This window comes from Salvelinus namaycush, chromosome 32, assembly GCF_016432855.1.
Source record: "Salvelinus namaycush isolate Seneca chromosome 32, SaNama_1.0, whole genome shotgun sequence".
Classification (NCBI taxonomy): Eukaryota; Metazoa; Chordata; class Actinopteri; order Salmoniformes; family Salmonidae; genus Salvelinus; species Salvelinus namaycush.
In genome coordinates this window covers 13691531-13835709 of record NC_052338.1, presented here as the reverse complement: position 1 = coordinate 13835709, position 144179 = coordinate 13691531, and the positions used below count along the sequence as shown (strand labels likewise).

Genomic DNA, 144179 nt, shown 5'->3' with positions numbered 1-144179 from the left:
ATCTATTGTCCCTGAGTAATCTATTGTCCCTGATTGATCTATTGTCCCTGAGTAATCTATTGTCCCTGAGTGATATATTGTCCCTGAGTGATCTATTGTCCCTGATTGATCTATTGTCCAACAGTGATCTATTGTCCATGAGTAATCTATTGTCCCTGAGTGATCTATTATCCCTGAGTGATCTTATTGTCCCTGAGTGATCTATTATTCCTGAGTGATCTATTGTCCCTGAGTAATCTATTGTCCCTGATTGATCTATTGTCCCTGAGTAATCTATTGTCCCTGAGTAATCTATTGTCCCTGAGTGATCTATTGTCCCTGAGTAATCTATTGTCCCTGATTGATCTATTGTCCCTGAGTGATCTATTGTCCCTGAGTGATCTATTGTTCCTGAGTAATCTATTGCCCCTGAGTAATCTATTGTCCCTGAGTGATCTATTGTCCCTGAGTGATCTATTGTCCCTGAGTAATCTATTGTCCCTGAGTAATCTATTGTTCCTGAGTAATCTATTGTCCCTGAGTAATCTATTGTCCCTGAGTGATATACTGTCCCTGAGTGATCTACTGTCCCTGATTGATCTATTGTCCCTGAATGATCTAAATATGAGTCTGTCTTTCAGTAATGACCCAGCATCAGAGAGGTGAGCAGCGAAAGGAGAACACCACTCTGGTATTAGTTAACAATTATTACTGGAGATAATGAACAAATCCAATGAATACAGATTAATTGATAAGAGAGAGAGAGAGAGAGAGAGAGAGAGAGAGAGAGAGAGAGAGAGAGAGAGGGAAAGAGCATGAGAATAGTGCGTCGAGTGTAAGGGTGGTAGAGGTAGCTGGTAAGTTGTGGGTTGTGGACAGGCATTGCAGAGAGCTGGTGGTATACGTGACAGACTATGATTTGCATATAAATGCTGTGAGTCTGGAGCCTGGCAGCAGGGGGTAGGAGTGGCTGGGAAGGGGTTAAGTGGCAGCCTTTTACTCGGTTTTTAAATAGCAGCAAGCTGGATTTACTCTGGGCTGTGCTGAGTGGTGTGGCAGAGCTATCATTTAGAAATCACCAGCAGCTCCAGTGCCTGGGAGGACTATATAGTCCAGGATTTACATAGTGCATGCTTGTTATACACAGATATTTGTGAAGGTGTGAAAAAAACACCAGGGTTAAATTCAGTGTATCACCCTTTTACTGTCTGAATACAGACAAAAAAACAGAGATGAAACATGTATCCAAGACTTTTGCCTCACTAATCCAGCCACAGTCTTTGACATTGACTTTGTAGCAGTGCTTAATTTGAGCCGGATCCTGTTCACCTCTCAGATTTGACTTTGTTTGTTTCCGGCACCTATTTGCCCGGATCCGGTACATCTCGCGGCATGATTTATTCATAATTTCACTGTTCACACTGTAGACATTTTAATAAAATCGATCAGCATTAAATCAAGTTGCCTCCTCGTTATTTCTCCTGCCCCCCAGAAAGACCATCATGTAAAAGCTCGGTGACCCTTCTATGTAATCATCCTGCCACACTGATTCCAGACCTGCTCTCTTACTTGTACATAGAGGTTATGGGGAGAGCCAGTGGGGTAAGTAACTGATCTTGACACAGGTCTTGGTAGTGGTGGTCAGCAAGTGAAAAGGTCCCTAAGCAATCACGTTACTTAGCCTAGTCGTCTCCCTACTGAATTTGAATCGTGGGGAAGCCAAATAAAAAATTTATAAGAAAAGGCAATCGAGTTTGACATTTTTCAAGTCCAAAAATCCAGAGAAAGATGGTGAATCGAACCCAGAACGAGCCAGAGAACTGTCAGTTCCGGAGGAGAGGAGTAAGGGTCAAACTGTTCCTCATGGCGATGCCTTAGCAAGCAGCACTGCTAATCCTGTCAGTTCAGCATCACCACAGGCCCCTCCACTAACTAGTAGGCCTACTAGAGAGTCAGACTCTGGTCTTGTATGCAGCTGAGTATGTGTGCATATGGCAGGTGTTCTGCAGTGTCGTCTAAAAATTTTGCTGTACATTGATGTCTTGAAAATTAGGCTACAAGATATTCACACTTGTGTAAGCCCCACAGCTATACTCAAGTATGTGGGCATACCTTGGAGAGTGCTGTCCGTTTCACCACCATAGATAGTAGCCTACTTGGCTGCTACGGGGACTTCAGAGCCCCCCCGGAACCCCCACCCCCAACCACCATCTCGCGCTCACTATGTGTTCTGGGACCTCCCGATTCACAAATCAAGCACTGCTCTGTAGGACAGCTCAGTGAGCTCCAGACACTTGTGGTTCTCAGTTAGACCACAGTCCTCTGTGGTGGCAGTGTACTATAATTATCTAGGGTCTGCTGAGTCCCTCTGTAGCGACAACGAGATAAACTCCTCTTAAAGACTAAACACTATAGACTACAGTAAAGAGACAAAGACGATAGACTACAGTAGATAGACAGAATAAAGACTACAGTACAGAGACACAGACTATAGACTACAGTAGAGAGACAATGACTATAGACTACAGTAAAGAGACAGAATATAGACTACTGTAGAGAGACACAGACTATAGACTACAGTAGATAGACAGAATAAAGACTACAGTACAGAGACACAGACTATAGACTACAGTAGAGAGACAGAATATAGACTACTGTAGAGAGACACAGACTATAGACTACAGTAGAGAGACAATGACTATAGACTACAGTAGAGAGACAGAATATAGACTACTGTAGAGAGACACAGACTATAGACTACAGTAGAGAGACAAAGACTATAGACTACAGTAGAGAGACAGAATATAGACTACTGTAGAGAGACACAGACTATAGACTACAGTAGAGAGACAAAGACTATAGACTACAGTAGAGACACAGACTATAGACTACAGTAGATAGACAGACTATAGACTACAGTAGAGAGACAGATTATAGACTACAGTAGAGAGACAGACTATAGACTACAGTAGAGAGACAGACTATAGATTACAGTAGAGAGACAGACTATAGACTACAGTAGAGAGGCAAAGACTATAGACTACAGTATACAGACAAAGACTATAGACTACAGTAGAGAGACAAAGACTATAGACTACAGTAGAGAGACAGATTATAGACTACAGTAGAGAGACAAAGACTATAGACTACAGTAGAGAGACCAAAACTATAGACTACAGTAGAGAGAGAAAGACTATAGACTACAGTAGAGAGACAGATTATAGACTACAGTAGAGACACAGACTATAGACTACAGTAGTGAAACAAAAACTATAAACTACAGTAGAGAGATAGACTACAGTAGAGAGACAGAATATAGAGTACAGTAGAGAGACAGACTATAGACTACAGTACAGAGACACAGACTATAGACAACAGTAGAGAGGCAAAAACTATAGACTACAGTATACAGACAAAGACTATAGACTACAGTAGAGAGACAAAGACTATAGACTACAGTAGAGAGACAGATTATAGACTACAGTAGAGAGACAAAGACTATAGACTACAGTAGAGAGACCAAAACTATAGACTACAGTAGAGAGAGAAAGACTATAGACTACAGTAGAGAGACAGATTATAGACTACAGTAGAGAGACAGACTATAGACTACAGTAGAGAGACAGATTATAGACTACAGTAGAGAGACAGACTATAGACTACAGTAGTGAAACAAAAACTATAAACTACAGTAGAGAGATAGACTACAGTAGAGAGACAGAATATAGAGTACAGTTGAGAGACAGACTATAGACTACAGTAGAGAGACAGACTATAGAGTACAGTAGAGAGACAGACTATAGACTACAGTTGAGAGACAGACTATAGACTACAGTAGAGAGACATACTATAGACTACAGTAGAGAGACTATAGATTACAGTAGAGAGACAGACTATAGACTGCAGTAGAGAGACAGACTATAGACTACAGTTGAGAGACAGACTATAGACTACAGTAGAGAGACAGACTATAGACTACAGTAGAGAGACAGACTATAGAGTACAGTAGAGAGACAAAGACTATAGACTACAGTAGAGAGACAAAGACTATAGAATGGTGCTGAAGGGGATGAAGCACCTGGCTCTTCCTTCCAATTTGTCCTTAAGCTACAAATGGCATCATTTGAATTTAAATAGAACCGTACAGTTTCGTATCTCTGACAATCAAGCATATAATAAATTGGTGATGACATATTTAGATCCCTTAAAATAACCTGTCCTCCGTCTCTCTTAGGAAATGTCAGCTATACAATAGGACAATGACCACAAGCCTCACTCATTGTTAATTGTTGCTTTGTTATGATATCCTTATTTTGGCTCATAACCTCTCCTGACGATGATTGATTTTGCTTGGCAAATTAAACATTGGGTTCTTGAAAAATACACAAGGTTGGTTAGATGAGTAGCTTTCAGGTGGCGTGGTCTCCTCCCCTTTACAGGACTATGGTGTAGAACTGAACTCACAGACAACTTCTGAGCAGCACATGGCATTGGTTCAATTCATCTGGAAAAGAAAGGTACTTCAGACCGACATTCGGTGTCAGAAATATGGCTGAGACAGGAAAATATGTTGTGCTATCATGTCAAAGCATGACGTCTTACAACAATGGAAAACGCCACTTTTGAGAGAGGAAATGTTTTATAATTGGGGTTGATGACATACATTTGATGAGTGGCTGGTTCGAATAGAGTGCCTGCAGCTTCAAAGAGCTCATGATTCCTCACAAGTTCCTCTACCCCATTACTTTAAGTATGACAGACTTGGCTGGGGGAAAGAGAGGAATGCTCGCATAGACATATGAAACGCAGAGAAAGTGCTTCACTTCAAACAAGGAGACTTAATCAATGTTATCAGTAATGGTTCCAGGATGGCCCTGCAGTCTAATGTGCTCCAGAGAGAGATAGAGAGAGAGAGAGAGAGATAGAGAGAGAGAGAGAGAGAGAGAGAGAGAGAGAGCGAGAGCGCGAGAGAGAGAGCGAGAGAGTGAGAGAGAGAGAGAGAGCCTGGCTCTGGTTAGGAGGACCAAGAAGGCTGTTATCGTAGCGATGCTACAGCCTTGTGTGTTGCCGTGGTAGCCGGGTGCATTGTCTTGGTGTTGGCTTCCCATGTTCGTTCATATAAAGTTTGTATTGTGAGAAAGTACAGATTACTGTAGAGTCCGATGAAGGTGAAACAAAGGATTACTTATGGCAAGGGGAAACAAAACGGCAGATACTACCGTATCTGTTTGTGACAACAGGAGGGTTGTACTGGGAGACAGACCACGTGCCGTGACAGTTGGTGCTGAGTCATGTGATGGACTTCATGGCAGAGCCAGGCTGCTGGGGGTGCTGGTTGGTTGTCGCTGCGGAGAGGAAGGGAGCCAGTGGGGAGTCACCCCAGTGTGTTGGAGCTAATCTCTGGGCTGCAGCTCTACTGGGTGGAGGTCAGGGGGGAGTCTGGTGAACAGACAGTCCTCAGCACCGGAAACCCCAGAAGCAGGAAGAGCCGTTGCCTCACCATCTGCCCTGTCGCCCGATCACCACGGCCTCAACACTCACAGCGTGTCCTGTCGGGTGGAGATGTATGTCATGGAAAATTCTCTGTATCACATTCTCCCACCCAAAGCACTCCCCTGTGTCTCTGCTGAGCTCACTCGTTTTAGTGCGGAGTCAGTCTCTCTCTCCTTCTCACACACTCCCCCTCATGAAGTCATCCACTGGGAGAGAGGGTGTACCACAGGGGAGGTTGTACCGGTCATCCCACCTACAGACCCTCTTAAACCATAGCTTTATCAGAGCTGATTCAGAGCAGCTGCTAAAAGCCGGAGCGGGTTCAGTACTGAATGTGTGAAAGACATCTCCCATAACATCATGTTTTTACCAATGACCTCTGAGTCCGACTGATGGGTTTTCCGGCTCATAGATGACTGATGCTGGGTTCTCAAATAAACCACCGTAGGAACAAATCGGTTAAACACTACCACCATGATCAACTCGGTCCCTTAGGAGAACTTTCTACCACAAATATTCCAAATATATTCACAAACGACTTGGTTAAGACGTTAAGGCCTGTCCTCCTAAAGGTATTACCAAGGAGGTATGGTTGTAAATGACCAATGATGTCGTAACAACTTAAATACCTCAACAGTGAACACTTAAGCATGTTGCTCATGGAATGGGAAAGATTTAACGATTTCCCTGTAACAATAGAAAGCATTCTGATTAGTCAGAATAAGCACAACAAACTGCTTCCAGCCATACAATACAGTCCCGCCCACATACTGAGGTAATAGGTATTCTGTAGTCATTAGAAGCATTAGCCTGGTCTCCACGCAGCATCTCCCGCCTACATCCTACAGCGAGGCTGAGAGTGGTGCTGAAGATGATTGACAGGAGCAGTGAGGTTACAGACAGACACCACATGCACGCATGCACACACGTACACACACATACACACACACACAGAGAGGTAACTGTCATCCAGAGGGCAACACTCCCACTGATATATGCTGTGTGAATTATGGGCCTGAAAACAGGCCCGGTAGCAAGAGGAGGTCTATACTTGCTGACATCATCCTATAAGACCGACACATACGTTCATGGATTGAACGGCTATTAGTGGAATAGAACTGTACTGGTAGAAAAGTAATTTATATTTCAGTAGATGAGATTGCATAAGATATCGTTTCTATTCTCGCTCTCTCGCACTCCCTCGCACTCGCTCTCTCTCCCTCGCTCTCCCTCTCTCTCCCTCGCTCTCCCTCTCTCTCTCCCTCTCTCTCCCTCTCTCGCCGTCTATTAAAATGTAGCATGAGGTTGTCAGACACGCCGTGCTGAGTAGGTGCTTATCAGGCTGGTAAAATTAGTGATGATGCTTCAATGAAGTGTCCGTGACTACTGCCTGAGTGAGCAGCCTGCTTTATGAAGAGAAGAGGAGAGTCCTGTTCCCTGACAGGAATATTGATCAGCAGGAGACAGATGTCTGGCTTCATTTACCTAACCCTCCCTTCCTTCCTTCCTTCTTCCTAACCTTCTTCCCTTCTAACTGACTAACAGGCTGAGGTAGGTGCTGTGATACTGAGAGACTCAGTAGGAATATATCTGCAGGATATATATGATACTGTGTTCCTCTACAAGCTCCTCATTAGAAAACAGTGGACGGTGAGCCTGCTAGTCTGCTAGCCTGTTAGCTGGGCTGTACCCTGCCTGGTCTGCTGCTGTTAAGAGGAGCTGTGAGATAAGCGTTTTCTCTCACCTCCCTTTATGCCGGGCTCAGCATCGTCGTGGCACTTCTCCCTGCGAGCATTCTCTCGACGCACCTGCCTTATCCTCACCAACTTTCTCCTCCCCACCTCTCTCCACACATCCCCTCTGCCTCGCCTCCCCTGCTGAAACCAACACTCTCCTCTGTACACTCTCCTCTGTACACTCTCCTCTGTACACTCTCCTCTGTACACTCTCCTCCGAACACTCTCCTCTGTACACTCTCCTCCGTACACTCTCCTCCGTACACTCTCCTCCTTACACTCTCCTCTGTACACTCTCCTCTGTACACTCTCCTCTGTACACTCTCCTCTGTACACTCTCCTCTGTACACTCTCCTCTGTACACTCTCCTCCGTACACTCTCCTCTGTACACTCTCCTCTGTACACTCTCCTCTGTACACTCTCCTCTGTACACTCTCCTCTGAACACTCTCCTCTGTACACTCTCCTCTGTACACTCTCCTCTGTACACTCTCCTCCTTACACTCTCCTCTGTACACTCTCCTCTGTACACTCTCCTCTGTACACTCTCCTCCGTACACCCTCCTCTGTAAACTCTCCTCCGTACACTCTCCTCTGTACACTCTCCTCTGTACACTCTCCTCTGTACACTCTCCTCTGTACACTCTCCTCCGAACACTCTCCTCTGTACACTCTCCTCTGTACACTCTCCTCCGAACACTCTCCTCCGAACACTCTCCTCTGTACACTCTCCTCTGTACACTCTCCTCTGTACACTCTCCTCTGTACACTCTCCTCTGTACACTCTCCTCCGAACACTCTCCTCTGTACACTCTCCTCCGAACACTCTCCTCTGTACACTCTCCTCTGTACACTCTCCTCTGTACACTCTCCTCTGTACACTCTCCTCTGTACACTCTCCTCTGTACACTCTCCTCTGAACACTCTCCTCTGTACACTCTCCTCTGTACACTCTCCTCTGAACACTCTCCTCCGTACACTCTCCTCTGTACACTCTCCTCTGAACACTCTCCTCTGTACACTTTCCTCTGAACACTCTCCTCCGTACACTCTCCTCTGTACACTCTCCTCTGAACACTCTCCTCTGTACACTCTCCTCCGAACACTCTCCTCCGAACACTCTCCTCCGTATACTCTCCTCCGAACACTCTCCTCCGAACAATCTCCTCTGAACACTCTCCTCCGTACACTCTCCTCCGAACACTCTCCTCCGTACACTCTCCTCTGTACACTCTCCTCTGTACACTCTCCTCTGTACACTCTCCTCTGTACACTCTCCTCTGTACACTCTCCTCTGAACACTCTCCTCTGTACACTCTCCTCTGTACACTCTCCTCTGAACACTCTCCTCCGTACACTCTCCTCTGTACACTCTCCTCTGAACACTCTCCTCTGTACACTTTCCTCTGAACACTCTCCCCCGTACACTCTCCTCTGTACACTTTCCTCTGTACACTCTCCTCTGTACACTCTCCTCCGAACACTCTCCTCCGTATACTCTCCTCCGAACACTCTCCTCCGAACACTCTCCTCTGAACACTCTCCTCCGTACACTCTCCTCCGAAAACTCTCCTCCGTATACTCTCCTCCGAACACTCTCCTCCGAACACTCTCCTCTGAACACTCTCCTCCGTACACTCTCCTCCGAACACTCTCCTCCATACACTCTCCTCCGAACACTCTCCTCCGTACACTCTCCTCTGTACACTCTCCTCTGTACACTCTCCTCCGAACACTCTCCTCCGAACACTCTCCTCTGTACACTCTCCTCCGAACACTCTCCTCTGAACACTCTCCTCCGTACACTCTCCTCTGTACACTCTCCTCTGAAAACTCTCCTCTGTACACTTTCCTCTGAACACTCTCCTCCGTACACTCTCCTCTGTACACTCTCCTCTGTACACACTCCTCTGTACACTCTCCTCTGTACACTCTCCTCTGTACACTCTCCTCCGAACACTCTCCTCCGTATACTCTCCTCCGAACACTCTCCTCTGTACACTCTCCTCTGTACACTCTCCTCTGTACACTCTCCTCTGTACACTCTTCTCTGTACACTCTCCTCTGAACACTCTCCTCTGTACAATCTCCTCTGTACACTCTCCTCTGAACACTCTCCTCCGTACACTCTCCTCTGTACACTCTCCTCTGAACACTCTCCTCCGTACACTTTCCTCTGAACACTCTCCTCCGTACACTCTCCTCTGTACACTTTCCTCTGTACACTCTCCTCTGTACACTCTCCTCCGAACACTCTCCTCCGTATACTCTCCTCCGAACACTCTCCTCCGAACACTCTCCTCTGAACACTCTCCTCCGTACACTCTCCTCCGAACACTCTCCTCCGTATACTCTCCTCCGAACACTCTCCTCCGAACACTCTCCTCCGTACACTCTCCTCCGAACACTCTGCTCCGTACACTCTCCTCCGAACACTCTCCTCCGTACACTCTCCTCCGTACACTCTCCTCTGTACACTCTCCTCCGTACACTCTCCTCTGTACACTCTCCTCCGAACACTCTCCTCCGAACACTCTCCTCTGTACACTCTCCTCCGAACACTCTCCTCTGTACACTCTCCTCCGTACACTCTCCTCTGTACACTCTCCTCTGTACACTCTCCTCTGTACACTCTCCTCTGTACACTTTCCTCTGTACACTCTCCTCCGTACACTCTCCTCTGTACACTCTCCTCCGTACACTCTCCTCCGTACACTCTCCTCCGTACACTCTCCTCTGTACACTCTCCTCCGTACACTCTCCTCCGAACACTCTCCTCCGTACACTCTCCTCCGTACACTCTCCTCTGTACACTCTCCTCTGTACACTCTCCTCCGTACACTCTCCTCCGTACACTCTCCTCCGTACACTCTCCTCCGTACACTCTCCTCTGTACACTCTCCTCTGTACACTCTCCTCTGTACACTCTCCTCCGTACACTCTCCTCCGAACACTCTCCTCCGTACACTCTCCTCCGAACACTCTCCTCCGTATACTCTCCTCCGAACGCTCTCCTCCGAACACTGTCCTCTGAACACTCTCCTCCGTACACTCTCCTCCGAACACTCTCCTCCGTACACTCTCCTCCGAACACTCTCCTCCGTACACTCTCCTCCGTACACTCTCCTCCGAACATTCTCCTCCGTACACTCTCCTCCGTACACTCTCCTTTGTACACTCTCCTCCGTACACTCTCCTCCGTACACTCTCCTCCGTACACTCTCCGCTGTACACTCTCCTCCGTACACTCTCCTCTGTACACTCTCCTCTGTACACTCTCCTCCGTACACTCTCCTCCGTACACTCTCCTCTGAACACTCTCCTCCGTACACTCTCCTCTGTACACTCTCCTCCGTAAACTCTCCTCCGTACACTCTCCTCTGTACACTCTCCTCCGTACACTCTCCTCCGTACACTCTCCTCTGTACACTCTCCTCCGTACACTCTCCTCCATCCTCCATGACCCAGAAACCGATAGGTGGTCGAGGAGTGTGTCAATTCGTTAGTAGGCAAACGGAAGACGGTCCTCTCCTCCTCGATAGGCTCCTTTTGGTGAAGAAGCACAAGTGTAGTTTTGAAATCTGCCACATCCCCTTTGAATCAGCTATTGCTTTCTCAGAGGAGAAAAGCATGCAAACATTTAAAAACGATATGCTACTCATCCTTTTAACTTTAAAATGTCTTGCACAACTAGCTACATTTGTTTTGGGATTCCACCCTGTAAACAAGCGCATTTTCCTCAACTTTCCCTCTCCTCGCCACTTCTCCTCGATTACCTTTGACCTTTTTCCAAAGTCGGCGAGAGAGGACAGCACAGAGAAGACGCAGAAGTTGAGCGGATCTAACTGAGAAAAGGCCCGTGTCTGGGTTTTCCTTGTCTTATCTCTGTGGCCTAAACTGCAGCTCTGTGTCCAGATCAGTCCCTCTCATTCTCTCCTCCTCTTCCTCTCGCCACCTCTCCTCACCCGCACTAGTATAGAGCGCAGCGCCTCTGCGGAATGTACACTCTTAGAAAAAAAAGGTGCTATCTAGAACCTGAAAGTGTTCTTCGGAACTGTCCCCAAAGGAGAACCCTTTGAAGAACCTGGTAACAAAGTCAGGGGGTTGCTGAACAGGCTGCTGAGCGTAATGATAATATCATCATGAGAGAAATAAGGCTTTTTATAAAGTGTTGTTATTAACCTTTCAGGTAGTCTGCTGTTAAGACCGTTGGGCTAGTAACCAAGAGGCTGCTGGTTCGAATCCCTGCGCTGACTATGTGAGCAAGGCACTTAACCCTAATTGCTCCTGTAAGTCGCTCTGGATAAGAGCGTCTGCATAATGACTGTAACGTAAAATCCCAATCTCATAATTTATTGTGTGAAAGAGATCGTTTAAGTGTTTTTCTTCTTCTTCGGTCATTTGTGATAAATCCTAATACATGTGGTATGATCTGGGATAACAGGTCTGGGATTAGAATTCATTCAAACTACACAGAGAGAGCTGTGAGCCCACCAGTCGTGTTACTATACTGAGACTACAGAGTAACACCTTGTGTTGGAGCATCATTTGACAGGCAAATGATCCTAGTAAAATATGATAGCTACACAGAGGACTACATGACGACTCTTCAATGTTCAGTTGAGTGGTTCACGGTTTCATTTATGACCACAACGATGGTTATCAGAGCTGTATTCTCACGGAGAGGATGATATGACCAGGAAGTGCTCGGGAGCCCTTATTACAGAGCTTGACTATAATACACATGTATTACTACTAGTTACCATCCCAACACACTGACAAGGTCGTTATTATTACTCTGGGGTACATGAAAAGTATTTCGTAACAGACGGAGGTTAATGGTCTGAAACGAAGCGTTTGAGAAAAGTAAAAGGTTAGATCGATTAAATGAGGATCACTAAAAGGTATATTTTATTGAACACAGGCCAGCTATCAGAGTAACACAGGCCAGCTATCAGAGTAACACAGGCCAGCTATCAGAGTAACACAGGCCAGCTATCAGAGTAACACAGGCCAGCTATCAGAGTAACACAGGCCAGTTATCAGAGTAACACAGACCAGCTATCAGAGTAACACAGGCCAGCTATCAGAGTAACACAGACCAGCTATCAGAGTAACACAGGCCAGCTATCAGAGTAACACAGACCAGCTATCAGAGTAACACAGGCCAGCTATCAGAGTAACACAGGCCAGCTATCAGAGTAACACAGGCCAGCTATCAGAGTAACACAGGCCAGCTATCAGAGTAACACAGGCCAGCTATCAGAGTAACACAGGCCAGCTATCAGAGTAACACAGGCCAGCTATCAGAGTAACACAGGCCAGCTATCAGAGTAACACAGGCCAGCTATCAGAGTAACACAGGCCAGCTATCAGAGTAACACAGGCCAGCTATCAGAGTAACACAGGCCAGCTATCAGAGTAACACAGGGGAACGTATTGTTCTACACCTGAACTTTCACCACCATTACAACAGGAGTTCATATAGAGGAGCTAGAGAGGATTTGAGATTGACTCGAGATCGACACATAAAAACAACTTCCTCTCTTTTCTCTCTCTCTCTCTCTCTCTCCTCGCTTCCCAACCAGCATGTAGTTCTTCAGTTAGTTCAAGTACAATTACAGCCTCTCAGTTTCAAATCAGGCCGCTGTGGAACCAGGAAAGACCAACAAGCGGTTGCCTCCAGAACACAACCCTCCTCCAACCCTCCTGTCATTCACAACCCTCCTCCAACCCTCCTGTCATTCACAACCCTCCTCCAACCCTCCTGTCATTCACAACCCTCCTCCAACCCTCCTGTCATTCACAACCCTCCTCCAACCCTCCTGTCATTCACAACCCTTCTCCAACCCTCCTGTCATTCACAACCCTCCTCCAACCCTCCTGTCATTCACAACCCTCCTCCAACCCTCCTGTCATTCACAACCCTTCTCCAACCCTCCTGTCATTCACAACCCTCCTCCAACCCTCCTGTCATTCACAACCCTCCTCCAACCCTCCTGTCATTCACAACCCTCCTCCAACCCTCCTGTCATTCACAACCCTCCTCCAACCCTCCTGTCATTCACAACCCTCCTCCGACCCTCCTGTCATTCACAACCCTCCTCCAACCCTCCTGTCATTCACAACCCTCCTCCGACCCTCCTGTCATTCACAACCCTCCTCCAACCCTCCTGTCATTCACAACCCTCCTCTAACCCTCCTGTCATTCACAACCCTTCTCCAACCCTCCTGTCATTCACAACCCTCCTCTAACCCTCCTGTCATTCACAACCCTCCTCTAACCCTCCTGTCATTCACAACCCTCCTCCAACCCTCCTGTCATTCACAACCCTCCTCCAACCCTCCTGTCATTCACAACCCTCCTCCGACCCTCCTGTCATTCACAACCCTCCTCCAACCCTCCTGTCATTCACAACCCTCCTCTAACCCTCCTGTCATTCACAACCCTCCTCTAACCCTCCTGTCATTCACAACCCTCCTCCAACCCTCCTGTCATTCACAACCCTCCTCCAACCCTCCTGTCATTCACAACCCTTCTCCAACCCTCCTGTCATTCACAACCCTCCAGGGCTGAACAACCCTTCATCTCATCAGGAGAGCGACAGGTGTAGCTTAAAGAGAAATGTCACAAATTCAACTTCATATTCATCTCCAGCACCACCCCAACATCAACATATGTGAAAATTGTGCTTTTCTATGTTTTGTATTAAAATAAATAGTGGAAGATAAGTGTTTCCAATGACATCATCTGTGCCATTTTAACCAATTATGAGTAGGCATTGCCTAATAATTGCCTACTAATTGGTTGATGATGTCATAGGAAACACTTAACTTCCTCTATATTTTTACTACAAAACATAGAAAAGCACAATTTTCACATATGATGATGTTGGGGTGGTGCTGGAGAGGATGAATATGAAGTTGAAAATATTTTAAATTTCCCTTTAATGACCAGAGCCCAGGGGAACCAGGGAAAATGCTTATCAACAGGACCTTCTGTTACAATCACCTTTTCTTGTTACCATGCAAACCAAGCAGCTAGGACCAGCTCCATATTAAACACATGGAATATTCCACTATGTCTGTCTCTATTCTGCTCAAACATTATACAGTGGAGGCTCATTGATGCTCGGAATCCTGGAACAATCTGAACGTATTTGAGCAACACTGATGTAAAATGGCGCGCAATTACTTAGTTCACTAGGTTGATCATTTAGGAGCAATAGCAAAATTCTTTAACACGATCGAGATCGGGTAGGCTATTCCATCTTTCCCTCTCTGCTCCCCCCTCTCCCAGACCACCCAGTCAGTCATGTCGTTCTGTGCTGTGCTCCCCAGCTGTTCCTGGCCATGGTCCGTTTGTGTTACTTTGTTTCCACATGGCTGAGGTCAGTGGCAGTGGCCTACCTCGCTCTCTCTCTTTCCTCGCTCAATCTTTCTCCTCGCTCGCTCGCTCACTCTCCTTGCTTGCTCACTTTCCTTGCTTGCTTGCTCTCTCTCTCTCTCTCTCTCTCTCTCTCTCTCTCTCTCTCTCTCTCTCTCTCTCTCTCTCTCTCTCTCTCTCTCTCTCTCTCTCTCTCTCTCTCTCTCTCTCTCTCTCTCTCTCTCTCTCTCTCTCTCTCTCTCTCTCTCTCTCTCTCTCTCTCTCTCTCTCTCTCTCTCTCTCTCTCCCCTCTCTCTCTCCCTGTGATCACAAAGCAGAGGAAGGATGGTCTTTGTGAATGGTGCAGGTGTCCTGGGCATGAAAGGGCCCTCAGGGCCACACGGAGACCCAGGAGATTCAGGTCCCTGTGGAGGCCTTTCAGACCCACCTCCCATCTGCAGTGGAGCTTGACCCAGCTGAGTCAGCCAGTCAGTCAGCCGAACACCTTTTGTAGCCACTCTTTACGTGGCTACACTGAGGGTGGCAGGCCTCCCCTGGTCATCACTGAATCATGGCTAAAGACTAAGCCACTTCAATCAAACCTCAGAATGTGAGGAAGAGATGTGAATGGACTCCAACTGCTGAGAGGCAGGAAGACAATGAGAACCAGAGTGTACCGTTGAATGGAGCGATCACAGAGAGACAGTGACAGACAGAAGATACAAAGTCTCCACATCAGACTGGATCACATGGGGGGGCGTCTCCACGCAACAGGTTCAGCTGGACACAACCACGTCCACATCCGACAGAGTCCCATAGATACAGAATGAAGACAGTGTTCCTAGGTGAGAACAGGTACGGCTGTGGGTTCTCAGGTGAGGCTGTGACAACCAACATTGTCAACATACACAACCATGGGTGTCACGCCCTGACCTTAGTTATTTTTGTTTTCTTTATTATTTTGGTTAGGTCAGGGTGTGACATGGGTGATATATGTGTTTTGTTCCTGTCTAGGGGTTTTTGTATGTCTATGGGTGTTTTCTAGTCTAGGTGTTATATGTCTATGGTTGCCTAGATTGGTTCTCAATTAGAGGCAGCTGTTTATCGTTGTCTCTGATTGGGAACCATATTTAGGCAGCCATATTCCTTGGGTAGTTCGTGGGTTATTGTCTATGTGTAAGTTGCCTGTGTCTGCACTATTTTCTATATAGCGTCACGTTCGTTTTGTTGTTTTGTAAAGTTTGGTTAAGTGTTCTTCGTTATAATAAATAGAAGATGTATTCATATCACGCTGCGCCTTGGTCCTCCTCTCTTCCACATTACGACGAGCGTGACAGTGGGGCAGCAGCACCCTTGTGGTTGTGTTTAACCAACCAGTAGAGCAGTAGGGTAACTGACATATCAGGGCTTGAACAGTTACACATTCTTTGGATTCTGTTGTTATTGTTGTTGTTGTTTACGTTGAACCTGGCTTTTCTCTCTTTCTCATTGATGTTTACATTTGAGTCCACCTGATGCAATTACCTAGCATGCATTTAATTCCAGAAGGGATTTAGGAACTCAAGGTGTCCAATTATCCTGCGTGGTAGACTGGGACTCTCAGTCTCTCTGCGGGGGGCTAGGGCCATAAAATAAATGTTGTTTGGGATCCTGACTGGTCCCAGCAGAGAGGAGCGGGTCAGGGGAGGTTAACCTCACTTTAATGAGAGTAGGTACAGGATTTCCATTTCAACAGGGTCATTTAATACTAGCGCGACCCTCGGCACGCCACACCATTTAAAACATAGTTTCTCACTCTTTTGTGTAATATTCAACGTCCTCACATGCTCGTAATACTTGAATTTTACAGCAGCTTGAAAATACCAAATGGTACAAGCCTCTATTTTACAACCTCCTCCCCCCACCGAGCAGAACAGGGCTGTTCTGCTGCCTGTTTTTGCAGTGGAGTCGTAACGTGGTGTGGCAATGAGGAAATCATCTTCCTATAATAAAAAGAGTAAAAGAAGCCTTGCTATTTATACCACATTCAACGTTAAAATACCACCAGAATGTACAATACAGTTCAAAAGTTTGGGGCCACTTAGAAATGTCCTTGTTTTTGAAAGAAAAGCACATTTTTTGTCCATTAAAATGACATCAAATTGATCAGAAATGCAGTGTAGACATTGTTAATGTTGTAAATGACTATTGTAGCTGGAAACGGCTGATTTTGAATGGAATGTCTACATAGGTGTACAGAGGCCCATTATCAGCAACCATCACTCCAATGGCACGTTGTGTTAGCTAATCCAAGTTTATCATTTTAAAAGACTAATTGATCATTAGAAAACCCTTTTGCAATTATGTTAGCACAGCTGAAAACTGTTGTTCTGATTAAAGAAGCAATTAAATTGGCCTTCTTTAGACTAGTTGAGTATCTGGAGCATCAGCATTTGTGGGTTCGATCACAGGCTCAAAATGGCCAGAAACAAAGAACGTACTTCTGAAACTCGTCAGTCTATTCTTGTTCTGAGAAATGAAGGCTACTCCATGCAACAAATTGCCAAGAAACTGAAGATCTCGTCCAACGCTGTGTACTACTCCCTTCACAGAACAGCTCAAATTGTCTCTAACCAGAATAGAAAGAGAGTGTCATTAGAGTGTCTAGTTTGAGAAACAGACGCCTCACAAGTCCTCAACTGGCAGCTTTATTAAATAGTACCCGCAAAACACCAGTCTCAACATCAACAGTGAAGAGGCGACTACAGGATGCTGGCCTTCTAGGCAGAGTTGTAAAAAGAAAAAGCCATATCTCAGACTGGCCAATAAAAATAAAAGATTAAGATGGGCAAAAGAACACAGACACTGGACAGAGGAACTCTGCCTAGAAGGCCAGCATCCCGGAGTCGCCTCTTCACTGTTGACATGAGACTGGTGTTTTGCGGGTACTATTTAATGAAGCTGCCAGTAACCAAAAAAGTGTTTAACACCCTGAGGTCCAACTCATCCCAAACCATCTCAAATGGGTTGAGGTCGGGTGATTGTGGAGGCCAGGTCAACTGATGTAGCTCTCCATCACTCTCCTTCTTAGTCAAATAGCCCTTACACAGCCTGGAGGTGTGTTGGGTCATTGTCCTGTTGAAAAACAATTGATAGTCCTACTAAGAGCAAACCAGATGGGATGGCGTATCGCTGCAGAATGCTGTGGTAGCCATGCTGGTTAAGTGTGCCTTGAATTCTTAATTAATCACTGACAGTGTCACCGGCAAAGCATCCCCACACCATCACACCTTCTCCTCCATGCTTCACTGTGGGAGCCACACATGCGGAGATCATCCGTTCACCTACTCTGCGTCTCACAAAGATATGGCGGTTGGACTCAAATTTGGACTCATCAGACCAAAGGACAGATTCCCACCAGTCTAATGTCCATTGCTCATGTTTCTTGGCCTAAGCAAGTCTCTTCTTATTATTGGTGTCCTTTAGTAGTGGTTTCTTTGCAGCAATTCAACCATGAAGGCCTGATTCAAGCAGTCTCCTCTGAACATTTGATATTTAGATGTGTCTGTTACTTGAACTCTGTGAAGCATTTATTTGGGCTGGAATTTCTGACGCTGGTAACTTGAATGAACTTATCCTCTGCAGCAGAAGTAACTCTGGGTCTTCCTTTCCTGTGGTGGTCCTCATGAGAGCCAGTTTCATCATAGCGCTTGATGGTTTTGCGACTGACTGACCTTCATGTCTTAAAGTAATGATGGACTGTCATTTCTCTTTGCTTATTTGAGCTGCTCTTGCCATAATATGGACTTGATCTTTTACCAAATAAGGCTATCTTCTGTATACCACCCCTACCTTGTCACAACACAACTGATTGGCTCAAACGCATTACGAAGGAAAGTAATTTCACAAATGAACTTTTAACAAGGCACACCTGTTAATTGGTTGAGAGAATGCAGAGTGTGCAAAGCTGTCATGAAGGCAAAGGGTGGCTACTTTGAAGAATCTGAAATATAAAATATATTTTGATTTGTTTTACACTTTTTGGGTTACTACATGATTCCATACGTGTTATTGCATAGCTTTGATGTTTTCACTATTATTTCTTCAATGTAGAAAAGTAACAATAAAGAAAAACCCTTCAATGAGTAGCTGTGTCCAAACGTTTGACTGGTTCTGTATATAAAGATCTTTCAACATTCATTTGGTTTCCCTTTTTTTCAATGGATTATTAGCCATGCCAAATTAACAGTCTTTTTCCACCACTGCACCTCCCATTCCTTCCCTCTACTCTGTTACGGGACATCAGTCTGAGTAGCACCGTCTGCTCTGTTCAGCCTCACTCACCAATTAAAACAATGGAGAGTGAGAGCTCCAATCAAATCCTGCCCTGGTCTGACTGCCCCTCCCCCCTCACCCCCATCCCCCAGACCCCCTACCGGAACCCCCACGGCCCATCAGGACAGGGTCAGACTCCTCAATACACCTCCACCCCACCTCCACACCTCAGAGCAGACCTAACACCAAGCAGCCTGTTAAAGGAGGTTTAAACATGTCTGTCTGCTCAGTGTCATGGCCTGCATGGGCCCCTAGATCAAGTCAAATTTACCTACAGCTATTAGTGGAGAACATGCGTTTGCAATAGACGCCAGCAGGAATAGTTAATAGGGGCCAGGCAGCCAAGAAACCCTCTGGTCATGGTCCTCTACTATTTTCCAGGCCCTCTTTAGTCGAGGAGGAATAGAGCATAAGCAATTGTAGTGGAAACACTAGCCTGCTTGCTGTGTGGGGGCTAACTCCAAGTCAATGCACAGCACACAGCACAGTCTGGTTCATTGATTCATTTAGGCTTAAATGTCACTCAACAGGACAGAGCCCCACAGAATCCCGGGGTGCAGGAGGACATGGAAAAACAGAAAGAACTCACGTCCCAAACATTAACTGAACTATTTATGTCTCTACATTAGGATGCCACATCACTGATGAGTAAATTGATTATTTAAAAATTGATTTATCCCTATACATGAACAAACGTTATTATGCAGTGTAAAGTTTCAGTGTAACAGTTTATAAATATCTTACGGATATTTCATAAATGAGTCATAAAAATGTATAAATATTCAGGCAATCATCAAGACATACCTTATAAATGATCTGATAATGGCTTATAAATGAAAAGCATTACACGTGTTACTACCTTACAGTATATGTGAACCCTGTGGTCAACTGGGTGGGCCTGGAAGCTGATGTGATTTAATCAGACCCATAATATCATGTTAATATCGTGTCATCTGCAGCTTTCACTGCGGCTTATTGATCTACCAGATATTGATCCATAGTCTTTATTCATTCATGGACAAGTTCATTGCTTTGATCAGTGTGAGCATGGTGCTGAATCTACATCAAACATGCTGGGGAGTGATATCCCATCCTTGATGCAGGACTATAATGAAATCAACATGTTCATGCGCTGGTGTTCATCTGTTCCCTGTAGGGCTCATTTCAGCACCTCGGGTCCCTATCATCAGGAAGTGCACCTGATCCATCCCCAGTGGAAATAGACTGATGTTTTTATTTTTGCTTTAGGAACATTAAAGAGCCAATCCAACAGCAGAAGAGACATTACCTTACGTTTTTACATGATCTCAGAGACTTGACTTTGCTTCTGTGAGCAACAGTAACAGTACTTACCCACATCACACAGGTCCACACCAGTGGTGGCTGGTGGCAGTTTAAATGGGGAGGACAGGCTCATAGTAATGGCTGGAACGGAATTAATGGAATAGTCTCAAACACATCAAACACCTGGTTTCCATGTTTGATACCATTCCATTCACACCATTCCATTCATTATTATTACCGTCCTCCCCTCACCAGCCTCCTCTGGTCCACACAGTCTTCCCTTCTCACACCGCATCATCATGTAGGTTTGTCATTCCTCCTGATAGGTCACTGAGGGGCAAGAGGAACCAGTCAGAGAACAGTCATCACAACCAACCAAGATCCTGCTCATCAGTCCCTCAAGACGCACACACGCACACACAGTTCTGACGACTTCAAAGTAACGCTAAGCCCTGACAGCGTAGGGGCCAGTAGGGATGTTCTGAGTAACAGAAGGCAGCGGAGTTGTTTTTGACTTGAACTTCAGTAACCTTCCTTCCAGTCGAAAATAGTCATATGCCAAATGTGAACGAAAAAGGGAAAGGGGATACATAGTCAGTTGTACAACTGAATGAATTCAACTGAAATGTGTCTTCTGCATTTAAACCAACCCCTTTGAATCAGAGAGGTATGAGTGGCTGCCGGTTTGAAAAACAAGCTCTTTCCAGGGATGGAAGGTGTCGCTGTACTCCTAATTATCCCAATAGGCAAATCAAGAAGATTGAAATACTGCTGTTTAAAAAAAAAAAAAAAACATGCTTTTCCGTCAGCATGATAGGCTAGTTAATGCAGCTCATTGGATTCCATAAAAACGCAACACTTAGCATTGGGGTGAGTAGCTACCAGAAGGGTTGTGGAACTAAATGGGCTGCTTTACCAGTAGCTACCTAGCATGAGGACGAAGAAGGCAGTTTAATTAATAATTAGCAGTATTTTAATCTTCTCAATTTGCTGAATAGGATAATTAGGCGTACAGTGACACCTTTTTTCCTGGATTGAGGTGGGTTTTCAAACCATTTCTCTTCTTGTTCACCGAGATGAAAACATATTGGAATTTGACCATTTGGACTTGAAGGTTTACTGAACTTCAAGTCAAAAACCTTTGGTTAATTGGTTCCCTGGTCACTGCTAAATAACAGTTTTTCAGGAAAGAGATGATATTTTCCCTTAGTTGTGGGGGTGGTAGATGCCTACAGTATCTTAAAGTGAAGTAAAGATGCTTAGAGTCATGATCAGTAGGCTATGATTAATCTACTGAATCGTCTAGTCAACTTTAACATGAAACGCTCATTTTGAGTCATATTGATGGTGCTAGGTGAATGTGTCACATTTCTAAGCAATGTGGTGACAATTACTGTAACCTCCTACTGTAGCCCAGATCTCATCTGGAGTTAGTTTAGTAGGCTACAACAGAAACCCATTCAATGTTTATTTCAACGGAAACGGTACTGAACAACAGGTTGAAGAAGAGGACTATAGTGGCCCAGAGGGCGGTTGTGTATGGTGTTGTGCTGCACCAGTTTTGAGATCATTAATGGTCACACACATATTGATCAGGCCACACCTCGCTACACACACTAGGCAGGTAGCCTAGTGGTTAGAACGTTGGACTTGTAACCGGAAGGTTGCAAGATCAAATCCCAAAGCTGACAAGTTGAAAATCTGTTGTTCTGCCCCTGAACAAGGCAGTTAACCCACTGTTCCTAGGCCGTCATTGAAAATAATAATTTGTTCTTAACTGACTTGCCTAGTTAAATAAAGGTAAAAAAAAACTGGAGGAAATGTACCTGAAGGCTGTTAAAGAACAGTGCACACTGTTTTATGGAAATGTTGTCCATGAACGTACAAACCGCCACGCAATGTAGAAAACATTGAACCGAACTGAACGGCAGTGGTGGAAAAAGTACTACATTGTCATACTTCGCTTCGCTCCACAGGCAATATTACATTTCATTACAGTACAACGGTTTGATTTGTTTGATCTGAGCAATTTTTCTTAGCTAGCTACATAGCCGTCTTTGTATCAAAGATAATTGTGTAGTTTTTGTGTAGTTTAGAGTAATTATCGAGGTTAGCTAGCCAGCTATTTTCGTCCTTCTAACGTAGTCAACACTGCTAGCTAGCCAGCTAGCCAACTTCTACCGAATAGCAGCACTGTAGAAACTATTACATTACAACGGAACGACTTGATTAGTGTAGTGTTAGCTAGCTACATAGTTGTCTTTGCTGTCTTTGTATCTAAGATAATTGTGTAGTTTAGAGTAATTATCGAGGTTAGCTAGCCAGCTATTTTCGTCCGCCGCGCCGCGCCACCATTCTCCTACCTAGTCAACAACTGCTGGCTAGCTAGTCAACTTCTACCGACTAGCAGCACTGTAGAAACTAATACATTACAACGGAACGATTTGATTAGTGTAGTGTTAGCTAGCTACATAGTTGTCTTTGCTGTCTTTGTATCTAAGATAATTGTGTAGTCTAGAGTAATTATCGAGGTTATCGAGGTTACCTAGCCAGTTATCGAGGTTACCTAGCCAGCTACACTTTCAAACAAAGTCAACAACGCAGCCACTGCTAGCTAGCCTACTTCACCAGCCAGCAGTACTGTATCATTTTAATCATTTTAGTCAATAAGATTTTTGCAACGTAAGCTTAACTTTCTGAACATTCGAGACGTGTTGTCCACTTGTCATTCCAATCTCCTTTGCATTAGCGTAGCCTCTTCTGTAGCCTGTCAACTATGTGTCTGTCTATCCCTGTTCTCTCCTCTCTGCACAGACCATACGAACGCTTCACACCGCGTGGCCGCTGCCACTCTAACCTGGTGGTCCCAGCGCGCACGACCCACGTGGAGTTCCAGGTCTCCGGCAGCCTCTGGAACTGCCGATCTGCGGCCAACAAGGCAGAGTTCATCTCAGCCTATGCTTCCCTCCAGTCCCTCGACTTCTTGGCACTGACGGAAACATGGATTACCACAGATAACACTGCTACTCCTACTGCTCTCTCCTCGTCTGCCCACGTGTTCTCGCACACCCCGAGAGCTTCTGGTCAGCGGGGTGGTGGCACTGGGATCCTCATCTCTCCCAAGTGGACATTCTCTCTTTCTCCCCTGACCCATCTGTCTATCGCCTCCTTTGAATTCCATGCTGTCACAGTTACCAGCCCTTTCAAGCTTAACATCCTTATCATTTATCGCCCTCCAGGTTCCCTTGGAGAGTTCATCAATGAGCTTGACGCCTTGATAAGTTCCTTTCCTGAGGATGACTCACCTCTCACAGTTCTGGGTGACTTTAACCTCCCCACGTCTACCTTTGACTCATTCCTCTCTGCCTCCTTCTTTCCACTCCTCTCCTCTTTTGACCTCACCCTCTCACCTTCCCCCCCTACTCACAAGGCAGGCAATACACTTGACCTCATCTTTACTAGATGCTGTTCTTCCACTAATCTCATTGCAACTCCCCTCCAAGTCTCCGACCACTACCTTGTATCCTTTTCCCTCTCGCTCTCATCCAACACTTCCCACTCTGCCCCTACTCGGATGGTATCGCGCCGTCCCAACCTTCGCTCTCTCTCCCCCGCTACTCTCTCCTCTTCCATCCTATCATCTCTTCCCTCTGCTCAAACCTTCTCCAACCTATCTCCTGATTCTGCCTCCTCAACCCTCCTCTCCTCCCTTTCTGCATCCTTTGACTCTCTATGTCCCCTATCCTCCAGGCCGGCTCGGTCCTCCCCTCCTGCTCCGTGGCTCGACGACTCATTGCGAGCTCACAGAACAGGGCTCCGGGCAGCCGAGCGGAAATGGAGGAAAACTCGCCTCCCTGCGGACCTGGCATCCTTTCACTCCCTCCTCTCTACATTTTCCTCTTCTGTCTCTGCTGCTAAAGCCACTTTCTACCACTCTAAATTCCAAGCATCTGCCTCTAACCCTAGGAAGCTCTTTGCCACCTTCTCCTCCCTCCCGAATCCTCCTCCCCCCCCCCCCCCCCTCCTCCCTCTCTGCGGATGACTTCGTCAACCATTTTGAAAAGAAGGTCGACGACATCCGATCCTCGTTTGCTAAGTCAAACGACACCGCTGGTTCTGCTCACACTGCCCTACCCTGTGCTTTGACCTCTTTCTCCCCTCTCTCTCCAGATGAAATCTCGCGTCTTGTGACAGCCGGCCGCCCAACAACCTGCCCGCTTGACCCTATCCCCTCCTCTCTTCTCCAGACCATTTCCGGAGACCTCCTCCCTTACCTCACCTCGCTCATCAACTCATCCTTGACCGCTGGCTACGTCCCTTCCGTCTTCAAGAGAGCGAGAGTTGCACCCCTTCTGAAAAAACCTACACTCGATCCCTCCGATGTCAACAACTACAGACCAGTATCCCTTCTTTCTTTTCTCTCCAAAACTCTTGAACGTGCCGTCCTTGGCCAGCTCTCCTGCTATCTCTCTCAGAATGACCTTCTTGATCCAAATCAGTCAGGTTTCAAGACTAGTCATTCAACTGAGACTGCTCTTCTCTGCGTCACGGAGGCGCTCCGCACTGCTAAAGCTAACTCTCTCTCCTCTGCGCTCATCCTTCTAGACCTATCGGCTCCCTTTGATACTGTGAACCATCAGATCCTCCTCTCCACCCTCTCCGAGTTGGGCATCTCCGGCGCGGCCCACGCTTGGATTGCGTCCTACCTGACAGGTCGCTCCTACCAGGTGGCGTGGCGAGAATCTGTCTCCGCACCACGTGCTCTCACCACTGGTGTCCCCCAGGGCTCTGTTCTAGGCCCTCTCCTATTCTCGCTATACACCAAGTCACTTGGCTCTGTCATATCCTCACATGGTCTCTCCTATCATTGCTATGCAGACGACACACAATTAATCTTCTCCTTTCCCCCTTCTGATAACCAGGTGGCGAATCGCATCTCTGCATGTCTGGCAGACATATCAGTGTGGATGACGGATCACCACCTCAAGCTGAACCTCGGCAAGACGGAGCTGCTCTTCCTCCCGGGGAAGGACTGCCCGTTCCATGATCTCGCCATCACGGTTGACAACTCCATTGTGTCCTCCTCCCAGAGTGCTAAGAACCTTGGCGTGATCCTGGACAACACCCTGTCGTTCTCAACTAACATCAAGGCGGTGACCCGTTCCTGTAGGTTCATGCTCTACAACATTCGCAGAGTACGACCCTGCCTCACACAGGAAGCGGCGCAGGTCCTAATCCAGGCACTTGTCATCTCCCGTCTGGATTACTGCAACTCGCTGTTGGCTGGGCTCCCTGCCTGTGCCATTAAACCCCTACAACTCATCCAGAACACCGCAGCCCGTCTGGTGTTCAACCTTCCCAAGTTCTCTCACGTCACCCCGCTCCTCCGCTCTCTCCACTGGCTTCCAGTTGAAGCTCGCATCCGCTACAAGACCATGGTGCTTGCCTACGGAGCTGTGAGGGGAACGGCACCTCCGTACCTTCAGGCTCTGATCAGGCCCTACACCCAAACAAGGGCACTGCGTTCATCCACCTCTGGCCTGCTCGCCTCCCTACCTCTGAGGAAGTACAGTTCCCGCTCAGCCCAGTCAAAACTGTTCGCTGCTCTGGCACCCCAATGGTGGAACAAACTCCCTCACGACGCCAGGTCAGCGGAGTCAATCACCACCTTCCGGAGACACCTGAAACCCCACCTCTTTAAGGAATACCTAGGATAGGATAAAGTAATCCTTCTAACCCCCCCCCCCCCCCCCCCCCCCCCCCCTTAAAAGATTTAGATGCACTATTGTAAAGTGGTTGTTCCACTGGATATCATAAGGTGAATGCACCAATTTGTAAGTCGCTCTGGATAAGAGCGTCTGCTAAATGACTTAAATGTAAATGTAAAAGTAAAGATACCTTAATAGCAAATGACTCAAGTAAATGTGAAAGTCACTTCGTTTCAAATTCCTTATATTAAGCAAACCAGACGGAACTATTTTCTTGTTTTTACGGATAGCTAGGGGCACACTCCAACGCTCAGACATAATTTACGAAAAGAAGCATGTGTGTTTAGTGAGTCTGCCAGATCAGAGGCAGTAGAGATGACCAGGAATGTTCTCTTGGTAAGTGTGTGAATTGGATCATTTTACTGTCCCTTTAAGCATTCAAAATGTACTGACTACTTTTGGGTTTCAGGGTTTTAGTATGGAGTCAAAAGTACATTATTTTATTTAGGAATGTAGTGAAGTAAAAGTTGCCAAAACTACTTAAGTAGTACTTTAAAGTATTTTTACTTAATTACTTCACACCACTGCTGAACGTCATCACTAGCTTCCATAGCTTCAAAGTCATAAACCTCGTCCATTTCTACAATTTATCTTCTTAAAATGTGATTTTAAACCTAACCTTAACCACACTGCTAACCTTATGCCTAACCCTAACCTTAAATCATTACAAAAAATCAATTGTTTTGGACAATTTGGACTTTGTAGATGTGAATCTGACTTTGTGGCTATTGAAGCTAGTGTAAACCAAACTGAACGCACCCCTGTAGGTTATGTGCTATTGCAAGCTGCATGTGCTCAGCGCGAGTGACTTTAGGAAGTCATTTTGGAAAATCGGAAATTCTAAGTTTTCACATACACATTTTATAAGCTTCCCAAAAATAATATGGTCTCTGTGATGAAGGTTTATTTGATCGCTTTCCTTACCTCAATGCTACAATGCCATTCTGAAGGTGAATGCAGGCCTGTGGCCTAAAAACAACATGACAGAGGTCTAAGGCACTGCATCTCAGTGCTATAGGCGTCACTACAGACCCTGGTTTGATTCCAGGCTGTATCACAACCGTGATTGGGAGTCCCAAAGCGCGCACAATTATCCAGCGTCATCTCGGTTTGGCCAGGGTAGGCCTTCATTGTAAATAAGAATGTGTTCTTAACTGACTTGCCTAGTTAAATAAAGGTTAAATCAAATGAAAAAAACATTGTCAATTACTTTGTAGCATTGGCATTGCATAGATTGAGAGCTTGAAACAATCTTGCTAATTTGCACACTAAATATGAATGGGCTCCAGGTCAGCTTTTCACAGGATCGCTCGAGCCACTGAGGAGAAATAGGAAACGAAGTAACTTGTAATTAGCGAAGAACCAACTAGCCTACACGTGGGATCCCATTCATCAAACAAGATTTTACTTTATCCGGGATATATTATTCATCTCGCGTTTTGTAAAATCATTTTTACTCGGTGCCTGAAAAACGGCCTTTTAAAGTTGCCGCTGTCCATGGTAACGGATGTGATAGGCTGAACCAGGGGAAGAAAGAAACTCGCCTCGTTTAGAATAGCTGCGGTGCTGGAGTAGTCTACACTCGTCGCCTGATAGTTCCAGGCAAAACGGAACATTGACCCTTTTTTATTTGATTCGATTTAAATCCTCTTCTCAAACAAGATGTGACTCTTTTCAAAGAACAGACTAATACCTTTAGAATATCCATGTCGTTCAGGATAGCCGGGAGAGAGAACGTCAAGGGGTTTTCTACGAATGGAAGTTATTTGTTGTGAGTTGTTTTGAATATGTTATTCCGAAGTGAGTTTGTTTTTTGTTTGTCTCCGTTCGTCGTGGACCTTTAATTTGGAATCTATCGACGAAATCCAGATCGTCAAGGGAAACCCAGAGCGAGGATTCTACAAAGCCAGAGAGCTCACAGACCGGGGATTTAAATTGTTTGGTGTGCTCCGGGAGAAGCGAGAGTCAAAGAAAGAAATTCATGTGGCCATTCTCTCTTTAGCAAAACATTTTGGATTGCAGAATGAGCAAGGAAAGACCTAAGAGGAATATCATCCAAAAGAAATACGTGAGTAACTACTAGCCTATTATTGTCCAATGTGTAAAATAATTTAACCTTTACAAGTTTGCACGTTCATTTCGCCTGTTTTGAAGAAAATGCATAAACTTCGATCACGGAGTGTGAAGGTTACCATTACACAGCTGTGGCCTATTGGGGCCGAATTTCCTTTTTAGATGGTCAAGTTGTAGAATGTGTTATCAATTAGACTTTATTTAAATTGTCGATTTATATTCATAGTGTCTGTGTTGCTTAATTTCTTCAACATCAGACAAGACGATTTATTTGATTATTAACTATCCATGGAATGGCAATGCGCATTCTGGAATCATGTCTGTACAATATAACAAACGACTTGTGTGAGGTTTATTGATTAAGTCAGAATTTTCCACAGGAGCTGGCTAATTGTTTTCAGAATGTCTTTGTTTTCTCCCATAGCCCCTTTGAGCCATGAAGACACAGCCATATCGCCCATGGCTGATTCCGGGTTCTATACCCCATGCTGAGTAGCCCTATATAAACTGTTATTTATAAAGGAACACCTTGTTTTGTTATTGGATATCATAACAACATACACTTTAGTTATGTTGATGCGACTTGAGAGTACCTGACTAGCACGGTCCGACCATGACGAGTGGACTGGAGCTCTTTAATTTTCTCCGTAGGGGGAGAGCGCAGAAAGGGGGTCAGGCAATTTAACATTTCCGTAGAATTTCCAATAATTTCCAATCGTAGTGGAACGCTCAGGAGGAGTTGCTTGTCTGTGTTTGTTTACTAACGTATATACGCAATAAAGGGTCTGATCATTTTAATTTCGCGTAGCACGTCTGTGTGACCTCTGTGAATGGGATATATTGCAGCCTGAGCTTGCTGAGCAAGAATGTTAGATTCTCGGAGAGTTTTTTAATTATTCGGGTTATCTCCAGTTAATAGTTTTTAAGCAGACGAGGGACCATGGATGCAACTAAACTAAATGTTAGCAGTTAGTTGATTAAGCGCTGGCTTGTTTATGGTGTAATTTTAAGGAGGCAGTGTTTCAGTCGCATTGCAGAGGTTCATGTGAAGGGGAAGCAAGAAGCGACCATTTTCTTTCTGCGATTACCTAATACCGGCGAATTTGGCAGAAGGGGGCGATACCAATGTTGGTAATTTCAAGGTTTTTACCTTCGGTGTAACCTACAACAGTTAAAGTATTTTAAATTGGGGTTTAAAACAGGCGTAAGCTAGGCAATGACGTACTTTCAAACGGAGACACTCAGCACATCGCATGGCTGAGTTTAACCCTCACATTACAGCGTGCGTTCTCGTGTGAAGTTTCCTCGCGTGAAAACAATGTGAAGTTATTATGAACCACAATGAATAATACTTTTATTTCAGATGTACCTTTTTTGTTTCCATTTAACTAATCTCAAAACATTTTGGCCACGTGTGGGCCTGCTGCTGACTAGGCTACTTTGTTTGTGGCCCACGATGCACTGAGAATAATCAAAGTCCATCATAACTGGCGATTGTTGCCTTCCCTAAGCGTTCCACTCCAATAACATGGTCGAAACATTATACTTTTATATTATGAGGTGAAATAACACTTAATTCTTGAAGTGTTAAGCATATAGTTTTCAAACTTTTGATTAAGTCAGTACATTTCCCCGTGAGTTTGATACTATTTCTCCCCAAAATACTCACCTCTTATAACAATGTTATTATAGTAATCAATGCATTACATTTCCAACTTTATTTTGGGGACTGGTGAGATGATTTGACAGTGAAAAAGACATGGGAAAAATTGCGGCTGAAGTCTAAAATTGTCTATTTTTATATTTTATTCTTAATTTCTTGCGTAATGCTAGATGTATGCTCACGTGGCTGTGTGTGGAATTGGACCGCACAGAACATGGCTTTCACATCTGCTGAGGTGCAGCAGCTGGGGTAGAAATCTGCTCAGACCAAACCATGCGAACAACAAAACAACCTGGAGGTGCCCCCCTCTCCTTGGGCCCCCCACTCAAAACGCAACACCCTCCCCCTCAACAACTCTTGGCCCCTCTGGTTTAACCTCCCCTTAATTAGCGTTAGACAATTATCCATGCTTGGCTTAAGCATGTCCCCTGGAACACTGTGAGTTGTTATTCTCCCCCATGTGCTCCATCCATGTTATTAAAATTCATCAGTCAGGAAAAAAACGCAATAAAAGCAAACAAGGCAAGGCAATTACCGCTCCTTTGATAGGACACAAAAGTTCGAACAGGCCCTCTCAAATAACTCTGGTTTCTATGATGGCTGATCACTTTGCCTGGCAATTTGACAGACATTTAGAGGCACAAACACCTTCTCTCCTATTCTGAAATTCTATATTTGTATATTCAGTGAATTTGTGGGGGTGGGTTTAAGTCAGTTGGATAGCAGCGCTAGTTATGTTTGTGGTGTTGTTTAACTGAACATAGCATTGAGAGGAGATGTGCAGCCAGGGCCAATTTGTCCTGACTAGGCTGTTCTCAGGGTGTGGTGGGATAGAGCTGCCTCTGATTCAGGCTGTGTGGAGCTGCGCTGGCCTCTGTGTGGTGGGATAAGTACAGCTGCTGCAGGGGTCTTTACAAATGTAAAGAAGCTGTCAGTGTTTCATCAGTCGCACAACTGATGAGGGCGAAGTTGAGAAATCCACTGCAGTGTGGCGCACAAAAAGAGGAAACAAAAATAGAGCGGGGGCTGGGAACGAGGCCTGTAAAGGTTCCGTCCCCTCTCACCCTCCCTCCCCAGTCCTTCAGCTTTACTATTTAAATGTGGGCCTCGTGTTCACCCACAAGGGTTTGTGGACCTGAGCATGAATGTGCTTAATTTAACCTTCTGTTTTAATGCAGATGGTCATTTATTTATTTGTATCCTTATTTTCTTCACGTGGGGTACACGGCAGAGTTCACAGTTCCTCTCTGAGGAGCCCTGGCACTGTAACTGGGTCAGTGAGATGATGTGAGGTAGGGAGGTTGTAACAGGAACGTTTCAGATACTTTCTCCTTACTCTATACCACTACCCTCCCTCGCACCTTCTCTTCAAGCGTTCTCACTATTAGCTCTAGTTATATCCTCTCTTATATCGGAGGAACCACTGACACCACGGTACGTGGAGAGCCGTATCTCTTGGAAGGCAGGCAGCTGGTAGACACAGCATTTTGATTCAGTTCTTCTCAGTGTTTTGCTGTCTGCCAACAGACAATGTTCCACTTTACTGCATCGTTATGGGAGCTCCCCAAACTGCCGGTTTTAATTTGGGCCTCCGGTGATCAGCAGCAGCCAGCCCATCGCTTCCTATTCTCCGTTTTCTCTCTCTCCTCTCTGTCCTGATTTTTATGGCAGCTTTACATCACACACCCTGACCCTCTTACCCACCCTGACCCTCTTACCCTGTCATGTAATGTGACCTTTCTCTTATCAGATGTTATCATCTCGGGACAATCTCTGCACACGCCACAGTTCCTCCTTTGTTAGTTAGACCAACCTGTTTATGGGCAAACTACCAGCCAGGATCATGCCTTACTGTACCAGGCAGGTGAACACAGTGTAAGGAATGTGCTCTGCTGTATTGATGTGGGTAATGACTGTCTGTGCGGAGGAGGATGTTTCCCTATGGACTGTATCCTGTCTAAAATATACACTATCATATGTGCCAATATTCTGAGAGGACAATGTGTCGGACATTGTGCTGTATTGAAAGACTGTTCAGGATATATAAATAATCTCACTTAAACCATGTGTATTCTGGATCTATATATATGTGTGTGTCACGTACACCACATTCTCACTGAATGCACCGTTTCATTTTGCCCCATGATTTATGTCGTGTTACTCCTGTGGGTTTGGCTGGACAGCCTTGAGAGGACACAAGCTGTCTACACAAAGTGTGTGTGTGGCAGCCACAGCTCATCCGTCCAAGATCCCTGAGAAGCTGAATCAACATTTTAGATGTTTTTGGTTTGGCCTTAACATGCTTAAGCTCTGAGGAGGGAGGACACTGGACACTAAGCTGGACAGTAGTAGGGAGGCTCCATAGGTTTGACTGGAGGGCAGAACAGGGGTGACTGGACTGTCACTAGAATGGAGGCCATTATGAACACGAGACCTTGACCTCACCAGCTGAATGGATGAGGTCATGTTTAGAGATCTAGTGAGTCTCTACTGACTGTAAAGCCTAATGAAACTGTTGGTGCTGCAGCGTCCTGCCACCCAACCACTAACCTAACAAAGCAGGCCTCGAAAGACACTTGAGTCCCCACTTCTGTTCTTCGGGAGAAACGGAAGTTAGGTTGAAAATACGGTATCTTTGAAACCTGAAAACATCCACTTTCTACCTACCCTGCGGAGAGTGTCCAACCACAGACAGCAGGTCAGTTTTATACGCTCTCGGTCAATCCGGTATTATCCCCAGATCCCCCTCTACCACTCGGACTTGTCTTCATCAGGCAGCAGTAAGCCTCCAGGGATAAAGCAATAGAATGGAGCCTTTGATTATATTGATCCGCATTAGACTCTTAACGCCTGTATGGTTACAAGCTGCTCAATGGGAAACGAGGAGGATATATCTTTTTTTTGCGTTATTCAACATGATTTATAAATCATTATACTCCATGTCTAAATATAGTTTACATTAGACTGTTGATAATCAGACTACACAGTTGTGTTAGTGCTTAGTGTTATACCTGGTTTATAGGCCTCGTATTTACTCATACAGTATCTGACTGAGTCGTAGTGCACTCATAACAAAACTCTTATGGCGTTCTGGGTTTCCTCCAATTTATTCTCTATGAATCATGAGTGATGCAATCATGGTGATGTTTATAATGACGCTGATATTTCATATATATGGCTGTATAATATCTTTGTTTCCTGCCAGAGAGCTCACATGGACCTTTTGGCCACTGCTCTGTGTTAGATTGGCACACTGACTTATCCACAGGTTGTTACATTGTAGTCAGCGTTTCTCAGATGTCACATTTACTGTGACGATGAAGATATCTTTTTACTATTTCCATTTTTATTGCAGCCATTTTGAGGCCTTTGAACAAGCCTGGGTCGTTTCTGAAAGATGACCTCCCTCTCAGTGCATGTTAATGCAGCCTTTTCAACATGCATCAGCCCCTTAGAGGACAGGCCTAAATCTGGGTGGCAGCTCCCCTGGGCTTTCTACGGTAATGAGCTTGTCCGAAAGTGGCTACATTGTGTACTCGGCTCACTATGAACTGCTGGAGTAGTTAGGCGGGCTGCATTGGCTTTGTGTGAGCTGTGTGCAAAGTGAAAGCGGGCTAGAGTGTGTGGGGGGGGGGGGTCTCTCAAAGGTGGGGAGACAAGAAACAGTTGATTTTATTTTTAGGTCAATGGAGACACGTTTCAGAGTTACAGCTCTGTGTGCTCCGTCGCCGTGAGAAACGCATTAGTCTCCCGCTCCATCTTGTCTTGTAATAGAATACGGAGTGGCTCTTAAAAAAAAAAGTGATTCACTCGGTGTCATTACTCAGCCAGGTACAAAGAGCTGAGCGACGCCATTTCCAGTGGGATCAGCACGAGAGCAGAATGCTACGGCAGTTCTCTCCCGCTTAGCCAGAGATTCTCCTCCAAACTGCTGAGGGGTTGGCGCTGTGGCGGGGGGCTCTCGCTGCTTTCAGCACTCTTAGATTAGTTTAGTGTGTTTATGTATTCATCATCTGTTTGGTGGGAGATCCGTCTCCTTGGTGGTTTCTTCTCACTGCACTCTTCCCCCATTTTGTTGTTCTCGCTTCAGACTGCCAAAGGAAACGTTGGAAGCTTCCCCAGATAGATGTCATGCAGCTGGAGTCTAAACTGTGAATACCTCGCCTCTCCCTCGCACCATAAACAGGCACCCTGTGCTTTGTCCCTGTGGGTCAGCTAAACGCATGAGGCCAGGAGTTTGGTTAGCCACACGGTCTGTCCCTCACAAATAGCATTAGAGCGATGCTGTTGCCTTGGCGGCCTGAAACATGGAAACATGAAGATGACTCAAAATATCACGTGGTTTCATAAAGCACTTTGACAGATGTTCATTATGACCTAACAGTGAGATTAATATTTAAAATAGAAGAATTTTCAGAAATCTGATTGTCTGTCAAAAGTAATGTCTTTGATCTCCTCTCTGCACAATGGCAGCATTTTAATGGCACTTCTAGCTGCTAAGTTCCCACTAGGCCTCACAGCAGGGTACTGTAGTGTTTGGTACACCCATGGAAGGGAGCCAAAGCCCAGGCTGAAAGGCTGGCCCTGCCCCCTGGCCCTGGATCAAATAACAGGCCCAAAGGCAGCACTAAAACACAACCTGTGACAGTCAGAGCAAACTAAAGAGGATAGAAATAATTAAATTGGGCACTGTCGTAGCTAATGACCGAGCCGGGTCTGGAAACTGATTTTAATCACTTCATGGAGTAAATGTAGCTCATGACAGATTCATATACTGTACACGCAGAGAACAAAGCCTGGCTTAAATCCCATTACATAAGTCATTTACAGCTGATTTACACTACAGCCATTTGGGCCCATAGATATCCATCTAGGCCTACAGTCTAATCTGACAGAGCGCAGTATGAGATTAGTAACGGTTCAGTTGGTCATCCTACAGTTCAACCCAAACCAACTGCCATGTAATGTCAACTGAATCTGGAAGTCACCTTAAAGACAGGGTAACCATAGTGACCAGAAGTTGATCTTTTTTTTATACACCGTGCCATCAGAGGGGGCCTAACCACTCCGTTACTATAGCAACTGCTGGAGTGGGGCAGAACGGAGCGTCTGTCTGTTTCAGACTTGACACTCAAGTGTCTGAACATAGTGGAGAGCTGAAGTTAGATTAAAGTATCCCTGCACAGAATGTACTGAGTGGTGGTTGTATAACCGGCTGAGAGGCATGACTTACTGTGGTGTGAAATGTGTGGCAATTTACACTCCTCTTGTGCTCCAAGCATTTCACACAGCAATAACTAAGGTATTGTCTGACAGAACGAGCTGTATCAGGCCTATCCCTTTAATAGCATACTATTGTATTTTGAATGAAACCATTACCTGCTATTGTAAAACAGAGTTCCACTGAAATCAACTGTGGCATTTACTCCTATCAGCCATTGTTGCCACATTTACTTGACTACCTGAATGGAGAGGGAGTGGAGGAGCGGCAGCCATTTAGTTTCCTCTGGCTTAGTATTGAATGGTCTTACTGGCTTAGTGCTCAGACATAGTGGAGTGGAACCACCGTTAGACTCTCCTCCTTCAAGGTTGGCTGAGTACCTTTATCACTGGACAATCTGCCAGACCCGCTGACTGAGGCAGCAGCCATGGTTTGGTGTGGGGCTTTGGGTGACTGACTTGGCCTGATGGGACAGGAGGTGTGTGACTGGCTCTCCTGTTTACTGTGACATTGGCAGAGGATCCTGTAAGGGGTGACAGGTTTGTCTGTGTGCCTGAGACAAAGTACATTTATTTCACCTCCAGCGGGATCCCTTTTGAGCTCAATTACCAACAAGCGGGAGAGGAGCGAGATAATGAGAAGAGCGGGAAGGAGGCGAGAGAGGGAACGAGGTATGGGTCAAACCAGCTGCTCCTCTCTGTACAATCTCTAATCTGCTGGAGATTCTTCCCTCCTCCCTCTGTATCTCATCGTTTCTCATACATCATCATCATAATGTTCTGCGCATGGATCCAGAGTATGCTGCCTCACCGTAACACCTCCCCATCCTACCCCTGTAACCCCTTCCCTGGGCCTCTTCTCTCCTGTAGTCCCCAGGCTGCCGCAGGGTTCTTTGTGAGGCAACGGGCCAAGCTGTGAGGTGAAAATCACTTCTTAATTGCCCGTTTTCTGCAGCTCTGTGCCAGAGAGGGGCTTTAGTGTTGTGAGCCCCGAACATCCTGAACAGCTTCGCTAAACACCTGGCTTTGTGTTGATAGCAGGCTGGCCCACTGTAATCTACAGTCATATGGCCCTGCACTCTGAATGGCCACTTTCATCATGTTTTTCAAAAACATTGCTTGCGTTACAGATGTAAAAAGCATATCAAACATCCTTCCTCCCAATGAAGTTTATACAGTGTGAGAATTGCCATAACAATCTGAGATACAAAATATTTGTCCAGGCTATGCTGGCATGGAATGGCCCTTTAAAAAAAAATATATGTGTGTGTGTGTGTGTCTTTGTTTTGCTATTAGATCCACCTCGGTCTTGTTGTTCTACATTCGAGAGTGTGGGAGCCCATATGCAGTACCACAGTGCAGAGCCAGGCTGGGGCCCCTCTGTGGTCAGTCAACTGTGTGTGTTCTGCTGCGGTCGCCACCATTACCAGCAGAGTAACGGCTAATCTTATCTACCTGACAGTTAGCATTACACTCAGCTTTCTCTCCTGCTGCCATCTCTTTTGAGCATCACTCTACAGTTCAGCCACACTGTCCCCTTGCCCTGTCTTCCTACCAGGCTGCTCATTGTCTCAGATGAAAGAGTGCTTTAGTTACAGAGTTGCAGTTTCTCCCTCCCAGTCAAACTGGCCTGTAAAGTCCAGGCCAGCTAATCGCTAGCCGCTTGTATCGGTCACCCACAGTGTGTCCTGACGGTACACTGGGCCTGCTGCAGGAGTGCGGAGCTTATAGCTCCAGTAAACCACATGAAAACCTCTCCACTTAATTTTTCTTGGCCCTGATATCCACTGACCTGAGTTGTTTTCCTCCAGCTAACAACTAGAGCAGCGTAGTGCGACTACAACGTAACATAATAATTTAATCTCCCAGCATCTGGCAGGCGACTCTGCTCTCTGAAATCCATCCACCACTGGTTTTATGGGGCATGAATCTGTTGAAGCCACGGCTGCTGCTGGCTGACTCGCTCTTCTCTCCTGTTGTAAATAACTTCTCTCCATCAGAAATATTAGTCCTTTTATTATGGGTCATTTTCAGGCCTACTTTGTTTGAGCGTCTGAAAGGAGAATGACTTGTGAATGAAAGTAAATATGGTTGAAATGTGAGGGTCATATGGCTGGACTATATTGAGTAACCGTAGTGCTGAGAAAAAACAAATGACATTTTCTGCTGCTGTTCTTTTGGTTCCTGGAACATGGCTGGTAGGTTGGTTAGGGGTTAAGCACAGCGTTTGTATACTGTGAACCCTCTGACCCTGATTGGACGTTTACAGATGGGACAAAGCAGCTTAGCGTCTCGGCTCAGTCAGGGCCTGCCGCCTCACACTCGCGTCAACACAGCTCCTCAACCGCCATGATGGAGCAGTGATTGTGCATGATTGGAGCTGCAGAATGCTCCTCTGTTTTTGTGGTAAGAGTAACCCTCCCACTACCCCTCCCCTCTGCCTCCCTGAGACACGTTTTTCCCGCTGCTAATTGACTGTGTGAGCATGGCTCTGGGAGCACTGTGCTGCATGGCTCTCCCTGGCTGTCAATCGCTCTGCTTGGTTGTGAGAGATGGCTACAGAGCTATGCCCTGTTCTGTCTGTCCTAAAACCAAAGGACTGTGATGCTGCCACCCACACATGCATGGGACAACCACCTACCTTGCCCTGTCCAACTCACTCCAGAGAAACTGAAATTCTCTTCAGTCCATGCCACTGAAATGGATATTTGAGTTTGACTATACTCAGTTTATAATGTATTGGGGCTGGTTACTTGTCTTTCATTTTTATACATTTCTAAATGTTGATATTATACTGAACAAAAATAATAAATGCAACAATTTCAATGATTTTACTGAGTTACAGTTCATATAAGGAAATCAGTCAATTGAAATACATTCTTTAAACCCTAATCTATGGATTTCACATGACTCTGCAGGGGTGCAGCCAGGAGTGGGCCTGGGAGGGCATAATCCCATCCACTTGGGAGCTAGGCCCAGCCAATCCGAATGAGTTTTTACCCACATATGCCGCCACACCCTATTACAGACAGAAAAACTCCTCAGTTTCATCAGCTGTCCGGGTGGCTGGTCTCTGACGTTCCCACAGGCGAAGAAGCCGGATGTGGAGGTCCTGGGCTGGTGTGGTTACACGTGGCCGTGAGGCTGGTTGGACGTACTGCCAAATTCTCTAAAATTGTGTTGGAGGGGGCTTATGGTAGAGAAATGAACATTAAATTATCTGGCAACGGCTCTGGTGGACATTCCCGCAGTCAGCATGCAAATTGTACGCTCCCTCAACTTGAGACTTCTGTGGCATTGTGTTGACAAAACTGCACATTTTAGTGGCCTTTTATTGTCCCCAGCAAAAGGTGCACCTGTGTAATGACCATGCTGTTTAATCAGCTTCTTAATATGCCACACCTGTCAGGTGGATGGATTATCTTGGCAAAGGAGAAATGCTCACTATGAGGGATGTAAACAAATTTGTGCACTATTTGAGAAGCTTTTTGTGCATAATGAAAATTTCTGGGATCTTTTATTTTGGCTCATGAAACAAACACTTTACATGTTTATTTTTGTTCAGTATATAAACATCAAAAGGTATACAGTAGCCCTTCATGCTAGTTTAGTTTAATGTTCTCCCTCACCAGAGAAAAGCTAGTCTAAACCATACTGTTTTATTTCACGGTCCTGTGAAATGAATTCATGGAAAAGCTGAAGCCGTGAGTGTCTGACTCTGCAGTGTGCATATTCTCTCCCTAAATGAGGGCATTGATGTATGAATAACCTGTCGGAGGAATTGATTCCAAAAGCAGCTGTCTCCTCAAACACATGGCTGTTCCCAGTGAGCCCACAGATTGACAGCCAAATGGAGGTTATCACCTTCTATCAGTCAGTAGGACGTCTTGGCGTCTAAATCTCTACCGCTCCCTGCTTCACTTTTGTATTCCGGGCCAAGCGTTTTTTTTTTTCTGTCTCACAAAGGATTTGATGAATAGCTTTAATACAAGGTTTCCGTTTGCTCTCTGAGAAAAATAACGCCAATACTTTAAACTGAATGTGCAAGGGTCATTTTGTAAGCTGTAGCACTACTGCTGCCTTTTTCCTACTCTAGAAACTCCCCCTCTCTGTGGTTTCTCTTTCTCCTCACCCCTACTCTTTTTCATTGCCTGTCTCCTCCATCCATGCTGCAATTGTCTGTTCTGAACGAGACTAACGCCACATGCCTCCCTTTTGTGTGTGAACCTGTTCCTTCTGTCCCTCTAACCTGATGTCTGCAGGTGTTTGTTGTAAACGGTGTGGTCAGCCATGTGTGTGTGTGGTCAGCCATGCATAGTGTAGCCCCAACTGTATGGTAATATGAGACTAGTCATTGTACAGCAGGGATTCTACTCTGAGCAACAACATGGATCTAGAAAGCACCTGAACCTTTATTCTCTTCACTCATCATTCAGCTTCTCTTACAATGGCTGATTGACAGATGGCCATATTTAATGTTGTATAATTTTTTTTAAATGACAAACAAAGGAGAAAGGCATTAAATGTGCAATGTTAAAGGTCTTGTGTCCTGTGATTTAATGGAGCTAATGTATTTACAAAGGAGGATGGGACTGAAGCGGATTGCCAAGCCCAGTATCAATGTATTTTCTACGTTGAACTGGCTTTTATTCCTCAAGGCTGTTTGGACAAAGGCAGTGGTGTCTGAATAGGGATGTGAGATATTCACAGCTGTGTTCTGCTGAAGATGTTTCATCTATAAAGCCACTACAGACAGGGGAAAGAATGTTGGAATTAGAAACGGATGATTTTCTAAGGACAGGTACACAAAAAAAGTATCCTCGTAAGAACACACACCACACTTTTAACATTTTTTTTATTGGGAAATTATAATTTATTCAATGTATTCATAATACAAAAAAAATCGTATCTTATCTGTACCTCTTCTACAACTCTGAAATAAATCAATAGTAATTCAACTGCCCGTTCACAGTAGAGGAGGGCATGCGCTGTCACTCAGCGCCTCTTTTTTTCCATCTCATCAAAGGGCCACTGCTCCTCCTCACACGCCCAAACCTTTCTCCTCTCTTGCCGCATGATTCTGGCCAGGGTCTGTCTCACGGCTCGGCTCCTGGCGGTGTGTCTGAGCTGGTACATTCTGCTCACACTCCCAAAGACCCGGGCCGCCAGCCTCCACCTGTGCCATCCATGGTACAGCCTGGACAGATCGCTGGGTATAGGCACGCATGTAGGCACACTCACACACAGGCCGTATGGAGCAGAGCATATTTTAAGATGGCCGAGTTGTGTTGTGTGAGGCAGGCTGCTGTTAACACCTCTCTGTGCGGAAGGGAAGGGCCTCTTTCTTTGTTTCTGCTCCCCTCGCGGGAGGAACGAGGGAGTACGGCGAGGGGAGGGAGAGCCCAAGGCAGAGAGCCACAATGACATAACCCCCCCCCCCCCCCCCCCCCCCCCCCCCCCCTTCCTCCCTTACCCATCTCTTACTCTCCTCACCAGACGAAACATTTCACCTGGTCTTCTGTGGAACTGTGTATCCCTAAGCAGTCATAGAGGAAGTGACCATCTGCCTCTTTTACTCCCAGTTCCCTTCCTGTAGTGATGATTGAAAAGTAGGTCAGAGCAGAGACCTCGTTCAACTCTGTTCTGTGCTGCGTAGAGCGGACCTGCGTAGAACGATATGCCTATGCTGCCTCAGCCTCTCTGTTTCTGTTCAGTGTTTCCTTCCGCCAGCATCCAGCCTGACATCCCACTGCTTCTGAGCCGCTAGGCAAGAGGCCCAGGAGGCGTGTGTGTGTGACTGTTGAAACCCTTGGCTTGGAGGGGTCTGTTCAGTGTCCTCCTGAGTGGTTGAGGTTGGGGGGAAATGGCGAGAGGTGCGGAGGATGATGACTGCTTCTCCAAACCGGACAGGAAAACAGGGCGACAGAACTGGAGGGAGAGTGATCGACGAGAGCAGTTGGTCTGCAGAGGAGAGGGAGGAAGCGGGAGAGACTAGCATGCTGCTGCTGTTGTTAGGGGATGGGGGAGAATGGGTGGAGCCACCCACATGCCTTGGCCAATCCCTGCCAAGCTGCCTGCTCACCCTGCTGTGTAATTGGCTGATGTCTCTGTGGCAGAACAAAGTGCTTTTGATAGGCGAGCAGCCGTGTAACCAGACTGTGGGGGTTGAGGGGCTCTGGGGGGATGTCTCCCTCTTCTTCTCCCCTGTCTCCCTCCCCTGGGTATTTTCATGTGTTTAAATGGCTAATAAGAGCTGAAACGAGAGCTCAAGATGGTACTACTGCTCTCAGGACACTCTGTACCATCCTGACTATGATGCAGAGCATCTTGAACACAAAGATGACTAGAGATCAATGCTGCCAACTACAATGGAAGCAGAGTTCAGAGTGAACTGTGTCAATAAAGTATTGATTAAGACCACAGCTGTTCTGTGTAATGTTGGATCAGGGTTATTTGAAGCATCCAGCATGCCTCGCAAACCGCATGGAATCACAGATGGATGTTTTAAGTCTACAAATGGCCAACACTGCTGTCTTTTAACTGTCAGTCATGCATGGCAACATGAGGTAGTCCACTCGGGGACCATGGCGCCGGTGTGGTTGTATGCTAGTTTCCTCCATGCCAGGATCAGAGGTCATCCAGTCTGTCAGTAAGGGCTCTCTTCTCCCCTCTCTCACTGGAGCCTTCCACAGACCCTGGTCACTAAGCCATCCCTCATGTCTCTGCTTTTCTTTTCTCATCCCTTCATCATTCAGACCGTGTCACATTTACCAGCATTCAGACTGACCCGTGCGTGTGACGATAATTGGCAGAAATTCCCATGTATTTGATATGTAAGCTGTGACTGGTGCTCTCTGGGGTAGACTGCAGCCTGGTCTTAAACCAGAGAACAGTTTCAATGACGACTTCTCCTCGGAAGGGGGGTGTGGTCTTCTTCAGATGACTGGCACTGTGACACGCGGGATCCTCCTGTAAGTGGGTGACCAACCAACCCTAGTCTGTTAGTGGAACCTGGAGAATTCACCTAAAGTGTGGTTGAGAAACTTCCCATCGGTCCTAGCCTGAAGAAAGCAGCGCTGTAGGGAAATGGACCGTGTTTCCTGTGGCGACTAAACAGGATCCTTCTGGCTGCTCTTCCTGTTCAGATGGTTACATCACTATCATGGCATTGTGGGTCATGGAATAGGGTCCATTCAGAAATCTGCCACCTGATAGGGGGATCCCCACTGCCGTCTGACAGGAAGACTGGTGTCAGAGGAGTTTCGCTATGAGAGGAAGATTATCAGATGAAGGGGAAATGGAAAACGTTTGTCACTGATTTGCAAGAAATAGTCTGGTCTCATTACCTCTTCATTTTTAACCCAAGATGATGCCACAGTTTTCCTCTGCCTGGTCTATTGGTGGCCATTAGAAACAATTACAATAGACCACACTGTGAGTCTGTAGCAAAGCCTTGCATCATGTGGATTGTGATCCCAGGGAGCAGACTCTTCTGTGTGGGTGGGAGCTGGGGGAAAGTGTTGGTATGGAAACAAAAGCTTTCTGTGCTCTGGTTGTTCCATAGCCTTGGCTTTCTTCTTATATGAGGGGAAACGAAGGAAGATGGGGGAGGGGAGAGTTTTTTTTATATCATAACATGGAAGCTTTTATTCATAATTTAATTGACTTTAACTACGATGTGAGAAGGTGGTACAGTTACACATTTTAAGTTGGAGATGAGTGGGTGTGAACCTTAGGAAAAAATCACAATCACACTGGCAAGCACAAGGGGAACATCCTCTGATGTCAAAGGTTTTCCCACAGAACTGCTTACTCCAATACAGTACCTTCCAAGTGTTCCGAAGTAGCTTCTAGAAAAGGAAGTTTTAGTGTCCATACGAGGATGGGTAATTTGCAAAAGAATTTGCAGAGAAAATAGAAATACCATGTGATGTTTGTGTGTTAACATGGCTATTGAGGATACAGAGTTGGTTAGCCTGGTTCAAATCAAAATCCCACCACTGGCTTGGCTGGGCTGCAGTGGATTGGCTGTAGAGGGTAGGAGCAACCAGAGGAGAAAGACCCAGTTGTTTTCTACAGAGCAGATGATCAAGAAACGAATGGTAGACTGTGACTATGTCACACTTTGACTGGCAATATCCTTTGGCACTGACGGTGGAGGGAGGAAGACTGGGAGAGATGTCAATGGCTGCTCTCTGAATAACAGATGTTTGGGCCAGTGACTTCTGTACTTTCTGGTTTCCGCTGTGTGTAGACAGTGGTAGTTAACCTGTCTCCAGCGTCCTCCCCCAACCCAGCCCCTGAACAGTTTGTTATGAGAGCCACTCCAAGACGAGACAGCGCTACACATGCTGGTAGCTGGGCTCAGACCTGTCTGTCTGTCAGTCTACAGGGAACTGTGGTTCAGTGGGGTTAGAAATCTTGTGGCTTCCTATTGCTCGTCTGTCTACTGGGAACAGGCCCTCCCTGCAACAACACAGCTCTAATCTAAACCGGGAGAACCCTCTAAATATTCAGACTGAGGCCCCTGTGGGACTGTGTGTGTGTGCGTGAGGGAGTGTCTGTGTATAATTGGGCCTATCTGAGACTGAGCTCCCCTCATGGTTTGTCTTTTGGCTGATGCCTTGTCTGTTTGGCAGCCTCTGATAGGACAGCACCACCGAGCTCAATTCAAGGCTCTCGCTTTCTTGAGCTCTCCCCCTCTCCCTCATTCCTCCACACTTCTGTCATACAGTTCAAACAGAGCTTCTTCTGGCCCAGAGAATGAGTGGAATGTGAATGCAGGCTGAGGTAGCTCAGATCAGCTGGAGGTGGGTACAGTCTGCACACAGACTGACATAATTGATATGGATTATTCTAAATCTAGGCAGGGTGATTTTAAATGATTTGGATATTTTATTGTTCAAGTAAAAGGGAGTGACAGTGGTCTGATTAGAACAGAACAGGATAAACTTATCACAACCTGTCCCTCCTGCCTGTAGGAGGTAAAACTGATCCACTTCTGTGGCGTTTTTAGTTCCAAGACTGGCAGTCCAGTAGACATCTCCTCTGGCAGTGTAGTCCCCCCCCCCCTCTGAGCCCACTGGCACCCAGCCAGCCTGAACAGCCAGGCGGAAGTGAAGACTGATTAAAAAAGGAAGAAGATATGGGGGTGGGAGGGACAGAGGAAGTTTCCTTTCCTGATAAGGAAGTGTACAATTAGGAGGCGAGGACCTACATCCCGTTTTTTTAATGGTGCTGTCAAAATGAACTGTTAATTCTCTTCAGCCTTCTCTGCCCCTGCATGCTGAAATCAAGCAAATGTTTTGCGAACGTATTTCCCACCCAGCAGAAATGTGTTCATAAGAACCTCCTCTGTCCGTAGAATATTGATGAACACGACATGAAAGAATGATTCAGGATGGCTGAGTCACAGTACTTTCCTCAGAGCTTCCTCCCTGCATCACATCCAATCGTTATGTGGGTTTTAACCTGAGGGGGTTGTTAGGAAGATGACATCAATATCTGAAGTGTTTTTCATTTTTTTACTCTTAGTTTATCCTCTACCAGAAGCTCCCTGCTTTGTTGACAAATGTTTGAGATCCTCCCCTGTTATGAGACTGAGCTGAAGGAAGCTAGTGTTGTCACCAAAGGAAACTCTTTCTCAGTCATTCCTCTTGCTGATGTCGGTGCCTTGTGGTGATGTCTGAACATTTCACAGATTCTGATCAAATGTACTTGTCACACGCGCCGAATACAACAGGTGTAGACTTTACTGTGAAATGCTTACTTAAAATAAATAACGAGGCTGTATACACGGAGTACCGGTGCAGGGGTACGAGGTAGTTGAGGTAGCTCTTCAGAGAGGAACAGTTTCTCCACTTCAGTCCGTAGTGTTTCAGCTCTCTACCTTGTGATTCGGTGGACATTAGAACTGGTTTTGTGGTGTTTCTCCATGTGTCTTTGGTTTCAGGTTGAAGAACCCTGCCTGTCTCTGTCTCTGGGGCATACCGCCCCCTGGCTAACAACATTACTCTGAGAAGAGACGACTTGCCAAGGAGGGGAGAACAAGTTACTAACCATCAAAGACAAATGACCTCCAGTGGTTTCCGGAGCCGGGAGGCATCCAGTCATCCAAGCATCTAGGCCCTAACAATGTGACCTGGGTGGGCTGAAGTGGGATGAGCAGCAGGGTGGCCATCGGGGGCTTCAGAGGGTATGAAAGAGGAACTTGATAAGACAGTGGTCAGCGTAATCTGACACAAAGCGTTGGCAAGGCTTGAATGGTCTGTGTGTCAGTGTTGCTTTAACTCGGTCACATGATACACCTAACTGACTGGTGGTTTGTTCCCCCACCACCATATTAAACAGGCTGTACTGAGTCATTTGTTTGGGTATGGGCTTTTGCATTATTAAGGCACAGAGGGGCTCCTCCATTAGTCTGTCAGACAAGGTCACTGTAGACCTATAAACACCCATGCGGACTGTATAAATGGGCTGTTTAATATAAACGTTGTTTGTCTGAATGAGGAGTCACAGCACTGCAGTGGTAGTGGGTTCTCCTGACCCCACCATGGTCTCGCTCAGGGCTGCCTCTGTAGCCCAGTCTTTGATCTGTCCTCTCTCCCAGGCAGCACCAGGCTGATGACTAGATTAAGGGTTCTAGAGTTTGGCCCGGGTGGGTGGGGGGGGGTCTGGGGGCTTAGCTGATGATGTGTTCTACTAATACAACTGAACTGTTTCAGCAGCAGACAGAAATATGTCAACTACAAAAGCGATGAACAAGGTCTCTCTGCCTCAGCGGCAGCACAAGCCTGTGATTTGAGACATAAGTGAAAAATGCACAGACAGAATGTTGGCTATTCCAATATAAACTTCCAAAGTATAGCCAAGCCCAAGCAACACATGGCTGGTGGCTCCGAGTCCAGATTTATTATTTAAATTGGACGCTCAAAGACCCAGTGGAATGTAGCTTACTCCAGAGCGGAAGTGCTATTGCCCTTATATGGATTTATGACCGACCCGAGAGGAGAGGGCTGCTAGGACAGATTATTTAAAGACTATTTGTTAACCCTGGAATGTTCATATTGATGTTTGTTACGTTCCTTGTTACGTTGTATAGATTTTACTGGAGGGCCAACTTGCATCTGAAAATGGGCCCTTGTGGAAAGTGTGTTATGTTGCTTCCAACATAACAATCAAATCTGCAACAGCAGTCATAAACAGTGTTTGAATGCTTATCTATTTGATATTACTGTAGCGACAGGAAGTCTAGTACATAATCTGGCCTAGGGGATAGTCCTACTTCTGTGTGTGGGTTGAAAGAGTTCCTAAGGGCACAGCCTCCTCTCTTTTCCTCCCTCTCTCTATCTCTCACACTTAACGTCCATTTTGTGCCTGCCTGGTGAAGTTTGTTGAATGTGGACCTTTGACATCAGCTCCTTCAGCCTCCCACCCGCTCTCCACCCACAGCTCTGGGTTTCTGTGTTGTGGTCTGTCGGGTTGAGAGTGCACGGCTACTGCAGCTGAACTGGTTGCCCTGCACGGAGAACAGAGCTGTGTCTAATGCAGTAGTCTCCGCTGGGCTGTGCTCGGCAGGACCTCCGACGTGAAGCCATTCACAGTCATACATGACTATGAGAGCCTTTCTCCCCCTCTCCCATCCATCCAGCCTGGATGTGCTCTGCCATTTAGTCCGGCAATAAGAGGCCAGGTTAAAGCTACAGCATGGAGCCTCGGACCTAGTCAAGCGTACTCTTAGGTCTGCGCTCGGCGCATAAGAGGCCCACGGAGATGGTGAATTAAATATTTCAAAGGTTAACTAGCAGATGCTGCTGTGGTTTTAGCTGGATGTGGATGCATCTGGATGTTTGTTCGCTCCAGTGGCTGTCCCTACTAGACCTTCCAGGTTGACTTTGTCATGAATATGTAATACAGTAGTGGATGGGGTAGTGGAGGGTTGTTAGGCTCTTATCATACTTGTCCACGATCTCTGAGGCCCCAGTTTTACTCGCTGCCCGAGCTGCTGCTCCAAAGTGGCCCTGCTTCCTGTCCTCCATTCTCGATTTCGTCATAGAAATGTGCTTGTGGGTGTGTATCTGTCTGTCTATGTATTTGAGTAGGAGGTGAGTGAGGGACAGTCAGGCAGGATCTCGCAGTGCCAGTATCCACATATTTGTTGGCTGCACATCAAGATCATGTGTGTGTCTCTCTCTCTCTGTTCGCTCAGTCTGTTCATCTCGGGGTCTGGTGCCTGAGTCATATATGCACTCCAGCGCAGCGCGCCAGCCAACCCTGTGTGCGTCCTGTTATACCAGCCCAGCAGGACTGCCAGTCAGGCAGACACTGACAGCACGCCCCCCTCTTGTTTCCCTCCCTCCGCTCTCTCCATCTCTCTGTAATTGGAAAGTATAATCAGAGTAGAGGAGGACGTAGCAGAAAGACTAGTCTTTTTTAATTAGAGGCTTGTTGTTCATACTGTGAGTCCACATTAAAAGCCCATCTTGTCTTGTAGGATGTTTAGCCTATTGGATGTTGGGATTATAGCTTTTTTTCTGATCGGCTGGAGCCACATCAGTGCTGTCTGTTGGGATGTGGTGATGTCTGATGGCAGGCAGCCTCAGCAGACAGACACCATCTATAATGTATTTCTATCTTCCCCATGAGAAAAAGGATGTGATGTGTTTGTACAAATTCGTGTAAGTATTTAACCCCCCCCCATGAAAAACATCCCTCTGAGAAGATGACTGTTAGCAGTTCCAGTTTCCGTGGGGGTTTAGACTGAACATCTGTTTCTTTATTTCTGCCCAAATAGGAGTAGCTGTATGGATGTCTTTCTGGCACACTGCCTTCCTAAGTGCCTGCTTCTCAGCCAGGGCTGTGGGTCTGCGGGCAGCAGCCAGGGCTGTGGGTATGCGGGCAGCAGCCAGGGCTGTGGGTCTGCGGGCAGCAGCCAGGGCTGTGCTGGGTGTTTTCCCTGGGCTCATGGATGACTGTGTGGAATAATCAATGTCACCCCCTGGGCTTTAGGGAACCTGCAGGTCTGATCCGGTCCCCTTTTGATTTGACTCCAAACACCATTCCATTCTCAATCCTATATTTTTCACACCTGGAATACAAACGTAATGTCCGTATTGTGTCATGATATTCCAGGCCTTTTGGGATTTCAGACTAATCATTTACTATGTTATATTGCCATTCCTGTCTGTCAGTGTGTGTTGCTGCTATATATAGAGTCCTGCCCCTGGTGTAAGTTTTAGGGACGTGATTACAGACCGAGGCTGTTAGCCTGGCCGCCTCCTCTCCTCCCGCTGTTGCTATTTTAAGCCTCTTTTGATTAGTGCAGAGGCCCTTGCACACGCTGCAGACCTCCTGGCTGACTCTTCAGCCCTGTGTCTCCTCCTCTCCATCTCTCTCTCCTTAATGCACTATCGACCCTCCCTGGACCCTGCTCTCCTGTGGCCTTGTCCTGATAAGGCAACTCACACTACCCTGCTCCACCTTGTCCCACCTTGTCCCTCCCATCTCCCTGCTGAACCAGCTGATCTTTATCCTCTAAGAAGCAGCCTTGATTTCTAATACGGCTGTGTCTAACAGGAGTCACCCCCCCTCCCCCCAGTAGTAATGTAATTAGACTGTGTCCTGTCCTGGCGGAGCAGGGTAATTCAGTTTTCTCTGCTGCTGCTTGAGGCTTTCTGACGGCCATCACCAGTCTCACTCTTTGGCAGCATCCCCCTCTTCTCCCACCTCTTCCCTCCCTCTCTCCACAGCTAGTTGACACCCTGTCATTTCCTGCCTAAATTGGGTGAATCTGCTCCGGCTCAGAGACTCACCAGAGACTTAATGAAGCGGAACGCCCACTTTACCTGCCGCTTAACGCTCAGCCTAGTTGAGGCTCTGCCTGAAGGATGTCTGGTTAAAGCTGTGTCTGTCTGCTGCTTGGTTATCACTCTGTCTGGTCTCTCTACCTGCTGAGCATGCTGCCTGGATAAATCTATGCCTGCCGGTTAATGGTCTGCCTGGTTAAGGCTCTTTCTGGGACTCACTCAATCAAATGTATTTATAAAGCTCTTTTTACATCAGCCAATGTCTAAGTGCTGTACAGAAACCCAGCCTAAAACCCCAAACAGCAAGCAATGCAGATGCCTGGCTTTAACTGCGTGGTTAACATGCTGCCTGGATAAATCTATACCTCCTGGTTAAGGCTGTGTCTGGGACTGCCTGGCTTTAACTGCCTGGTTCACGAGTCCTAAAATATCCATCTACAGACGTGAATGTCATGTGTAAATTGAGCTGAATATTTTCAGATTAAGGGGATAAGTGTGTTTTATTTCAGGAAGACCCCTCTCACCCAAACTGCGTATATTTAGACAGTATTATCTAGATGTGCGTTGGCTCAGGGGATAAAATGGCATTAAAGGCTGCATAATTGCCTGAGATATGGCTCGAATGACACCCATAGGAAAAAGATGACTTCACCCAGTGAAATGTACTCGCTGCACTCTCCCTCTCGTCTCTCATCCCCCTCTCCCTGCACTCGGAGTCTGAGAATGCTCTCACACGGCGCCTCTCTCTTGCGCTCTCTCTTTCTTCCCCTCTCGCGCTCGCTCTCTGTCCATTTTCCATGCGTTGATTCTTCTCTTGTGTGTAGGGGTGTAGTGTTGTGATTTTTCTATGAAAAGTCTCTCGGCCTAAATGAGCTGAAACGGAGACTGGAGCACTGTTACGGTGCGTTGAGCCCTGCGCTGCCAGAGTCACTTAGTCATTTAAAGAAACCAGCTCATTGTGCTAAATATTTGCAAAACATCAAGACCATCCTCTCCTACTGTACCCAACACACTCTGTTTTCTCTGAGTATTAGATGTGTTTCTGAGTTGTGTGTTTTCTTACTCTTTTGTAAAAATCATTAGAGCCTGTCTCCTTCAGACACTGAATGGATGGCTGTTATTCTACATTCCCTCCTCGCTGCGCCCCTCCTCCCTCACCCGCCTCTCCGCTCCTCGCAGCATCAGCAGAAGCCCTCCCTCCCTAAACCGGGCCGGGGAAGCCTCGTGCCCTGCCCGCCAGGCGCCAGCAACATTATTGGCTCGCTTAATTGTGGACAGGAAATCTGGGAGTCCAGCGTCCCCCATGCCCCAGGGGCACTCCGCGGGGGAGGGGGGGGGGGGGGAAGAGGCCAGGACGCTCTGCTCAGTCCTCTGTAAGGCAGGCAGCTTGGAGAAATATGGCTGCTCTCTGGAAGCTTGATTTAATGGTTCTATGTGTAGCTGGGAGAGTAATTGAGTAAGCACTTGTTATTTAAAATGAGCCTGGCTTGGGTCTGAACTAGCCAGCATCAATGCTTTGGTCCCGTGTGGCTCAGTTGGTAGAGCATGGCGCTTGCAACGCCAGGGTTGTGGGTTCAATTCCCACGGGGGGACCAGGGTTCAATTCCCACGGGGGGACCAGGATGAATATGTATGAACTTTCCAATTTGTAAGTCGCTCTGGATAAGAGCGTCTGCTAAATGACTTAAATGTAAATGTAAATGCAGCCTATTGTGTCACTACAATGCTAATTAGGCTGCTATCATACACAGCTTTACTTTGCTAAATGGTTGGACCGTAACCATGAACATCCAGTATACTTTATTGATATACTATTGAGTGTTCCACACCTACATTTTAACAGTAGCTGCTCCTTTGAGATCACTTTTGTGATATATATTAGACCTCATTTTATTTGTCAAGTCTGAGCATGTTAACGCCCTGGCACCAGTTGTGTCATTAGACATTCTGGTCCTGTACTGTTTTGGCTGCGATAGGGGGGAAACTTTTTTTCTGATCCATTTTTTTCCCTAATAAACAAGGTTTCTTTTCCAGCAGCAGCAGGGGCCTTCAGCTTCAAACCTCCCACTAATGGAACGTGACCATTTACCAGTGCAAAACCCCACTGCCATTCACCATGTAATTGAACACAGGACTTGATTCCATTCCATATTGCTGACATCTTTAGAGCATCTTTTTATTCTGCTCCCTCTTTTTCCGATACACAGAAACTGTAAAACCGACATCAAACCCAAAAGGCCCTCGGTGAGCCAGTACAGGGGAGTTATTGTGAGGTTCGCTAACAGAAAAATTGGTAAAATTTAAACTACACATTTTATGAGGCCCTATAAATCACATAACATGTATAAGAGTCACGAACATACATTAAAATGCCAGGACTGGTTTAAATGCCTAGTAGGGTTTAATATAACAACCCAATCCGCTTGTCTCTCTCTCCTCCTATGGGTCTCTGTAGACAGACGGGAAAAGACTAATGTCCTGAGCCAATACTCTCCTTATTAGAGTCTTACAGAAGACAAATCGGCACTGTCTGACTTTGTAGTCGGTTAACGGTAGACCCTCTTGTCCTACAGTGAGTAGGCCTATGTGTGTGCTGTTGCCAGAGGGCTACATCCTCAGGTCTGCCTGACGCTTCTGTCTGGCTGAATTGTATTCACTGCCATGTTTATTGTGTGTGTGTCGGGATAGAGTTCAGGGGAATGTGAAGCCACCGCATATCTCTAGTGTGATTCCCGGTGACTGGCGCAGTGGATTCCTACAAGGTTGTAAAAAAAACACAAACATTAAGTTATGACTCCATCAGGGTCAGTGAGTGGCCGTGCTGCTCCTCTCCTCCGAAAGGCAGAACTATCACTGTCCTTAAGCTCTGGGGATGAACACCATAGAAATTTAACCGGTTGGGATGAGTGTTATCTACGTAGGATCAGGCTGGGCAGTGCCGAGTCACAGACATGTCATGACGTGCACAGTGAGGTATTGGGTACCTGTCCGGTAATGGCACCGGTGTAGCCGGTAAGGTTCCTAGTAGGACTACAGATGCTTATCCGGATCAGCGGGTAATAATTATGTGACCTGGTTTGACCTCTGACTGTGGAATGACCAAACTGGTGTTTGCTCCCAATATCCAGACATCAGAAATGAGTTTCTTAGGATCCAGGCCTGCTGCTAATGTGATAACATTATGTCCCAGTGACTGTCAGAGCTGACGGTCTGTCTGCTCCTAGTGCCACACATGCCATGGTCATTAAACAGAGCTGGAAGGGACCGACTGTCTCAGCCACAAAACCAGCCTCCTCATTCCAGGTCGTAAAACAACATGCTGTCACCAGTGGATCCAGTGTATTAGCATTGTAAATCATATTCCAATCTAGGGTGTTCGTCTGCAAATCCCATGGACTTCCTTGAGCTATATTCTCTCGTTAAAATATATCATTTCACACACACTCCGACACACAGGCACACGTCGCATGTACGCAACCTGGCAGCGATTTCAAACTGTCTGACTGTGGGTGTCTTTAAATAGACAGTGATTGATGGGAGGTATGATTTGTTTATTTAGATGCTGTCAGTGATTGATGGGGGGGACTGACATGTCTGAAGGTGTTTGGTTACTACTTCTCCCTGAGGAGGGCCCTGATTGGGCTGTTGGGAAGCTCTGTCATCATGGACCTAAGGGAAGGTCTGTCACAATGGCAGTTCTTTCAGGAAGTAAAAATTGCCACTGAAACAGAACTTTCTTTCCTGCAGAGGAAAACATCAATGTCATATATTTGGTCTATTTTCTCATGAAAGCCAGGTTTAATTCCTCCTAGACCTAGCCTATATGTATTGACTGGCTCTTGTCTTCTAGTTGACCAGTTTGGATGAATTGAATTCCCTTTGAGCCCTAAACAGAGAATTGTCTATTGGTGGAGCTAGCACCCTGTCCTCTGTCTGCTGATATCCAGGTCAGATGCTGGCAGGGGAACATTTAACACCTTCTCTAGTATCACCCTGGAGGGGAAAGACAACCAGGGATGAAAAGACCCAGAATATGAGACACAATACCTGTCCCCCTCCCCCTCTCCTTTCCTCCTCCTTTGTCAGGACGGATTCAGCTGGTTGTGGGATCGGTTTCACCTGACAGATGGTTTGAGGGCGTTCTCCCTCTGGGAATCTAAACTCCAACGGAATCTTTACTAGCACAGATTGATGTTGTAGGCGATGAGCCGCCCTGTCCCTCTGATTCTTCGGTTTAAAAGCAGGCTACTGACGATGGACCTGGTGCTACGGGGATTTCAGCCACCCTGGTATTGAAGAGTTTCTTTCATATATATTTTTTGTCCTCTTTCCCCTCCCTCTGCCTTTCTCTCCAGTACCACTTTGTCATGTAAAGGGGCTTCTATCTAGCAGAGACCCTGGGGCTATGAGGGTTAGGGTGGGGGAGACTCTGGATGGTAAATAATCAATATTGATTGACAGGCTCTTTGAGCAGAGCAACTTAGAGGTGTCTGCTGCGAGTCACCTTTAACCCCAGAGGCCGGCTGCCTGCCTGACCCCTGACCTCTAACCCTTGACCCCTCTGGTGCAGCCCCCTGGACATGATCCTGTCTCTGTTCGGTTATCCCTCCCTCCTGTCTGCTCCCACAGATGTGTTCTGTCTCTCCTGCTCCCACAGAGCTTCGTAATTTCTGTAGACATTTTGAAGTGTCCCCCTCTGTCCAGACCGTTCCTCCTGCAGGCTCCAGTGTGTTCTAACCTCCAGAAGCCCAGCCCGCTCCGCCTTTAAGCCTGGCTGGCTGCTGTTACGTGTGATTTATGTTATTAAACATTTCACTAAATCATTTATTTCATTTTGTTGCCTTCGCAATGCGGTGTAATTTCCGTCTGCCCGCCAGCGCTAGGCATTAGTTTTGTACTGTCTTGTAAACGGCCACTAACATTGACAAGTTAATGGATGCTGGTGAACAGGGAAGTGTAGATTTAATTTCCCTTTCTGTTTTAAATTGGGTCAGTGTGTCAGATTGAATAAACAGAACACAGTGGACTGCAATGATAATTAAAGGCCCACAGTGGCTGTTTGTGTCTGTATGCCCCTCACTTGTGTGTGTGCTTTTCTCTCCCAGCCATGTGGAAAAAAGCAAAGCAAAGTGTGAGGTCCTAGTGGTTGCTGCCAGATCTGTTTCTTTTGACTTCTCTGTAAAGATGAGAGGACGGGAGAAGGCCGTGTTCGTTCTTCTAACCGTAATGGTATGCTTTTTATTAGCTTAGATAAGCTACTGGTTATAGCCATACTACTGCTAACCTCGTGGTAAACTGAGATGGTCATCACTCTACTGTGAATCTGCTTTTGACAAGCTGGTGCTGTCTGACTGATACTGGCTGACTGTTTTGACAGACTAGTGCTGGCTGACTGGACCATGATGTATTGGCTTATTTCAGTCATGCTGTTAGCCTGAATACACTGTTCTGAAGCCTCAAAATGAAAAAAAGCTCACAGTACACAGGCTCTCTGTGTTAGTTTGGAAAGAGTAGCCATTTTGTTGGTCGGTCCCTCAGCAGTCTGTCTCCATGGCCAACGTGGTCTCTGTTCTGCAGCAGAATCCCTCTAGGAAGTGAAGTGTGTCAGGGTCGACATATGTTCCATCTGACCCCTGTCGCTCGCAATTAATGCAAGTCCATATGGAGCTAGAGGAGAATGGAGGCCTTTGCTGAGCGATTGTGTGTGTGAGGCGGATGCAGCACACATCTGTGGTTTTACAGGGCTGAGGAACTCCACAGGATCTGGCTGGCTCACTGAGCCTCTGACCTGGGGGAGGAGGACACAGGATGCAGAGTGAGTAAGTGAGTTCAAGGCAGGAGCGGGTGAGAATTTAATTACATCACTAAAATGTCTGGGGTGAGGTGTGTAGGTTGAAACTCAGACAGGTTAACCAAAGAGAAACAGGTGACGCAGTCTACCAGGACCCCTACCGTCTACCCCCACCCTGCATCACACACTGGCTGGTAGTAATAAAATAATAATGGCCTCTCAACTATCAACTCACTGCCAAGGTTTATCAAAGACACCAGGCCCATGTGCTGTAAAACACTGCGGATGGGAGCCTGAATGTGTTGCTCTGATGGATATTATGAAGAAAGAGCTGAGCGGTGCTTGGTAGTCGGACTCGAGGGAAACTGGCTTGACCTCACACACAGCTACAACATGCACTGCGGTTTCTATGGCGGGCAGCATTTTTATCCAATAACAAATGGACTCTAATTAGATTTCCCGACGTCTGACTCAACCTGACCCTCACCACTGACTCTCTCTGCTTAAACTCTACTTAAACCCTAAACACAGTCATCTGAAAACAGCTGTTCATCCTCCTTCAACACATGCGCTCGATCAACACTCAGGCCCAGTAGTGTACCACAGGGCCAGTGAGTGGCAGGGTCGAGGAGGGCATCCCAGAACACTGCATCATTTACCCACCCCCCACTGCACCGCGTGCTGCTCTGTGCTGCCCTGTGTCCTGACACCCTCGTTACACTCTACTACTCGCCACTCGCTGCAACACGTCCAGGCTCCAGCCCTACTGCTGCTGCCAACAGCTTGGAAAGTATTTCTACCAGCTGTGAGAGGAGGCGCGAAAGCTCCCAGGGCTGACACACAGGTCCTGCATTGTTCACCCCGCTCGCTCTCTCCTCTCCTTTTCTCTTCTGTTCCTACCATGCTCCTTTCCTCCTCCGTGTTCATACACTACCATTGGAGTCATTTAAACTATGACTACATGTACTCAACATAACATGTGGTCCAGTGGAAGCCAGTCTTAGCGAGTCACGTGGTGTAAACAAGGTGAGACCGTGTCGCGCTAGGTCCCAGGGGACAGGGCTGAATAATAAACCCGGGACAGGCAGGTGGACGTGGGAGGGAGCCTCAGTGCTCATTCATTTCAATAAGAGAACAGGAAGATTGATTTACCCCAGGAGACAGAAAGAGTCACATGCTTCAGCATCATTGATTATGGTTACATGCACACAATAATATGATTTCTATTGTGGATAATCAGATTATTTGGATGCATTAACTCTACTAAATGCAGAAAATCGGCAATCAAAATGAACGTTCTACCACAGCGTCTGAATTAGGAAGCTTATCTGATTCTGAGTCCGGACATTTAAGGTTTGTACTTCGAAGACTCATACATTCGGTTGTTCCGAACTCCCTTCACTCGCGCTAAAGAGGGAGGCTCGCTTGGCTGGTGCTAGCACAAGAACAGATCAAATACACCACTGGAACGCCGATTTTGTTTTAAATCTTTTTTTATTTTTTATATACGTCTTTTTTTAAATGTATTATTATTATGTCCTAATAATTAGAAAGATTGCTCAGAAAACCAGGTGTTTTAATCGGCGTATGCTTACTTCGATTTTGACCTGACGCTGATTTTTAAGATGCGCAGCGTAAGGTGTTTACATGACTTGCATAATCAGCCTACTGCCATAATCAGTTTATCCAATTATTACTGTGCATATACTCATTGTCTGGCTCTCTCCCAGGTTTAGTCAGACTGGCACTGAAGCAGAGTGGAGCAGGAAGTGGGATTCTTTAAATGGCCTCTAAAAGCGCTTTCTCCTGCTCAGTGACAGTTCTCTCTCCTGACCTACAGTTTGCCGCCTCCTCTCTCATTTGTATTCAATTTCTCTGTGTGTGTGTGTGTGTACCTACAGCTGTCTGCTCTTGTTGTAATAAAATAATCTTCTGAGTTGAAGGGTGTGAGATCATATTCTGTGGTGGTCTGAACCCCCCCCGACTGAGTGGATAACAGTAGTGACATGCTGCTGAATTGACATGTTTCCCTGAAACGGTGTTTCCTGCTTCGCAACAGACCAACGCAGGTGTGGGGACTGGTTGGTTGGCAGGCTAGCTTTCACTGTGCGCTGCTGGTTTCCAGCTCTAGCACAATGCTGACGTGTGTGCGTGCTATGTTTGATGAGTCGACTCTCCAGATTGTAAGGGCTGTGGTGACTCAGAGAGACCCAGTGACGATGGCCATGGAGAGGCACACACACACACACACACAGTGCTGTCCCCAGGAAGCTCAGCTTGATCTCTTAGGGTTTGCCTCTGCATTAGCTACTTTGTAATGAACATCCTATTGATTTGGTGATCAAAGATTGTTTCAGGTCTGAGGTACAATGCTGCTTTTTCTTACCCACAATACATCCTCTTTCTAAATACAGAAACATTCTTTTAATCCTCTCAGATTATTGAAAATATGGGGCAGAGAGGGTGTGTGTGTGTGTAGCACTGCAGGCTTTGAATACAGCCTTTTGCTGTGTGTGTGTGTTCTGTAAAACAGATGAGACATTCACTGTTCACACATCCAATGGGTTCTCAAAGGGGGGAAATCCGAGATGCAGTGTGCATTAGTCCTATGACTAATCACGTTTTGTTCGTCACATGCATCGTAAACAACAGGTGTAGACGAACAGTTAAATCATTTTCCGGCAATGGAGATAATAGAAAAATAATAACCAGGAATAAATACACAACAAGTAATGTTAACTTGGCTATATACACAGGGTGCCAGTACCAAGTCTATGTGCAGGGGTACGAGGTAGTAGAGGTAGATATAAAGTGACTAGGCAACAAGAGACACTGTTGTTAATTATGCATGTGAGTCCAGAGGTCGTGCAAAAAGGGTCAATGCAGATAGTCCGAGTAGCCATTTTAACTAACTATTTTGCAGTCTTATGGCTTGGGGAGAGAAACTGTTCAGGATCCTGTTTGACTATGGGACAGTATGTGGGTGAAACACTACTGTACGTGTGTGTGTGTGTGTGTGTGTGTGTGTGTGTGTGTGTGTGTGTGTGTGTGTGGTATGTTTCTCTCCTAAACACAGGAGAAAATAGAGTATTGTAATTCCCTCAGATGTATTCATCCTGATTGGATGTTTCGATTCACCATGTTCTCCACTGTGAGTCAGACCCTGCTGCTAGCTGAGGAGAGACCAGTCACAGGTAGTGACAGGTTTCCTGAGATGGATGGGGGGGGGGGGGGGGGACGACTACCATCAGTTCCTCCTTATTTGCTGATCCACTTTAGTTGAGGCTGAATAAGTGGTCATTGTCCTATCCGACCTCTCGGTCCACACTAAACCCTGTCCCATCCCCGCTACTGTCCACATGATGTTCATGTCAACTGACCAACATGTGTTCCTGTTAATGTATTGTTAACTGCCAATTCTTGATAGACAATGTTTTGATTTGGAAAGGTGGGTAGTGGGACCAGGTCCGTCTAGCCGGGCTGTATTAGCCGGGCTGTATTAGCCGGGCTGTATTAGGATGAAAACACTATCTCTGCCAGTGGGATTCAGACCATTTCACCTCAATCAGAGCCTAGTGGAGTAATGAGGCTTTGGACTTCCTGTCCATCCCCCGGGTCACTCCCTGAATCTGCCGGCATCCACTGAGGTTCCAGTGTACGCACACGCACGCTGTTATTCTGACCAGGTGGACTCCTTTTCTCCTTCAGTCGTCTGAAGACTGGACTGACCAGTCACCACTGGTCAAGGGTGGTCAGCCTGGTTGATAAAGCCTCTTTATTGGTCAAACTTGGGCCCTGGAACCTCCCTGTAGCTCCTATGGAATTCACTCTGGCATTTGTCTGTCAAAATAATCACTGCCCCCCTTTTCCTGCTCCTTTAAATCATACATTATCTTTCTCCTTTCTGCTCCAGTTTGAGTCTGATAGCGTTTTGTGCTCGACAGGGCTGAATGGCAGTGGCAGTCTGTCACTTAGACATGCTCAGCTGGCTTTAGCTCTGGCACGAGTGAGTGTGGCATGAGAGAGTGAAGAGGAACAGAAACCACTCTCTACATCCCTCCTTCGGTTAAATTCATTATATGGAGTCTGGCAGTGTGTCTCAGATCAACAGTGTTTTCTCTCAGGGTGTTTACTGTCGGCCGCTGGGTACAGGGGAGGGCAGGACACACACAGGGATACAGCGAGGAGACGCGAGGCAACACCCCTCTTTCCCCCCCGGCGTCGGCAGCCCCTAACATTTCCAAAGTCCCCGAAACGGGATAATGTTTCAGAATGCTGTTGGTGCAGATGGAAGTGTTGTGGGTCTGTGACTGGGAACAGGAATGTGGTCAATCCCAGCATGAGGGTGTTCAAGGGAGACCCTATGGATACGTCGCGGGCATTCCAATGCGCCGAGGTACAGGTGAAATGAGGTGACGACATGAAGTTCCTCACACACCAGTTAACCCTAGGTTCTCGCTCTGCCCTTGTCCTGGTCTGCTCAGCCCTGCACTCTGGAATGGACTGTTCCAGAACACTCCTTTGTGACAGGTGACTTGGTGAAATCCTGTTGGCTTTGGAACCTCTCCAATTAATTTGCAGCTTGTCACGTGTATCTGTAAGCTAAGTAAAAGTTATTTTTTGGGGGGGAGGGGGGGCTGTGAAAGAGCTATTGTGCTGGGTAAATCTGTGTGAAAACCCCCTCCTGTTAAAGATACACCAGCACTGACTGAGCTATGCATCTGGGACACATGTGGAGCCTAGAGGGAGAGATATGGGGGGGGGGGGGGTGTTATACAGTACTAACACATTTCAGCCTGATCTCAGTTGGCTCCTGGCCCACATTCTCTGGTTGATGAGATCCAGACCATCATCAGCAGGCTATTATTAGTCTGCTATGTGAACTAACGCACGCGTGTTCCTTTTGTTTTGAAAGTGGGACAACCCCTCTCCTGTGTGTCTGTGTTTTTTCTTTTTTTTCCTTCTCCTTCACTGTGAAATTAGGGTGTGTGTGTGAACTTCCTGCTTGGTTAGATGGACTTAATTCCTCTTTCTCTCGGCACCAAACAGCTCAGCCAATCCTCTTACAGTACACAGTAGGTTAGAAGAACAAGTCATCTTTTATTCCTCATTGCAGTGACCTTGTTTCTATTATTGTTCTCCTCACAAGACCATTTTTATTTAGTCATGTGTCTCACATCAGTACTACAGACATCTCAAGAGATTGGGACTATGGTTCTTTCTATCTGCATTTGTCAAAATTGAGTTATTGACATAGCCTTGTTCTGTTCAATGTTCTCTACCTATATAGTACACTAAATACCCCAATTCAAGAGAAGACCAGATAAAAAATTGCTGACACAATTCAAATCAATGCGTGTTTGGAACTTTTTAAAGCCAATTCTCAGAATCATCTTTTTGCAGATAAAACCTTAGTCCCAAGCTCTTGATCTTTATTTCTACAACTAGATTCAAGCTTTATTCCATCCATCATGCAATGTTAGTTGACAGATGAAACTGTTGTCTCTGTGCAGGTTATTCTATTAGTTCTGGTCTTAATGGATCAGGTGGCTTTAGAGGGGAAGTGTTAGGGGTTTACAACGCAGTGACGTGATAACATGGGACATCTCACCAGCTGCTCTATAAGATCCACAGGGACCTCCACCTTCATCCCATTACTACGCATGTTGCTCTTAAAAGGACATTTCAAAAAGGTTCTAATCCATCATCTCCAGCGCCACCCCGACGTCGTCAACATGGCGCCTTCAGAAAGTATTCACACCACTTGACTTTTTCCACGTCTTGTGCTACGGCCTGAATTAAAAATGAATTGCACTTTAGATTGTTTTGGGGGTCATTGGCCTACGCACTATACCCCATTAATGTCAAAGTGGAATATTTTTTTTTTGAAATGTTAAGACGTTTCAGTTTTTTATTTATTAGTTTGTCGAGTTGAAGAATTCAACTCCTTTGTTTTATGGCAAGCCTAAATATGTTCAGGAGTAAAAATGTAACAGTCACATAAGTTGCACGGACTAACTCGGGGTGCAATAATAGTGTTTGACATGAGTTTGAATGACTACCTCATCTCTGTACCCCACACATACAATTATCTGTAATGTCCCTCAGTCGAGCACTGAATTTCCACCACAAAGAGCAGGGAGGTTTTCAATGCCTGGCAAAGAAGAACATCTATTGGTAGATGGGTAAAAAAAAAAAAGCAGACGTTCAATATCACTTTGAGCAAGGTGAAGTTATTACTTACACTGTGGATGGTGTATCGATGCACCCAGTCACTACAAAGACACAGGCATCCTTCCTAACTCAGTTTCCGGAGAGGAAATGGTGACTTTAAAACAGTTAGAGTTTAAAGGCTGTGATAGGAGAGAACTGAGGATGAATCAAGAATATTGTAGTTGCTTTACAATACCAACCTAATTGACAGCGTGGGGGGATAAAAAGGAAGTCTGTAAAAAAATAAAATAAAAAATATTCCAGAACATGCATCCTGTTTGCAACGAGGCACTAAAGTAACACTGCAAAAAACAGACTGGAGTTTTTCAGGATAAAAAAAAATGGAATGGAGCTAAGCACTGTTAAAATCCTAGAGGAAAACCTGGTTCAGTCTGCTTTCCACCAGACACTGGTGATGAATTCACCTTTCAGAAGGACAATAACATAACTCGAGGCCAAATCTACGCTGGAGTTGCTTAACAAAAATACTGAATGTTCCTGAGTGGCCGAGTTACAGTTTTGATTTAAATCTACTTGAAAATCTATGGCAAGACCTGAAAATGGTTGTCTAGCAATGATCCACAACCAATTTGACAGGGCTTGAAACACTAAGTACAATCCAGGTGTGGAAAGCTCTTAGATTTACCCAGAAAGACTCACGGTGTAACTAATTACTGCCAAAGGTGCTCCTACAAATGATTGACTCGGGTATGAATACTTTTAACTATATATTTAAATTGGCAAACATTTCTAAAAACATGTTTTCACTTTCATGTGGTATTGTATGATTGAGAAAATATATTTAATCAATTATGAATTCAGTCTAACACAATGAAATGTGGTATAAGTCAAGGGGTATGAATACTTTCTGACGCCCCTGTATGTGAAAATGGTGTGTTTTGTAGTAAAAAGGGTAGAGAAGTGTTTTTCAATGACGACAAGCAATTGGTCAAAATCACACAATGAGGACATTGGAAACACACCATTTTCACATGTTGGGGTGGTGCTGGAAATGATGAATGTGAAGTTTCCCATTTAAGACAGCTGCAAATGTCCCTGCCTTAGACCCTGGTACTAACCCTGTATAAATAACCATACCACAGTGCTCCTAGTGTAAACAGCAGCCTCCGAACAGTCAGGTGTCGACTACGTTTCTTCCTGAAGCCTATTGGGGATGTTCCAGACGCTAAAGGGTTCACAAGTTGATATGGAGTTTCTTTTTGGCGTCTCTTAACAGTCTCTACTGGCGCGTGTTTACAGTGTGATGAGGGAGCCAGCGTGTCGTCTGATGTAGAGTGGCTCCGTCTGCTGTGACAGACGTCTGTCTGGGACTACCCACCTTTAGTCTCTGTATGGGACTACCCACCTTTCCCATCCTGGCTCGTCTCAGTGGGAATGTTAAAGGAGTAGAAGCTCTTGATGTCGTTTAGAGGATCCTCCGTGTGTCTTTCTGTTCGCTGTGTTTGCCAAGGTGGAGCACTGTGGTATGAAAGGCAGTGTGTTCTGAGTCCCTTTGGGGCCCCTAAAACGTGTGTGTTGCAGAGCATGCTGTGTGCCAGTCGGGCTGCTCCAGTAGACAGAGGCCCCAGCGCTCATTAGCAGGCTGTGGGTTCCCTGCGGGAGGGGAGGGTGTCAGCGGGAGGGGGGTGTCAGCTCAGTGCTGCGTGTTGTCTCTGTGGTGGTGCCAGCGCCACAGCTCTCATCTGAGCCCCGGCCCTGCTCTGCTCTGCCAGCAGCCCGAATCTCCCTCTCTCTGAAGAGGCCTAGCATCCCTCCGTCATCAGTCAGCCCCCTCGACGGCCTGCTGCCTGTCTAACTACCCACTCATGTGTCTCTGCTTGTCTCTCTGCCTACCCACGTCAGTCAAACTGCCGGTTGTGCCATTTGACAGAACCGGCTTTACTTACAGCAAAGGCACAATAGTAATGTTGGATTTCCATACCGTTGTTGGTCGGATGAACATGTTGTGCTGTATGACTCAGTAGGTTTGGGGGTTTAGAGAGGAGCTGAGACCTAGTTATGAGTCTAAGGGGTTTAGCCCTTACTAAGCAGATGGACAGGGCTGCATGTCTGTTAAGACCAGCGATCCACAGAATAAAGTCCCATTTTAAAAGATGTAACAGTGCTGAGTTGTTTCCGTAGAGGGTTGTGAACTTTTTTGACTCCTTTCGCAGTTCTTTTTCAGTTGACATTTGACTTTGTTGTAAAAATAAATTTGCAACATTTGTTGCGTCTCTTCAGGGCTCTCGGCTAATGATGTCCAGCACTCCGCAGTTTACAACGTCGCGTCACTACATGTAGGGAGATGAGGAAATCACTCTGGCAGTCTGCCAGCCTCAAAGAGGATTTTTAAAATAATAATTCATGCAAATTCTTGGTCAGCTCTGAGTTCAAAGCCAGAAGTGTCGTCTGTGGGTGGTGGGGGCCTGTGTGTTTGTCAGTCGAAGCTAAGTGTAATGAGGAGTGGTGGTGCACAGCATCAGCAAAAGACAGTCGTGTGTGTGTGTGTGTGTGTGTGTGGGCAGGGAAACATGGCTGTCACCCCTCCGTTTCATCAGGAGGAGACAGTCTATTGACAGTCTAACCTCCACCAACACTTTGATTATCATGCAATATCTCAGTGAAGGCTGCTACTGATGATCACTACAGGGCAATTCCACAGTAACTTTAAAATGTATGCCTAACAAAAAACATTTGATTTCAAAGTTCAACAAAACACAACTCTATGCACAATGACTAATTTGAACAATTTACACAGAAAAAAAAAAATGATTTCAACTTTACTGGAAACTTGGTAACAATTTGGTAACAGAATTACAGTTAAATCTCCCTCAATTTTATTCTGTTACCAAACTTTATCTGTACAGTTCTTCCTGTGTGTTCTGGTAAAAGTGGAACTTGTTCATAGAGCTCTATGGTTTGTTAAACTTTGAAATCAATGGTTTTTGTTTGATATACATTTAAGTGAAAGATCTGAGAGTAATTCCGTTACCATGGAATTGCCCTACCGCTATTTCAGTAGAGATCCAGCGTGTTTGTTCACTCTTGTTTTAATCTAATTTCCTCATCATTAGTGTTGTTACACATCAAACAGTAGCCTAGTACAGCTGCACTGTGTGTAGGATGCAGCGCTGTACTGTGAGGGGAAGCAGGGTTATAAGTGTGACACTGGAGACCTTAATAATGAAGCATGTTGGAAAGTTTGTGTCCTGTAATGGAAGTCCATGTCACCATACCATTCTTCGGTCTTTCCTGGCAGTGTACTGCTGTAAGTATCGGTGCTTCATTGACTGTCCATCCACAAATGGTACTGGGATGGAAGGTTTATTGTCAGATGAAATGGTTCTGTAGGAAAAGGAAGTGGTGTGTTTAAGATGACTGTCACACTGGTTTCAATAACATCTTCTGTCTGTCAGCCAAAGGAAACTACTGGAACCTCAGTCATACTAGACAGCCATATTCTCCCTATTAATAAATGATTAGGCTTTTACTGAGTTACAGTTCATAGAAGGAAATCAGTCAACTGAAATAAATTCATGAAGCCCTAATCTATGGATTTCACATGACTGTGCAGGGGCACAGCCATTGGTGGGCTTGGGAGGGCATAGGCCCACCCACTTGGGAGCCAGGTTCAGCCAGTCAGAAATAAAAATTCCCCACAAAAGGGCTTTATTAAAGACACAAATCCTCCTCCGCACCCCCCTCCACCTCATGCAATCTCGCAGGTGAAGAAGCCGGATGTGGTTGTCCTGCACTGGTGTGGTTACATGTGGCCTGCGGTTGTGAGGCCAGTTGGATGTACTGCCAAATTCTCTAAAACGACGGAGTAGAGAAATTAATGGTAGAGAAATTAACATTCAAATCTGGCAACGGCTCTGTTGGACATTCCTGCAGTCCGCATGCCAATTGCACACTCCCTCAACTTGAGACATCTGTAGCATTGTGTTGTGACAAAACTGCACATTTTAGTGTGGCCTTTTATTGTCCCCAGCACTGTGTAATGATCATGCTGTTTAATTAGCTTCTTGATAGGTGTGGCATATCAGGTGGATGGATTCTCTTGGCAAAGGAGAAATGTTCACTAACAGGGATGTAAACAAATTTGTGCACAACATTTTAGAGAAATACACTTTTTGTGCATATGGAACATTTCTGAGATCTTTTATTTCAGATCATGAAACATGGGACCAACACTTTACATCTTGCGTTTATATTTTTGTTCAGTGTATATTTGAACAAATATACAGTTGAAGTTCACATACCTAAGATCTTTACATACGATCTTTGTCTCCATGTGCAGTTGCAGACCGTAGTCTGGCTTTTTTATGGCAGTTTTGGAGCAGTGGCTTCTTCCTTGCTGAGCGGCCTTTCAGGTTAGGTCGATATAGGACTCGTTTTACTGTGGATAGATATTTTGTACCTGTTTCCTCCAGCATCTTCACAAGGTCCTTTGCTGTTGTTCTGGGATTGATTTGCACTTTTCGCACAAAAGTACGTTCATCTCTAGGAGACAGAATGCGTCTCCTTCCTGAGCGTTATGACGGCTGCGTGTTCCCATGCTGTTTATACTTGCGTACTATTGTTTGTACAGATGAACGTGGTACCTTCAGGCGTTTGGAAATTGCTCCCAAGGATGAACCAGACTTGTGGAGGGCAACAACAAAAAATTCTGAGGTCTTGGCTGATTTTCGTTTGATTTTCCCATGATGTCAAGCAAAGAGGCACTGAATTTGATGGTAGGCCTTGAAATGCATCCACAGGTACACCTCCAATTGACTCATATGATGTCAATCAGCCTATCAGAAGCTTCTAAAGCCATGACATCATTTTCTGGAATTTTCCAAGCAGTTTAAAGCCACAGTCAACTTTGTGTATGTAAACGTCTGACCCACTGGAATTGTGATACAGTGAAATAATCTGTCTGTAAGCAATATTTGGAAAAATTACTTTTGTCATGCACACAGCAGATGTCCTAACCGACTTGCCAAAACTATAGTTTGTTAACGAGACATTTGTGGAGTAGTTGAAAAACAAGTTTTAATGACTCCAACCTAAGTGTATGTAAACTTCCGACTTCAACTGTAAATAGGAAATATGTCATGCTTCTTCCGTAGGACCCAAAATATCATGGTTTTGTTCTAGTTTTGCGAGGAATCGCCTTTCTGTCTTCTGTGGGTCATGGTTATGTTGTGAGAAACATGGTGCATTTGATGCTACTTGTAATGCTGTGTTATGCTAATGTCTGGTCATCTACTATGCGGTGTTATGGTAACATCCTATTGCTAACCAGCTGTCCTGTGTTTTTAGGATGACATAGATGGGATCCCCTGGTCAGAGGAGAGGGATGTGAGGAAGGTGCTCTATCTCTCCCTGAAGGAGTTCAAGACTGCTCAGAAAAGGCAGCTTGGAGATGGAACCAAATACACAAATGGTGAGTTTCTCCAGGGACTCTTCTCTCCACCACTGACCCAGTCAGCCTTTTGTCTGGATGCTCATAGACCTGTGCTGGGCTACTGTGTTTAGTTGTTTACAGTGGACTAGCTGAAAATGATCTGGTAGTTGTGATGGAATAGTGACATGTTTAATATGGAGTTATTTCAGAGTGAAGGTGCTTTGGTAAACACAATGAAACAGAGAGGATGCTGCAGGTTTTTTTTCTAAGCAGGTGCAATATAAAGTCCATGGAGCTCAGTGTGTGTGTGTGTGTGTGTGTGTGTGTGTGTGTGTGTGTGTGTGTACACCTAGGATAAAGTCTGGTTTGTGCTATCTGATGCTGCTTTGTTTGACACCTTCGCTGTGCTTCAATCCACCCTGCTCTGTCTCCTCTCTGCTTCAAACCACAGCCAACTAGCAGATTAAACTTCACACAGGCCTCTGAACCTATTCTCCGCTGTCACTGACGAGACTGAGGGGGAGCGGAAGGCCTCTGGAGGTTCACAACGTGCTATGCAGGCAAGGGGAAGCCTCAGTTTAGATCTAGGTTACAGGCTCTGTCGCTGACAGATTGCACTGTACCGGCTGAAACTGTCCTCTATTTTGGAGAATCAGTCAAACACTACTGTGATGGTAGTGTTCTCACCCCCTCCTCCTTCTGCAGTGTTGTCGGTCTCTTTTAGAGGGGGTGTGTCTGGCTGGCTGTCTGGAGCCAGCTGCCTGCAGACACCCATGGATCCAACAGCAGAGGGAAGGGACCAACCCTGCAAGTCCCCAAGCGTGTCAGACAGGGGGCCGGCGGTCTATCTCCCATCCATAACCGGCAATCATGCCATCTCCCCGACCACTTTACCTCTCACTGTTGGCAGGCGTCCATCTCTTTTCCTCTTTCTCTCTCTGCATTATTGAACTAATTACGTGATGCCCTTCTGCGTCCCATTCCTTCCTCTCTCTCGCTCTCTCCTTCTCCCTGTTATTCCTCCCTAGATGGAAGGCATCATTACATCAATAGGCCTCTGGTTACTGCTGCTCAGGAAGCTTTCTTCCGGCTCCCCTGCCCTCCTCAATCTCCCTCTCCATATCGCTCCCCCCGTGGTTCTCAGAGGGCGTAGCTCAGTTCTATTGATGGAACTACTGTCTGCGTTGGAGCTGGTGGATGGTAGTGACTGTCTTCCCCATAACACCACTGGCACCGGCTTTGTCCTGTCTGTCCCTTAGCACTGACCAACTGACCACTGAGACCTCAGGGGATGGAACTGTGGCGATTTTGTCTAGAACGTAGTGGCATAGGGCACAGTGCCTTGGTCATAAGGCTGGCCTTCTCTGAGAGAGAGTGTAACAGACTGCCAATCTGCAGCATGTCATTCTCACATGCCACATCCACTGGACTTGTTATGAACGTGTTATTTTTTCAATATATTTATGGTCTTTTCTGAGGATGACAGTGGGAAGGATGGAGGTGGTGTCAAAGAGCAGTAGGCCAGAGTTGAACCTATGCCAACACTAGACGTGTGCCAGAAGTGACTGTAGCTTAGACTGCTAGACCAGCCTAGGCCACATAGACTTATTATTGGGTAGAGCTTTTAATTTTACTCTTAGTACTCGCAGTAGACATTACAGTTACTAAATAGGATATCTGTCTCCTTCGGTCCAGGGTTAAATTGTGGTCAGAACTGTGTGGTTGGGACAGCCATTTTAAAAACACTACTTATGTTGTCCTATTGTAGTGTTGTCTCCTAGCATTCCTCTTCCTGGATCACGTTCTATTGTAGTGTTGTCTCCTAGCATTCCCCTTCCTGGATCACGTTCTATTGTAGTGTTGTCTCCTAGCATTCCCCTTCCAGGATCACGTTCTATTGTAGTGTTGTCTTCTAGCATTCCCCTTCCTGGATCACGTTCTATTGTAGTGTTGTCTCCTAGCATTCCCCTTCCTGGATCACGTTCTATTGTAGTGTTGTCTCCTAGCATTCCTCTTCCTGGATCACGTTCTATTGTAGCGTTGTCTCCTAGCATTCCCCTTCCTGGATCACGTTCTATTGTAGTGTTGTCTCCTAGCATTCCCCTTCCAGGATCACGTTCTATTGTAGTGTTGTCTCCTAGCATTCCTCTTCCTGGATCACGTTCTATTGTAGTGTTGTCTCCTAGCATTCCCCTTCCTGGATCACGTTCTATTGTAGTGTTGTCTCCTAGCATTCCCCTTTCAGGATCACGTTCTATTGTAGTGTTGTCTCCTAGCATTCCCCTTCCTGGATCACGTTCTATTGTAGTGTTGTCTCCTAGCATTCCCCTTCCTGGATCACGTTCTATTGTAGTGTTGTCTCCTAGCATTCCCCTTCCTGGATCACGTTCTATTGTAGTGTTGTCTCCTAGCATTCCCCTTCCTGGATCACGTTCTATTGTAGTGTTGTCTCCTAGCATTCCCCTTCCTGGATCACGTTCTATTGTAGTGTTGTCTCCTAGCATTCCTCTTCCTGGATCACGTTCTATTGTAGTGTTGTCTCCTAGCATTCCTCTTCCTGGATCACGTTCTATTGTAGTGTTGTCTCCTAGCATTCCCCTTACAGGATCACGTTCTATTGTAGTGTTGTCTCCTAGCATTCCCCTTCCAGGATCACGTTCTATTGTCAGAAGTGGTTGGAAATGAATTCAAATGGGGTAAAATCCCAAATGTCAAACACATTGTTTATTTTTATATACACACTATGGTCCCAATCATACTGTGTCATAAAAGCTTTGAGAGAAAAAAATATATATTGTTACTAGCCATAGTTGTGACGGCCACAGCACACAGTGAGTGAGCTAGCAGACCCTAAGCTTGCTCCATTAGAAACCGCATTATTCAGTCGTAATCACTCTGTTTGTAAAGGTGATTAATCTGAAGTAATGCCACTCTCCTGGCTGTTAATATTTTATATCTGCCTCTGGGCTTCCTGTCTGCATTACTCCACCTCCCACTAATGGGCTACACTCTGTGGTTCGCTACGGTACGCACCCCCTCACCTCTCCATCTCTCCTTCCTTCCATCTCGCTCGCTCTCTCCAGAGAGCAGGAGGAACATGGCAAGGCGATGAGCTTAGTTAAGCACGCATAAATCTGATTACAGACCCTTACGGATCAGCCGACATCCTCCTTCCCAGCTAGGCCTCACTGGGACCAGGGGAAAGAGTTTAGGCCCCAGCCCAGTGTGGCTCCTTCCATGACTCGCGGTCTGCGTCCCTGTCTCTATCTTCCTCACTGCCCGGCCCCTCACAATGGCACTGATGTGAGACCGACGTGTAAAACAACTCAGAGGAGAGAAGAGGCAAGATGGCCCCACGCCAGGCTGTTTATGTTCAGTATGAGTATTATCCCAGTCACATACTACCACTGATTAGCGATGCGCAGATTAGTGTAGATGAATCTGGAGAATGCCTTTGAGTTATTGGTGCCTTTTTATAAGCTTCGTGAAATCTGGAAAGTGGTCTTTAAAGTCATTCAAAGCCAAAGCTCTAATTTAGATTATTTCGAAAGGATGATTTGTAAAGGTACATTTCAGGGAGGTGTTCCCCCAACAACCTGCAGGTCAACGGCATGACACTCTTCACTGTCTTGAGTGTAACTGCTCTCGTCATTGTTAGCATGTGTGGCCCTTTGTGCCTCCAAGGAGGCCTACATGAGTGAATCATGAGAGCATATAAAGACTTGGGGCCTAAAGTGTCTCTCTGCCAGCTGAACACCCTACTAACCCTGAATATATTATATATACACGGTTGAAGTCGGAAGTTTACATACACCTTAGCCAAATACATTTAAACTCAGTTTTTCACAATTCCTGACATTTTAATCCTAGTAATAATTCACTGTCTTAGGTCAGTTAGGATCACCACTTTATTTTAAGAAAGTGAAATGTCAGAATAATAGTAGAGAGAAGGATTTATTTCAGCTTTTATTTCTTTCATCACATTCCCAGTGGGTCAGAAGTTTACATGCACTCAATTAGTATTTGGTAGCATTGCCTTTAAATGGTTCAACTTGGGTCAAATGTTTCGGGTAGCCCTCCACAAGCTTCCCACAATAATTTGGGTGAATTTTGGCCCATTCCTCCTGACAAAGCTGGTGTAACTGAGTCAGGTGTTAGGCCTCCTTGCTTGCGCATGCTTTTTCAGTTCTGCCACAAATGTTCTATGGGATTGAGGTCAGGGCTTTGTGATGGCCACTCCAATACCTTGACTTTGTTGTCCTTAAGACATTTTGTAAAAACTTTGGAAGTATGCTTGGGGTCATTGTCCATTTGGAAGACCCATTTGCGACCAAGCTTTAACTTCCCTACTGATGCCTTGAGATGTTGCTTCAATATATCCACCTCATTTTTCTTCCTCTTGATGCCATCTATTTTGTGAAGTGCACCAGTCCCTCCTGAAGCAAAGCACCCCCACAACATGATGCTGCCACCCCCGTGCTTCACGGTTGGGATGGTGTTCTTCGACTTGCAAGCCTCCCCCTTTTTCCTCCAAACATAACAATGGTCATTATGGCCTAACAGTTCTATTTTTGTTTCATCAGACTAGAGGACATTTCTCCAAAAAGTACTATCTTTGTCCCCATGTGCAGTTTCAAACCGTAGTCTGGCTTTTTTTATGACGGTTTTGGAGCAGTGGCTTCTTCTTTGCTGAGCAGCCTTTCAGGTTATGTTGATATTGGACTCGGTTTACTGTGGATAGAGATACTTTTGTACCCGTTTCCTCCAGCATCTTCACAAGGCCCTTTGCTGTTGTTCTGTGATTGATTTGCACTTTTCGCACAAAAGTACGTTCATCTCTAGGAGACAGAACGCGTCTCCTTCCTGAGCGGTATGACAGCTGCGTGGTCCCATGGTGTTTATACTTGCGTACTATTGTTTGTACAGATGAATGTGGTACCTTCAGGCTTTTGGAAATTGCTCCCAAGGATGAACCAAACTTGTGGAGGTCCACAATTTTTTTGGCTGATTTCTTTTGATTTTCCCATGATGTCAAGCAAAGAGGCACTGATTTTGAAGGTAGGCCTTGAAATACATCCACAGGTACACCTCCAATTGACTCAAATGATGTCAATTAGCCTATCAGAAGCTTCTAAAGCCATTACATAATTTTCTGGAATTTTCCAAGCTGTTTAATTAAAAAGGCACAGTCAACTTAGTACATGTAAACTTCTGACCAACTGGAATTGTGATACAGTGAAATAATCTGTCTGTAAGCAATTGTTGGGAAAATGACTTGCCATGCACAAAGTAGATGTCTTAACTGACTTGCCAAAACTATAGTTTGTTAACAAGACATTTGTGGAGTGGTTGAAAAATTAGTTTTAATGACTCCAACCTAAGTGTATGTAAACTTCCGACTTCAACTGTGTACACACACACACCAAACCTTAACCAGTCATTTCCCTGAGCACCTCTATGGTCTGACTCATACTACCAGAGCAATGTTAGGAGCAGTTTACAGCCATGACGGGGTCTATGACTGGCCTCCTGCTGTCAGGTAGTGACCTTCACTCTGTACAGACTTTAACTACCAGCTGCATGAGCGCCAAACAAGTTTTCAGAGGAAGCCACCGCTCAACTCAACCGTTCGCTTCTATGTCATTATTACCATTCTAATTTATTTTCCTTTGACACCTGCTGTTAGGGTTGTGGTTTTGGGTTGGCACATCATTTAAGGCGCCAGTCCTAAGAAATGTGATAGGAGGGTGATGTGTCGACTAGAAATTCCAGTACCAGGTAGTAGACACTTTGTACTACCTACAAAGAGGGTTTCGCTTAGTTTTTCTGCCTTGGCTACTCTTCAATTATGTGCTCATTCATTTGACTTGAATGTCTTTTTGAGCTCTGCTCCTTTCTCCGGAGTCCGGACTTGTTCACTTTGCTCAGCCCACGGGCTCCAAACACACATCAGCCCTCCTACTTTGTTCACTGCGTTTCTCTCCGGTCAACCTGTCCTAATAGTACACGACATGGTCTCTAACCCCTGTCCTCTTGTCTCTGTAGGTTCACATGCCCGCGGCCAGCTCAACGGCTTGGGGCAGAAGGGCCACAAGGCTGACGGGTTGCGGTTCCAGAGCACAAATGGCAGCAGCGAGTACTCTGAGGATGGTCCTGCCAAGAAGAGGTGAGTGGTGTTAACCTATACTCTGGAGAGATCGTTCTCTCTGTGCGCTCTCTGCTCAGCAGCAGCTTTGGCCGAGTGAAGGTAGTGAATCAGGGGGAGCTCTTCATGGCCTGCAGTACTGTCAAGGTGTCAGGTGTTTTGAACAAGGTGATGTCAGCATTTGTTAATTCAGTGCTCTTTTGTCATGGGATTGTGTGTGTGTGGGAGCAAGAATTATCAAAGCAAAAATGAACAAATGTGCTGGTAAATGTATGAAAGCCTCTGCCGTCTTTTATTAATTAACTTCATTCCTGCTGTATTCTCTTCTCAGTAATGGGACATGACAGCATCAACAGTGAAGGGTAAAGACGAGTTTGATTCTGAAGAATGGGAGCTCTTTAACCAGCGTTCCTTCTTAAAAGGCAGAATGTTTTTAATTAGGGAGTTAAGAGATGTGTTGAGCGTTTCCAATTAATAATTTAGGAGAAACTTAATGCATTCAAATACAACAATTAGCTTGTTGCCATGTCATTTGTACTAGTGATGTGTAATCTGTAAAGGCCTTGGGAGAACTCCGCTTCACAAGAGCTTCTCTCACGCCGTTTCGCCCCTCAGGCTCATTCTCATGGGAAGTAGAATAAGACAGTTATTTGGAAATTGAAAATTGGTACATGTGCTTCTTACACCTTTTTATTCTCCCTTTGAGATTCAAGTGATTGAACTTTAATGGGTTCTTTAGATCTAGTATAAAGAGAGAGAGGACTGTCTGATTGGTGTGTGTGTGTGTGGAGATTGGATAAAGTTAGGGTGAAGACTCTGAAAACCGTCTATATAGTATATGAGTGAAATATTGTGCCCAGATTGAACATGTTGGCCTGGTCATTCCCTGTAGGGTTCCCCTCTGACGTGGTGCTCTGTACCTCTTGGCTGACTGTCACCTGGGAAATGTTTGTTTAGTTAATAAGATGCAGATACAGGAGACTGGTCCTCAGGAAGGGCAGAAGGAGACTGGTGAGGGACTTGAGGATACTGGGGTGGTCTGGTGGAGACTGGGGAACAGGGGTGGTGTGAGCGACTGGGAGGGCTTCGCTCTCAAACGGCAGGTCCTCGGCCTGTAACAGACCAGTCACTGTGGATTAAATGCATTGCTACACACACACTCCCAGCTACATTAAATGCTAATAATTCATTTACATATGCTGTATTGCAGAAGCCATAGCACATAGATTGGCCCTGTAATCTCTCTCACTATGAGACCCTCTGTGTAGCCAGCCATTGCATGTTTCCTCTGCCACTGTCTCCACCTGTCCTATTTTCACCCTTGTGTGTGTGCGCGCGCATGTGGTATCTTGCAGTACCTGGCCTTGCTGTACCTGTTATTGAATAGTCCAGCAGACCTGGTCATTGAGGCCTGGCAAACCTGAAAAGGAGAGCAAGGGAACAAGATGGACAGACGGAGGAGAGAAGTAGACATGCGTAGTGTCAACAACAGGCCTGTGTTCACTAGGGTGCTTTTCATTAGTTCTCATGCAGGAAATAAAAGCAGGCTCTCCCTCTCTTAATGAGCAGCCGGCTCACAGAGCGCTTGGCAATGGCTCAGGCCTTTTGGTGTGTATTGTGTGTGTGGAGGACGACTTCTTGGCCCTGGCATCTGCAGCCCACGCCAGTCTATAACAGGGTGGCTGACTGAGGAGCTGCCAGGACCTTTCACACCTGGCAATGCAATAACAAGAGAGGGAAGGGGGAGGAGGGGGATGCGCAGGTGCATGGTTTTGGCTGCAGCGTCCTGGGGGGCAGGGGAGGGTCCCTGTGTCTGAGGGGAGGTGGGTCCAAGGGAGGCGTTTGGGATCTGGGTGATGTTTGTCTTCGCAGGACACCGAGATGGGAGATCAGGCACCAGGACCTCCCCTCCCTGCTAAGTACTGGAGATGTGCTTCCCTCCTCTTCCCTTTCTCTCCAGTTCCCAGCCACACTACCCAGGCTGAAGTAGGAAACACAGGGTTCAGCCATGGTGACCGTAGTCTTAAAGCTCCACATCTTTTTTTTTATTTTATTTTTTTTTTTTAATTTTAACCCCTTTTCTCCCCAATTTTCGTGGTATCCAATCGCTAGTAATTACTATCTTGTCTCATCGCTACAACTCCCGTACGGGCTCGGGAGAGACGAAGGTCGAAAGCCATGCGTCCTCCGAAGCACAACCCAACCAAGCCGCACTGCTTCTTTAACACAGCGCGCCTCCAACCCGGAAGCCAGCCACACCAATGTGTCGGAGGAAACACCGTGCACCTGGCCCCCTTGGTTAGCGCGCACTGCGCCCGGCCCGCCACAGGAGTCGCTGGAGCGCGATGAGACAAGGATATCCCTACCGGCCAAACCCTCCCTACCCCGGACGACGCTAGCCCAATTGTGCGTCGCCCCACGGACCTCCCGGTCGCGGCCGGCTGCGACAGAGCCTGGGCGCGAACCCAGAGACTCTGGTGGCGCAGTTAGCACTGCGATGCAGTGCCCTAGACCACTGCGCCACCCGGGAGGCTAAAGCTCCACATCTTATGGTGATTTTATTGAAGCCAGTTCTCCTCAGTAGCAGAAGCCAAGTAGAGCTCATTGAGCTGCTTGTTTGTTTTAATGAATGCTAAGTTAGTAATGCGCTTCCTTTCTGTCTTCTCACCCATCTACACACAATACCCCGCAAAGACAAAGTGAAAACATGTTTTTAGAAATTTGAGCACGTTTATCGAAAATGAAATTCATATCTCATTTACATACACTAAAAAGTTTGAGGTCACTTAGAAATGTCCTTTAAAAAAAATATATATACATTTTTAAAAGTCCGTTTTAAAATAACATCATTGATCAGAAATACAGTGTAGACATTAATAAGGATCCGTGCCTTTTTTGTGCAAATTTTCGCCTAAAATGACATTCCCAAATCGAACTGCCTGTAGCTCAGGTCCTGAAGCAAGGATATGCATATTCTTGATATCATTTGAAAGGAAACACTGAAGTTTGCGGAAATGTGAAAGGAATGTAGGAGAATATAACACATTAGCTCTGGTGAAACATAATACAAAGCGAGATCCAACTGTTTTTTGTATTTTTTTTGTACCATCTTTGAAATGCAAGAGAAAGGCCATAATGTATTATTCCAGCCCAGGTGCAATTTAGATTTTGGCCACTAGATGCAGTATAAGCAAAGTTTTAGACTGATGCAATGAATCATTGTATTTATTTTCAAAATGTTGTATCACGACTGCCCAATTTTGTTTATTAATAACCTTTCAAGTTAAAAACTGTGCACTCTCTTCAAACAATAGCATGGTATTATTTCACTGTAATCGCTACAGTAAATTGGACCGTGCAGTTAGATTAACAAGAATTTAAGCGTTCTGCCAATATCAGATATTGTCTATGTACTGGGAAATGTTCTTGTTACTTACAACTTCATGCTAATCGCATTAGCCTACGTTAGCTCAACCGTCCCGCGGGGGACCCACCAAGCCTGAAGAAGTTTTAATGTTGTAAATGACTAGTGTAGCTTGAAACTGCAGATTTTATTTTATGGAAAATCTACATAGGTGTACAGAAGCCCATTATCAGCAACCATCACTCCTGTGTTTCAATGGCACGCTGTGTTAGCTAATCCAAGTTTAGTATTTTAAAAGGCTAATTGATGATTAGAAAACCTTTTTGAAATTATGTTAGTGCAGCTGAAAACGGTTGTGCTGATTTAAAGAAGCAATACAACTGGCCTTCTTTAGACTAGTTGAGTATCTGGAGCATCAGCATCCATCCTCAGTTTTCTCTTATCACAGCCATTAAACTCACTGTTTTAAAGCCACCATTGGCCTTGTGGTGAAATCCCTGAGTGGTTTCCTTCCTCTCCGGCAACTGAGTTAGGAAGGATGCCTATATCTTTGTAGTGGCTGGGTGTGTTGATACACCATCAAAATTGTAATCAATAATTTTACCATGCTCAAAGAGAAATTCAATGTCTGAATCTGTGATGGAAATTCACTGCTCGACTGAGGGACCTTACAGACAATTGTATGTGTGGGGTACAGAGATGAGGTAGTCATTAAAATCATGTAAAACACTATTTTATGTGACTTGTTAAGCAAAATACTTACTCCTGAATTTATTTAGGGTTATTTAGGGTTGACTCAAGACATTTTAGCTTTTTCAATTTTGTATTATTTTGTAAATATTTCTCAAACCATAATTTCACTTTGACATTATGGGGTATTGTGTGTGTAGGCCAGTGACAATCTCAATTGTATCCATTTTGAATTCAGGCTGTAACTCAACAAAATGTGGAAAAGACAAGGGGTGTGAATACCTTCTGAAGGCACTGTATATCAGTGATATACACTTAACAAAATATAAACGCAACATGCAACAATTTCAAAGATTTTACTGCATTACAGTTCATATAAGGAAATCAATCAGTCAATTGAAATGAATGCGCTAGGCCCTAGTCTATGGATTTTACATGACCGGGAATACAGATCTGCATCTGTTGATTACATTTACATTTACATTTAAGTCATTTAGCAGACGCTCTTATCCAGAGCGACTTACAAATTGGTGCATTCACCTTATGATATCCAGTGGAACAGCCACTTTACAATAGTGCATCTAAATCTTTTAAGGGGGGGGGGGGGGGGGTTAGAAGGATTACTTTATCCTATCCTAGGTATTCCTTAAAGAGGTGGGGTTTCAGGTGTCTCCGGAAGGTGGTGATTGACTCCGCTGACCTGGCGTCGTGAGGGAGTTTGTTCCACCATTGGGGTGCCAGAGCAGTGAACAGTTTTGACTGGGCTGAGCGGGAACTGTACTTCCTCAGAGGTAGGGAGGCGAGCAGGCCAGAGGTGGATGAACGCAGTGCCCTTGTTTGGGTGTAGGGCCTGATCAGAGCCTGAAGGTACGGAGGTGCCGTTCCCCTCACAGCTCCGTAGGCAAGCACCATGGTCTTGTAGCGGATGCGAGCTTCAACTGGAAGCCAGTGGAGAGAGCGGAGGAGCGGGGTGACGTGAGAGAACTTGGGAAGGTTGAACACCAGACGGGCTGCGGCGTTCTGGATGAGTTGTAGGGGTTTAATGGCACAGGCAGGGAGCCCAGCCAACAGCGAGTTGCAGTAATCCAGACGGGAGATGACAAGTGCCTGGATTAGGACCTGCGCCGCTTCCTGTGTGAGGCAGGGTCGTACTCTGCGAATGTTGTAGAGCATGAACCTACAGGAACGGGCCACCGCCTTGATGTTAGTTGAGAACGACAGGGTGTTGTCCAGGATCACGCCAAGGTTCTTAGCGCTCTGGGAGGAGGACACAATGGAGTTGTCAACCGTGATGGCGAGATCATGGAACGGGCAGTCCTTCCCCGGGAGGAAGAGCAGCTCCGTCTTGCCGAGGTTCAGCTTGAGGTGGTGATCCGTCATCCACACTGATATGTCTGCCAGACATGCAGAGATGCGATTCGCCACCTGGTTATCAGAAGGGGGAAAGGAGAAGATTAATTGTGTGTCGTCTGCATAGCAATGATAGGAGAGACCATGTGAGGTTATGACAGAGCCAAGTGACTTGGTGTATAGCGAGAATAGGAGAGGGCCTAGAACAGAGCCCTGGGGGACACCAGTGGTGAGAGCACGTGGTGCGGAGACAGATTCTCGCCACGCCACCTGGTAGGAGCGACCTGTCAGGTAGGACGCAATCCAAGCGTGGGCCGCGCCGGAGATGCCCAACTCGGAGAGGGTGGAGAGGAGGATCTGATGGTTCACAGTATCAAAGGCAGCCGATAGGTCTAGAAGGATGAGAGCAGAGGAGAGAGAGTTGGCTTTAGCAGTGCGGAGCGCCTCCGTGACACAGAGAAGAGCAGTCTCAGTTGAATGACTAGTCTTGAAACCTGACTGATTTGGATCAAGAAGGTCATTCTGAGAGAGATAGCAGGAGAGCTGGCCAAGGACGGCACGTTCAAGAGTTTTGGAGAGAAAAGAAAGAAGGGATACTGGTCTGTAGTTGTTGACATCGGAGGGATCGAGTGTAGGTTTTTTCAGAAGGGGTGCAACTCTCGCTCTCTTGAAGACGGAAGGGACGTAGCCAGCGGTCAAGGATGAGTTGATGAGCGAGGTGAGGTAAGGGAGAAGGTCTCCGGAAATGGTCTGGAGAAGAGAGGAGGGGATAGGGTCAAGCGGGCAGGTTGTTGGGCGGCCGGCCGTCACAAGACGCGAGATTTCATCTGGGGAGAGAGGGGAGAAAGAGGTCAAAGCACAGGGTAGGGCAGTGTGAGCAGAACCAGCGGTGTCGTTTGACTTAGCAAACGAGGATCGGATGTCGTCGACCTTCTTTTCAAAATGGTTGACGAAGTCATCCGCAGAGAGGGAGGAGGGGGGGTGGGGAGGGGGAGGAGGATTCAGGAGGGAGGAGAAGGTGGCAAAGAGCTTCCTAGGGTTAGAGGCAGATGCTTGGAATTTAGAGTGGTAGAAAGTGGCTTTAGCAGCAGAGACAGAAGAGGAAAATGTAGAGAGGAGGGAGTGAAAGGATGCCAGGTCCGCATGGAGGCGAGTTCTCCTCCATTTCCGCTCGGCTGCCCGAAGCCCTGTTCTGTGAGTTCGCAATGAGTCGTTGAGCCACGGAGCAGGAGGGGAGGACCGAGCCGGCCTGGAGGATAGGGGACATAGAGAGTCAAAGGATGCAGAAAGGGAGGAGAGGAGGGTTGAGGAGGCAGAATCAGGAGATAGGTTGGAGAAGGTTTGAGCAGAGGGAAGAGATGATAGGATGGAAGAGGAGAGAGTAGCGGGGGAGAGAGAGCGAAGGTTGGGACGCCGCGATACCATCCGAGTAGGGGCAGAGTGGGAAGTGTTGGATGAGAGCGAGAGGGAAAAGGATACAAGGTAGTGGTCGGAGACTTGGAGGGGAGTTGCAATGAGATTAGTGGAAGAACAGCATCTAGTAAAGATGAGGTCAAGCGTATTGCCTGCCTTGTGAGTAGGGGGGGAAGGTGAGAGGGTGAGGTCAAAAGAGGAGAGGAGTGGAAAAAAGGAGGCAGAGAGGAATGAGTCAAAGGTAGACGTGGGGAGGTTAAAGTCACCCAGAACTGTGAGAGGTGAGCCATCCTCAGGGAAGGAACTTATCAAGGCGTCAAGCTCATTGATGAACTCTCCAAGGGAACCTGGAGGGCGATAAATGATAAGGATGTTAAGCTTGAAAGGGCTGGTAACTGTGACAGCATGGAATTCAAAGGAGGCGATAGACAGATGGGTCAGGGGAGAAAGAGAGAATGTCCACTTGGGAGAGATGAGGATCCCAGTGCCACCACCCCGCTGACCAGAAGCTCTCGGGGTGTGCGAGAACACGTGGGCAGACGAGGAGAGAGCAGTAGGAGTAGCAGTGTTATCTGTGGTAATCCATGTTTCCGTCAGTGCCAAGAAGTCGAGGGACTGGAGGGAAGCATAGGCTGGGATGAACTCTGCCTTGTTGGCCGCAGATCGGCAGTTCCAGAGGCTGCCGGAGACCTGGAACTCCACGTGGGTCGTGCGCGCTGGGACCACCAGGTTAGGGTGGCAGCGGCCACGCGGTGTGAAGCGTTTGTATGGTCTGTGCAGAGAGGAGAGAACAGGGATAGACAGACACATAGTTGACAGGCTACAGAAGAGGCTACGCTAATGCAAAGGAGATTGGAATGACAAGTGGACTACACGTCTCGAATGTTCAGAAAGTTAAGCTTACGTTGCAAAAATCTTATTGACTAAGATGATTAAAATGATGCAGTACTGCTGGCTGGTGAAGTAGGCTAGCTAGCAGTGGCTGCGTTGTTGACTTTGTTTGAAAGTGTTGCTGGCTAGGTAGCCTCGATAACTGGCTAGGTAACCTCGATAACTGGCTAGATAATTACTCTAAACTACACAATTATCTTAGATACAAAGACAGCAAAGACAACTATGTAGCTAGCTAACACTACACTAATCAAATCGTTCCGTTGTAGTGTTTCGGTAGAAGTTGGCTAGCTGGCTAGCTAGCAGTGTTGACAACGTTAGAAGATTCGATAATTCGATAATAATCTAAACTACACAATTATCTTTGATACAAAGACGGCTATGTAGCTAGCTAAGAAAAAAAGTGTTAAGATCAAACAAATCAAACCGTTGTACTGTAATGAAATGAAATGAAATGAAATTTCATTGTTGATCATGGATGCCTTTTAAAAAAATAGGAGTGTGGATCAGAAACAGTCAGTATCTGGTGTGATCACCATTTGCCTCATGCAGAGCGACACTTCTCATTCACCATAGAGTTGATCAGGCTGTTGATTGTGGAATGTTGTCCCATTCCTCTTCAATGGTTGTGCGAAGTTGCTGGATATTGGCGGGATCTGGAACACTGTTGTACACGTCAATCCAGAGTATCCCAAACATGCTCAATGGGTGACATGTCCGGTGAGTATGCAGAAACTCAGATTTATCCGTGAAGAGCACACTTCTCCAGCATGCCAGTGGCCATCGAAGGTGAGCATTTACAACGCCAAACTGCAGTCAGGTCAAGACCCTGGTGAGGACGACATCCTTGGGTTGTCTGCACAAACCGTTTTATCAGCTGTCGGGGTGGTTGGTCTCAGACGATCCAGCACTTGAAGAAGCCGGATGTGGAGGTCCTGGGCTGGCGTGGTTACACGTGATCTGCGGTTGTTAGGCTGGTTGGCGGTACTGCTAAATTCTCTAAAATGACGTTGTGGCTTATGGTAGAGAAATTAACAAAATTCTCTGGCAACAGCTCTGGTGGACATTCCTGCAGTAAGCATGCCAATTGCATGCTCCCTCAACTTGAGATATCTGTGCCATTGTGTTGTGATAACTGCACATTTTAGTGGCCTTTTATTGTCCCCAGTGCAAGGTGCACCCGTGTAGTGATCATGCTGTTTAATAACTAGCTTATCGATATGCCACACCTGTCAGGTGGATGGATTATCTTGGCAAAGGAGAAATGCTCAGTAAAAGGGATGTAAACACAGTCTGAGAGAAATATTTTTGGGGGGTGTGTGGAACATTTTTGTGGTCTTTAATTTCACCTCATGAAACAGGGGTCCAACACTTTACACATTGCTCTTATGTTTTTGTTCAGTGTATAATCAGTCGTGCCATATGTGAATGATTATATGTCGCACTTCCTCTAAGGAATCCCACCATTTTTAAAAGCAACCCATAATAGTACTATTGAGTTGTGACTTTACAGCTCATCAATAGTACTATTTACATGTGAAGTGTTTAGCTATATAGAACATCTCTTGACGAATCACGGGCTGTGTCCTGCCTACTATAGTGTTGTAATGACTCAGGGCAGTTTAAACTGTCAGTACATCCAATGGATCTGACAGGCAGGTGAGATATCTAACCCTGTGTAGCTAGTTACTGTAGCATAAGATGGCCAGGCACAAAAAACGTATCACACTAAGTCACAGAGGATTGCCTGAACCATCTTCAGTTACCCTGCACTGTTACTGCTCTTACTGTTGTTACCCACAGTGCATGTGTGTTCCAGTGTTTTTTGTCTTTCTCTCTCTCATTTAAGTTATTATTCATGTTTGGTTTCGAAGTCAACAACCTCGTCACTGAGACTCATTTTATAATTCCTTTTAACTCCTCTCTCGCTCTTTCTCCTGCTCTCTAAACCGCTTTACCAAGCCTCTATAAAGATGGCAGCCTTAGGGATATTAATAACCAACTACATACTCTCACAGAGCGGTCTGAATAAACTTGATCACAATACTGGCTGCAGAGGAGTGTGTTATCGCACATTGTGATATTGTATACCCTGCCACCCCCTAGTGAACACAGTAGGTGAGATCTGAGATGGAGCAAGGCTTTGCCATGCACATTATTTGTTCCAGTTTCTCTATTCTCTGCAAGCTGCATGTATTCACTGAAGACAGTAGGCGTATCAAAGGAATAAAACTGCACCATCGCAACAAACTATACAGCAGTGCTGAAGAGAAGATGTTTGTTCTATCATGATCAGATTTGGACTGGGTGGCATTGCCCATGTTCCAGAACCAATCAGCACATGTGATGTCATGGATAATGTCATGGGTGTCTTCTGACCTGGTCCTGATTTTTTTTTTAAAGTGATGTCATTGGTGATAACAACCGCCACACAGCCTTTCTCTGAGCCTGAATATTGACCTGGCTTACCTTGATTTAAGATGGCCGCCAAGCTCAGGGGTTAGAGGTCAGAGGCTAGGGTCAGTCCGGTAAAGCGGTCGACCCACTGAGCTGAGGAGATAAGGTGACGTTGTCCAGCTCTGACTTAATACACAGTTCATCAGCTCACTGCTCTAAGCATAGAGAATGGTCCCAGTACACTGGTAGTATAATAATGAACAATAGTGGACACAGTAACATGGTAGTATACTAATGAACAGTGGTGGACGCAGTAACATGGTAGTATAATAATGAACAATAGTGGACACAGTAACATGGTAGTATACTAATGAACAGTGGTGGACACAGTAACATGGTAGTATACTAATGAACAGTGGTGGACGCAGTAACATGGTAGTATACTAATGAACAGTGGTGGACACAGTAACGTGGTAGTATACTAATGAACAGTGGTGGACACAGTAACGTGGTAGTATACTAATGAACAGTGGTGGACACAGTAACGTGGTAGTATACTAATGAACAGTGGTGGACACAGTAACGTGGTAGTATACTAATGAACAGTGGTGGACACAGTACCGTGGTAGTATACTAATGAACAGTGGTGGACACAGTACCGTGGTAGTATACTAATGAACAGTGGTGGACACAGTACCGTGGTAGTATACTAATGAACAGTGGTGGACACAGTACCGTGGTAGTATACTAATGAACAATAGTGGACACAGTGAAGGGTACTATACTGAAGTGCAATAGTGCACACAGGACAGGTTTGAACCTCTCCTCTTCCCACAGTTCATGCATTATGCAGCACGTAGGCTTAGGTTGCTTTTAAGGAAATTATGTGCAAAGTGGATTAGGTGTGAAGATCATCGTGTCGGAGTCATTTAAGCCTTGTGTACACAGACATGTTAGTCTGTGATGACTTACATTGGAATGTTCGCCAACCCTCCCTGTTTCACATCATAAGAGAAACGTGTTCACCACTTGTGTGCTTTCGTCTTGTTTAAAATGTCGGTCAATGTGTCAGTGTTTTATAAAGGTATTTATTTATACAGTGCATTCATAATACAAGACATATGTGCCCTGTAGCCATATCATGTTTATTTAGGCCAATGTAGGTTGATCTATTGTGAAGATTACGTTTTATCTCCCACATCCATCTCTTTAAATCCCTGGGTATCTTTTATATTCCCTCAGATACAGTTCAATGCTGAGGTCTCAAACTGGTTGATATTCCCGCAGTATTTAGCCTGTGTCTATGACTACCAGAGCCATTGTGTCCAGGAAGCTGAAAGCAGCACACATCTCAATAGAGTTGTCTGAATAGAGAGCTCGTGTTTTACTGTGGAGCATCAGTGTCAAAGCCTAACAGGAGTCTAAATCCGAACTGTGCTTGTGAATAGACTAAACACCACCAGGCAGCATGGACCTGCATCAAGCAGGACTATCAAGGTTATTCAGCATCGGCACATTCCAGACAATGCTATAGTTACAACTATTGCACCTTTAGAATAATTTAATGGACCCTTAGATGAAATTCAAGAGATTTAGACTTCAAGACCCGGGGGTCACCAGGTCAGTCAGCTGCATCCAAGGCCATCTCTCCTCTAGGGGCTCAACACTCAGACAGAAAAGCAATAAACACATTAGCTAGAGTGGCTCTCTCCCTGAGTGTGGTTTACACTAACCCTGCTTTAGAATCCCAGTCATTTGGGTCCTCCGGGCTTAATGTTTTGTATTGACAGCCATGGGCGTGGTGCTGATGTTCCAGTGGAATGGTGCTGCTGTGAGGAGAGATGTTAGCCACAAAGCTTGTGGCTGTAGTTTCACCTGGATACTAAAGCCTGTGGGGTTTATCAGCTACATACTCCTCTCATGGCTGTGTTAGTGTGATGTCGATCAATACTTTTAAACAAGGGCGCAAGAACCATTACTGCAGCTTAACTGAATATTGCTGACCTGCCTTGGCGTTACTCTGTCTTTCTGGGGCGGCAGGGAGCCTAGTGACTAAGAGCATTGGTCCAGTAAACAAAAAGTCGCTGGTTCGAATCCCCGAGCCGGCAAGGTGGAAAAATATACCTCTCTGCCCTTGAGCAAGGCAGTTAACTCCGAACAACAACTCCTCCCCGGGATGTCGATTTTTAAGGCAGCCCCCTGCACCTCTCTGAGGGGTTGGGTTAAATGCGGGAGACACGTTTTCGGTTGAATGCATTGTTGGGCAACTGACTAGGTATTCCCTATTTCTCTCTCGGTCTCTACTGCATGAGTGTCTGACAGTACAGTCTTGTCTCCTCTCCAGCTGCTGAGCGCTGCAGTGTCTGCTGCTAGAGTTTATTAGGACCATCTGGAGTGGTTTAGAACCTCATTTAGCCGGGGGAACCCAGGCAGTGTTGCCGTGACCGGCTCTGGGGAACCCTCTGTCTGACAGCTAATCAATGATACAGAGTAGAGACACATGTAAAATCAGAGGAGCGGCAGCTTTGAAGAGCGAGGAGTGGGAGGAAGAGGAAGAGGAGGAAGATTAGCCTTGGACGAAGGGGACATCCTGCAGTAATCCTTCCTCCTCCTCTGTATGCATGTGCCTCCACTGCAAGTGCTCTGCTCTCTCTCCGCGCTCTCCCTCCCTTGGGTGCATTGCCAAGGCAGCTAGTCTGAGTCAGGATTAAGTGGTGCGTGGTGGTAATGAACAGCCTTGCTGAACTTCAGAACATAGCGTGCCTTTAGACACCTATAGAAGGAATACCGGGTAAATACGAAAGCACCTCAATAAGCAGCTCTAAGTGACAGTGTTGAGAAGTTTGTGCATCAGCGAGACCTTTCTGCAGAGAGGCTCTGGGTTCGAGAGGTTTGGTGTCTGTTGGTGTCTGCTGTTTGTGTCCATCTGGCATTGTGGGTACTTTGTGCCATGACACTTGGGGCATTGTGGGTACTTGGTGCCATGACATTCTGACTGTAGATGGTCTGTACTTTGTCCTCATGGGGAAAGGTTAGTCTTGTGGTTCAGCCACAGTGCTCATTGGGGCTCAGGTTTGTCTAGACAGGATGTTAGAGGCATGGCACTTCTCATAGTTTTACTGGCCCATCTTTAACTATTGCAGTTCTCATAGAAACATAAGTTGTCCCAGTAAAACTAACTGACCCTACCTTTTAACAACCCTGTCCAGTTAAAGGGCTCCTATTTATCTCTGGTTCTATTCCCATGAAAGGAGAAGGATGCTATTTCTGAAGGGGTTTATTGAAATACATGTTTTTATCCTGTTACTGTCTGGGAGGCAGTCATTAAATACCCCTCATCCATGTTCTAAGGGAGTTGTAGTGATGGTTCTACCCGAAGGAAGTTGTAGTGTTGGAACTGCACTCTGGGAGATGTAGTGTTGGTTCTCCCTTCAATGAGCTGTAGTGTCAGGGAGCCACTGTAACTAATGCATTCTGCATCTCTAATCTGCACTAGTCTCCATGATGCACAGTAGCGCCCTCTCCTCCCTCGCTTCCCTCCCTCCATGCATCCCGAGGCCCTGCCGGCTATAGTACCGCCAGAGCCAGGCTGTTTAAACAGCTCATGTTTTACCAGTCTGACAGTGAAACTGATAGTTCCATCCACAACATAATGATGGGCTGGCGAAACCAGCCGTCTGACACCGGTCACCAAAGTCCCGTTCAGGTGTGACCTGCGGCAGCCATTGGTCCTTCCAGGAGGAGCAGAAACTGAACCTTTCTTTTGTTTTTCTCTTCACTGGCTGATCAAAAGCATTGGAACAGATTGGTTATCATACTGATGCACCTGCTCATCAAATACAGAATCCTTCTTGAACAATGGCTACTCTCAGGAACCGGACAGATTATTCCGTCACTGAACCGTGTGTGTGTGTGTGTGTGTCGATGCAATCTCTTCACAGCTTCTTGTTCAAGGTATTTATTTTTTATATCACCTTTTATTTAACCAGGTAGGCTAGTTGAGAACAAGTTCTCATTTACAACTGTGACCTGGCCAAGGCAAAGCAGTGGGATACAAACAACAGAGTTACACATGGAATAAACAAACGTACAGTCAATAATACAATAGAAAAAGTCTGTATACAGTGTGTGCAGGCCAAAATAGGCCAAAATGGCAAAATAATTACAATATAGCAATTAAACACTGGCGTGATAGATGAGTGTGCAAGTAGAGTTACTGGGGTGCAAAGGAGCAAAATAAATAACAGTATGGGGATGAGGTAGATGGATGGGCTACTTAAAGATGGGCTATGCACAGGTGCAGTGATCCGTGAGCTGCTCTGACAGCTGGTGCTTACAGTTAGTGAGGGAGTAATTTAGTATTTGGTTGGGGTTATAGGCTGGGTATTGCTTCGTGATTCAAATGCAATTGGAACACTGTAGGTTCCGGGGGCTTGATGGAATCAAAATGCATTGTGGGTGTTTCAGGGCATTTGCAATATTTAAACTTTTTAATGCATGAAAAAATCACTGTAAGATATCATGAAGCATTCCCCTACATGTAGCGCGGTGAGACAATCACCCGGGTAGTCACAATCTGTCTGGAGCAAGCGGCTGTGGTCTCAATTGATTAGTGATGCTGTCTGTGCCTGTCAACCCGCCTAGCAGGGCTGAAAATCTCCTAACAAGCATCCGATTGAATGGGAGATTATTTCAAACAGCGCGGCAGTATACGGGGAGGCAGTATGACCGTGGCGTTGTCTTTTCTGTTTATTGTAAGACAGGCGTGTATCTGGCATCAAACATCCCTGAGACAAAGAGATGATGAAATGATTGTGAAATGAAATGGCTGCGTGTGTGAGATAAGAGATGAAGAGGTCTGACCAGGTCCACCAGACAAGCTGCTCTTAGTATTCCATCCTGTCAGCCTGCTCCCCCTGTGGAATCAGAAGAAAGGAGAGACTGAGACCGAGCAGAAAAAGAGATCTGAAAGGCCCTGTGCATCTCAGAGAGGGAGATGGATAGACAGAGAAAAAGAGAGATCTGGCCTTGGAACATCTGTTGGCAATTTGACGCCTCCTTTGTGCTTGTTATCAGTTGTTAGCTGCTGCAGAGGTCTTGGCTTTAATGGAGAACTTAATTATAAATCAGAAGTCTGTTATGAGGTGGACGGCTGCTGGCTGGTGCTGCTGGCTGGTGCTGCTGGGAGTTATTCTGAAGGAGCATTATCATTGTTTTAGCCTCCCTGGACACTGCAGTGTTGATATTAAAGATAATCGAATGATGTTCAAGGACCAGACTGATGAAATGCGTCAAACCAACAACTGAGACCAGCGATGAGTTAAACTGCTGAACAGAGGGGTATACTACAAAGCAGGATCAATGCGTTAGCCAGCTGACTTTGATAAAAAAAAAAAAACAGAAATACGTGGATTTTCTGGTTCTTTAAGAAAGCTAAACATAGATATGTGTTTTTGGTTGTGTCAATAAGACTGTGCCCAATTCAGGCATACCTTTTTTATTTTTTTTGAAAGATATATTTCAGAATATTCAGGCAAGTTGGCTGGCTAACTCCTTGTTCCTACTTTGTAGTATACCTCTGTTTAGATCCATCCAGGGCAACTCGGTCAGAGCCTGGGGCCATGATTTTAAAGGCCATTGAGCTAAGCCTGGGCTTCCAAACGAAATGAAATGCATACACAACACAGGGTAGTGGGTCTGTGTAAGAATGTATGGGAATAATCCTGTTTTCACCTGTCTCTTCCCAGGCCCAGACTGCAAGCGCAGAGGAAGTTTGCCCAGTCTCAGCCCAACTCTCCCAGCACCACGCCGGTCAAGGTGTCTGATACCGCCCTGCCCGCCCCCTCCGCTCACATCAGAGACATCTCCAGACGGAAACCCAAGACTGAGGACTTCCTCACCTTCCTCTGCCTGAGAGGTACAGTAACCCTGTAGTCCGCGCCTAACATCTCACCCTTTCATCAGCAAACCCGTTCATCCACCCCCACACACACTCAACCCTTCATCCTCCCACCTCACTGCATCTTGTCGCCAGGGCCCGATGTCAGGGCTCTGCTTCTCTAACATTAGTCAGGACTAGGGCTTCAGTCAGGCAGCCACACATCTCGAGAGGCCCAGGCCTCCCTCCCCAGCCTACCTTTGACCTAGATCCAGGCCTAGCTGTGCAGCAGGAATAGTTCAGTTCAAGGTCCAGGTTCATTGACCCTGTTTAAAAACTCCCTGACAAGGCAAACACCAAACCCATTCTGTCCTCACAGGTTACACATTGACCATGTCTACAGGTAACATTTCAACGGTGTGTGCAGATAACAATGTTCCTTATTCAGTCTCAGCTTTAAGTGCCCCCCTCCGCACACACCTATACAGACATCCTGGTAGGGCCAGCTAATCCTGCTCCAGCACCTGAGGGCACTGAGAGGCCCGGGATGCTATCTGCCGCCCACCAACACAAACACGGCCCAGCTAGGGAAACAAGGGCAGCGTTACAGGCTCAGGGTTCAGCTGAAATCCCACCTCGTTTCTGTAGTGTTATAACGTGTTATACAGGACTCAAGAAGTTCACTATCTTGGCCAGTTTTCCTTTTACTCTTTATCTCAATTATAAATTGAAACCTCAAAAGAGAAATCGAGAAGCAGAGTGGAGTATAACCTCACATCAGGAACAAAGGTCCACAAAGGCTACTTAACAGATTCTACCCCCAAGCTATAAGACTGCTGAACAATTAATCAAATGGCCACCTGGACTATTTACATCACCGCTGCTACTCGCTGTTTATTATCTATGCATAGTCACTTTACCCCTACCTATATGTACCTCGACTAACCTGTACCCCCGCACATTGACTTGGTACCGGTACCCCCTGTACAGTCGTGACCAAAAGTTTTGAGAATGACACAAGTATTAATTTCCACAAAGTGTGCTGCTTCCGTGTCTTTAGATATTTTTGTCAGATGTTACTATGGAATACTGAAGTATAATTACAAGCATTTCATAAGTGTCAAAGGCTTTTATTGACAATTACATGAAGTTGATGCAAAGAGTCAATATTTGCAGTGTTGACCCTTCTTTTTCAAGACCTCTGCAATCCGCCCTGGCATGCTGTTAATTAACTTCTGGGCCACATCCTGACTGATGGCAGCCCATTCTTGCATAATCAATATTTGGAGTTTGTCAGAATTTGTGGGGTTTTGTTTGTCCACCTGCCTCTTGAGGATTGACCACAAGTTCTCAATGGGATTAAGGTCTGGGGAGTTTCCTGGCCATGGACCCAAAATATCGATGTTTTGTTCCCTGAGCCACTTAGTTATGGCAAGGTGCTCCATCATGCTGGAAAAGGCATTGTTCGTCACCAAACTGTTCCTGGATGGTTGGGAGAAGTTGCTCTCGGAGGATGTGTTGGTACCATTCTTTATTCATGGCTGTGTTCTTAGGCAAAATTGTGAGTGAGCCCACTCGCTTGGCTGAGAAGCAACCCCACACATGAATGGTCTCATGATGCTTTACTGTTGGCATGACACAGGACTGATGGTAGTGATCACCTTGTCTTCTCCAGGCAAGCTTTTTTTCCGGATGCCCCAAACAATCGGAAAGGGGATTCATCAGAGAAAATGACTTTACCCCAGTCCTCAGCAGTCCAATCCCTGTACCTTTTGCAGAATATCAGTCTGTCCCTGATGTTTTTCCTGGAGAGAACTGGCTTCTTTGCTGCCCTTCTTGACACCAGGCCATCCTCCAAAAGTCTTCGCCTCTCTGTGCGTGCAGATGCACTCACAGCTACCTGCTGCCATTCCTGAGCAAGCTCTGTACTGGTGGTGCCCCGATCCCACAGCTGAATCAACTTTAGAAGACGGTCCTGGCGCTTGCTGAACTTTCTTGGGTGCCCTGAAGCCTTCTTCACAACAATTGAACCGCTCTCCTTAAAGTTCTTGATGATCCGATAAATGGCTGATTTAGGTGCAATCTTACTGGCAGCAATATCCTTGCCTGTGAAGCCCTTTTTGTGCAAAGCAATGATGACGGCACGTGTTTCCTTGCAGGTAACCATGGTTGACAGAGGAAGAACAATGATTCCAAGCACCACCGTCATTTTGAAGCTTTCAGTCTGTTATTCAAACTCAATCAGCATGACAGAGTGATCTCCAGCCTTGTCTTCGTCAACACTCACACCTGTGTTAACGAGAGAATCACTGACATGATGTCAGCTGGTCCTTTTGTGGCAGGGATGAAATGCAGTGGAAATGTTTTTGGGGGATTCAGTTCATTTGCATGGCAAAGAGGGACTTTGCAATTAATTGCAATTCATCTGATCACTCTGCATAACATTCTGGAGTATATGAAAATTGCCATCATATAAACTGAGGCAGCAGACTTTGTGAAAATTAATATTTGTTTCATTCTCAACTTTTGGCCACGACTGTATATAGCCTCATTATTGTTATGTAATTTTATTGTTTTATTTTAATTTTGACTTTAGTTTATTTAGTAAATATTTTCTTAACTCTATTTATTGAACTGCATTGTTGGTTAAGGGCTTGTATTTCACGGTAATGTCCCAGGTCTACACCTATTGTATTCGGCACATGTGACAAATACAATTTGATTTAAAGATTTTTTGGGGATGTTTTTTTCTGAACAACCTTGGCCTTGGCTTTTACTGCCGTCCTCAGTCCCAGAGTGTGTTTAACTCTGAACAGTGTCTCCTCCCACCCAGCAGAACCCTCCATGACAAACAGAAATGGCTCTTTAGGAAGACTAATGCCTCGATTTTAGATTAATTTGGTATTGGCATTAACCTCTGCTGGCTACATAAAGTAGGTTAAAAAGAACTGCAGTCAGCTGGGAGTTGAGAGGCCCAGAGGAGGATGCGGCGGATCGTGTTTTAAAAGCCAATGCCACTTTAATGTAACAGAGTGCTGTTCAGAGCACCGTAATTAGAGATCAGTAAAACTGACAGGGTTGGCTGCCTTATTCTCAGTGGAACAGATCGCTTCTCATAATGTCCCAGTAAATGTCTTCTGTTCAGGGTTTGGACAACTCCTGTTCATGTTTTGGATGCTATGCTAACTCCTGACCAGTTTCCTGTTGTTTATCTTCACTGTGCCGTGCCTGGTTGACCGCCGCACCCCCTGTCTCTGTGGCAGCCTTATTTATAGCCCTGTACCCGGCCGAGAGGCAGACTGAGTCCTCTGCAGAGCTCATGCTGCCTTAATGGTATTTTCTTACACCGGGTTTTGCTCTCTCTTCCTTCACTTTAATGGCCCGTGTGGAAAGAGGCCAATACATCGAGGTGACGTGCAAGATTGACAGGGCAGCGCAGAGGTGTGCATATGTGAGTGTGCATGCATGCGCCCGTGTGCGGTCTGTGTCCTGGGGACAGATGGATATATACCATAAAGAAGCAGCGTATCAATGTTTTATCTTTCAAAGTGCTTTTGGCCTTTGATTTCATTCAAAGGACTTTGTACGTCTGATTCCACTTTGGTGGCCCAGGCTAGCTAGGTGTGTAACAGTCGGTGGTGCACCAAGAACAGGCAGCTGTGTTTGGCTTCCAACACTTGGTGTCGTATACAGTTATTTCCATTTGCCCCATAGAGTGGACAGGGAGGGCAAGCAGTCAGCACAGTCTGGTCTGTTCCAGAGCTAGAAGAATAATGGCGTTCCTGGTAGAAATTAGAGGTCAATCGGTCATTCTGTTTGAACTGCTCGAATCCTCTCAAATGTTTATCTTATCTGACAAACATACCACATACAGTTGAAGTCGGAAGTTTACATACACCTCAGCCAAATACATTTAAACTCAGTTTTTCGCAATTCCTGACATTTAATCCTAGTAAACATTCCCTGTTTTAGGATCACCACTATTTTAAGAATGTGAAATCTCAGAATAATAGTAGAGAATGATTTATTTCAGCCTTTATTTCTTTCATCACATTCCCAGCGGGTCAGAAGTTTACATCACTCAATTAGTATTTGGTATCATTGCCTTTCAATTGTTTAACTTGGATCAAATGTTTCGGGTAGCCTTCCACAAGCTTCCCACAATAAGTTGGGTGAATTTTGGCCCATTCCTCCTGACAGAGCTGGTGTAACTGAGTCAGGTTTGTAGGCCTCCTTGCTCGCACACACATTTTTTCAGTTCTGCCCACAAATTTTCTATGGGATTGAGGTCAGGGCTTTGATGGCCTCCAATATCTTGACTTTATGGCCTTAACCTCTCTAGGGTACGTGAAATGGTAGGGTCCCACCTCATCAACAGCCAGTGAAACTGCAGGGCGCCAAATTCAAACAGAAATCTCATAATTAAAATTTCTCAAACATACATGTATCTTATACCATTTTAAAAGGTAATCTTGTTGTTAATCCCACAAGTGTCCGATTTCAGATAGGCTTTACAGCGAAAGCACCACAACCGATTATGTTAGGTCACCGCAAAATCACAGACAAACACAGTCATTTTCCCAGCCAAAGACAGGAGTCACAAAAAGCAGAAATAGAGATAAATTAATCACTAACCTTTGATGATCTTCACCAGATGACACTCATAGGACTTAATGTTACACAATACATATATGTTTTGTTCGATAAAGTTCATATTTATATCGAAAAACCTCAGTTTACATTGGCGCCATGTTCAGAAATGCCTCCAAAATATCCAGAGAAATTGCAGAGAGCCACGTCAAATAACATAAATACTCATCATAAACTTTGATGAAAGATACATGTTTTACATAGAATTAAAGATACACTTGTTCTTAATGCAACCGCTGTCAGATTTAAAAAGCTTTACGGCAAAAGCACAATATTCAATCATCTGAGAACAGCGTTCAGCCACAAAAGGAAGCCATACAGTTACCCGCCAAATTGTGCAGTCAACAAAACTCATAAAAAGCATTATAAATCTTCACTTACCTTTGCTGATCTTCGTCGGAATGCACTCCCAGGACTCCCACTTCCACAAGAAATGTTAGTTTTGTTCGGTAATGTCCATCCTTTATGTCCAAATAGCTATTTCTGTTAGCGTGTTTGGTAAACAAATCCAAAGTCAGGAAGCTCGTTCACTAAAAGCAGACGAAATGTCAAAAAGTTCCGTAACAGTCAGTAGAAACATGTCAAGCGATGTATTGAATCAATCTTTAGAATGTTTTTAACATATCTTCAGTAACGTTCCAACCGGAGAATTACATTGACTTCAGAAGTGCGATGGAACAGAGCTCCCTCTCATGTGAACGAGCATGGTCAGGTCATGATAGACCTTACTCAATCCCCTCTCATTCGGCCCCCCTTCACAGTAGAGGCATCAGACAAGGTTCTACAGACTGTTGACATCTAGTGGAAGCCATGGGAAGTGCAAACTCATTCATATCCCGCTGTGTATTCAATAGGGTCTTGGTTGAAAATAGACCAACCTCAGAATTCCCACTTCCTGTTTGGATTTTTTCTTAGGTTTTTTCCTGCCATATGAGTTCTGTTATACTCACAGACATCATTCAAACAGTTTTAGAAACTTCAGTGTTTTCTATCCAATACGAATAATAATATGCATATATTAGCAACTGGGACTGAGGAGCAGGCAGTTTACTATGGGCACCTCTGTGCACCTTTCATCCAAGCTACTCAATACTGCCCCTGCAGCCATAAGAAGTTAACTGTATTCCCGCACGCCCACTGTCTGACAGCTACTGACGATAAAGCGCTCGTTATGAAAGCAGGCCGTTCCCACCGTGATTTCAGTTTTCCTATCTTTTGTTCTCTACAGCAGCAGCTTGTAATCACCACTGCTTATTCCTCTGGGACTCAGCATCATAATGAGCTGTTCCTGTCTTCTGGTTTTTAAACAGGAACCATATATGTTTAATCCCTCTTGGGAAACGTCTGGCTGCTCTGATGCAATGTGGAGAAACATGCGACAGACACAAAATGGAGCGAATCACACTGTAGTGTTTATGTGCTACATAGCTTCTCAAATCCCTTTTTTATTACGGCTGTTTATATCCGTGGAGAAAGCCATTTGGAGGCTGTCCAGCCAGCCTGTCTCTGGGCCTTGTCTGTAGCCTGTAGCCTTGGGTAGAGAGGGTCATTGTCGGTAGTGGCAGTGACGCTATCCCTGACAAAAAAAAAAAAAAAATCTCATCGCAGCTGAGCCTCCCTCTGTACACACACACACACACACACACACACACACACACACACACACACACACACACACACACACACACACACACACACACACACACACACACACACGGGTGGGATAATGCCAGATAAAGTAGTAGATGAATAACCCCCACTAATATTCTCATTCAGTGTTACATAACAGGTACTTCTATATGCGTGTATGCCATGGCTGGCTGAACATTGAATGGGTCTAGGTCTGAGGCTGCTGCTGCGGCCGTGGTTACGCTATGAAGGGAAGGCTGATTAAATTTAGCCAGCAACTCCCAGAGCTGACTAGAGCCGAGGGCAGCGTGGGTTAATGGATTTGCAGACATTCAGGAATGTAAATTGGAGGAGATATAATCCCCGATCCTCTCGGATTCACTCCGCTGCATCGGCCTATAAAACAATGTTATTGAAAAAGCCCCAGTCGGCGCTCTTTCATCCCCCCTCTCCACCTATCTTGTTCCTGATGAGGCACATGGTGAAGTATGAGGGGTACGAGAGGGCAGGTCTCTCCACACACTGTCTCTGTCTATGACGGGGAATTCGGCCAGGGATTTGGCCCTCTGCTTCCGCTGGAACAGCTTGAGAAGAGGAAGCTCATACTCTTGACTCTCTGGGGTCAGATTTTTTTATACACAACTTGGAACTGCTTTTCCGACCAACTTTAGAGATTCCTGAGGGTCTGTAGCCTATAAGTGAGGACCATGAGAAGTGCTCTTTTTCGGTAACATGGATGTTAATCAGATGATTATAAATGTGTTCTTTTTTTTCAGTTAACGCCCTTGATTGGTCGTTTAAACTCCTCATTGTTTTTTATTTTAAGTCAACCATTTTGGTTGTAATTACGCCTGTCTAGTTAAAATTCCAATCATAATAGACTGTTAGACTGCCTTCATTATAATTTGCCTGTGGTTCTGAGGCACATGAAAAGGCCCATAATTGAGGATAGGGAGGAGGGAGGGGAACAGGCCTGGAGCAGGGAGGAGGGAGGCCTAGGTTATATTTCTCAGTCTCTGGGAGCTGACAGACAGAGTCTCTGCGCCAGAGAGGCTGTTAAACCCAGCACCACCCTTCTCCCTCTGTCTGAGAACCAGCCACTGAAGATATAACCTAGCCATAGACCAGACGCCAGTGACCAGAGGAGCCAGCCCAACAGGCTTCCTCCTTTGGACTCTCTGGGGGTTACTGAACAAGAAATGGGAGCAACAGGCTTATTTTGGGCCCTTGGGAAAGGTTATAGGATAACATTGTCCAGTCTCATCCTCCCCTATTTCTCTCTCACTTCCCCAGAAAAAGATCCCTCGTCCACCCATCGGACAAGAGACCTATCCGTGTGCCCCCTGGGTCTGCTAGCTATTGACCCTGTGACCCCAGAGAAGGCAGTAATTGCAGCCATGTTGTTAATGAAGCAGGTCATTTGGAGCTGATTGGGAGTTTGTTGACTCTAAGTCACCCTGACCTCTGTCACTGGGAGAAAGGACTTTTTTTTTAAAGAGCTGGAGAACTGGTACAGATGTGCTATGTACCACACTCCCATACAGTCAATCAATCAAATGTATTTCTTAAGCCCTTTTTAGATCAGCAGATGTCACAAAGTGCTTATACTGAACCCAGCTAGGCCAGTCCTCTACAGGTCTTAGCGAGACTGAACCCAGCACCTCAAACCTAGTCCAGACGTGGCTTCTTCTCACGTTACACATTGTGCTCTACTCCTAAACCGTATTGAATGACCCCTAACCCTAATAACAATGGACTGGCGTCTCTGCTCTGTCTACATACAGAGCTAGTCAAAGTATCACGTTTGGCCACGCTGCCATTTTAGTCCTGTCGTGACGAAGCTGTATTGTGGGTACTGACTATGTTGTGTAGGCTTACTAACTGTATTCTGATGTGCATGTGATTCAGAAGGCTCCGATATCACTGTCATTCATTACTGCATTCAAAGTAGCCCTAACCCCATTGGCTCCCCTGTTGTCTGCCATACAGCAGGATGCTTAATTCAAAACGAGTCGCTGGTTAATGATGCTTAGCTTAAAGCTCACTTTGCTGCACTACACTACAACCAGGTTATATAATGATAATGATTGTATAGATTGGCATACATTTTAATTTGATAATGACGTTTTGGTTTGATGTCTGGCTAATTCTAGCTTCCCCATATCTCATTTCAGGTTACTCCTCCTGGCCAAATGAAGGTTGGTTACGTTTATGCATTTCTTTTTAAAGTACTTATGATCTAGACAGTAAATGTTAATAATACACAATGATGTATTTCCCACTCTGTCATTAGGAATGAGCATTTTTACATTAATAATACACTACAACATAAACCTGTGATACATGAGATGAAAATGGAATGTAATGCAATGTAATGATTCACAACATTAGGCCTAGTCAAAGCTCGTTTGAGACCATTACAACGCTTTAAACCCATAAACCACAACGTCATTACACTAGCCATGATAACAATGGAGAATGAGGTGATGCAGACAAACCATCGCTTTCTTTTCCCTCTGCTGTCTCTAATGGCCACGAGACCAGACTCTAGTCCTACCCAGTGGTTCCATCCTAACACAATGGATGGTGACCTCCGTCAGCTGGCCATGGAACAGCTTGCTCTATTTACTTTAGGGCAGGGTTCCCAAACTGGTGGCCCATGGGCTAAATTCGGGCCACGGGTGATTTTATTTATATGTTTTCTGAGCAACGTTTTTTGTTAGACATGAAAGACTGTAAAACACCAGCAAATCAGCTCCAATTGATTTTAATTTAGGAAATCTGTTACAAACTATTCCCACGCATAATATAGATATACATTGAGTATACGAAGCATGAAGATCTCTCCATGACATAGACTGACCAGGTCAAAGCTATGATTCCTTGTTTATGTCACTTGTTAAATCCACTTCAATCAGTGTAGATGAAGGGGAGGAGACCAGTTAAAGAAGGATGGTTAAGCTTTGAGACATGGATTGTGGATGTGTGCCATTCAGAGGGTGAATGGGCAAGACAAAAGATTGAAGTGCCTTTGAACAGGGTATGGTAGTAGGTGCCAGGTGCACCGTTTGGTGTCAAGAACTGCAATGCTGCTGAGATTTTCACTCAACAGTTTCCCGTGTGTATCAAGAATGGTCCCCACCACCCAAAGGACATCCAGCCAATTTGACACAACTGTGGGAAGCATCGGAGTTAGTTACTTTTAGACACCATGAGATTTAAAATCACCAGTTTTGCTTTTGACATTTTCTTGGATGCTGTGATTTTACAGTATTGGTGTTTACCAGCACGGTGCACTCTCAGACGGCTGCAGGAGTTCTCTCTCTCCTCTCCTCACATAACTGCTCGGTAGGTTCTCATTGGTTTTAACACGCTCTCACTCTCGCTCTGTCTCTCTCTCTCTACCCCCCCCCCCCCCCCCCCCCCCACAGGTTCGTCAGCGTTGCCCAGTAACATGGCGTACTTTGGGAGCTCTCAGGATGAAGATGAGCTGGATGATGATGATGAAGAGGAATACGAGGATGTGAAGCCAGACATCAGTGTGGCGTCTACTTCCTGTCAATCCACGCCCAGGAAGGGCAAACCCCCAGGGAAACATGCCGTCAACGGCCACGGTACGACAATGTCCTCTTACCTACCTAACCCCGACAGTAAGAAACTGTCCTCTCTCTCCTTTTCACCAACCTAACCCCGAACTGCCCTGACCAATCACAACACAGACATTTAACACTCACCAATCACGGTTGAGGGCTGAAGTGGAACGGGTGGAATGGACCTAATACGTACAAGAGACCCACATGTTTAGAGCTGTCTGCAGCCGAGCATGGCTGAGTTAGTCTCCACACTCTCTCTCCCTCTCTGAGGGAGCATTCCATCTTTCCACTCCAATTAACACTAGGAGTGAACAGAGGTAACAAGGTGTTTATGCATTCAGCTCACAGCTAGCCAGGGAGGAGGGGAACAGGGACGGAAAACACCCCACAGTCCCGCCTCTTACATGCACACACTGTACACTGCCCAGACGTGGAGCGATGGACAGCTTAACAGGAACGTTGGAAAATCTCTCGAGGGAAAGTGTGTGTGATTCTAAGGGGAGCTTGTCTTAATGAAACGCGTCATGTTAAAACAGAACAATATGCCAGTGGTGGTGAAAGCTACAAGCAGGCAAAGCCACACAATAACTATCTACATGTTATCAGTGGCATATGCTTGTAGTTGCTCGTCAACTTTCAGTGGTTATCATAGAAAAACACACAGTGCTGTGTCCCAGACGCTGTAGTCCTCCCTGTGACAACATATCCTCCAGGCCAGGCAATCCCCATGGAAACAAGGCCAGTGTTTTAGTTCTCCCTCTAGACTTAGACAGGGGTTTAGAAAGTGAGCACTTTAACATAGTAGCGTGGCCAACGCAATATTTACCAAATTAGCCTGTCCTATGGCAGCACACTCGCTCCCAGTACAGTGTTAGGCCTGGACCGCAAGTACTGTAGAAGCCTGTCTCCAAGTACAGTGTTAGGCCTGGACCGTAAGTACCGTAGAAGCCTGTCTCCAAGTACAGTGTTAGGCCAGGACCGTAAGTACCGTAGAAGCCTGTCTCCCAGTACACTGTTAGGCCTGGACCGTAAGTACCGTAGAAGCCTGTCTCCCAGTACAGTATTAGACCGGCCCGTACAGTACACTATAAGGCCGTGTGTCAGATGTGACACTTTCAAATGCAGCATGGGTAGGACTCCAGTAGTTTATATTAGCTGCAAGGCACAGAGAAAGAGAGAGTGAGAAACCACAGAGCTCTGCTTTCATTACCCTGCACCTCACTAACCCCAGCCATGTTTACATTTCTAGATTAAACACCTTTTATTGAGTTGAGTTTTCTGGTAGCTTTTCAAAACGCCAGCCTTTCAGCAAGTGACTTTGGCAGATGGATTGGCGGGGGGGGGACCATGTCATTTTATAAACGTCAGCGCCGGTTGATATTAAAACACTGTAAAAATAAAGTGAACCTCATAAAATATAAAGCGAGAACTATTGAATATGTGTTAATTGAATGGTTCAGACAGTTAATATCAGTGTTTTTGCACTAGTCTGGGGTTAGCAGGGCTGTAGTCTGGTGCTTGACCAACATAATGTTCCCCACTAGTGACTGTACAAGACTGGAGAAAATATTTCATTGACATTATAAATTCTTGTTGAGGTTTTAATATACAGTGCTTTCAGAAACAAACTCACACCCCTTGACTTGTGTTCCAGCCTGAACTTAAAATGGATTAAATTGAGATTTTTTGGTTGGTCACTGGACTATACACAGTACACCATAATGTCAAAGTGTAATTCTGTTTTTCAAAATTTTTACAACTGAAAAGCTGAAATTTCTTCAGTCAATAAGTATTCAACCCCTTTGTTATGGCAATCCTCAATAAGTTCAGGAGTAAAAATGTGCTTATTAACAAGTGACATAATAAGTTGCATCGACTCACTCTGTGTGCAATAACTACCTCATCTCTCTACAAACTCAGCGGCCTTGTTATTTAGAATGTCCGCCCCGAGATTGGAAGATTGGGAGTTCGATCCTTGGCCGAGTCATACCAAAGACTGTAAAAATGGGACCTGATGCGTTTCTGCTTGACACTCTGCATTAAGGAGATTGATTGGGGGTAAGGCCCTGCGATAGACTAGCATCCTGTCCAGGGGGTGTATACTTGTATACTGAACAAAAATATAAATGCAACATGTAAAATGTTGGTCTCATGTTTCATGAGCTGAAATGAAAGAGCCCATAAATGTTTCATAGGAACACAAAGCTTATTTTTCTCAAATGGTGTGCACAAATGTTAACATCCCTGTTAGTGAGTGTTTTATAACTTGTCAAGATAATCCATCCACCTGACAGGTGTGACATATCAAGAAGCTGATTAAACAACATGATCATTACACAGATGCACCTTGTGCTGGGGACAGTAAAAGGCCTCTCTAAAATGTGCAGCTTTGTGTCACAACACAATGGGGGGTGTATTTATGTCTGTAATAAAGCCCTTTTGTTGGTAAAAACTCATTCTGATTGGCTGGGCCTGGCTCCCCACTGGGTGGGCCTAACACTGGGAGATGAATTCACCTTTCAGCAGGACAAAACCTAAAACACAAGGCCAAATCTACACTGTAATTGCTTACCAAGAAGACCGTGAATGTTCCTGGGTGGCTGAGTTACTGTTTTGAATTAAATCTGCCTGAAAATCTATGGTAAGACTTGAAAATGGTTATCTAGCAATGATCCACAACCAATTTGACAGAGCTTGAAGAATGTCGAAAAGAATAATGGTCAAATGTTGCACAATCCAGGTTTGGAAAGCTCTTAGAGACTTACCCAGAAAGACTCACAGTTGTATTCACTGCCAAAGGTGCTTCTACAAAGTATTGACTCAGGGGTGTGAATACTTATGTAAATTATATTTCTTTATTTCATTTTCAATAAATGTGCAAATAATTCTAAACATGTTTTCACTTTTTCATTATGGGGTATTGTGTGTAGATGGGTTAGAAAAAATATATATGTTTAATCCATTTTAAGTTCAGGCTGTAACACCGCAGCATCCTTCTACACAGACCTGAGATCATCTTTTCTCTACTTTTGGTCCAGTGTTCAACCTTCTAAACTGATCTAAGATCATCTTTTCTCTCCTGTTTGTTCAGTGTTGAATGGCCACAGCAAGTCGCCCCGGGACAGCCCCAAGCCCAGAGGGAAGGAGTGGGTGCAGGTGAGGGAGCGCAGTGAGAGGGCCGAGGCCCGGAGGGAGCAGGCCCTCAGCCAGCCAGAGGCCACAGCCAGGGGCCACACCTTACCCAGAGGCCACACTACCAATGGACTGCCTCACAGGAGGGCTGCAGAGGAGCCCCGCAAGCAGGTACTGCATCTATACCTGAACAGTATGCTTGGTTTGGCTAATATGTAACTCTATAACGGTCATAAAGATGGCTGACCAGCATGCTTCAGTAACCACCAGGCGAGAGCAGACATTATCATTAGACGAGCAGTAATGTGTGACGACGATGAACGATGACATATTATTAATACAGTAACGTAACAGCAGCATGCTCAGTGTGAAATCCCTGAGCTCCTTTCCTCTCCTGCCTTTGAAACACAATCATTACACAGACTCAGTCTGCTACTATATTTACTACTGGAGCTGGGCTGTGAAAGCTGCCTTCCTGTCCAAGAAGGAGCTCTGCTAAGGAGGAGGGGATGACGGGAGGAGGGAGAGTACCTTTGGCCCAGTTTAAAATACACATTGTGGTTCTGACAGTTACATGAGCTAATCAGAGGGGAGCACTGGGGGCTTTGCCTCTCGTCAGAGAGAGCAGCATCATGACCGGCAGCTCGGCTCCCCCAGACGTCCGGTACACCGGAGCCGGGCCACGCTGTCTCATGTTGATGCCGGGCCTGTCAGTTTTAAGTGCCGCCAACTGACTAATTAAGGAACAATGAATCTCAATGAGCAGGGCAGAGCCAAGACAAACTACGCTGAAGTGATTGGCCTTTGTTCTAGCCCTCTGCCCTCTCTGCTTTCTGTCTCGGTCTCTCGCTCTCTCTGTCTGTCTCTCTGTGTGTGTGCTCATGTGTTATACTGGCAGATTCACCGTCCTTGGCAACAGAGCTCCAATCATTTTGAGGCATTCACATTTTTAGTCTTCTGATATTAACTGTGAGAGTGCAGCAGCAGGCCGATATCCAATCCCCTGGCCGATAGCAACGTGATCATGATCCCTAGTCTGTGGAAGGGAATCAGCCATAGTTCAAATGATTATCATACAAGAACCCAATGGCCCTGTTATACAGCATTTAGTTAGCGCAAGCCAGACTAATGATATTCTGTGAAATCTGAACTGAGGGATGTTATTTGGTCAGGAAAATTGAGCTGCTGCTCCTGTCTCCTGTTGACCTTTGTCTCGGTTTAAAAGTCATTATGCTGAAGACTATTCATGTAGACAGACCTCGAAGACCATCTTTTCAGCCATCACATTGATGTGCTTGTTTTTATGTACTTTTGAGTGCTACATTGTTTGTGTTTTTTTTGATAAGTGTGTCTGTTTCTCTATGCGCTGGTAGAGTTACGGTTACTCTTCCTGATCCAGTCTTTTCAAATTGGTTGCTGAGCTCTAGATCTCTTCCTATGGGCTGCTGAGCTGCAGTGGATCCAGTCTGTTCCTATGAGCAGCTGATTTGCTGTAGGTCCGTTCTCTTCCTATGGGCCGCTGAGCTGCAGATGTTCCGTGTTAATCTTCCTGCCATCCTGCAGATGGACTATAGCAACACATGTCATCCTGAGCCATCCCCCGCCACCCCCCTCCTCTCTTTCCACTCACATGCGACCAAAATCCACTTCAGAGAGTTGGCTGTGGTTCTGTTCTCTCTTGCTCCCTCACTCTTTCTCCCTCTCCCTCGCTTACTCTGTCTGTTTCCTGTAATGATTTTAATTTATTTCTCACCAGTCCTTCGGTGCCTTCTACAGGGGCCTTCACCTTCTCTACATGGGCCTTCACCTTCTCCACAGGGCTGGGATGTAGCTCGTCTTCTCTCTCTCGCTCCTCTCTGTCTCAGACCAGACTATTACAGAGCAAAGGCCGCTGCTCACATGCACGCCAACCCTTGAGAGAGAGTTGTACAGCAGAGTAGAGCCAGTGAGCACTCTAGTGGTGAAACTAAAGTAGACAACCACCACCCAGCCTGCTGTGCCTTTGTCAGCATATCTGTTCGATCACAGCTGGCCCACTGGCTCTCTGTTTCTATTCTTTTGGTCGTGAAGGTAAAATGGATGAGTTTGACCCTTAAAACCTCTCTGGGATATGTAGAACGCTAGCGTCCCAACTGGCCAACATCCAGTGAAAATGCAGAGCGCCAAATTCAAATAAATTACTATAAAAATGTAACTTTCATGAAATCACACATACAATACACCAAATTAAAGCTACACTTGTTTTGAATCCAGCCAACGTGTCAGATTTCAAAAAGGCTTTACGGCGAAAGCAAACGATGCTATTATCTGAGGACAGCACCCCAGCAAACAAACAGACAATCATATTTCAACCCTCCAGGCGTGACACAAAACGCAGAAATAAAGATATAATTCATGCCTTACCTTTGACGAGCTTCTTATGTTGGCACTCCAATATGTCCCATAAACATCACAAATGGTCCTTTTGTTCGATTAATTCCGTCGATATATATCCAAAATGTCCATTTATTTGGCTCGTTTGATCCAGAAAAACACTGGTTCCAACTCGCGCAACATGACTACAAAATATCTCAAAAGTTACCTGTAAGCTTTGTCCAAATATTTCAAACTACTTTCCTAATACAACTTTAGGTATTTTAATGTAAATAATCGATACAATTTAAGACGGGATTAACTGTGTTCAATACCGGAGGAAAGCAAAGTGGAGCGTGCTTTTCAGGTCACGCGCCTCTATCAAAGAGTACACTTCTCTCTACCCTCGTTCTGAACAGTGCTACTTCTTCATTTCTCAAAGGAAAAACCTCAACCAATTTCTAAAGACTTGACATCCAGTGGAAGCGATAGGAACTGCAAGAAAGTCCCTTAGAAATCTGGATTCCCAATGAAAACCCATTGAAAAGAGTGACCTCAAAAACAAAATCTGAATGGTTTGTCCTCGGGGTTTTGCCTGCCAAATAAGTTCTGTTATACTCACAGACATGATTCAAACAGTTTTAGAAACTGCAGAGTCTTTTCTATCCAAATCTACTAATAATGCATATCCTAGCTTCTGGGCCTGAGTGGCATTCAGTTTACTTTGGACACGCTTTTCATCTGGATGTGAAAATGCTGCCCCCTATCCCAAATAAGTTTTTAAGCAAGGTGTTTAAATTCTGCAGACAGAAGTCTTGAGAATCTGATGTTGTCTTTGGTTATAGCCCTATCCCTCTAGAGTTGAGAATCTGATGTATTTGTTGAATCTCTGGCATCGTGCTGCTTTGAGACCCTGGCAGACATCACGCTGCGTTTAGCCACTCTGCCATTCATCACTCTGGCCTGCTGGGGCGACGGGGTTCGCTCTCTCTCGCGCTCGCTCCTCCTCTCGCTCTCTCTCTCTCTCTCTCGCTCCTTTCTCTCTGTCATTCTCTGTATTTTTCCACTATTGAGGGGAGCAGGATTTATGAAGGGGGTCACATTTCACTCCCCTTATCTTTTAATAGCCTCTCTTTGTGTTGGCTGCACCTGATAGGAGTACAATACAGCTGCAGCCCTGCTTCTAATGCAGAGGCGTTCAGGGGGCAGCAGAGGGAACTGAGAGAGAGACAACTCTGCTTCTAATGCAGAGGCGTTCAGGGGGCAGCAGAGGGAACTGAGAGAGAGACAACTCTGCTTCTAATGCAGAGGCGTTCAGGGGGCAGCAGAGGGAACTGAGAGGGAGACAACTCTGCTTCTTCCGCTGGTGGGTCTGGATGGCTTTATTTCCCCAGCTGTGTTTAGCCAGTGAGGTCCCCGATGTAACTTAAGCTACCTACATTTCAGAGCTCACATGTTCAGCAGGGGTTCTCAGATCTGCAGGAAACACAACTTTTATTTGAGGCATTAAAGGCGAATTAAAGAGCTTAAGGAAACTATACCAAATAAAACTGGCTTCATGTGCTGGGATAGTTTCAAGTAGTAACCTTTTTTTATGTAGTGTTCTCTACATACAGCAGTTGGCTCTAAAATTAAGCCTCACTCCTATTAGGGCCGGGGTGGCTTTTTCCAGCTGTTGTTGAAGCTAACATTGTTTAGTTTTTTGCCCTGTGAGAAGAGTGTTTGTCTACAATAGCAGATTTAAAAGTACAACAACCCGTGTATAGGCTTCATTGAATAGCAGCAGTTTTTTAAATGTTTGCTTACTAGTTTTTACTTCTTCAATGTGAAGCCACAGCTCCAGAGGGAGAGAGAGTGTGTGTGTGTTAGAACACAGAACCACTGCACAGAATGTTTATGAACAAATGTTTCTGATCTCCCGCTCTCTCTCTCTCGTTCTCTCTCTCGCTCTCAGGTCTTTAAAGTGAACGGCGTCACACGGGTGTCCCAGCCAGGCGTGCACACGGCCGGTGCCCAAAAAACGAAAGACTTCAGACTGCCGTCCAAAACTGTGAAGGGCCAAGTCACATACACCAAAGCAAAACGAGAACTGGTCAAGAAAACCAAACTGAACCACCGCAAACACAGCACTGCTGCTTCCCATAGAGCCAATAGCAACAATCACCACCGCCACCAGCGACTCCCCCTCTCCAACTCAGGAAAAGCCCAGAATAGCAAAGCAAAAACACGCAAACAGGTGTTATTATCCAATGGGGTGTACAAGGTGGCTAACGGGGGCGGTGTGCGCCTCAACGGTCGCCTCTGTGCCAAGCAGGAGGTGGGCAGGCAGGGGCGTGAGGGGCTGAGGAACTCCAAGCGGAGGCTGGAGGTGGCGGTAGCAGCCATCGGGGCGGTGGCTGACTCCCAGGGTCAGCTGGTCATCCTGGAGAATAACCCCAACCCTAAGAAGACAAAACAGCACCAGACCAGCCCTCTGGAAACACGCAGTAAGAAAGCCTGTCAGGACAAGACCTTGGTCCCCAACGGACACATCGTCATGGAAACCACCCCTCCCCCGACCCTGCTAGCCCCACCCCCTCCCCCGACTCCTCCCGCCACACCACCAGCCAATCCAGAGCCAGAGCGCCAGCGGCCCAAGCGGGCGTCAGCCGGCAAGCTGATGTTCATCAGACAAGCACAGCAGCGGGCGCAGGTTGCCTCTAACCCTAACCACAACCGCTCAACTACCTCAGAATCCCCTTGCCACACTTCTGGACACAATCCTGGACATATCCCTCACAAACCAGCAGAGCCCCGGCCTGACAGGGAGTGGGAAAGGGAGAAGGAGAGGGAGAGAGAGAGGGCGGAGAGGAGTAGGGTGAGCTGGGCGGCGTTGGGTGAGGCGCCAGTGTTCTGTCCCACCCAGCGGGAGTTCCAGGACCCCCTGGTGTACCTGGACTCTGTGCGGGAGGGGGCAGAGCCCTGCGGACTTTGTCGTGTGGTTCCCCCGGCTGACTGGCGCCCAGAGTGCAAACTGAACGATGAGATGCGCTTTGTGACCCAGGTGCAGCGCATCCACAAGCTGGGCCGTCGCTGGGGCCCCAATGTACAGAGGCTAGCCTGCATCAAGAAGCACCTCAAATCTCAGGGCATCACCATGGAAGACCCCCCGCTCATCGGTGAGTCTAACTCATAGACTGTCCCTACTTTACCAGCCACACACACCCCTAACCCGATCCCCCTGGTCGTTGGTTAGTCTCAGACAGTCAAACACACTCATATAGGCTGGACGAATGTTGCAAAACAAATCTCTTTAGCGAACATTGGGTCTCGAAGGTATTGACAATCCAATAAAATGTTTGTTGCGTTCCACCAATGATATCTGGTATTTTTACTGCAGATGTCAATAACAATATTCAGATGTATGTCTGTGAGGCAGTAAAACCACAACCTAGCAGGTTGCCTGACACCTTAGATTTCTCACTCAGCAGCTTGATGTGTTTTTACACTGACTGGGCTCTGAAAGAGGCTGTTTATCTGACTGAAATAAATGTTTGAGTCTGTATAAGAATGCGGCCGATGTTGTGCTATCATTACCGAAGAAGTGTTAAACTCATGGCCATTGACCCTCACCCATTCCTCTCTCCCCAGGCGGCTGTGGGGTTTGGGTTAGGCTTAACCCTGTATCTGACCCCATCTCCCTCTCTTCCTCCAGGTGGCTGTGAGGTGGACCTGGCTCGGTTCTTCCAGCTGATTAATGACATGGGCGGCATGCAGCAGGTGATGGACCTGAAGAAGTGGAGTAAACTGGCTGATCTGCTGCGGATCCCCAAGTCAGCCCAGGACCGTCTAGCCAAGCTGCAGGAGTCCTACCTCCAGTACCTGCTGTCGTATGACTCTCTGTCCCCCGAGGAGCACCGACGCCTGGAGAGGGAGGTGCTGCAGGAGAAGGAGGGCTTGGAACGCCTCAGGGGGCCCCTGGAGGGCCACACAGAGAGGAGCCTGGTCCTGCCGCGCTACGAGCCTAAGAACGGGCTGGCCGGCAGTCTGGTGCAGCGCAGCAACGGTCAGCTGTGCAGCCGGCTGAAGGAGCTGGACACTCAGCAGCTGAAGGTGGGACGCCGGAGGCTGTTCGCTCAGGAAAAGAATAATGGGGACAAGACACAGCAGGATGAAGAGGAGGCGGATATGGAGAAAGGCGTTCTCAGTGACCAGCACAAGTGTATTTACAAGGTGAGGACCGGGCAACAACAATGCACATCCTTTTTAAAACTGCGTTTTTGTTCATTCCTCTCATTCCTCTCACGCCTCACACGTTATCTAGTTCCAGTCCTGCCTGCTCTATTCTGTTGTTTTAGCTGATGGAATGTAGGTCAGTGCTGAGCTGGCTGAAATGGAACCACAGACAGCAGGCCTCTGCTTCTCTACTCCACATCGCTCTGCCCTGCCCTGCCTCTCTCTGTGTTAACACTGCCCACACTTCGGCCTACACACACATACAGTTGAAGTCAAAAGTTTACATACACTTAGGTTGGAGTCATTAACTTGTTTTTCAACCTCTCCACAAATTTTTGGTTAACAAACTATAGTTTTGGCAAGTCGGTTAGGACATCTACTTTGTGCATGACACAAGTCATTTTTCCAACAATTGTTTACAGACAGATTATTTCACTTATAATTCACTGTATCCAGTGGGTCAGAAGTTTACATGCACTATGTTCACTGTGCCTATAAACAGCTTGGAAAATTTCAGAAAATGATGTCATGGCTTTAGAAGCTTCTGATAGGCTAATTGACATCATTTGTGTCAATTTGAGGTGTACCTGTGGATGTATTTCGAGGCCGACCTTCAAATTCAGTGCCTCTTTGCTTGACATCATGGGAAAATCAAAAGAATTCAGCCAAAACCTTAGGAAAAAAATGGGAGACCTCCACAAGTCTGGTTCATCCTTGGGAGCATTTTCCAAATGCCTCAAGGTACCACGTTCATCTGTAGAAACAATAGTACGCAAGTATAAACACCATGGGACCACGCAGCCGTCATACCCTCAGGAAGGAGACGCGTTCTGTCTCCTAGAGATGAATGTACTTTGCTGTTGTTCTGGGATTGATTTACACTTTTCGCACCAAAGGCCCTTGTGAAGATGCTCGAGGAAACGGGTACAAAAGTATCTATATCCACAGTAAAACAAGTCCTATATCGACATAACCTGAAAGGCCGCTCAGCAAGGAAGAAGCCACTGCTCCAAAACCGCCATAAAAATGCCAGACTACGGTCTGCAACTGCACATGGGTACAATGATTGTACTTTTTTGAGAAATGTCCTCTGGTCTAATGAAACTAAAATAGAACTGTTTGGCCATAATGACCATTATGTTTGGAGGAAAAGGGGGGAGGCTTGCAAGCCGAAGAACACCATCCCAACCGTGAAGCACGGGGGTGGCAGCATCATGTTGTGGGGGTTGCTTCAGGAGGGACTGGTGCACTTCACAAAATAGATGGCAGCATGAGGCAGGAAAATTATGTGGATATATTGAAGAAACATCTCAAGACAACAGTCAAGAAGTTAAAGCTTGGTTGCAAATGAGTTTTCCAAATGGACAACGACCCCAAGCATACTTCCAAAGATGTGGAAAAATGGCTTAAGGACAACAAAGTCAAGTCCTGACCTCAATCACAAAGCCCTGACCTCAATCCTATAGGTAATTTGTAGGCAGAACTGAAAAAGCGTGTGCAAGCAAGGAGGCCTACAAACCTGACTCAGTTACACCAGCTCTGTCAGGAGGAATGGGCCAAAATTCACCCAACTTATTGTGGGAAGCTTGTGGAAGGCTACTCGAAACGTTTGACCCAAGTTAAACACTTTAAAGGCAATGCTACCAAATACTAATTGAGTGTATGTAAACTTCTGACCCACTGGGAATGTGATATAAATGAATATATAAAGCTGAAATAAATCATTCTCTACTATTATTCTGACTTTTCACATTCTTAAAATAAAGTGGTGATCCTAGCTGACCTAAGACAGGGAATTTAGGATTAAATGTCAGGAATTGTGAAAAACTGAGTTTAAATGTATTTGGCTAAGGTGTATGTAAACTTCCGACTTCAACTGTATACACACACACACACACGGCAGCTTCCTGACCCAGGCGCTCCCCCTGCTGCTCTTCTCAAATCATGTCACATGTGCCACATATAACAGGTGTAGACCTTACAGTGAAATTCATACTTACAAGCCCTTAACCAGCAATGCAGTTCAATAAATAGTTTTTAAATAAAATAAAGTAAAAAAATACAAAGTAACACAGTAGAATTACATAACAATAATGAGGCTATATACAGGGGGCCCGGTACTGAGTAAATGTGCGTGGGTACAGGTTAGAGGAGGTAAGGTACCCTGAGTGTGATGTAATATAGTTTCTAACCCTAGCCCACTGTGTGTCTGTGATCATGACATCTCAAACACTGTTCTGGTCTGGATTCCATTTCAATCGTTTCCCTCCCCAACACAAGCAGACCCATAAGACGTGAGATCAGTACAATTACAGTAACCCAGAGACAGTGCAGGCAGATTTTATCGACGCCATCATGGCCCCTCCAATCTGACGAGGCATCCCAGGGAAGGTTCATATTAGCTAGTCATGCTCAGAAACGTTGGACACAGATATGGAGCTGCAGAGACTTGCATACAGTACACTCAGGTCATCCAGTCTTTCATTTTCATTGCATAATTAAGCCCTGGTGTGTATGGCTATATGTTTCGCTTTAAGGCTCGTCCATAGGCTGGTATTTGCTTTTACAGGGTACCTGACTCTGTTTGATGCTAGTTGAACTACGTGGCTCATTTTGTGTTGCAGGGGAAATCTGTATCTCTCACCAACTTCTTTAGGATAGCCAGGAACACCATGACCATGTGCTTTAACAAAGAGCCCGGTGCTGCTGAGGTCGAGGTAAGAATGGCATGTCTTAGTCACTACTGTAAATGGAGCTTCTTTTTTTTGTGTGCACATTTTATCGATCACTGCTCACTTCTCCTTTTTGTCTTCCTTGACAGCAAGAATACTGGAGGATAGTGGAGCAGAGGCACTGCCATGTGGCAGTGCATTATGGGAAAGTGGACACCAACACACACGGAAGTGGCTTCCCCGTGGGAAAGTCAGAGCCATTTTCTAAGTAAGAAGACCCAATGTCATCACACACTAAACAAAGAAATACCCAATATGGTCCCACTTTATATTACGTTTGGCGCCATAAAGCCTTCAAAATGCCTTCAATAGCACTACATAAATGTGTTAATCTATAACCATATCTCATGCTTTTATAAAGGGTTCATAAATTTGGCATAACTGACAATCACCAATGTCAAATGTGACATAACCCACTATGTCAAATATGATACAGTATGACAGGGTTATAAATGCTTTGAAGCCTCAATTTAATGATTTTAAGAGGTGCTTATGCCATATAGTGGGTTATGTCGTATTTGACATTGGCGGTTATGCCACATTTATGAACCCTTTATAAAGCATGACCTACAGTTATAAATTTGTAACACTTTTGTGTAGTGTTTATGAAGGCTTTATGAAGCTTTTATAAGCTGCTCGTCATTTAGTGTGACCAACAATATCTCTTGACTGGCCACTGTGGAATGACTGTGTCCTCCATCTGACCCTGACAGTGACTGTTTGTGTCCTCCATCTAAACCTGACAGTGACTGTTTGTGTCCTCCATCTAAACCTGACAGTGACTGTTTGTGTCCTCCATCTAAACCTGACAGTGACTGTTTGTGTCCTCCATCTAAACTTGACAGTGACTGTTTGTGTCCTCCATCTAAACCTGACAGTGACTGTTTGTGTCCTCCATCTAAACCTGACAGTGACTGTTTGTGTCCTCCATCTAAACCTGACAGTGACTGTTTGTGTCCTCCATCTAAACCTGACAGTGACTGTTTGTGTCCTCCATCTAAACCTGACAGTGACTGTTTGTGTCCTCCATCTAAACCTGACAGTGACTGTTTGTGTCCTCCATCTAAACCTGACAGTGACTGTTTGTGTCCTCCATCTAAACCTGACAGTGACTGTTTGTGTCCTCCATCTAAACCTGACAGTGACTGTTTGTGTCCTCCATCTAAACCTGACAGTGACTGTTTGTGTCCTCCATCTAAACCTGACAGTGACTGTTTGTGTCCTCCATCTAAACCTGACAGTGACTGTTTGTGTCCTCCATCTAAACCTGACAGTGACTGTTTGTGTCCTCCATCTAAACCTAACAGTGACTGTTTGTGTCCTCCATCTAAACCTGACAGTGACTGTTTGTGTCCTCCATCTAAACCTGACAGTGACTGTTTGTGTCCTCCATCTAAACCTGACAGTGACTGTTTGTGTCCTCCATCTAAACCTGACAGTGACTGTTTGTGTCCTCCATCTAAACCTGACAGTGACTGTTTGTGTCCTCCATCTGACCCTGACAGTGACTGTTTGTGTCCTCCATCTAAACCTGACAGTGACTGTTTGTGTCCTCCATCTGACCCTGACAGTGACTGTTTGTGTCCTCCATCTAAACCTGACAGTGACTGTTTGTGTCCTCCATCTAAACCTGACAGTGACTGTTTGTGTCCTCCATCTAAACCTGACAGTGACTGTTTGTGTCCTCCATCTAAACCTGACAGTGACTGTTTGTGTCCTCCATCTGACCCTGACAGTGACTGTTTGTGTCCTCCATCTAAACCTGACAGTGACTGTTTGTGTCCTCCATCTAAACCTGACAGTGACTGTTTGTGTCCTCCATCTAAACCTGACAGTGACTGTTTGTGTCCTCCATCTAAACCTGACAGTGACTGTTTGTGTCCTCCATCTAAACCTGACAGTGACTGTTTGTGTCCTCCATCTAAACCTGACAGTGACTGTTTGTGTCCTCCATCTAAACCTGACAGTGACTGTTTGTGTCCTCCATCTAAACCTGACAGTGACTGTTTGTGTCCTCCATCTGACCCTGACAGTGACTGTTTGTGTCCTCCATCTGACCCTGACAGTGACTGTTTGTGTCCTCCATCTAAACCTGACAGTGACTGTTTGTGTCCTCCATCTAAACCTGACAGTGACTGTTTGTGTCCTCCATCTAAACCTGACAGTGACTGTTTGTGTCCTCCATCTAAACCTGACAGTGACTGTTTGTGTCCTCCATCTAAACCTGACAGTGACTGTTTGTGTCCTCCATCTAAACCTGACAGTGACTGTTTGTGTCCTCCATCTAAACCTGACAGTGACTGTTTGTGTCCTCCATCTAAACCTGACAGTGACTGTTTGTGTCCTCCATCTAAACCTGACAGTGACAGTGACTGTTCACTCTCCGTTTCAGACATGGATGGAACCTCACTGTCCTCCCAAATAATTCTGGATCCATTCTGCGGCATCTTGGAGCCGTGCCCGGTGAGATTTCTACCCTAACCCCTCATCCTCACTCTAACCCTCACCCCTGATCCTCAACCCCTCTCACACACAAACCCTCACCCCTGAGGTACCTCTCTCTGCTGGAGACAATGGGAAGATCTCAGTTGTATACTCCTCGTCTCCTTCCCTAAACCAATTGGATAAGAATACCAGAGGTCCCTCCCTTGTGACCTGTTCCTCCAATGGGTTTTGAGAAAGAGCTGAGGAGAGAGGACACGAGGAGTATTGAGATCTTCCCATTGTGAGGCCTGTTGTGGTCTCTGCTGTTTTAAAACTGACTTCTCTGTCTCTCCGTAGGGGTGACCATTCCCTGGCTGAACATTGGCATGGTCTTTTCTACCTCATGCTGGTCTCGAGACCAAAACCGCCTTCCATACATTGATTACTTACACACTGGTGCTGACTGCATTTGGTAAGTATCCCAACATGACCACCTCTGTCTCTCTTCCTCCTCACAGGTCATGTGTACTGTACAAGGACATTACAAAGATATGTGGTTTTTCTAAGGTGACATGGAATTAACACCCATCTCGGATCAGGCTTGTAATTAGCTGATCAAAATCCATCTTCCTTGAACACACGCCAGTCTTTTGGAAATATGTATTTATGCCAAAGTGGCTCTCTTTAAAGCCACCCAGAAATGACTGGGTGGCAGCGAAGCCACAGACATTAGTGTGTTGTGTATTTGACCTGTTATGAAGGCAATGTTTATTCTCTTTGCATTAGCCCAACTTGAATGTAATGGTAATGAAGGGGTTGAGAAAGGGCATTGGCTGTAGACATCCACCAGCCCAACCCCTCCCTCCCCATGTATGCTACCTGCTCATTGGTGGTGACACAGGTGAGTAGCAATGTGCTAGGAGGTTCCTGAGATGAAGGCAAGTCATAATCAACATCATTGACCGCCTGCTCTCTTGAAGTATGAATGTTCCCCTCATCTTTTCATGGTGTGTCTGCATGTATTAGGCCAGGGGTTCCCAAACATTTTCACTCGGGACCCCCTGTCCAGCACACGCCATGTCTATTTCTAAGGGCACAAGAACCGCTCATGACACAAACTGTTCACACCCCTCTTGGTGGTGGAGAGAATTTCAGGTTTAAAGCATATTTCCTGCAATTCTACACATTTTGTCATGGGGTGCAAAGAAAATGTTGTAGTTTTAAAGCAAATTTTCTTCCAATTCTATGTCTAATGCCATGTCTAATGTGTATTCTTGTGATATTTGAGTGACCAAAAAATTACAACAGTATCTATGGAATACAACATCTAAGTTTTAAAAAAGTTAGCTGACATGGGCTAGTTGATCTGGACATTTCTTAAGTTATAAATAGCTCTCTAAGGTACACAATATATACAAAAGTATGTGGACACCGCTTCAAATGAGTGGATTTGGCTATTTCAGCCACACCCGTTGCTGACAGGTGTATAAAATCGAGCACACTGCCATACAATCTCCATAGACAAACATTGGCAGTAGAATGGCCTTACTGAAGAGCTCAGTGACTTTCAAAGGGGCACTGTCATTTTATTTATTGAACCTTATTTTAACTAGGCAAGTCTGTTAAGAACAAATTCTTATTTTCAATGACGGCCTACACCGGCCAAACCCAGACGACCCTGGGCCAATTGCGTGCCGCCCTCTGGGACTCCCAATCACGGCTGGTTGTGATACAGCCTGGATGCCACCTTTACAACAAGTCAGTTCGTCAAATTTCTGCCCTGCTAGAGCTGCCTCAGTCAACTGTAAGTGTTATTGTGAAGTGGAAACGTCTAGAAGCAACAACGGCTCAGCCGCAAAGTGGTAGGCCACACAAGCGCAAAGAACGGGGCTGCCGAGTGCTGAAGCGTGTAGCGTGTAAAAATTGTCTGTCCTCAGTTGCAACACTCCAAACTGCCTCTGGAAGCAACCTCAACACAATAACGTTTTTTCGGGAGCTTCATAAAATGCGTTTCCATGGCCAAGCAGCCGCACACAAGCCTAAGATCACCGTGCACAATACCAAACGTCTGCTGGAGTGGCGTAAAGCTCGCCGCCATTGAACTCTGGAGCAGTGGAAACACGTTCTCTGGAGTGATGAATCATGCTCCACCATCTGAGAGTCCAACGAAGAATCTTGGATTGGCGGATGCGAGGAAAACTCTACATTTACATTTAAGTCATTTAGCAGACGCTCTTATACAAATTGGAAAGTTCATACATATTCATCCTGGTCCCCCCGTGGGGAATGAACCCACAACCCTGGCGTTGCAAGCGCCATGCTCTACCAACTGAGCCACACGGGACCCCAAATGCATAGTGCCAACTGTAAAGTTTGGTGGAGGAGGAATAATGGTATGGAGCTGTTTTTCATGGTTTGGGCTAGGCCCCTTCGCTCCAGTGAAGGGAAACCTTAACACTACAGCATACAATGACATTCTAGACAATTCTGCGCTTCTAACTTTGTGGCAACAGTTTGGGCTAAGGCCCTTTCTCATTTCAGCATGACAATGCCCCGTGCACAAAGCGAGGTCCATTCAGAAATGGTTTGTTGAGATCGGTGTGGAAGAACTTGACTGGCTTGCACAGAGCCCTGAGATCAACCCCATCGAACACCTTTGGGATGAATTGGAACGCCGACTGCGAGCCAGGCCTAATCGCCCAACATCAGTACCCGACCTCACTAATGCTCTTGTGGCTGAATGGAAGCAAATCCCAGAATGGAAGCTGTTATAGCAGCATGGGGGGGACCAACTCCATATTTATGCCCATGATTTTGGAATGAGATATTCGACGAGCAGGTGTCCATGTACTTTTGGTCATGTAGTGTATGCAATGGCTAACATAAGAGGAACTGATGATGAACTACCCAATTTTGAAAGTGCACCTGGCGCCTTCTACGATTATAACTTTCAAGAGTAAGTTTAAAGCCGACCCCTCGCACCCCTTCGTTTGGGAAACACTGTCCTAGAGTTACAGGAAAGGGCCAGACAGCCTGTCTACATGTGCCAGAGTTACAGGAAAGGGCCAGACAGCCTGTCTACATGTGCCAGAGTTACAGGAAAGGGCCAGACAGCCTGTCTACATGTGCCAGAGTTACAGGAAAGGGCCAGACAGCCTGTCTACATGTGCCAGAGTTACAGGAAAGGGCCAGACAGCCTGTCTACATGTGCCAGAGTTACAGGAAAGGGCCAGACAGCCTGTCTACATGTGCCAGAGTTACAGGAAAGGGACAGACAGCCTGTCTACATGTGCCAGAGTTACAGGAAAGGGCCAGACAGCCTGTCTACATGTGCCAGAGTTACAGGAAAGGGCCAGACAGCCTGTCTACATGTGCCAGAGTTACAGGAAAGGGCCAGACAGCCTGTCTACATGTGCCAGAGTTACAGGAAAGGGCCAGACAGCCTGTCTACATGTGCCAGAGTTACAGGAAAGGGCCAGACAGCCTGTCTACATGTGCCAGAGTTACAGGAAAGGGCCAGACAGCCTGTCTACATGTGCCAGAGTTACAGGAAAGGGCCAGACAGCCTGTCTACATGTGCCAGAGTTACAGGAAAGGGCCAGACAGCCTGTCTACATGTGCCAGAGTTACAGGAAAGGGCCAGACAGCCTGTCTACATGTGCCAGAGTTACAGGAAAGGGCCAGACAGCCTGTCTACATGTGCCAGAGTTACAGGAAAGGGCCAGACAGCCTGTCTACATGTGCCAGAGTTACAGGAAAGGGCCAGACAGCCTGTCTACATGTGCCAGAGTTACAGGAAAGGGCCAGACAGCCTGTCTACATGTGCCAGAGTTACAGGAAAGGGCCAGACAGCCTGTCTACATGTGCCAGAGTTACAGGAAAGGGCCAGACAGCCTGTCTACATGTGCCAGAGTTACAGGAAAGGGCCAGACAGCCTGTCTACATGTGCCAGAGTTACAGGAAAGGGCCAGACAGCCTGTCTACATGTGCCAGAGTTACAGGAAAGGGCCAGACAGCCTGTCTATATGTGCCAGAGTTACAGGAAAGGGCCAGACAGCCTGTCTATATGTCCTAGAGTTACAGGAAGTGCTAGTTTGGGATGCTCTAGAACAAGCGTAAGTCTGTTACACTATTCCCAGAGGACTTAGTTGTCCAGGTGAGTCTGTGAAAAAGATCTCATTCTATAATGCAATCAAGATCCTCCATTTGACAGATGAAACCACAGACGGACTGACCACTCTACCTACAGGCTATGATCCGTACAGGCTGTGATTCCCCACAGGAAAGCGGCCTCTCAGGCTGTCATTCACTTTGTCAACCTTCTCTCTCGCACATCTTGAGGCAGTGCATAAGCACAGACCTTCCTCTGACTGTTCAAAGCTAGGGGTTACACTGCACAGTTGATGTCCAGCATCACACACACACACACACACACACACACACACACACACACACACACACACACACACACACACACACACACACACACACACACACACACAGTTGGATGAGCCTGAGTGGTCCCCTCTCGCCCTGCCAGGTATTCTGTTCCTGCTGAAGAGAAGGTGAAGCTTGACAAGGTGGTTCACACACTGCTGCAGGCCAACGGGACTCCCGGGCTGGAGATGCTGGAGAAGAACATCATGATCTCTCCGGAGGTGCTTTGTCGAGAGGGTATCAAGGTCCACCGCACCGTCCAGCAGAGCGGTCAGTTTGTGGTCTGCTTCCCTGGGACCTTTGTGTCCAAGGTCTGCTGTGGCTACAGTGTGTCGGAAACCGTTCACTTTGCCACCCCCCAGTGGATGAACCTGGGATACGAGGCTTCTAAGGTAAGGCTGAAGCTGGAGCTGCTGTCTGCTGCTGTCTGCTTCCTCCCTGTGGCCATTTAGAGATATAGCTCATTGTCTACAACAGTATCTCTAGAACAGGGCTGCCCACCCCTGTATCTGGAGAGCTACTCTGTCCTGTAGGTTTTCGCTGCAACCCTAATTTAGCACACCTGATTCTAATAATTAGCTGGCTGATGAGATTAATCAGGTTAGTTCATTGGGGTTGGAGCTGAAACCTCCATGAGGGTATTGTAGCTCTCCAGGACAGGGCTGGTGAGCCCCGCTGTACAGTCTATGCACATTTTTGTTCCTGTTGATTAGTGTTGTGTCATGTGTAATCTGTAATGTAGTTTAATCTGGCTGGTACAAAAGTCTGTAGAATATTCTGTCAATGTTCTGTGTTAACCGAGTGTCTCTCTGCCTTCCATCTGTAGGACCTTAAATGCCGGCACATAGCCAAACCCTTCTCCATGGAGAAGTTACTCTACCAGATCGCCACGGCCGAATCCAAACGCGAGAACGGACACCTTCTGACAACAATCTCCGCTCTTCTCAAAGACCTCAGGTGAGTAGCTATGGAAACCGATCACATCAAAACATGGATGCTGTTAGCGTCAGCTGCCATGGCAGTATGATCAAAGACCCCAAATGCACTCCATGCTTTAATGGATGGGCTTAGTGTCTACATCAAGGCCGAAAGACATTGAAATAGTACTGACTGTTGTTTGCTGTACTGTGCTTAATCCCTGAGTTGAGTTCTGTTGTGGCGTTCAGAATCACTGAGTTGTGTTGCTTTGTCTGCTCCAATAGGAACATAGAGATGAGACAACGGCAGGAACTGTACGAGGCGGGGCTTCTGTCTTCTGCCCGCTACGGAACACACGACAACAACCTGGTGCCCGGCGACGGACGCAAGAAACCCAGGAAGTGGCTGGCACTAGAGTCCTCAGAGAGACGCTGCCAGACCTGCCAACACCTCTGCTACCTGTCCATGGTGAGAGCTGTGCCATGGGGAATAGTGCTAGGGCTGTGCCACGGGGAATAGTGCTAGGGCTGTGCCACGGAGCCTAGTGCTAGGGCTGGGCTACGGGGAATAGTGCTAGGGCTGGGCCACGGGGAATAGGGCTAGGGCTGGGCCACGGGGAATAGTGCTAGGGCTGGGCTACGGGGAATAGTGCTAGGGCTGGGCCACGGAGACTAGTGCTAGGGCTGGGCTACGGGGAATAGTGCTAGGGCTGGGCCACGGAATAGGGCTGGGCCACGGGAAATAGTGCTAGGGCTGGGCCACGACGAATAGTGCTAGTGCTGGGCTACGGGGAATAGTGCTAGTGCTGGGCCACGGGGAATAGTGCTAGGGCTGGGGCTATGGAGACTAGTGCTAGGGCTGGGCTATGGAGACTAGGGCTGGGCTACGGGGAATAGTGCTAGGGCTGGGCTACGGAGACTAGTGCTAGGGCTGGGCTACGGGGAATAGTGCTAGGGCTGGGCTACGGGGAATAGTGCTAGGGCTGGGCTACGGGGAATAGTGCTAGGGCTGGGCTACGGGGAATAGTGCTAGGGCTGGGCTATGGGGAATAGTGCTAGGGCTGGGCTACGGGGAATAGTGCTAGGGCTGGGCTACGGGGAATAGTGCTAGGGCTGGGCTACGGAGACTAGTGCTATGATTAGTTGAACTAGCGCTGGTGCTGGGTGAGGATGAATGGAGTTGACCACTCCATGAAAATATGTGTTGTGTTGTCTACACCAGGTGGTCCAGGAGAATGAGAATGTGGTCTTCTGTCTGGAGTGTGCTCTGAGATACGTGGAGAATCACAAGTCCTGCAGAGGCCTCAAGATGATGTATCGTTATGATGAGGTAAGATGCCTTCCCAGAAAACCGGGAACATTCCCAGGACATTAGCTAACGTTCCCATTTAACTGCGCTATTGAATATATTGCTGAAGCGTTACAGATTGCGCGATGGACATGTAAAGTACATTTTCCGATTGAGCTGTCACATGCAACATTTACCGTGAACGCTGTCTCCATCACCTTGGGAACATTGCCTTTTAAGTTTAAATTGGGCTTTAACGCTGAACCTCCGCGATACGGATTGAATAGAGCCCTAAACTAGTTAGGGTTTTATCTAACATTAGGATGATAACGTCCCAAAAACATGAAAATATATATTTATTTTTTTATGTTTTAAATTAAATATCCTTGGCATGTTTTGTGTTATTAGAACTTTTGGGCAACCTAATGAATGTTCTGGGAACAATCACAGAACCGATTTTAGTTTGCTGGGATGGCCCGTTCTTATCTGAGTAGAATTGCTCAGAACCTTCAACAGTAGAGTGACGTAACATGCATATAACACATATGTTTTCTCTCTGATTCCTCCCTTCCCTGGCTGTGTCCCCCATGCTTCACCCCCCTGCAGGAGCAGATCAACAGCTTGGTGAAGCAGGTGTGTGGCAAGGCCCTGGAGAAGACGACTGAGAAATGTAATGCTGCGAGCCCCTTTAAACCACCACCCAAACGCGGTCCCCGGAAGAGAGCCACCGTGGAAGTGTCCCTGTCCCGCCTCTCCTCCCACCTGTCTCCCGCAGCCGTCTCATAAGGACGTTAACACCCCCCACTGCCCCTCCATCTTAGTTTGGCGAATCACTGTTGTCCTTTTTAAAGAAAGAAAAAATATTTCCAGCTTTTAATGCCCCAAATCTCCCCTACCTATACCCCTTACCATGACAAACTACCCCACCCCCCCCCCCCCCCCCCCCCCCCCCCCCCCTTAGTATGGCAAACTTGTGAAAGCAAACTGTATTTTTTTGCACTAGCACAGAAAAAACTATTTTTCAGTTAATTTTTTGGGGGGGGGTTAGTTGATGTCATCCTTAGCATTAATTGAAAAGTTCACCGGTAAATGTTGTGCCCCTTGCACTGCCCCCCTCTACACTTTTTGAGGAGAGGGTCAGATTGGTCTTCCCTATCCACACTGCAGTCACACCCATCGCCACCTGTCACTCAACTGTGAACAAAGGGACGAACGGAGAAGGTGCTCCTTTTTTCATTTTTATTGAAAGTAGAACCCAAAGTTTGCTCTCGTCTTCAGTTTTTGAAGATGAGTTGTTTATATTCTCCTCTTTTACCTGCAGCAGCTCCTGTTGTTTAGGGTCTGTTGCGCCCTAACCCACGCCAGGTAAAACTTGAAAGGCAGATGTGTTTTGGCTTGCTTGTTTTTATTTTGGATTTTAGCTTTGATTTTAGTCTTCTGTGTTTATTTTGTCGTTTTGTTCCTTGGTGGCTGTGGAACTAGCGGTGCCGTGGCTGTATGTCAGAAATACAGCCTGGTGTGCCGTATGTCAGAAACACAGACCTAGGTGCTGTGGCTGTACGTCAGAAATACAGACCTGGGTGCCGTATGTCAGAAACACAGACCTAGGTGCTGTGGCTGTACGTCAGAAATACAGACCTGGGTGCCGTATGTCAGAAACACAGACCTAGGTGCTGTGGCTGTACGTCAGAAATACAGACCTGGGTGCCGTTGGTCTCTGTGCCCGTAGTAGAAGGGAGGCCTCCTTTGCTAGCGAGTGAAAACTGTGCCTAATACTCAGCAAGGAGATCCATAGTTTTTGGTGCTGTTGGTTATTATTACTGTATAACAATACAAAAGAAAGGTGAGGTGCTGGCTAACTACTAGCCTCCTCTCCCACAGGTCGGTAGTCTCTACTCTCCTCTCCCACAGGGCGGTAGCCTCTACTCTCCTCTCCCACAGGGCGGTAGCCTCTACTCTCCTCTCCCACAGGGATGAGGTTCAAGGTTTTCATGTCCCACAGGGTTAGGTTAGGGTTCTAGGCTCTCCTCTCCCGCAGGGTTAAGTTAGGGTTCTAGGCTCTCCTCTCCCATAGGGTTAAGTTAGGGTTCTAGGCTCTCCTCTCCCACATGGTTAGGGTTCTAGGCTCTCCTCTCCCACAGGGATAGGGTTCTAGGCTCTCCTCTCCCACAGGGTTAGGGTTCTAGGCTTTCCTCTTCTAGATGTGCAATCATGTTAACATTCCATTCTTCCAGTCCTATTGTTTCAGCTGTACCAGTAAACATTAATTATTTTATTATTATTTTATATTTTTCTTGTGTATGCGTTCTGATGTGCGCGTAGAACCACTAGTCAAAGGGTGTAAAATGTGAAATATGGAAATCCATGTTCTTTTTTTTGCTTTTGCATTTTCCCTTTTTCAGATGTATGATTTTAGGAGTAAGTCCAACACAAAAACATAAACTTTTGTACATAATCCTGTAAATGTCTTTAAATACTTGAGCCTTTTCTGGGGTGAAGGAAGGAATGATGCCTCTAAAGGTATTAGTGGAAGCAAGGGAGGAAGTGCTTGATGAAGAAAAAGCCTTACGTTTCAGTTTCTTCATGTGTGTGTTTGATGCTTACAGGGTTGCTCTGGTTACGTGTATACATTTAAGTGCTGCTTACATCAGTGAGAAAGATATGGAGTAGCAATGGCCCCCTATTTTATTTTTTATTTTTTAGCTTTACTTTTTTAAAGAAAAGGGAAAATATGTTCACAAAAAAAATGGTTTTAAATTTTCATTACTGAAAATTCAACAATGTAGTAGCTCCTCATGTTGCACTGAGCTTGCCAGTGGTGGCTGACAAGGTGATCCTATTATCCAGTTTGTTGGTTGTTGTCCTTTACAGAAGACTGAACTGTTTTAGGAGTATTTAATGAAAACCAAGTTGGGTGTTTTCCACAGAAAGTGGTTGTCAAGTTTTTATGGCCTTACAATGTATTTTATTCAGATTTTTTTTTTTTTTGCATTTTCTTTTTCTACAGTATAAACTATTGCTCACGGTCTGGCAAGTTAATTTATTAGCGATGCGTCTCCAGCTTTCCTTCCATTTGGAAAGATTTCATGTTGGTTATATTGCCAGTTTTTTTACTTTTGCAGTTTGTACTAAAAGTTTAATAAAAACGTACAGACAATTCACTGTCTTTTCTTTTGAACCTGTGTGTATGTCTGTCTTTGTTGTTCTGAACATGTCATGTTGCGCAACTCACTAACCATTCTACAAATAAGTCTACTTTCCATGTCCAGGGGCCAAGCCTGACTAATTGGTCCATAACTTGATATAAATGCGTTCAGTATGAAACTAAAGAGTAAGCGGACCGATGTTGTCTGTAATGTACCTGCATACTTACCAGGGTCCAGGATGAGTTCTGTCCCGACTCTAGTAAGCCAGCCCAACCAGGTCATTGAAGTTCAAATGGTGACAAATAATATAGAAAAAGGGAAAATCTAAAAGGCATGCCATAACAAAAAGGTATGAAACCAACGCTGTAAGACCCCACCAGACCGAGAGGCTACTTAGTCCCCGTCTCACTCTGCAATAACCTGCTATTCACCCACACCTGTGAGCTACTACTCCATTAGCAGGCCTTTTGCTGCATGATATGATTCTATATAATCATGTTACACAGTTTACAAGTCATTCTAAACACCTATTCTTTCCATTAGACTGACGAGGTGAAAGCTATGATCCCTTATTGATGTCACTTGTTAAATCCACTTCAATCAGTGTATATGAAGGGGAGGAGACGGGTTAAAGAAGGATTTTTAAGCCTTGAGACAATTGAGACATGAATTGTGCATGTGTGCCGTCGAGGTTGAATGGGCAAGACAAAACATTTCAGTGCTTTTGAACGAGGTATTGTAGTAGTTGCCAGGCTCACCGGTTTGTGTCAAGAACAGCAACACTGCTGGATTTTTCACGCTCAACAGTTTCGTGTGTGTATCAAGAATGGTCCAGCCAATTTGACACATGAACCAGCATCCCTATGAAATGCTTTCGACACATTGTAGAGTCCATGTCCCAACGAATTGAGGCTGTTCGGGGGGGGGGGGGGGGGGTTATAAATCAACAGACTCCTGGAGGGAGACTATGAAACAGGGTCATTCTATTCCACTTTCATTTCATTCTGAAATAACATTAAGGTATGAGAAATAGTAGTACAGGGTGGTGAAATATTTATTACCAAGTCAAGAGATTTCGGGAAATAATACTGTAACCACAGTGTTCAACATGGAGTTATTTCTTTACAGAAAAGGATGAAAATACAGGAAACATAAATTACGCATCTCTTCCTCCATGCTTCCAGTGCATAGCATATATTCCGCTCAGAGTGTTGGTCTGTTCAGTGTCTTAGCTCCCATCCTCTCAGGGTTTCAGTCTGTTCAGTGTCTTAGCTCCCATCCGCTCAGGGTTTCAGTCTGTTCAGTGTCTTAGCTCCCATCCTCTCAGGGTTTCGGTCTGTTCAGTGTCTTAGCTCCCATCCTCTCAGGGTTTTGGTCTGTTCAGTGTCTTAGCTCCCATCCTCTCAGGGTTTCAGTCTGTTCAGTGTCTTAGCTCCCATCCTCTCAGGGTTTCGGTCTGTTCAGTGTCTTAGCTCCCATCCTCTCAGGGTTTCAGTCTGTTCAGTGTCTTAGCTCCCATCCTCTCATGGTTTCGGTCTGTTCAGTGTCTTAGCTCCCATCCTCTCAGGGTTTTGGTCTGTTCAGTGTCTTAGCTCCCATCCTCTCAGGGTTTTGGTCTGTTCAGTGTCTTAGCTCCCATCCTCTCAGGGTTTTGGTCTGTTCAGTGTCTTAGCTCCCATCCTCTCAGGGTTTCGGTCTGTTCAGTGTCTTAGCTCCCATCCTCTCAGGGTTTCAGTCTGTTCAGTGTCTTAGCTCCCATCCTCTCATGGTTTCGGTCTGTTCAGTGTCTTAGCTCCCATCCTCTCAGGGTTTTGGTCTGTTCAGTGTCTTAGCTCCCATCCTCTCAGGGTTTTGGTCTGTTCAGTGTCTTAGCTCCCATCCTCTCAGGGTTTTGGTCTGTTCAGTGTCTTAGCTCCCATCCTCTCAGGGTTTCGGTCTGTTCAGTGTCTTAGCTCCCATCCTCTCAGGGTTTTGGTCTGTTCAGTGTCTTAGCTCCCATCCTCTCAGAGTGTTGGTCTGTTCAGTGTCTTAGCTCCCATCCTCTCAGGGTTTCAGTCTGTTCAGTGTCTTAGCTCCCATCCTCTCAGGGTTTTGGTCTGTTCAGTGTCTTAGCTCCTATTCTCTAAGGGTTTCGGTCTGTTCAGTGTCTTAGCTCCCATCCTCTCAGGGTTTCGGTCTGTTCAGTGTCTTAGCTCCCATCCTCTCAGGGTTTCAGTCTGTTCAGTGTCTTAGCTCCCATCCTCTCATGGTTTCGGTCTGTTCAGTGCCTTAACTCCCATCCTCTCAGGGTTTCAGTCTGTTCAGTGTCTTAGCTCCCATCCTCTCAGGGTTTTGGTCTGTTCAGTGTCTTAGCTCCTATTCTCTAAGGGTTTTGGTCTGTTCAGTGTCTTAGCTCCCATCTTCTCAGGGTTTCAGTCTGTTCAGTGTCTTAGCTCCCATCCTCTCAGGGTTTTGGTCTGTTCAGTGTCTTAGCTCCCATCCTCTCAGGGTTTCGGTCTGTTCTGTGTCTTAGCTCCTACTCTGGCCCTTATGTGGCCTGTGAGCTGCTGCCCTCAGTGTTTAAGTGTCTTGCTTCTGGGTGGGGGGTGGTGGCCTCTCTGCTAGGACAGTGTTGGGGGGAACCTCTGCACCCCAACAGGACGGTGGCTGCTGTCCTCCCTGCCCCCTTCATCCTCTTCGTCATCGTCCCCAGCCTCTGTGTCCTGGCTGTCAGTGCATGTGGAGGAGAGGGAGGACAGCTTGTTTCCTAGCTCAGCCTGGGTGGGAACCTGCAGGGTGATCTCTGTGGTTAATGAGTCAACATCTGGACCTGAGAGACATACGGAGGAGAGACGTTTTATGCAGTGCTAGGGAATCAATCAAACTAGGAAGTTGCTGTTTACTGTGCATGTCTGTTTATAAAATACATTTACATTTATTATCGGGGTGGGTGTAGATTTAATATTGCAGATTGGTTGTGGCTTCCATCAATGTAATTGTCTGCATAATTTCCAATCCCCATTATACAGTACCAGTCAAAAGTTTGGACACACTTACTCATTCAAGGGTTTTTCTTTATTTTTACTATTTTCTACATTGTAGAATAGTAGTGAAGACATCAAAACTATGAAATAACATATGGAATCATGTAAACAAAAAAGTGTTAAACAAATCAAAATATATTTTATATTTGAGATTCTTCAAAGTAGCCACCCTTTGCCTTGATGGCAGCTTTGCACATGCTTGGCATTCTCTCAAACCAGCTTCATGAGCCTCCAACCGCAAGGCACTACAGAGGGTAGTGCGTACGGCCCAGTACATCACTGGGGCTAAGCTGCCTGCCATCCAGGACCTCTACACCAGGCGGTGTCAGAGGAAGGCCCTAAAAATTGTCAATGACCCCAGCCTCCCCAGTCATAGACTGTTCTCTCTACTACCGCATGGCAAGCGGTACCAGAGTGCCAAGTCTAAGACAAAAAGGCTTCTCAACAGTTTTTACCCCCAAGCCATAAGACTCCTGAACAGGTAATCAAATGGCTACCCGGACTATTTGCATTGTGTGCCCCGCCCCGCCTCCATCCCCTCTTTTACGCTGCTGCTACTCTGTTTATCATATGCACAGTCACTTTAACTATACATTCATGTACATACTACCTCAATCAGCCTGACTAACCAGTGTCTGTATGTAGCCTCGCTACTGTTTTTCACTGTCTTTTTACTGTTGTTTTTATTTTTTTAGTTACCTATTGTTCACCTAATACCATTTTTGCACTATTGGTTAGAGCCTGTAAGTAAGCATTTCACTGTAAGGTTTACACCTGTTGTATTCAGCGCACGTGACAAATAAACTTTGATTTGATTTGAGGTAGTCACCTGGAATGCATTTCAATTAACAGTTGTGCCTTGTTAAAAGTAAATTTGTGGAATTTCTTTACTTCTTAATGCTTTCAAGCTAATCAGTTGTGTTGTGACAAGGTAGGGTTGGTACACAGAAGACAGACTTATTTGGTAAAGACCAAGTCCATATTATGGCAGTTAAAACAGTTAAAATGAGTTAAAATAAGTTAAAATAAGCAAAGAGAAACGATACTCCGTCATTACTTTAAGACAAAGGTCAGTCAATCCGGAGAATTTGAAGAACTTTTGAAGAAAGTTTCAAGTGCAGTCGCAAAACCATCAAGCGCTATGATGAAACTGGCTCTCATGAGGACCGCCACAGGAAAGGAAGACCCAGAGTTACCTCTGCTGCAGAGGATAAGTTCATTAGAGTTACTAGCCTCAGAAATCGGCAATTAACTGCACCCAAATAAATGCTTCACAGAGCTCAAGTAACAGACACATCTCAACATAAACTGTTCAGAGGAGACAGTGTGAATCAGGCCTTCATGGTTGAATTGCTGCAAAGAAACCACTACTAAAGGACACCAATAAGAAGAAGAGACTTGCTTGGACCAAGAAACACGAGCAAAGGACATTAGACTTGTGGAAATCTGTCCTTTGCTCTGATGAGTCCAAATTTGAGATTTTTGGTTCCAACCACCGTGTCTTTGTGAGACACAGAATAGGTGAACGGATTATCTCTGCATATGTGGTTCCCACCATGAAGCGTGGAGGAGGACGAAGTGTGATGGTGGTTTGCTGGTGACATTGTCAGTGATTTATTTAGAATTCAAGGCACACTTAACCAGCATGGCTACACAGCATTCTGCAGCGATACTCCATCCCATCTGGTTTGGGCTTAGTGGGACTATCATTTGTTTTTCAACAGGACAATGACCCAACACAACTCCAGGCTCTGTAAGGGCTATTTTACCAAGAAAGAGAGTGATGGAGTGCTGCATCAGATGACCTGGCCTCCACAATCCCCCGACCTCAACCAAATTGAGATGGTTTAGGATGAGTCGGACCGCGGAGTGAAGGAAAAGCAGTCAACAAGTGCTCAGCATATGTGGGAACTCCTTCAAGACTGTTGGAAAAGCATTCCAGGTGAAGCTGGTTGAGAGAATGCCAAGAGTGGGCAAAGCTGTCATCAAAGAAAGGGTGGCTACTTTGAAGAATCTAAAATCTAAATATATTTTGATTTGTTTAACACTGTTTTGGTTACTACATGATTCCATATGTGTTATTTCATAGTTTTGATGTCTTCACTATTATTCTACAATGTAGAACATAGTAAGAATAAAGACAACCCCTTGAATGAGTAAGTGTTCTAAAACTTTTTACTGGTAGTGTATATAAAATATATATTTTTAAAATATATGTTCCTTTATTATTTTCCCCTAACATTACCACCCCTCCCCTAATTGGAATAAACTAATGTACAACAACACTTAGGCTTCTACTTCCAGCTCATACATACTATGTACATTTTACAGACACAGTATATTTTACAATAGATTTAGTTTGTTTTTAGTCCCACCCTTCAGCTGCCCTCAACCCCTCCCATCTATCTCTGAAGACCATCCAGTTTTGATTTATATTTGCCTTATATTTTTCAACTGTGCTGTTTCACAAAAGTTCTGAACCTATATACGTTTTACGGACACAAGATACATTAGTTATCTTGTTATTTTTTGTCCCGCCCTCCAGCTCCACTCAACCCCTCCCATCTATCTCTGAACACCATCCAGTTTTGATTTCTATTTGCCATTTATTTTTCAACTGTGCTGTTTCACAAAAGTGCTGAACCTATATGCAAAAAACAAGCTACATATGGACAGTACCAAAACAAATGATCTAATAATTCTGTCTCTTCGCAGCCAAATCTGCAGAGCTGGGATGGTTGTATTCCCCATATATATAACATTCTATTGGTTGCAAGGATTTTGTATAATAATTTAAATTGAAAAATTGAAAGTTTTAAATCCAGTGTTGTTTTGTGTATCAGTTCATAAACCATGTGCCATGGAATCGGTAAATCGAAAATCTCTTCCCAACGATTTTGCTATCTATATGGCACAGCTGTCCATTTGTTGGTCCTCAAATGAAACTGGTATACTTTTTTATTTATCACAGTTTATTTTAAACCGATTTTGGTGATGCCCACCCCACATCACACCCTGACCTCACCAAATAGAGAAATAAAACGGCGCTCTAAGGTCAGGGCGTGACAGTACCCCCCCCCCAAAGGTGCGGACTCCCGGCCGCAAACCTGAACATATAGGGGAGGGTCCGGGTGGGCATCTACCCTTGGCGGCGGCTCCGGTTCGGTGCGTAGCCCCCGCTCCACCTCTGGCTCCCCCCACCTTGGTGGCGCCTCCGGTGCGTGGACCCTCGCCGCCGGCCCCGGACTGAGGACACTCACCGCAGGCCCCGGATCGGGGACCCTCGCCGCAGGCCCCGGACCGGGGACCGTCTCTGGAGGCTCCGGACCGGGGACCGTTGCTGGAGGCTCCGGACTGGAGACCATCGCTGCAGGCCCCGGACTGGCCCGTGGAGCAGGCACAGGATGAACCGGGCTGTGGCGGAGCACTGGAGATCTGGTGCTTATCCTTGGCACCACTCTTCCAGGCTGAATGCCCACTTTAGCACGGCACCTCCAGAGCGCAGGCACAGGTTGAACCGGGCTGTGGGGGAGCACTGGAGATCTGGTGCTTAGAACTTGCACCGCTCCTCGTGGCTGAATGCCCACTTTAGCCCGGCACGTGCGGAGCGCAGGCACAGGACACACTGAGCTGTCACAGCACACCGGAGACACAGTGCGCAGAGCCGGCGCAGGATACCCTGGGCCGAAACGGCGCACCGGAGACCAAGAGCGCTGAGCTGGCACAATCCGCTCTGGCTGGATGCCCACTCTAACGTGGCACTTGCGGAGAGCTGGCTCCGAGCGCACCGGGCTGTGCACGCGCCCTGGCGACACCGTACGCTTTACCGCATAACACGGTGCCTGCCCGGTCACTCGCTCCCTGCGGTAAGCACGGGGAGTTGGCTCAGGTCTATATCCTGACTCCGCCAATCTCCCCGTGTGCCACCCCCCCAAAACATTTTTGGGGGCTGCCTCTCGTGCATGCTTCGTCGTGCCAACTCCTCGTATCTTCACCGTTCCGCTTTAGCTGCTTCCATCTCCTCCTTAGGATGGCGATATTCTCCAGCCTGCGCACAGGGTCCCTTGCCCTCCAGTATCTCCTCCCATGTCCACTCCTCCAGAAAACGCTGCTTGGTCTTTTTGTGGTGGGATCTTCTGTAACGTCCGTCTGAAGAAGTGGACCAAGGTGCAGCGTGGTAGGTGTTCATGATTCTTTAATTACTCAGAACACCAAACAAAAACAACAAAAGGAATAATGAACGTCACGTTCTGCAGGCTTCACAGAGCTAACAAAAAACAAGATCCCACAACATAGGTGGGAAAACAGGCTACCAAAGTATGATTCCCAATCAGAGACAACGATAGACAGCTGCCTCTGATTGGGAATCACACTCGGCCAAAACCAAAGAAATACAAAACATAGAATGCCCACCCCACATCACACCCTGACCTCACCAAATAGAGAAATAAAACGGCTCTCTAAGGTCAGGGCGTGACAGTAACATTTGTTCTGTCTTTTCTGGTGGATTAAACTGACATTGCAAGCAACTTTATAGCGATATTTTTTAGATTATTTCATTTTCAAATAACCGAAAGTGAGAGGTTGTAATCTGAAAAAAGGGAAAAAGGCTATTCTTAAATAAGGCAATTTTGACTAATCTGCTAGAGAACCAGTTGGATTTAAGTGTAACTTTTGTATGACTGAAGCCAGTGACAAGTCTAATGCTTTCATTTTTAATCATTTCTGCCCTCCAAATTCATATTCATTATATAAATAGGCCCGTTTAATTTTGTCTGGCTTGCCGTTCCAAATAAAATTGAATATTTTTTGCTCATATAATTTAAAAAAACAAGTAGCTAGGTGTAGGCTAGGCCTTAAGAAAATAGGTAAACTGGGATATGACTAAAGAGTCAATCAGGGTGATTTTTCCACAAATAGACAGGTCTTTTCCTTTCCATGGTAGCACGATCTTATCTATTTTTGCTAACTTTCTATAAACAATATATTGTAGTGAGATCCATTCTTTCTTTCGGGATATAAATACTGAGTATGTCCACTTCCAAGTCAGACCATTGTATTGGTAAACTACACGGTAATGTAAAAGTTGTCTTTTTTAGTTATCCAATATGTAATATAGCACACTTTGGTTGTAATCCTGAGAGGTTAGAAAAAATATCTAGATCTTATATGAGGCTGTGGAGGGATCCAAATTGTGGATTTAAAAGAAAACATGAATCATCAGTATACAATGACACCTTCGTTTTTAAGCCATGGATTTCTAGCCCCTTGATATTATTGTCTGATTTTAATAGGTAACATTTCGATGGCCATAATAAATAGATATGCCAATAGTTGACAACCTTTACTCCTCTTGACAGTTTAATACTTTCTGAGAAGTAGCCATTATTTACTATTTAACACCTAGGGTTACTATACATAACTTTATTGTAAACAAGATTCTCCTAAATGCATATATTCCAGTCTTTTATATATCAATTCCAGTCGTACTTTATTAAAATCCTTTTCAAAGTCAGCTATGAATACCAGGCCTGGTTTCCCAGATTTTTCATAGTGTTCTATTGTTTCCAGTACTTCCAGTCTTATACGGAATTATCTTCAATATATCGTCCATGTAAAAACCCTGTCTGATTAGGATGAATAATATCTGACATTACCTTTTTAATTCTATGTGCTATGCATTTTGCAAAAATGTTTCTATCACAACACTGATGTGTAAGGAGCCTTCATTTTTTTTAATGGACTGAATCTTTATATTTATCACTTGGGTCCTCTTTCAGTAATAATGAGTATTTAATAATCTACCATTTTATAGGAGTGGTTAAAACATGCTAATAACGGTCCTCTGAGTACATCTAAAAAGGTTTGGTATACCTCAACTGGTACGCCATCCAGCCCTGGAGTTTTCCTGGACTTAAAGGATTTAATTGCATCAAGGAGTTCTTCTTCTGTAATTTGCCATTCATATGAATCTTTCTGTACAGCTTTTAATTTTACATTATTATAATTTTTTTAATCCTTACAATTATCTTCGGTTAGTGGAGATGGAGAAGACTGAAACGAAAACATGTGCTTAAAGAATTTGCTTCCTCTTTCAAAATATTGTTTGGTGAATCATGGGTGACTAATTTCAGGGTGAAATGTTTATTTTGGGGGGAATAATACTGTAACCACAGTGTTCAACATGGAGTTATTTCTTTACAGAAAAGGATGAAAATACAGGAAACATAAATTACGCATCTCTTCCTCCATGCATCCAGTGCATAGCATATATTCCGCTCAGAGTTTTGGTCTGTTCAGTGTCTTAGCTCCCATCCTCTCAGGGTTTCGGTCTGTTCAGTGTCTTAGCTCCCATCCTCTCAGGGTTTCGGTCTGTTCAGTGTCTTAGCTCCTATTCTGGCCCTTATGTGGCCTGTGAGCTGCTGTCCTCAAAGTGTTTAAGTGTCTTGCTTCTGGGTGGGGGGTGGTGGCCTCTCTGCTAAGACAGTGTTGGGGGGAAAATATTAATTATTTTGACCTAAATTTGAAAGATGAGTATCCCAGTCTGCTGTCCCCACGTGCTTTAAGATGGCCACCATTGTTCTTGTACCAAATAAGGCAAAGATAACTGAACTATTAAATGACTATCACCCCATAGCGTCCACTTCTGTCATCATAAAGTGCTTTGAGAGACTAGTCAAGGATCATATCACCTCCACCTTACCTGCCACGCTAGACCCACTTGAGTTTGCATACAATCCCAACAGGTCCACAGACGATGCAATCGCCATCACACTGCACACTGCCCTATCCCATCTGGACAAGAGGAATACCTACGTTACCTACGTATGTAAGAATGCTGTTCATTGACTACAGCTCAGCATTCAACACCATAGTACCCTCCAAGCTCATTAAAATTAAGGCTCTGGGTCTCGACCCCGCCCTGTGCAACTGGGTCCTGGACTTTCTGAAAGGCCGCCCCCAGGTGGTGAAGGTAGAAAACAACATCTCCACTTCGCTGATCCTCAACACCGGAGCCCCACATGGGTGCTTGCTCAGCCCTCTCCTGTACTCCCTGTTCACCCATGAGTGCATGGCCATGCACACCTCGAACTTAATCATCAAGTTTGCAGACGACACAACACTAGTGAGCTTGATAACCAACAATGACGAGACAGCCTACAGGGAGGAGGTGAGGGCCCTCGGAGTGTGGTGTCGGGAAAACAACCTCTCACCCAACGTCAACAAAACAAAGGAGATGATCATGGACTTCAGGAAACAGCAGAGGGAGCACCCCCCTATCCACATCGACGGGACAGTGGTGGAGAAGGTGGAAAGGTTTAACCTCCTCGGCGTACACATCACGAACAAACTGAATTGGTCCACCTTGGCGCCTCTTCAACCTCAGGAGGCTGAAGAAATTTGGCTTGTCACCTAAAACCCTCACAAACTTTTACAGATGCACAATTGATAGCATCCTGTCGGGCTGTATCATCACCTGGTACGGCAACTGCACCGCCATCAACTGCAAGGCTCTCCAGAGGGTGGTGTGGTCTGCACAAGGCATCACCGGTTGCAAACTACCTGTCCTCCAGGACACCTACAGCACCCAATGTCACAGGAAGGCCAAAAATATCAAGAACCACCCGAGCCACTGCCTGTTCACCCCTCTATCATCCAAAAGGCGAGGTCAGTACAGGTGCATCAAAGCTAGGACCGAGAGACTGAAAAACTGCTTCTATCTCAAGACCATCAGACTGTTAAAAAGCCATCACTAACACAGAGGCTGCTGCCTACATACAGACTCAAATCATTGGCCACTTTAATAAATGGAACACTAGTCACTTTAATAATGTTTACATATCTTGCATTACTCATCTCATATGTATATACTGTATTTTATACTATATATTGCATCTTGCCTATGCCACTCGGCCATCGCTCATCCATATATTTATATGTACATATTATTATTCCATCCCTTTACATTTGTGTGTATAAGGTAGTTGTTGTGGAATTGTTAGATTACTTGTTAGATATTACTGCACTGTCGGAACTAGAAGCACAAGCATTTTGCTACACTCGCATTAACATCTGCTAACCATGTGTATTTGACCAATAACATTTGATTTGATTTGAATTGCATGGCCCCTAAAGGCACATTTAAAAGTGTCCCATACAATAAGGGTATCTGCTGTAACTATATTATGTCTGAAAAAGTATCTTATAAATGATTCTGTCCTAGTTAAAAACAAGTTGTCATCCAATAGATTTTGATAACATTTCCAATATCCTCACCCAGGTGGAAATTCTGTAAGAGTAATGTAAGGTTGTGGCCAAAAGTTTTGAGAATGACACCAATATTAATTTTCACAAAGTCTGCTGCCTCAGTTTGTATGATGGCAATTTGCATATACTCCAGAATGTTATGAAGAGTGATCAGATGAATTGCAATTAATTGCAAAGTCCCTCTTCGCCATGCAAATTAACTGAATCCCCCAAAAACATTTCCACTGCATTTCAGCCCTGCCACAAAAGGACCAGCTGACATCATGTCAGTGATTCTCTCGCTAACACAGGTGTGAGTGTTGACGAGGACAAGGCTGGAGATCACTCTGTCATGCTGATTGAGTTCGAATAACAGACTGGAAGCTTCAAAATGAGGGTGGTGCTTGGAATCATTGTTCTTCCTCTGCCAACCATGGTTACCTGCAAGGAAACACATGCCGTCATCATTGCTTTGCACAAAAAGGGCTTCACAGGCAAGGATATTGCTGCCAGTAAGATTGCACCTAAATCAACCATTTATCGGAAAATCAAAAACTTCAAGGAGAGCGGTTCAACTGTTGTGAAGAAGGCTTCAGGGTGCCCAAGAAAGTCCAGCAAGTGCCAGGACCATCTCCTAAAGTTGATTCAGCTGTGGGATCGGGGCACCACCAGTACAGAGCTTGCTCAGGAATGGCAGCAGGCAAGTGTGAGTGCATCTGCACGCACAGTGAGGCGAAGACTTTTGGAGGATGGCCTGGTGTAAAGAAGGGCAGCAAAGAAGCCACTTCTCTCCAGGAAAAACATCAGGGACAGACTGATATTCTGCAAAATGTACAGAGATTGGACTGCTGAGGACTGGGGTAAAGTCATTTTCTCTGATGAATCCCCTTTCCGATTGTTTGGGGCATCCGGAAAAAAGCTTGTCCGGAGAAGACAAGGTGAGCGCTACCATCAGTCCTGTGTCATGCCAACAGTAAAGCATCCTGAGACCATTCATGTGTGGGGTTGCTTCTCAGCCAAGAGAGTGGGCTCACTCACAATTTTGCCTAAGAACACAGCCATGAATAAAGAATGGTACCAACACATCGTCCTAGAGCAACTTCTCCCAACCATCCAGGAACAGTTTTGTGACTAACAATGCCTTTTCCAGCATGATGGAGCACCTTGCCATGAGGCAAAAGTCATAACTAAGTGGCTCGGGGAACAAAACATCGATATTTTGGGTCCATAGCCAGGAAACTCCCCATAGCCAGGAAACTCCCCATACCTTAATCCCATTGAGAACTTGTGGTCAATCCTCAAGAGGCGGGTGGACAAACAAAAACCCACAAATTCTGACAAACTCCAAGCATTGATTATGCAATAATGGGCTGCCATCAGTCAGGATGTGGCCCAGAAGTTAATTGACAGCATGCCAGGGCGGATTGCAGAGGTCTTGAAAAAGAAGGGTCAACACTGCAAATATTGACTCTTTGCATTAACTTCATGTAATTGTCAATAAAAGTATTTGACACTTATGAAATGCTTGTAATTATACTTCAGTATTCCATAGTAATATCTGACAAAAAATATCTAAAGACACAGAAGCAGCAAACTTTGTGGAAATTAATATTTGTGTCATTCTTAAACCTTTTGGCCACGACTGTATATCCTAATTATTTGATGGTCCGACTGTGCATGTCTGTTTGAGTGTGTGTCTTGGTCTGTGTGTCATACCTAGCATGGGGGAGGCAGCGTTGTTGTCCTCTCCCCCAGAGAGGAGGAAGACGTCAAGGCTCTCATGGTCAGACAGGTCCATCTGCTCCAGCATGTCCACGTTCACCTCCATGGACGAAAAGCTTCCTAAGCAGCAAGGCCCTGAGCAGCAAAACACAGGTGTTAGTCACCAACGCATACAAAACCAAGAATGCAACGGCAAGGGGCTGAGTCCAGGAAGAGCCTTTTTATGTTGTAAAACTCTCAAACACACTAAGGAAGAAATAACCTTGCCAAAACCATCGAACTGCTCTTGGCTAAAACTGGGTAATCTTGGAATCCACAACAAAATCTTGCATGCTAGCTAGCTAGTCTGCAGGGTTCTATCCTGTCTAAATTGATTCCAGGCTGGAGTGTAGGGTTCTATCCTGTCTGAAATGATTCCAGGCTGGTGTCTGTAAGGTTCTATCCAGGTTCTATACATGTCCTGGATTCATCACCTTGCAGGAACAGTATCTGTTGTAATACCGGTGTTAAGATCACGTGTTGCATGCGTCACAAACACACAGTGCACAGTGAGGTATGATTGACAGCTGAGATGGCGTACCTCAAGGATACGAGGAGAGCAGGGCAGGGCAGCAGGGTGTGCAGAGTAAAGAGAGAGAGGGAACTGTCAAATTGTCACCAAAGTCATATACAGTGGGGCAAAAAAGTATTTAGTCAGCCACCAATTGTGCAAGTTCTCCCACTTAAAAAGATGAGAGAGGCCTGTCATTTTCATCATAGGTACACTTCAACTATGACAGACAAAATGAGAAAAAAAAATCCAGAAAATCACATGAATTTATTTGCAAATTATGGTGGAAAATAAGTATTTGGTCAATAACAAAAGTTTATCTCAATACTTTGTTATATACCCTTTGTTGGCAATAAGTCCGTGTTGCCCAGCAACAGCCCCAAAACATCACTGCTCTAGAGGAGATCTGCATGGAGGAATGGGCCAAAATACCAGCAACAGTGTGTGAAAACCTTGTGAAGACTTACAGAAAACGTTTGACCTCTGTCATTGCCAACAAAGGGTATATAACAAAGTATTGAGATAAACTTTTGTTATTGACCAAATACTTATTTTCCACCATAATTTGCAAATAAATTCATAAAAATTCCTACAATGTGATTTTCTGGATTTTTTTTCTCATTTTGTCTCTCATAGTTGAAGTGTACCTATGATGAAAATTACAGGCCTCTCTCATCTTTTTAAGTGGGAAAACTTGCACAATTGGTGGCTGACTAAATACTTTTTTGCCCCACTGTACTGTTCTCTCTGCTACCGCTTGGCAAGCGGTACCGGAGTGTCAAGTCTAGGTCCAAAAGGCTCCAGCTTCTACCCCCAAGCCATAAGACTGCTGAACAATTAATCAAATGGCCACCCGAACTATTTACATTGACATCCCCTTCCATTTGTTATTACACTGCTGCTACTCACTGTTTATTATCTATGTACAGTCACTTCAGCCCAACCTACTGTACATGTACACTTTACCTTGACTAACCTGTACCCTCGCACATTGACTCGGTACCGGTAGCCCCTGTATATAGCCTCGTTATTGTTATTTTATTGTGTTACTTTTTAATAATTTTTACTTTAATGTATTTGGTAAATATTTTCTTAACTCTTTCTTGAACTGCACTGTTGGTTAAGGGCTTGAAAGTAAGCATTTCACGGTAAAGTCTACACCTGTTGTATTCGGCGCAAGTGACAAATAAAGTTTGATTTGATTTGAACTGTTATCACCCAGCCCCACACACACATGCACGCACGCACCCACGCACACATACACACACAAAGGGTGCTTTTCCAATGAGACTTACCCCCACACCAGTGGGTCGCCAGTGTTTTATGTTAATGTGAGCTGTCATTGTGTTTCCATCAGGAGTGTGATACTAAAGACTTCTGGTACGTAGAATCAACAACCTTTGCATCATTCAAATATGTTGCTTTGTGAGAAGGTGCAGGTCCGTAGGTCCGCTGGAGCCATGGCCCAGTAAGACAAAAAAAATCATGTCTGAGCCTTTTGGGTAAAACACTGGGGTAAATCCTCATTGGAAATGCGCCAGTACATACACACAACCCATCTGTCACTGGGACCGTACTTCTCCATTGAAGATGATAAGGCGTTATGGTTAATGTGGGGCTCTCACCTCTCCTCTCACTGATCTGCAGGTAGCCGGTGGACAGGTACTGATCCATGTCTTGCTGGAATGCCTCTTCAAAGAACTTCTGCCTCTCCTTCATCTTCACCTGGGCAAGCTCCGCCTCCTTTAGCTTCATCTGGCCAGGCTCCACCTCCTTTGGCTTCACCTGGGCAGGCTCCGCCTCCTTCACCTCGGGTGGCACCTTCTTTGCTACACAGAGCCGAGATATTTACATTTTTCATTTAAAGGTCCATTGCAGACGTTTTTATTTCAATAGTAAATCATTTTTGAGTAAAAATTTAGTATCTTACTGTATTTGTTTTAAATTAAAATGGTCAAAAAGAAACAAAAATAGCTTCTTAGCAACAAGCAGTTTCTAAAGCAAGAATTTTGCTAGGACTTTCCGGGACTGGTCTGAGTGGGGAGGGGAAAAGTGAAAACTAGCTGTTATTGGCAGAAAGGTTAGGAACTCTCTTTCTTATTGGTCTAGTCACCAGGCAGGCCAAAACTCCGTTCCCCCAAAACAGGATGAAATTTTAGGCAGTCTTTTCAAACAGCTCTTACACTAAAATAAATTTCACAATTTCACAGTATTCCAACCTCATAATGTGGAAATATATATAAAACACAGGAAATCACGTTTTGACTGCACTCAAATTACAATGAATGGTTACTAGCGTGGATTACATGTGTGTGTACAGCATCCCATATACACTAGTTAGATGTCAGTTGCCCTAGAGCTTGGGCCTTTGGGTAGCAACTGACCATCTCTGTCTGACTGGGCGATGACAGAGCAGCAACTGACCATCTCTGTCTGTCTGGGTGATGACAGAGAAACAACTGACCATCTCTGTCTGTCTGGGCGTTGACAGAGCAGCAACTGACCATCTCTGTCTGTCTGGGTGATGACAGAGCAACAACTGACCATATCTGTCTGTCTGGGCAATGACAGAGCAGCAACTGACCATATCTGTCTGTCTGGATGATGACAGAGCAACAACTGACCATCTCTGTCTGTCTGGGCGATGACAGAGCAGCAACTGACCATCTCTGTCTGTCTGGACGATGACAGAGCAGCAGCTGACCATCTCCGTCTGTCTGGACGATGACAGAGCAGCAGCTGACCATCTCTGTCTGTCTGGACGATGACAGAGCAGCAGCTGACCATCTCTGTCTGTCTGGACGATGACAGAGCAGCAGCTGACCATCTCTGTCTGTCTGGACGATGACAGAGCAGCAGCTGACCATCTCTGTCTGTCTGGACGATGACAGAGCGTGCAGGTTTAGATGACACAGTGTCACTTCAGCTGACTGTTTATCCCAGACAGGGAAAGACCGTTATATAAGACACGAAAGGGAGAGAGAGACAGAGAAAGGAAGAGGGAGACTGGGATAGATAGAGAAGGAGAAAGAAAGAGAGAGTGTGCAGTTGACGTCCCAATTATCAGCAGCTATCCCCAGTCTCTCCCCCTTTCTTTCTTTAGCTACCCCTCTTTCTCTCCATCACTCTCTTGCCTTTCCACTCTTTCTCGTTGTATGTGTGCTGCCGAGTCTGTTGTGTTCCTTCCACTCTTTTCAGAAGTGTGTGCGTGTGTGTGTGTGTGTGTGTGTGTGTGTGTGTGTGTGTGTGTGTGTGTGTGTGTGTGTGTGTGTGTGTGTGTGTGTGTGTGTGTGTGTGTGTGTGTGTGTGTGTGTGTGTGTTTAAGTGCATACATGTGTGGGTCGTGTTTTGTTTGAGGATTAATTAAAGGTAGTGAGTGTCCTAAGGGACTCCAGTGTGATTCATTACCGTGGTTCGTTGGCTCCGACTTTGTTAACCCTGAGAAATAATGATATTCTGCCCTTGTAGATTGTGTCTCTACTCATCTTGACATAATAAAACTGCACGCATGTTATAAATATGAAATGAGTCATGTGCACTGTGCCAAGATAATTGAATCATGTTAGTCACCGTATATGCTGTCAAATAAGATATTTGTATGTTGACTGATGGAAAAATCTGTATTTATAGACATTAGTATTACCTCCAAACATCTTCCACCCTAACCAATAAAGAGAGGTGTATGTACTACTATTACTGCATAATAACTCTTAATGGGTTGTAATGAAAATGGATGACCAAGGTGCACTGGTGAAGCATGTAAGCAGTAAAAGTATATTAGCATTCTGTGAGAGGGTTTTGGTTGGGCCCCTATTTAGCTGGACATCATTATCAGATTGCAGCGCTGCATTTAGAATGTTGCGACTACACAGTCGAGCTGCCTCGTCTAGACCACTAGTGGAAAGAAGGCTAATGCAAGCACATCCCACAACAGAGGCAACAGATTAGCAATAAATATCATTTACGAGGACACATTACTCACAATACAGGACAATGCTGACAGTTTCCCTCCTTTATTCTTCTGAAACGCATCAGCTCAAACGATTGTCTATTATTGGATTAAAAATATATAATTATTCAGCATGATGCAAGGCATCCTCATACATTTAAAAGGCAGATTTCCACTCAAAGAAAAAACTACAGGCCTGACAAACGTCACATTCTTGACAGTTGTAGCAGTGTAATCTGCAAACGTAATCTAGCCTGGGCTAAAGCAAGGAAATCATGTCCTGATGCTGATTGGCTTCTTTTTAGGCAACTACGAAACAAGTGTTATTTTCTTCTCAGGCAGGTCAAGTCTGAATATTTTATGTCTGTTACCACTGATAACCTGAATGACCCTAGAAAGTTTTGGAAGGCTATTAAGTTTATGTCATGTCTGGTAACAGTAATGTTAATGAATTACCGTCATGTGTATTGAAGGACTTGCTGTATAGGACAAAACTGAAATGCTGAATTGTTTCAATGAGCACTTTGTATCATCTGGTAGGCTGTTTGATTCAGTATCCTCTGTCTCTGTACAACCCTGTGTGGATGAACCAGTGAGAGCTGGTCAAACTTTTTGCTTTTTGCCATTCTCATTGCAGGAGGTACATAAAGCCCTGAAATCCTTAGATCAGAGAAAGCCTGCAGGTCCTGATCATCTTTAGCCCTGCTTTCTAAAACAGGCAGCTGATTTCATAGCTGAACCAATTACATAAAAGGAAAAAGCGGATCACAATTACAGCAGCCATGAAGGTTTTAAATGATATCACTGAAGCCCTTGACAACAAACACTTTTTATTGATCTCTCTAAGGCTTTTGATACAGTTGATCATGCTATACTGAGGCAGAGATTGTCGAGCATAGGTCCTTCAGAGCATGCAGTTGCATGGTTTGCTAATGATCTGTGTGATAGAACTCAGTGCATTCAATTTGATGGGCTGATGTCTGTTAAATTGTCTGTCTGTAATGGTGTGCCCCAGGGTTCTGTACTTGGTCCCCTCTTATTCACTATTTATATAAATAATTTAGACAAAAATGTGCAAAATGCGCAACTCACTTTTATGTTGATGATACTGTTATTTATTGTTGTGCCTCGTCCCTCACAAGCTTTCCAGAACTTGCAAACCGCTTTTTATACTGTTCAACATACCTTGTGTCAATAGAAGCTTATCCTCAATAGTGACAAAACTAAACGAATGGTGTTTTCTAAAACAAGAAATAGACCTCTGAACCTTTCACATATTACTACCTGTCAGGGCAATGAGATTGAGACTGTAACCTCATATAAATATCTAGGAATGTTAATTGATGACGGCCTCTCTTTTAAATTGCATATTTAACAACTTACAATTTTTTTTTAGTTGGGATGTTATTTGAGGAATATGGCATCGCCGAAGTCAAGGATCGGTAGGATAGTCCATTTTACGAGGGTATGTTTAGCAGCATGAGTGAAGGATGCTTTGTTGCGAAATAGGAAGCCGATTCTAGATTTAATGTTGGATTGGAGATGCTTAATGTAAGTCTGGAAGGAGAGTTTACAATCTAACCAGACACCTAGATATTTGTAGTTGTCCACATATTCTAAGTCAGAACCGTCCAGAGTAGTGATGCTAGATGGGCGGGCGGGTGTGGGCAGCGATCGGTTGAAGAGCATGCATTTAGTTTTACTTGCATTTAAGAGCAGTTGGAGGCCACGGAAGGAGAGCTGTATGGCATTGAAGCACGTCTGGAGGTTAGTTAACACAGTGTCCAAAGAAGGGCCAGAAGTATACAGAATGGTGTTGTCTGCGTAGAGGTGGATCAGAGAATCACCAGCAGCACGAGCGACATCATTGATGTATACAGAGAAAAGAGTCGGCCCGAGAATTGAACCCTGTGGCACCCCCATAGAGACTGCCAGAGGTCCAGACAACAGGCCCTCTGTTTTGACACACTGAACTCTATCGGAGAAGTAGTTGGTGAACCAGGCGAGGCAGTCATTTGAGAAACCAAGGCTGTTGAGTCTGCCGATAAGAATGCTGTGATTGACAAAGTCGAAAGCCTTGGCCAAGTCGATGAAGACGGCTGCACAGTATTGTCTTTTATCGATGGCGATAATGACATCATTTAGGACCTTGAGCGTGGCTGAGGTGCACCCATGACCAGCTTGGAAACCAGATTGCATAGCGGGGAAGGTATGGTGGGATTCGAAATGGTCAGTGATCTGTTTGTTAACTTGGCTTTCGAAGACTTTAGAAAGGCAGGGTAGGATAGATATAGGTCTGTAACAGTTTGGGTCTAGAGTGTCTCCCCCTTTGAAAAGGGGGATGACCGCAGCAGCTTTCCAATCTTTAGCGATCTCAGACGATACAAAAGAGAGGTTGAACAGGCATTAGGGGGGTTGCAACAATTGTGGTGGATAATTTTAGAAAGAGAGGGTCCGGATTGTCTAGTCCAGCTGATTTGTAGGGGTCCAGGTTTTGCAGCTCTTTCAGAACATCAGCTATCTGGATATGGGTGAAGGAGAAATGGGGAGGCTTGGGCAAGTTGCTGTGGGGTGTGCAGAGCTGTTGACCGGGGTAGGGGTAGCCAGGTGGAAAGCATGGCCAGCCGTAGAAAATGCTTATTGAAATTCTTGATTATCGTTGATTTATCGGTGGTGACAGTGTTTCCTAGCCTCAGTGCAGTGGGCAACGGGAGGAGGTGCTCTTATTCTCCATGGACTTTACAGTGTCCCAGAACTTTTTGGAGTTTGTGCTACAGGATGCAACATTTCTGTTTGAAAAAGCTAGCCTTTGCTTTCCTAACTGCCTGTGTATATTGGTTCCTAACTTCCCTGAAAAGTTGCATGTCTCGGGCGCTATTCGATGCTAATGCAGTACGCCACAGGATGTTTTTGTGCTGGTCAAGGGCAGTCAAATCTGGAGTTAACCAAGGGCTATATCTAGTTCTAAATGTTTTGAATGGGGCATGCTTATGAGGTGAGTGAGGAAATCACTTGTAAAGAATAACCAGGCATCCTCTACTGACGGAATGTCAATATCCTTACAGGATACCCGGGCCAGGTCGATTAGAAAGGCCTGCTCGCTGAAGTGTTTTAGGTAGTGTTTGACAGTGATGAGGGGTGGTCGTTTGACCGCGGACTCATTACGGACAAAGGTAATGAGGCAGTGATCGCTGAGATCCTGGTTGAAGACAGCAGAGGTGTATTTAGAGGGCAGGTTGGTCAGGATGATATCTATGAGGGTACCCGTGTTTACGGATTTAGGGTTGTACCTGGTAGGTTCCTTGATAATTTGTGTCAGATTGAGGGCATCTAGCTTAGATTGTAGGATGGCTCGATGTTAAGCATATCCCAGTTTAGGTCACCTAACAGTACAAACTCTGAAGATAGATGGGGGGCAATCAATTCACATATGGTGTCCAGGGCACAGCTGGGGGCTGAGGGGGGTCTATAACAAGCGGCAACAGTGAGAGACTTATTTCTGGAAAGGTGGATTTTTAAAAGTAGAACTGTTTGGGCACAGACCTGGATAGCATGACAGAACTCTGCAGGCTCTCTCTGCAGTAGGTTGCAACTCCACTCCCTTTGGGAGTTCTATCTTGGCGGAAAATGTTGTAGTTGGTGATGGAAATTTCAGAATTTTTGGTGGCCTTCCTAAACCAGGATTCAGACACGGCTAGGACATCAGGGTTGGCGGAGTGTGCTAAAGCAGTGAATAAAACAAACTTAGGGAGGAGGGTTTTGATGTTAACATGCATGAAACCAAGGCTTTTACGGTTACAGAAGTCAACAAATGATAGTGCCTGGGGAATAGGAGTGGAACCGGGGGCTACAGGGCCTGGGTTAACCTCTACATAACCAGAGGAACAGAGGAGGAGTAGGATAAGGGTACGGCTAAAGGCTATAAGAACTAGTCGTCTAGTGCGTTGG

At 45.7% G+C, this 144179-nt stretch overlaps 2 protein-coding genes across 3 annotated transcripts; one reads left to right on the top strand and one right to left on the bottom strand.

Moving 5' to 3' along the window:
- Positions 1 to 27510: 27510 nt before the first annotated feature.
- On the top strand, positions 27511 to 122772 carry LOC120026981 (protein Jumonji-like). Of its 2 annotated transcripts, XM_038971803.1 has the most exons (18): positions 27511 to 28008; positions 66013 to 66136; positions 72143 to 72263; positions 88095 to 88264; positions 96679 to 96702; positions 97936 to 98118; positions 101189 to 101400; positions 105536 to 106739; positions 107276 to 107793; positions 110421 to 110513; positions 110618 to 110736; positions 112921 to 112991; positions 113310 to 113424; positions 117493 to 117781; positions 118216 to 118346; positions 118592 to 118775; positions 119529 to 119636; positions 120201 to 122772. In XM_038971803.1, the coding sequence occupies exons 1-18, from the start codon at positions 27964 to 27966 to the stop codon at positions 120378 to 120380; spliced, it is 3891 nt and encodes a 1296-aa protein (XP_038827731.1). In that variant the 5' UTR covers positions 27511 to 27963; the 3' UTR covers positions 120381 to 122772. The 2 variants fall into 2 exon arrangements, with proteins under 2 accessions (XP_038827731.1, XP_038827732.1); XM_038971804.1 differs by lacking the exon at positions 96679 to 96702.
- A 2568-nt stretch (positions 122773 to 125340) lies between these two features.
- Positions 125341 to 138989, bottom strand: LOC120026842 (dysbindin-like). Its single transcript, XM_038971552.1, has 4 exons — positions 138947 to 138989; positions 137908 to 138111; positions 135727 to 135867; positions 125341 to 125549 (listed from the first exon to the last, which is right to left on the bottom strand). Exons 1-4 carry the CDS (start codon positions 138987 to 138989, stop codon positions 125341 to 125343), a joined length of 597 nt encoding a protein of 198 aa, XP_038827480.1.
- Positions 138990 to 144179: the final 5190 nt, after the last annotated feature.

Coding starts and splice junctions, on each gene's coding strand:
- LOC120026981 (XM_038971803.1), top strand. CDS start 27,964: ATGAGCAAGGAAAGACCTAAGAGGAATATCATCCAAAAGAAATAC. Junction 110,737..112,920: donor AAGTCAGAGCCATTTTCTAA/GTAAGAAGACCC, acceptor TCTCCGTTTCAG/ACATGGATGGAACCTCACTG. Junction 113,425..117,492: donor ACTGGTGCTGACTGCATTTG/GTAAGTATCCCA, acceptor TCGCCCTGCCAG/GTATTCTGTTCCTGCTGAAG.
- LOC120026842 (XM_038971552.1), bottom strand. CDS start 138,989: ATGGTCAGCTGCTGCTCTGTCATCGTCCAGACAGACAGAGATG. Junction 138,112..138,946: donor CGTCCAGACAGACAGAGATG/GTCAGTTGCTGC, acceptor GGCTCTGTGTAG/CAAAGAAGGTGCCACCCGAG. Junction 135,868..137,907: donor GCAGATCAGTGAGAGGAGAG/GTGAGAGCCCCA, acceptor TTTGCTGCTCAG/GGCCTTGCTGCTTAGGAAGC.